We start from the raw sequence: 115548 nt of genomic DNA, 5'->3' as shown, positions 1-115548 counted from the left end.
AACCTCCCTGCAAAGCCGGAGACCCTTCCCCCGTACTGTCTGTTCTTTCAAGGGTTACAGTTCTCAGTGTTAGCACTTGAAATTTCACCTCAAGCTGAAAAGGCAAATCTCAAAGCTACATCAAACCATTCAGCCTCGTAGCTAGCCCTACGGGGCAGGAGAAGGCTCTCTCCGGTCAATCTCGGTAGATTTTCAATAGGATGAGATGACCAACAATGTATCACTGATATTAGGCTAGTAAACTGGTTATAAAGGTTGATTTTGGGGGTTTTTGGGTGTTTTTGGTGGCAAATTGAGGAGCTGCAATTTAGGGTGCGGGGATTGGACACAGTTTCTGCAGGGGGGTCTTTGGGGCAAGGTAGGAGCCTGTATTGATGTCTTTAGCTGAAGTGGATGATTAGGAAGAAAGATAAGAAGGCTAAAGAGAGGAAATAATGGATTTGAATTCTCTTTAGACAGCAGAAAACATAGAAATTAAACAAATTTAAAAGTAGAGCATGGTAGGCATGAATTCTAACTTTATCACTTCATTTGTTTAATATGCAGCAGTATAGAAACGAAATGAATCACATAACAAAGCTTACAATAACATGAAGAAACACACCATCAACACATGAGTCCACAAGAATCCCAAAGATGACTGCAAAACCCTGGTCTTCCTTAGCTAAAAATTGCAGAGATACAAGTGATAATACAATAATAGCTTATCCCTCAAGAGTCCAACCCTACCTCCATGGGTCGAGCTCACTATACTAGGAGCTGTTTGAACCACTTCTAAACAAAGCACTAGAAAATAGGCAGTCAAAACAACTTGCCTCTATAAACTTGGAAACCAGTTCATACAGTCAATTTTTACCCTTTACATGAAAGAAACTTCTAGAAGAGTTAAACAAGAGTAAAAATATCCAAAAAGTGTCATAATTACATCCAAGAGGACCACCATCCACCTCAAAAAGTCAAACTGGAGCCAAACTGCGTTTTCTGGGCTGAACCGGTCAAATCTGGCACAATTCCCTCAACGGGTCGCGCACATATCCTCAACGGGTCGTGCACTTTGGAGCTCTGTTTGGAGGCCTTCCCGATGTCAGAATGAGGTGCAGGATAGCTCGTTGGAAAGGTCTCTAAGTCTACTTTCCAACCAAACTAGAATTTTTGGATTTGGAGGTCATTTGCCCAGTCAAAAGTCAATTCTCCCAAGACTGCTTCTGCAACTCAAAAAAGGGGCAGAAAGTCAAATTTTGCCTGTATTTTGACCTTTTGGAGGCCCAAAACTCCATAAAAACTCAATTCCATCCATAGGCATGTGTAACTTTGCATGAAAAATCTAGAAATGTTGAGTTTTTGCAAAACGGAGCTACGATGACAAAGGGTCTCACCGGGGGTGAGACCCGTTGAGAAGCCAAAACCTGTAAATTTCCCAAAAATACCAAAATTACCCAAAATTCTCAAAAAAATTTGGGATTTGTGCTGTAGATGATGCTAGTGAGTGCCATGATCCTTGAGGGATGCCTCAGCCAAGATACGGAGTGGATTTGGCCTTTTTCTCCGTTTTAGTGCCTCGGTCAACCTCCTTTGAAAAACTTTCATTTTAGCCTTGCAGACATGCATCCTTGCCCAATAGTGATTTTTCATGTTTCTCAGCAGCTTCTTCTCTTGGTTGGCCTTAGCCAACAGCCTCTCCAAGTGAGCATTCTCCTGAATGAGCAGTGACTCTCGGTCAGCAGGCAATGGATCACCGGGCCTCCTACGGTTCAAGACTCGGTCGCTACGAATCCTCCATAGCTCATCAAGTGCCTTCTCCTCCTCTAGCTGTGTGTTCCGCTGCTCCAGGTAGGTGATGGTCCATTGGGCACCCTCAAGTCTCCTCTGCAAAACATCATTCTCGGCCCTGAGATGCTGAATGATCTCCTTTGCCTCTTGGCTAGGAGAACTGGCCTCAAGATCAATCACCGGATCCTCATGAATCATGGGCTCTTTGCCCCTCTGTAGTACCTGTGCTGATGAAGAAAGCGAGGCCCCTTCCACCTGATGTGGAGATAACACTCGCTGATCTGAAGATGAAGGCGAGACCCCTTCCACCTGCTGTGGAGATAGTACTCGCCTAGCTGCTGCAAATAAGGCCCTTGGGCCTTTCTGATAGGTGACCAAAGGAGTGGAGCTGACATGTCGGGTGATGGGAGCATCAGGCTGCTGAGATGGTCCTCCCTCCTCATGAATGGCCTCCTGATGTGGCTGAGGTGGCACTGTGAAAAACTCACGGGAGATGAACTCCTCCCATGAGATGCCCTGCTGAGTCAACTGATGTGAGACTATGAGCTGAATCAAACCATAATGGCAAAGGCTCCTGTACTGCTGAGCCGGGGTCTTCCTCTGCAGCATGGGCACCATCCTCTGAATGTTATGAAACAAGAAGACCGGGAGGTTCATCATCCTTACTCGGGTGAAATGCATCAAAAGGCGAATGTGATATGAATACACCTGTGAAAATCTGCCCTCACAGGTAAAATAATGCATAATAAGCCTCATGAGGGGAGCATACTCGCTCCGGAGAAATCTGAATGGGAAAACACCCGTCAACAATCTCACAAATGATGGCCGGACATAGGGCTCAAAGTGAACAAAATCAAGTAATCTGCGCTTAGGCCACACCTCACCCACATTTGGTATCCCTGTAGCCTGTGAGATCACCTCAGGTGTCAATGTGAAGTTCACCCCTGCAAGAGTGACATGTCCATCATGGAGGTGTAAGACAAACAAGCGGGCCAACTCTCTATGATGCTGAATCTGAGAGATCCTCTCACAAAACTGATAGCAAGACATGTACTGGAAGCAATTCACTGCCAAATGACAGGCCTGTAATTCTGCCAAAGAAGTAGGCTCCTCCCGCTTATGATGTCCTCCCTTACCTCCTCTACGAGGCCTCCTCTGTTCCTCAACCTCTGTAGATGATGAATGGTCATCACTTTGCTCATAAGTTTCGGTTTCTGACATGGTTTTGGAGCGAAGTGGACAAACTGAACTGCTGTCTCTGCCTGCAAAAGGTGCTGAAATCTATGCTGTTTCAAGGGGAACCAAACATGAGAGAAATGTTAGGGGAGGGAACTTTTTAACCAGGAATGGGAATATATAAGATAACAGGGAATTTTTAAGGGAAATTTTGCAAATCATATTCATAAAGGAACACATATTTGTGATAGGGAAATCATTTGCAAAGAGTATTACATATGGGAAAAAGCATGCATACAAGTGAACATGAGCACATATGCATACATGTATCAATAGGGAAATAGGGAAACCATATACAAAATTTGCTGATATATTCACCAACATTTGCTACTGTTTTCACATGAATCTTTTCTTTGTTGTTTTTACATGTATATGGTAGAGGGAAATTAGGGTTTTGTATGCTTTGGGAGAGGGGTAGGGTTTACATTTTAGTGATTTAGGGATGGGAAGGGGATTTGTATGTCATTTATAAAATAATCATGGGAAAAGGAAATGTACATATGAGTGTGGGCAAAAGGAAAGGGAAAGGAAATCAACCGAAGGGAAAAAACAACTTGAAACATCATAAACCCTAACACAATTTGGGCATGAACATTGCAGCCATATAAATCCATTCATTTGCAAGTTTTGAGGTTAAAATCATAGCATGAAGACTTGCATCCATCACCAATCTCAAAAACCATGCATAAAGAGCCTACCTCGACCGATTGAGATGAGTTGAAGGGAGATGGAGAAATTTGTTTGAAGTTTTGGAGGCAAACAGCTCAACGGGTCGCGCAGGCCTCCCAACGGGTCGCGCCCGTAGTAATTTTGCACTGTGGAAAGGTTCTGGACGGGTCGCGCACCGCCCAACAGGTCGCGCACCACCTTCAACGGGTCGCGCACCACCTTGCTGCCCGAAATCACTGCGATTTTGCTCCTTTCGCCTATCACTCTCTCAAAACCTCTCTTGCAAGCTTTAGAATGCACAATGAGAGTGAAAGGAGGGAATATGACCTTTTATAAACTTCATTTGAAAAAATTTCATCCATAAACCCACTTTATAAAGTTTATTTTTGACACTTTTTAAAACACTGATTTCTTGGTTTCCTTTACTCTGAATTTGACTTTTTGAGTGCTTTGCTTTGACTCTTTTTGCAGGTAGATCATCTGAAGGACTGTGGCAAGGGGACCAGGGTTATTGCTGCCTTTTTGAAGACTTTTTGGAATTTCATTCTTTTTACAAAAATTTAACATGACCTTGGCTTTAAAAACAGAGTTTTTAAATCCAAGGTTAGAAATGAACTGTACATGATGAAAATATCAAAGAAACATGTTTACAAACCTCCCTCTGGCTTGCTGGGCACTCAAGGACTTTCAAAGACATGACCTTGCTGAGACAAATGACCAAAACCCTAGACCTAGGACTTTTGACCTTAAGACAAAACAAGACAAGCTTGAAAAGCTCAATAACTGATATGACCTGATCCAGCAAAGCCAAGAGGGGTATAAATAGACCAGCTCCTCCATCAGGGTTATGGCATGCCTAACGGGATGCAAACTTTGACACTGATGAGACACCTACTAATGCAAATGCAAAGAGCTTTGATCACTGATGGAGGGCTTTCAAGACCGACACTAACATTGGCTCCAATGGGGATGGTAGCTCCTTGGAGGTACCAAGAACCTCAGACCTCTGGGAGAGCAGACCAGTGCTTTTGTCATTGGGCAATGGAGTCAACTTATTCATATGTAACCAACTTGAACACAATTTTATTTGACTTGGACAATTGACTGAAATTCAAGACTATCTTGGACACTAACTCACTAACTCTATACAGAAAATGAACTGACATGAAACAACTTGTAAAACTCACACCAACTGATCACCATTTTCAGAATTATAGCCTTCACCGCGGGCCCCAAACTGAAGAGGGAAATCAGCTTCACACTTGCTGCAGAAAGAAAATGAAATGGTATTTACAATGAGAGTGATTAGAGCAGAAAATGCTCACGCATAATACCTTTTGAGCAGCCGGCCATTCACCGACCCACCAAGGCATTCATCACCATTCATTTCTTTGAGAAGGAAAGCATTTGGACCACGGTATGCTGCAATTTTGTAAGGACCCTTCCATAAGTTGTCGAATTTTCCATGCTTCCCTTTATCTTCATTGCGGGCATCCCACCGTAACACAACATCATCAATCTGAAACTCATCTGCTTTGGCCTTTTTGTCATAGATTTTCTTTATGCGCTCCTGCAACTTAAGGGAACTCTGGTGAACCTCTTCTCGTGTCTGCTGTAAATGAATCATTTGACTGACCCGTCGTTGCATAGGATCCTCCTCACCACTAGCTTCTTGAAACAACTTGGTTACTGGGACACTAAGTGAAGTAGGAAACACTGCATCTACTCCGTAAACAATTTCAAAAGGTGACATACCAATTGACTTCTTTTGACTTACTCGATCAGCCCATAGTGCATTTATTAACTTCTTATGCCAGCTCTTCTTGTTTATTTCCAGCAATTTCTTTATAATGTTCACTAGAGATTTGTTCGAAGATTCGGCCAGCCCATTACCTTGCGGATGATAAGCGGTTGAATGCCCCAAGCTGATGTTATATTTATAGCAAAAATCAACCAACTTCTTTGATTTGAATGCAGCTGCATTGTCAGTAATCAACTTTTGTGGACAGCCAAAACGTGACAAGATATTATTTTCAAGAAAAGAAATAATTACCAAATCTGTGGCCTGCCGGGTGGGAATGGCTTCAATCCATTTTGTGAAGTAATCTGTAGCCGTCAAGATCCATCGATGCTGCCCGGAAGATGCTGGGTGGATTTCGCCAATAAAATCCAAGCCCCACTGCTGAAATGGTGCACTGATTTCCACCGGCTTGAGAGGCAATGGCTGTAATTTCTGTTTTCCTTGAAAAATTTGACACTCATGACAGCTCTTAACCGCTCTATACACATCAGAAAATAAAGAAGGCCAATAGAAACCGGCTCTCAAGATCTTATTAGCCGTAGTCTTCCAAAATAAGTGACCCCCACAGTCACCTTTATGGAAATCATCTACTGTTGTTTTAGCTTCCTCTTCGACCAAACAGTTCAGCAAGATGCCACCGGGATCCTTCCAATAAAGTGCAGATTTGATAATGCAAAATTTGGCAGCCTTTAGCTTCAATGTTCTAGCTTTATTTCTAGGCATTCCAGGAGGTGCAGATAAGTTTTGAAGCACATACACTATATCAGCATACCAAGGAGAAGACACAAAGATATCGGACACCTGTAGAACTGAATTTTCTTCATCTTCATCAGACAAGGCAGCAATCAAATTTATATCAAGGACATGAAGGTTTGCTTCAGCCATCAACTTAGCTAGACCTTGACCCTTAATCAACTTGGTAGGCTTAATTTCTACATCATATTCTAAGAGTGCAGCAATCCACTTACCCCTTCTTCCTTCCGGTTCCGTTTGCACTAAAACATCCTTCACAGCTGCATTAGGAACATATGCTAAAACATGAGAATTCAATATGTAAACTCGGAAATATTTCAATGCTTTGATCAGGGCCAATGCTTGCTTCTCAATGATATTATAATTCAGCGCTCCGTCCCTTATGATGCGGCTGAAAAAAGCTATGGGCCTCTCAACTCCGTCTCTCTTTTGCATTAACACAGCTGCCAATGTATGCTCGGAAGCAAATGAAAACAAAATGAAATCCTGTGTATAATCTGGGCTGATCAAAGTTGGAGCTGAAGATAAGATTACCTTTATCAAATTAAAAGATTTCACCGCCTCTTCGGTCCATTTGACATCGTTGTCCTTCTTGAGCATATTGGTTATCTCTCTGAGATGTTCAGCAAGATTGGGAATGAAACGACGCAGAAAATTCAACTTACCATTAAAGGACTGAATTTCTTTCTTGCTACGGGGCTGTTCCAATTGCTGAATTGCTTCCACTCGTGCAGGGTCTATACGAATGCCATCTTTAGAAATGATATGGCCCAGCAGCTTGCCTTCACTCATAGCAAAAAGACTCTTCTTCGGATTCAATGAGATACCATATTTTCTGCATTTTTCAAACACCTTAGTCAAATGAAACAAATGCTCTTCATCAGATTTAGAAAACACGGTCAAATCATCAAGATAAACAACTAAAAAGACATCCTTCTCATTTGCAAAGGCCATGTCCATTGCTCGCTGAAATGTGGCACCTGCATTCTTCAACCCAAACGGCATCTTGGCATAATGAAATGTACCCCATGGAGTAGTAAATGTTGTCTTGTCACGGTCATCTTCGTGCACCAAAATCTGATTATATCCGGAGTAACCATCAAGCAATGACATCCTTGATGCCCCCACAACCCGCTGCAATATGTGGTCCATCTTGGGCAGCGGATAATTGTCCTTTAATGACACTTTGTTCAGATTTCTAAAGTCTATACACAAGCGAATCTCACCGGTTTTCTTCCTCACGGGCACCAAGTTTGAGATCCAATCTGAAAACCGGATTGGCACTATGATTCCGGACTTATACAACCTGTTGACTTCCTTCTCAATCAATGGCAACAATTTAGGATTAATTCTTCTCAGCTTTTGCCGGAAAGGCTTTTGATTTGGCTTTATAGGAATGGTATGCTGAATAATGCTTGTGTCATAAGTTTTCAAATCTGAATAATCCCATGCAAAAACATTAGAATACAGAGACAATAATCTGATATACTCTTGCTTTACCTTAGGCGGCAATGCCTTTGAAAGTTTCACCATCTTTGGATTTTCAGCTGTCCCAAGATTCACATCTTCAACTCCTTCAGCTGTTGGCCTCAAAGTTGGCTTGCGGGCCACATCATCCTGATCAAACAATTCCTCCAAAGGAATCAATCCTTTTGGAATGTGATTGTCCTTGAGCTGTAATACATCCATCTGATTCACTCCTTCAGCTTCCGTATCTATTGAGATGTCTTCGAACTTACCCTTAACTTGCAGAAAATCTTCAATTTCTTCGTCATCTTGGAACACTTGCCAACACCTTTGATTATCTGGAACTGTAGGACGATGCTTCACGTATATCTCAAACTTATTGCTGGAATTCATGGGTATTTTCAGATTACTTGTTGCCTTAGCCAATGCATCCGCAACACCATTTTGAATCCGGGGCACACATGTCAAAGTATGTTCAGAAAATCTTTTCAAGATATCTAAAACAACATTTCTATAAGCTCTCATGCGAGGATGTTTGGCCTAAAATTCACCTTTCACTTGCTTGATAACTAATTCGGAGTCGCCATAAACCGTTATCTTCTTTGCCTTCAACTTCCGAAGGATTTTCAGACCAGCAATAAGAGCTTCATATTCCGCCTCATTATTTGAACAATCAAATGCCAATTTGTAAGAACATACCCGTACCTTGCTTGAAACTTGATCTTGGGCTGAGAATGGGCTTCGAATCCACACACCGATACCAGCACCCTCGCTGCCCACTGCACCATCAAAATCCATGGTCCAAAGACCCTCTTCATCATCTTCTAAGTGCTGAAAATCTGATTTTGATTCGTGTTCTGTTTGCTGCCCATTTATTTCTGCAATTGGCCTTATGACAGCAGACCTTTCTTCACTTTCCTTTTTCAAAACATCTCTGAAATTTTCTGAAATGTCTGGTATATCTTCTACCTGAACTAACTGACTATCTACCTCATTGAAATTTTCAGCAAACAAAACGAAAGATTCTAAATCTGTTTGTACATAATTTACAGGATGATTAACGGGCTTTTCCTTACTAGTGATCATGTATTTCATCTTCTATTCCTGATATAACTTCCTCATTTGACCGAAAACTGGAATTGTAGCATATGAAAAATCAAGCTGAATTGTACCTTTGAGTTTGGCTCCCCATGACCTCGACAACAACATGCCAAACCGCGGAGGAATATCCGCCACCACCACATCCATCAAAACATTCTTCGCTGGAATTTGATCTAGACTCACCACTAAGTCTTTAATCAAACCAATACATCTTACCCGGCTGGAATCAAACGAATACAAATCATGATACTTTCTTGTGATGTCAAGTCCCAGCTTCTCCATGATTGTTTTTGGCATCAAATTATGTGAAGCTCCCGAGTCAAACATGGCATTGTGCAACACAAACTCATGCAAACGCAAACTGATATAAAATGGAGGAATATCACTCTCGGGAGACTCACCATTCAAAGCTGGCCCAAAAATTAACTTCGGCTGATCATCTTGTACATTCACCATGTCTAGCATTGGGTCAACATTCAGCAACTTAGAAATTTGACCTCGGTAAGTGGCATTCTTCATGACCTCCGTTAAAGGAATAGATATCTTCAACTTTGCAATTTCATTCTCCAAACTGAAAACTGGAAACTTCTCACCTTCCTTTGCCGGATTATCTCTTTTCTCAGCTTTATCCTTTGGTGCATTTGATGGCTGATCTATCTTAGCTGCCGGTGATGTTTGAGTTGATGATGGACCGGCTATATCTTTACCCTTTGAGGAAACCGAATCATTCTTTGCTGCAATGTCTTTCTTCTTCTGCACGGGATTTATAGGAATAGCCCGGCTTCTCAATTGCCTTTGCTGTCCTTGCTGAGCTGATAATGCATTCAAGTACCCTCTTTGATATTCTTCAGATTCTTCTTCAAGTATCATATCATTTGACAAAATATAATGCTCATCTTGGGGAAAGACAGAATTACTCACCAACTCATCTTCTTCCGTGATATATGTAGGCATATCATCAGGGGTGAAGAAATGATTTTCCTCGCCAACATTATCACCCTCATCTTCAGACTCTTGACTAACAAAATTCTGCTGAAAAGGTGGTTTCATTTGCTGTTGAGGTGCTGTGTCTTGTGCCTTTGTTTCGCGTTGCTTGATCCTATATTGTTGCTGTTGTTGATCTCTGAAATTAGGATTACGAATCTGAGGCTCCGGCTTATCAAGGGTGATCTTTTCAAGTGTCCTCTTTATCTGTTCAACATCACGATGTAACTGATTTGAAGTGGATGCTTCCTCCTTAATTGTGACTCGCTTTTCTGCCTTCATCCGTGCTCTTTTATCATTTAAATTTGCCTCAACGCTGACAGCAATTTTCTGCATCTCTTCCAATGTAGGTGGATCTCTGTCTCTCAATGAATAAGCCATCTCCAGATCAAAACCATCCGGGAACTTGAGAAGTGCTGATTTTCTAGATGGCCTCAAATCATCGGGAATAGCATTATAAACTGTATTGAATCTGATTATGTAATCTTGAACAGACTCACCCGGATTACGCTTGAGGTTGTTGTATTCGGCATTGATTTGAAGTGGATCCTTTCTGATTTCCCATCAATCTAAGAATTGATTCTAAAGTGCCTCCAAAGTAGTGATGCTATTGGCTGTCAACCCTCTGAACCATTTTCTAACTTCTCCTGCAAATGTTTGCACGAATAACCGCATGGTAACATCTTCTTCATCTAACTCATATAGATCAAAAAATGTGGTCATCTTATCGATATGTTGCTGAGCTGTAATACTTTGTGGAGTGCCATCAAACATGGGAATTTTACTTTGGTAATCAGCTGGCATATCATGAAGATTTGCAGGTAAAACCAATGGGGCAAACCGGGCAGCCATTGCTCTAGGTGGGGGAGTAGGATGTGTATGAAGTGGAGGAGCTGTGATAGCAGGGATTATTATAAGAGGAGGTGTAGTTTGTGGAGTTGGAGGAGTGGGAGGTGTGGGAGACGAAGGAGGAGAACCGGCTGCTGATTCAGGATAGGTGATTATAGGTGAAACTGCAACATAAGGAGGGTAAGACTCTTCGTGAGCCGTGATAGTAGATCCAATGTGATCAGAGATACTCTCAACAAAATCAGCAAGGGTAGTAGCTTGAACACTTGATTGAAGATGTCTTAAAATGAAATTTTCAACCAATTTATTATGTCTCTCAAACTCAATAACAGCTGCAAAAATAGGGTCAAGAACTAGAGAATCGAGTGCACTTTCAGACTTAGCTTTAAACAGAGACAACTCAAAGCTTTCGTCAAAATCTAAATCTTCAAGATAATAAAAAATAGCTGGGCATGAATGAGATCTGAAAATGGATCTAGGATCTGTAGCCAGCTTGTTTTCTCAAAATGACTAGGAAAGAAAAAGCATTCAGCCTGTGAAAACTCTCAACCTATCATCCACGACTCAGAGTTAACAAATACATGGGGATAAGATGTCAAAGAAGCGCTATGCTCACAAGCTCACGGAGATTGACTGAAGCAGCGTTTATCTACTTGCGCTGATGTAAAACAAGAGCGTTTTCGAAGGCTACCTGGCGTAACTTCAGGCTCCGTCTAAGACTTATGAAACAAACACATCAATGAGCACACGATTAGTTGTTCTCCCCAGTATGGTCGCCAGTATGTTAGCACTTGAAATTTCACCTCAGGCTGAAAAGGCAAATCTCAAAGCTACATCAAACCATTCAGCCTCGTAGCTAGCCCTACGGGGCAGGAGAAGGCTCTCTCCGGTCAATCTCGGTAGATTTTCAATAGGATGAGATGACCAACAATGTATCACTGATATTAGGCTAGTAAACTGGTTATAAAGGTTGATTTTGGGGGTTTTTGGGTGTTTTTGGTGGCAAATTGAGGAGCTGCAATTTAGGGTGCGGGGATTGGACACAGTTTCTGCAGGGGGGTCTTTGGGGCAAGGTAGGAGCCTGTATTGATGTCTTTAGCTGAAGTGGATGATTAGGAAGAAAGATAAGAAGGCTAAAGAGAGCAAACAATGGATTTGAATTCTCTTTAGACAGCAGAAAACATAGAAATTAAACAAATTTAAAAGTAGAGCATGGTAGGCATGAATTCTAACTTTATCACTTCATTTGTTTAATATGCAGCAGTATAGAAAGGAAATGAATCACATAACAAAGCTTACAATAACATGAAGAAACACACCATCAACACATGAGTCCACAAGAATCCCAAAGATTACTGCAAAACCCTGGTCTTCCTTAGCCAAAAATTGCAGAGATACAAGTGATAATACAATAATAGCTTATCCCTCAAGAGTCCAACCATGAAAATGAGCAAGAAAGTACATAATATAGATGATCTAACCTCTTTCCCTGCCTCCATGGGTCGAGCTCACTATCCTAGGAGCTGTTTGAACCACTTCTAAACTAAGCACTAGAAAATAGGCAGTCAAAACAACTTGCCTCTATAAACTTGGAAACCAGTTCATACAGTCAATTTTTACACTTTACATGAAAGAAACTTCTAGAAGAGTTAAAAAAGAGTAAAAATATCCAAAAAGTGTCATAATTACATCCAAGAGGACCACCATCCACCTCAAAAAGTCAAACTGGAGCCAAACTACGTTTTCTGGGCTGAACCGGTCAATTCTGGCACAATTTCCTCAACGGGTCGCGCACTTTGGAGCTCTGTTTGGAGGCCTTCCTGATGTCAGAATGAGGTGCAGGATAGCTCGTTGGAAAGGTCTCTGAGTCTACTTTCCAACCCAACTGGAATTTTTGGATTTGGAGGTCATTTTCCCAGTCAAAAGTCAATTCTCCCAAGACTGCTTCTGCAACTCAAAAAAGGGGCAGAAAGTCAAATTTTGCCTGTATTTTGACCTTTTGGAGGTCCAAAACTCCATAAAAACTCAATTCCATCCATAGGCATGTGTAACTTTGCATGAAAAATCTATAAATGTTGAGTTTTTGCAAAACGGAGCTACGATGACAAAGGGTCTCACCGGGGGTGAGACCCGTTGAGAAGCCAAAACCTGTAAATTTCCCAAAAATACCAAAATTACCCCAAATTCTCAAAAAAATTTGGGATTTGTGCTGTAGATGATGCTAGTGAGTGCCATGATCCTTGAGGGATGCCTCAGCTAAGATACGGAGTGGATTTGGCCTTTTTCTCCGTTTTAGTGCCTCGGTCAACCTCCTTTGAAAAACTTTCATTTTAGCCTTACAGACATGCATCCTTGCCCAATAGTGATTTTTCATGTTTCTCAACAGCTTCTTCTCTTGGTTGGCCTTAGCCAACAGCCTCTCCAAGTGAGCATTCTCCTGAATGAGCAGTGACTCTCGGTCAGCAGGCAATGGATCACCGGGCCTCCTACGGTTCAAGACTCGGTCGCTACGAATCCTCCATAGCTCATCAAGTGCCTTCTCCTCCTCTAGCTGTGTGTTCCGCTGCTCCAGGTAGGTGATGGTCCATTGGGCACCCTCAAGTCTCCTCTGCAAAACATCATTCTCGGCCCTGAGATGCTGAATGATCTCCTTTGCCTCTTGGCTAGGAGAACTGGCCTCAAGATCAATCACCGGATCCTCATGAATCATGGGCTCTTTGCCCCTCTGCAGTACCTGTGCTGATGAAGAAAGCGAGGCCCCTTCCACCTGATGTAGAGATAACACTCGCTGATCTGAAGATGAAGGCGAGACCCCTTCCACCTGCTGTGGAGATAGTACTCGCCTAGCTGCTGCAAATAAGGCCCTTGGGCCTTTCTGATAGGTGACCAAAGGAGTGGAGCTGACATGTCGGGTGATGGGAGCATCAGGCTGCTGAGATGGTCCTCCCTCCTCGTGAATGGCCTCCTGATGTGGCTGAGGTGGCTCTGTGAAAAACTCACGGGAGATGAACTCCTCCCATGAGATGCCCTGCTGAGTCAACTGATGTGAGACTATGAGCTGAATCAAACCATAATGGCAAAGGCTCCTGTACTGCTGAGCCGGGGTCTTCCTCTGCAACATGGGCACCATCCTCTGAATGTTATGAAACAAGAAGACCGGGAGGTTCATCATCCTTACTCGGGTGAAATGCATAAAAAGGCGAATGCGATATGAATACACCTGTGAAAATCTGCCCTCACAGGTAAAATAATGCATAATAAGCCTCATGAGGGGAGCATACTCGCTCCGGAGAAATCTGAGTGGGAAAACACCCGTCAACAGTCTCACAAATGATGGTCGGACATAGGGCTCAAAGTGAACAAAATCAAGTAATCTGCGCTTAGGCCACACCTCACCCACATTTGGTATCCCTGTAGCCTGTGAGATCACCTCAGGTGTCAATGTGAAGTTCACCCCTGCAAGAGTGACATGTCCATCATGGAGGTGTAAGACAAACAAGCGGGCCAACTCTCTATGATGCTGAATCTGAGAGATCCTCTCACAAAACTGATAGCAAGACATGTACTGGAAGCAATTCACTGCCAAATGATAGGCCTGTAATTCTGCCAAAGAAGTAGGCTCCTCCCGCTTATGATGTCCTCCCTTACCTCCTCTACGAGGCCTCCTCTGTTCCTCAACCTCTGTAGATGATGAATGGTCATCACTTTGCTCATAAGTTTCGGTTTCTGACATGGTTTTGGAGCGAAGTGGACAAACTGAATTGCTGTCTCTGCCTGCAAAAGGTGCTGAAATCTATGCTGTTTCAAGGGGAACCAAACATGAGGGAAATGTTAGGGGAGGGAACTTTTTAACCAGGAATGGGAATATATAAGATAACAGGGAATTTTTAAGGGAAATTTTGCAAATCATATTCATAAAGGAACACATATTTGTGATAGGGAAATCATTTGCAAAGAGTATTACATATGGGAAAAAACATGCATACAAGTGAACATGAGCACATATGCATACATGTATCAATAGGGAAATAGGGAAACCATATACAAAATTTGCTGATATATTCACCAACATTTGCTACTGTTTTCACATGAATCTTTTCTTTGTTGTTTTTACATGTATATGGTAGAGGGAAATTAGGGTTTTGTATGCTTTGGGAGAGGGGTAGGGTTTACATTTTAGTGATTTAGGGATGGGAAGGGGATTTGTATGTCATTTATAAAATAATCATGGGAAAAGGAAATGTACATATGAGTGTGGGCAAAAGGAAAGGGAAAGGAAATCAACCGAAGGGAAAAAACAACTTGAAACATCATAAACCCTAACACAATTTGGGCATGAACATTGCAGCCATATAAATCCATTCATTTGCAAGTTTTGAGGTAAAATCATAGCATGAAGACTTGCATCCATCACCAATCTCAAAAACCATGCATAAAGAGCCTACCTCGACCGATTGAGATGAGTTGAAGGGAGATGGAGGAATTTGTTTGAAGTTTGGAGGCAAACAGCTCAACGGGTCGCGCAGGCCTCCCAACGGGTCGCGCCCGTAGTAATTTTGCACTGTGGAAAGGTTCTGGACGGGTCGCGCACCGCCCAACAGGTCGCGCACCACCTTCAACGGGTCGCGCACCACCTTGCTGCCTGAAATCACTGTGATTTTGCTCCTTTCGCCTATCACTCTCTCAAAACCTCTCTTGCAAGCTTTAGAATGCACAATGAGAGTGAAAGGAGGGAATATGACCTTTTATAAACTCCATTTGAAAAAATTTCATCCATAAACCCACTTTTTAAAGTTTATTTTTGACACTTTTTAAAACACTGATTTCTTGGTTTCCTTTACTCTGAATTTGACTTTTTGAGTGCTTTGCTTTGACTCTTTTTGCAGGTAGATCATCTGAAGGACTATGGCAAGGGGACCAGGGTTATTGCTGCCTTTTTGAAGACTTTTTGGAATTTCATTCTTTTTACAAAAATTTAACATGACCTTGGCTTTAAAAAACAGAGTTTTTAAATCCAAGGTTAGAAATGAACTGTACATGATGAAAATATCAAAGAAACATGTTTACAAACCTCCCTCTGGCTTGCTGGGCACTCAAGGACTTTCAAAGACATGACCTTGCTGAGACAAATGACCAAAACCCTAGACCTAGGACTTTTGACCTTAAGACAAAACAAGACAAGCTTGAAAAGCTCAATAACTGATATGACCTGATCCAGCAAAGCCAAGAGGGGTATAAATAGACCAGCTCCTCCATCAGGGTTATGGCATGCCTAACGGGATGCAAACTTTGACACTGATGAGACACCTACTAATGCAAATGCAAAGAGCTTTGATCACTGATGGAGGGCTTTCAAGACCGACACTAACACTCAACATATACCATATTTGCAAAAGTTTTATACAATCAATTAAGAAATTTTCTGTAATAATTGCAATATTACACACACACAATTTAGAACCAGAACTTGGCTTAATCATTTCCAGTGAGTTATCTAACACTATAATGTAAATTACTTGGCTTACTATCTCCAACAAATTATCTAAAGCTCTATTGTAAATCACTACGCAGTAAAAATATATGATTTCTCTGCTATATTTCCTTTAGGAGTAATGTCATGAAAAATCCTTCCATGCTCCTCACTTTCATGCCTTCTTATTTCTTTTCTTTTGGATTCAGCCAGAACTTGTTCCGATTGAATGAGAGCACAAGATCTCAAGAAAAGCATCTCCATATACCCTTCCCCCGTCCAATCAAGAAGGAAGATGAGCACTTTGTCCCTAGAGTTGTTCTGGTCAATCCCAAACCCTTTGCCAACTTGCGTATTTTATAAAGAATAATGTGGCTTGGATAGGGTTGGAGGCACCACACTTCCATCTGAGCAGATAAATCACATTTTTATGTAGGCTTGCTTACGGACGCAGAGGCGATACTCTGGATTCACACGATTGTGGACCAAATCTGCCCTCTAAATCAACCCTACTCATGAGCGGAAATGTAAGAAGCCCTACCTTGAAGAATACCTGTAAGCATGTGAAATCATTAGATTAGATGGCCTCTGTTGTCGATTGTAGTTCATTGAAGTCTAAAGATGAGCAACAAAAATATTTTCAAGAAACAGGGGAATTGAGGGTTTTTTTTTCAAAAAACAAAAGCGGGTTCTAGCCTCCCTGCATTACCTTCAAACGATTGCTAAACAATTGCGTTTTTCCTGTAGATGATACAGGACTAGTTTTCATTCTGCTTCTAGCGTGTCATATTTTATTATGACTGCTTCATAAATAGATTTTTTCCCTCCGGTTACATTACTTGAACCTCCTTGCAAAGCCGGAGACCCTTCCCCAATACTATTTGTTCTTTCAAGGGTTACAGTTCTCGACATATACCAGATTTGCAAAAGTTTTATACAATCAATTAAGAAATTTTATGTAATAATTGCAATATTACACACACAATTTAGAACCAGAACTTGGCTTAATCATTTCCAGTGAGTTATCTAACACTATAATGTAAATTACTTGGCTTACTATCTCCAACAAATTAGCTATAGCTCTATTGTAAATCACTACACAGTAAAAATATATGATTTCTCTGCTATATTTCCCTAAGGAGTAATGTCATGAAAAATCCTTTCATGCTCCTCACCTTCGTGCCTTCTTATTTCTTTTCTTTTGGATTCAACCCGAACTTATTCCGATTGAATGAGAGCACAAGATCTCAAGAAAATCATCTCCATATACCCTTCCCCCGTCCGATCAAGAAGGAAGATGACCACTTCGTCCCTGGAGTTGTTCCGGTCAATCCCAAACCCTTTGCCAACTTGCGTATTTTATAAAGAATAATGTGGTTTGGACAGGGTTGGAGGCACCGCACTTCCATCTAAGTGGATAAATCACATTTTTATGTAGGCTTACTTATGGACGCAAAGGCGATACTCTGGATTCACACGATTGTGGACCAAATCTGCCCGCTAAATCAACCCTACTCATGAGCGGAAATGTAAGAAGCCCTACCTTGAAGAATAGTTGTAAGCATGTGAAATCATTAGATTAGATGGCCTCTGCTGTCGATTGTAGTTCATTGAATTCTGAAGATGAGCAACAAATATATTTTCAAGAAACAGGGGAATCAAGGGTTTTTTTTTCAAAAACAAAAGCGACTTCTAGCCTCCTTGCATTACCTTCAAACGATGGCTAAACAGTTGCGTATTTCCTGTAGGTGATACATGAGTGGTTTTCGTTTTGCTTCTAGCGTGTCATATTTTATTATGACTGATTCAGAAACTTTTTTTCCCCTTTGGTTACATTACTTGAACCTCCCTGCAAAGTCAGAGACCCTTCCCCCATATTGTCTGTTCTTTCAAGGTTACAGTTCTCGGCATATACTAGATTTGCAAAAGTTTTATACAATCAATTAAAAATTTTTCTGTAATAATTGCAATATTACACACACACAATTTAGAACTAGAACTTGGCTTAATCATTTCCAGTGAGTTATCTAACACTATAATGTAAATTACTTCGCTTACTATCTCCAGCAAATTAACTAAAGCTCTATTGTAAATCACTACGCAGTAAAAATATATGATTTCTCTTCTATATTTCCCTGAGGAGTAATGTCATGAAAAATCCTTTCATGCTCCTCACTTTCGTGCCTTTTTATTTCTTTTCTTTTGGATTCAGCCATAACTTATTCCGATTGAATGAGAGCACAAGATCTCAAGAAAAGCATCTCCATATACCCTTCCCCCGTTCGATCAAGAAGGAAGATGACCACTTCGTCCCTGGATTTGTTTCGGTCAATCCCAAACCCTTTGCCAACTTGTTTATTTTATAAAGAATAATGTGGTTTGGACACGGTTGGAGGCACCACACTTACATCTGAGCGGATAAATCACATTTTTATGTAGGCTTACTTACGGACATAGAGGTGATACTCTGGATTCACACAATTGTGGACCAAATATGCCCGCTAAATCAACCCTACTCATGAGCGGAAATGTAAGAAGCCCTACCTTGAAGAATAGTTGTAAGCATGTGAAATCATTAGATTAGATGGCCTCTGCTGTCGATTGTAGTTCATTGAATTCTGAAGATGAGCAACAAAAATATTTTCAAGAAATAGGGGAATCGAGGGTTTTTTTTCAAAAAACAAAAGCGACTTCTAGCCTCCTTGCATTACCTTCAAACGATGGCTAAACAATTGCGTATTTACTGTAGGTGATACAGGAGTGGTTTTCGTTTTGCTTCCAGCGTGTCATATTTTATTATGGTTGCTACAGAAACTTTTTTTCCCCTTTGGTTACATTACTTGAACCTCCCTACAAAGTTGGAGACCCTTCCCCCATACTGTCTGTTCTTTCAAGGTTACAGTTCTCGGCATATACTAGATTTGCAAAAGTTTTATACAATCAATTAAGAAATTTTCTGTAATAATGGCAATATTACACACACACAATTTAGAACCAGAACTTGGCTTAATCATTTCCAGTGAGTTATCTAACACTATAATGTAAATTATTTAGCTTATTATCTCCAACAAATTAATTAAAGCTCTATTGTAAATCACTACGTAGTAAAAATATATGATTTCTCTGCTATATTTCCCTGCGGAGTAATGTCATGAAAAACCCTTTCATGCTCCTCACTTTCGTGCCTTCTTACTTGTTTTCTTTTGGATTCAGCCAGAACTTATTGTGATCGAATGAGAGCACAAGATCTCAAGAAAAGCATCTCTCCATATACCCTTCCCCCATCTGATCAAGAAGGAAGATGACCACTTCATCCCTGGAGTTGTTCCGGTCAATCCCAAACCCTTTGCCAACTTGCATATTTTATAAAGAATAATGTGGTTTGGACAGGGTTGGAGGCACCGCACTTCCATCTGAGCGGATAAATCACATTTTTATGTAGGATTACTTACAGACGTAGAGGTGATACTCTGGATTCACATGATTGTGGACCAAATCTTCCCGCTAAATCAACCCTATTCATGAGCGGAAATGTAAGAAGACCTACCTTGAAGAATACTTCTAAGCATGTGAAATCATTAGATTAGATGGCCTCTGCTGTCAATTGTAGTTCATTGAAGTTTGAAGATGAGCAACAAAAATATTTTCAAGAAACAGGGGAATTGAGGGTTTTTTTTCAAAAAACAAAAGTGGCTTCTAGCCTCCTTGCATTACCTTCAAACGATGGCAAAATAGTTGCGTCTTTCCTGTAGGTGATACAGGACTGGTTTTCGTTCTACTTCCAGCGTGTCATATTTTATTATGACTGCTTCAGAAACAGTTTTTTTTTTCCTCTGGTTACATTACTTGAATCTCCCTGCAAAGTCGGAGGCCCTTCCCCCATACTGTCTATTCTTTCAAGGGTTACAGTTCTCGGCATATACCATATTTACAAAGGTTTTATACAATCAATTAAGATGCTTTCTGTAATAATTGCAATATTACACACATACAATTTAGAACCAGAACTTGGCTTAATCATTTCTAGTGAGTTATCTAACAGTATAATGTAAATTACTTGGCTTACTATCTCCAACAAATTAACTAAAGCTCTATTGTAAATCACTACGTAGTAAAAATATATGATTTCTTTGCTATATTTCCCTGAGGAGTAATGTGATGAAAAATCCTTTCATGCTCCTCACTTTCGTGACTTCTTATTTCTTTTCTTTTGGATTCAGCCAGAACTTATTTCGATTGAATGAGAGCACAAGATCTCAAGAAAAGCATCTCCATATAGCCTTCCCCCGTCCGATCAAGAAGGAAGATGACCACTTCGTCCCTGGAGTTGTTCCGGTCAATCCCAAACCCTTGGCCAACTTGTGTATTTTATAAAGAATAATGTGGTTTGGAAGGGTTGGAGGCACCGCATCTCCATTTGAGTGGATAAATCACATTTTTATGTAGGCTTACTTACGGACGCAGAGGCGATACTCTGGATTCACATGATTGTGGACCAAATCTGCTCGCTAAATCAACCCTACTCATGAGCGGAAATGTAAGAAGCCCTACCTTGAAGAATACTTGTAAGCATGTGAAATCATTAGATTAGATGGCCTTTGTTGTCGATTGTAGTTCATTGAAGTCTGAAGATGAGCAACAAAAATATTTTCAAGAAACAGGGGAATTGAGGGTTTTTTTCAAAAAAACAAAAGCGGCTTCTAGCCTTGCTACATTACCTTCAAACGATGGCTAAATAGTTGCGTCTTTCCTGTAGGCGATACAGGAGTGGATTTCGTTTTGCTTCCAGCGTGTCATATTTTATTATGACTGCTTGAGAAACAGTTTTTTTTCCTCCGGTTACATTACTTGAACCTCCTTGCAAAGCCGGAGACCCTTCCCCCATACTCTTTGTTCTTTCAAGGGTTACAGCTCATGGCATATACCAGATTTGCAAAAGTTTTATACGATCAATTAAGAAATTTTCTATAATAATTGCAATATTACACACACAATTTAGAACCAGAACTTGGCTTAATCATTTCTAGTGAGTTATCTAACACTAATGTAAATATTACTTGGCTTACTATCTCCAACAAATTAACTAAAGCTCTATTGTAAATCACTACATAGTAAAAATATATGATTTCTCTGCTATATTTCCTTGAGTAGTAATGTCATGAAAAATCCTTTCATGCTCCTCACTTTCGTGCCTTCTTATTTCTTTTCTTTGGATTCAGCCAGAACTTATTCCGATTGAATGAGAGCACAAGATCTCAAGAAAAGCATCTCCATATACACTTCCCCTGTCCGATTAAGAAGGAAGATGACCACTTCGTCCATGGAGTTGTTCTGGTCAATCCCAAACCCTTTGCCAACTTGCATATATTATAAAGAATAATGTGGTTTGGACAGGGTTGGAGGCACCGCACTTCCATCTGAGTGGATAAATCACATTTTTATGTAGGCTTACTTATGGACGCAGAGGCGATACTCTGGATTCGCACGATTGTGGACCAAGTCTGCCTGGTAAATCAACCCTACTGATGAGCATAAATGTAAGAAGGCCTACCTTGAAGAATACCTGTAAGCATGTGAAATCATTAGATTAGATGGCCTTTGCTGTCGATTGTAGTTCATTTAAGTCTGAAGATGAGCAACAAAAATATTTTCAAGAAACAGGGGAATTGAGGGTTTTTTTTCAAAAAACAAAAGGCGGCTTCTAGCCTCCCTGCATTACCTTCAAACGATGGCTAAACAGTTGCGTTTTCAAATTTCCAAATACATTTTCCATGATCTGTAATTTTGTTTGCATTAGCACCTTTCTGATAGACTCCAACGTCGTTCGATTTGGAATGATAACCATCGGTTGTTTTTCATGTGTTGGTCTGTATCTTATAGATCACCTTTGAATTGAATGATTCATTGGTTTTTCTTAATCGTTTAGATCCTAAAAAATATTGTTGATGTTTAATTCAATTTGCGTGAGAATGTACATTCTCACGCTCAAGGCTGTAATCCCAGGACAGTCTTCCTGCAACACCACGGGCAACAAGGCGCTCCCAAATGCAAGGAAGAGGCTCCTTCCAGATTTTTTTTTTTTACAACATGGTGAATCGGTAACTGCCTGGCCTAATCTAAGAGAGACCCAGGATCAAACCTCAACGCTGCCACTATAACACCAAGAGCATAACCAACCACCTGCAAGTCGGGTATACTAAGTCTCTATGATTTTAGCAAGAGCAGACTCACGGGAAAGGGGAATCCGCCCCTCTAGCCGCCACCACAGCAGGTCAATGTACTCAATGAGATTTGAACTTCGGTCTACCTGGGCATAGCCCATGTGACTTACCATCAATCCAGATTTTAATTGACAATACCGATCTTCTTCTTCAGTAACTAATAATATTGATTTTCGGTAACTGACAATACCGGTCTTCTTCAATCCGATTGTAGAGGTTATTTTAATCGTCTAACACTAAAATCAATGTCCCACAACAGCACAAGTGGCATGGGAGGGACTTCTCCTCAGAGGGGAACGCCTTACGACGTAAATATCTTTAATAATTATATATATTATTTAATTATAACTTCAACTAAATTTTTAAGTTCTATTTATTTAACTCATTTATCCATTTGATTTAAAATATTAGGTATTAATTTTTTTTGTTGTTGTTGTTGTTTCTTTTTAATATTTTATGAGAAAGAAATGTACAAGAATTGAAGTAGAAATAGTAATGTAAATTTAACTCAAGAACGAAAACATAAAAATTGAAATGACCAAATTTGGGATTAGTTAAATTCATCCATGTTTCACTATCTTATCTTTGAAAGTTAAATAATGTTTTGATATTATTTAGGCTAATGCAAGGGTTGGTCGATGAGGAGGAATTATTAAAGGTTCATGATTAGAGATTCTTAACACAATCAACCATTTTTCTTTACATATGAAATAACTAGCATTTGCACCTTATGTTGTAAAAGAAACATCGTAAGGCATAGAGTGGGGAAGAATAGCATAGAGGGGGGAAGAATAGGTAATCAAATCCGTCGAAATTAAGATTAAATTGATCTATTAATTTTTCATTTACATACACTGAAATTGTATGCAGTGTGGGATAAGAATCTCAAGAATCTCAAGTTATCATTGAGATAAATAAATCTCTATAGTACATACTCAATATATATATATATATATATATATATATATATGCTATGATTTATATCACTGTGGTAATGCCAATTTTCTCTCGCAAAGTTGCATCCATTGTTTTTTTTAAGACATTAAAAGAATCTAACTATTATGGTTTGTTATGATCGATGGGTTATCTTTCAGATTATATTGTAGATGATGTTAGATACATTAAATCATTTTGAAATAAACACACAGTTGGCATTGATTAGCGACACATACTACAATAACTTAGATACATTAAATTACAAATTATCACATTTATTACACCATAGTCATTATAGAAAGACAAAAAAAAAAAATTAAATTAAAAATGCAATTAACACAATTTTAACATTTCGCTCTTTGCATTAATCTGTTTGTTATCTTGTACATTATGATATTTCCGAAGGCAAAGGTTACATGGCCAATTAATATTAAACGGAGCAAGGTTGTATGGACATGTAACTATATAGTAACCACAATATTTGAATGTTGGTGGCTAACTAGCCCCCAAGGTTCCAGAACTTTCGTAGGCGCCATCTGGAGGTGTTGCAGCCGTCGATCTTGATGCTCCTTCATCGCACGGTCATCGGCTGCCTGCGGTGGTTTTCCGTAATCAACTGACCTAACCTTTGCTTCAGTCATTCATTTCCGGGGTTTGCAATGGTAGGGTTTTCCTCTGCAAACTCCTCTGTCGACAGTAAGCTCATAGCGGGACAGTAAGCTCATAGCGGGTTCCGACGACCTCTTCAACTTGGAAATCCAAAGTAAACGCGTCCGCTTTGACACCATATCCACTCAGAAGCTGATTATTGTTCAGGGTTCATTTAACAGGTATATTTTCTGCGTTAACAGGGTTTTCTTATGATGGTCCTCTTTTCTGTTTCCGCTAAATACAATATGAGTCTGTTCTCTGTATTTTACTCATTATTTCCTTTCACATTCTACTGTTTTACTGGTCGCAGCTTCCCACAGTTTTCCTATCTATTTCACAGACTTGTAAGCAGCCACAATTTATATCATTTACTGGCTAATTTTCTCTCTTGGAAACTCTATTGCTCTGTTACGCTGCAGTTTGTTTTGCCTACGAGTATTAATATTACATTTTTGGTCTTTCGGCATGTCACTCTTTGGCTCAGCATGGGTGCCGAAAGGCTTAGCACACTTCCTCAGCCATTCCAACCGAGGGTTTTGACATTTAGTTACGGGGCCTGTTTGATATGTCAGGACTAAATTACAAGGTTTCGTTTTTTTACTAGTATCACTTCATGTGAACAGAGACAGGTTCTTTTCATATGAACACAAACTGTTTATTTTAAACAAAGAATTGTCACAGAAATTTTACTTTAGTTTTCCTCATGTTAAAAGCTTTACATAGACGCAGAGAATTTGTTTCTCTTTTACAGTAATTATGTTCTCATTTTCTTATAGAAAGAAGAAAGAATTATGTTCTCATTAAATTTGCTTTAGATTTAGATCCCATAACAATATTTTTTAATAGATCAAAAGTGGTGAATAACAGAAATTTCTTATAACCTTGACAATAAATAAAAAAGGATGTTTGCAAACAACAAAATATATGCAATTACACTCGCACAAATGAACGAATGGGAAAAGCTGCATCGAGGGATCGAATCGCGCTAGCAGTACTGAGAAATAGAATGAAAAAGACAAGTAAAACGAGTATCCTGTGCTGTCTGTTTGTATCAGCCATTTCCATTGGGCTCTTCAAAGAAGGATCTGGGAAAATATGGGCGCTCCAATGTGATTACCACAAGCAGCCGAGATTTCAAAATGAGAACAATCTTTGAGTCGAACTGAGAAGCTTCTCCATGGAGGGAACATGCTTCTTCATTAACCTTTTTTCTGTTATTCATAACTTATTTCAGTTTTATTTTAGTTTTGGATCAACAATCAAAATTCGTTCAATCATCTAACACCACAAATCCACGGTGAACAATAGGACACGGCGGCGGTTGGGGAAATTCATTTCAAAGGGAAACGCCTTACGGCGTAAATATCTTTAATAATTATATATATTATTTAATTATAACTTCAACTAAAATTTTAAGTTCTATTTCTTTAACTTATTTATCCATTTGATTTAGTTTTCTTGCTTGCGAGGATCAACGAGGGTTTGCTTGCGACAATCTGCACGGGTTTGCTTTCTCAGAGTCTCGTTTTGAGATATCATCAGTGATTTGGTTACTCGGGTAAGTTCATTGTTTTATACATCCTCTTTTGGGTTTTTAACTGATTACTCTAGATTTTGCTCAATTAATCTAACCTGACCTATGGAATGCTCAAGAATGGTTCTCGTTTATGTTCAGTTCAAAAGCTGGAGTAGGTCTAGTGCCCAGAGCCTCAACACCGGTGGGCATCTTAACCCTGCTTAGAGTCAACCCTCCAGTGTTGTTCTTAATCTGAGCATGACTATTGACTTGGGTTTTTTTACACAGGTTTTCTTTAGTCTGAGGCATGAGTATCGACTTGGGGTTTTGTACACAAATTTTCTTCCGTCCGGTGTTTCGTTCTGCACACAGGTTATTTGTTACAGGTGATGTTCACAGTCCTGTCTGCCGAACAGTTGCTTTATATATTTTCTTGATCCGTCCTCAATACCTTGCTTACATTTCTTTGTTAATGGTGTACATGTACGCATGCACGAAGGTTGTCCGGGTTATTTCAAGTTTCCTCCCACTACCCAGCGAATACATATGCTCTTTTGATATGCCACGTGTGGTTATTTCTCTGCGGTCTCTGATTGAGAAGGAAATTCTCCATATACACAGTGTCCTGTTATTCGAGGAAAAACCCCAACATGGTTGAGAGGAAAACCCTTTGTTACTTGTGCATGGAGTCAACCCTCTCACATTTTTTTAAATCCGAACATGAGTATCAACTTGGGGTTTTGTACCTAGGTTTTCTTTCGCCCAGGGTTTCATTTTGCAAACAAGTTATTTATTACATGTGAGGTTCACAGTCTTCTCTGCTCGATAGTCGCTTTATATATTTTCCTGATGCATCCTCAATACCCCGCTTACATTTCTTTGTTAATGGTGTATAAGTATGCATGCACGAAGGTTATCTGGGTTATTTCAGGCTTTCTCTGACTACCCAGCTAATACAGTTGCTCTTCTGATATGACAGGTGTGGTTATTTCTCTTGTGGCCTCTGATTGAGAAGGAAATTCTCCAGATTCACCGTGTCCTATTATTAGAGTCACCGTATCTTGTTATTAGAGGAAAAACCCCAACAGGTTTGAGAGGAAAACCCTCTGTTACTTGTCTTTCCTTTTTAAGATTCAATTGTTAGCATTTTTCTTTAAATGGTTAAGCAACCTTTGAGGCCTCGAACTAATTGTTAAGGATCTTCATTTGAGAAATATACTGTGTATCTCTGATATTTTTATTACTGTGGGAGTATGCTTCTTGCTACTATGGTCAAGACATGTTAAGAGAGGGTTTCTGTTGTAGTTTTATTTTGAACTGGTAAAGCTATGATTTCGACATGGGTCGAATTGGTATCTCAACAGATAACTTTAGTTCTTGCTGCTATGGTCAACACTTGTTAAGAGAGGGTTTTTGTTGTAATTTTATTTTGAACTGGTGCAACTATGATTTCGATGTGGGTCGAATTGGCATCTCATCAGATAACTTTAGGATTTTGACATAATAATTTTGGAATACATATAATGATTTTATTATTGTATTCTTTTGGTGCGCGGTTACAGTGATGCGTGAACTTTCTTTTACAAATATTTCGAGTTATTTACATCATTATTTTCACATCGCGTTTCTGCTTGTTTCTATTATGGTTTGGAAATCATTTAATTCACACAACATTTCTTACGTTTTGATATCTATTCTACTCTTTACTGACGACGTGGTCCTCCTCTCCTCATCCCCAGAAGGATTACAGAGGCAGCTGGATGCCTTAGCTCTGTTTTTTGACCATTAACAGTTGATGGTCAACCCGGGTAAAACCAAGGTTATGATCTTCAATGGGGTGAAGAAAACCTCAGACCTTCACTTTCTATTCAGAGGGGAGGAGATTGAGATCACCATCACATATACTTACTTGGGGGTGCAATTTTCAAGTCCCCGCTTTAGTTTGCGACCAGCGCTTCAACCTCAGATCAATGAAGGATATGGATCCTTAGCCCTTCTCGAGAGGCAGTGCTTTCGACATCACTTCCAGAACATCTCGTCCAAGATGAGCCTCATGGACACCTTGATTCGTTTGACTGTTCTATATGGCTCAGAGATTTGGGGACTGTCTTTACTTGAGTCAGACTGGGCTTCAGCGGAGAGAGTCCAGATTCTTCTTCTTCGCCGCATCATTAGGTGCAAACTGATAGTGCCGCAGCACATCATCCTTGCAGAGTTTGGAGCTCAGCCCTTTCGGCTTGAGACGGTCTTCAAATTGGTTTCATTCTTGCATCGTGTCTAGGGCTTGGCAGACTCGATAAAGAGTAGGGACCGTTATCCTTACTTGGCATATTGCTCTTCTGAGACTATTGCCCGTTCTACTCCCTTGGGCCGAGCCAGATGTTGGTTTACAGGAGTTTCAAACCTCTTAGAGTCAGTGGGAATTCAATTGGATGGTCTCCCCCCTTCCCGATATTCCTTAGATGCTCCTGGTCACCTTTAACCTACTAGACAAGAGCTAAACAAGATCATGAGGGAGGACATCTACAGGTAGTTCATCCAGGTCACCTGGGTCAATCCTTCAGGAGGGTTGCGCCCAAAGATGGCCTTCTATGTTGAGCACTTCTTGGAGTTGAGAGACGGGCTCATTGTTCGACCCCAGTATATGTTTCACCACTGGATGCATGCTCTTCGCATTCCTCTAGGCTAGTTTAGAGTAGGTTCTCATAAGCTTCGGGTATAGACAGACCACTAGGTGGATAGACTAGACAGACTTTGCCAGGTATGTCATTTACAGGAAGTGGAGACTGAGGTGCACTTCATCCTTGGATGCCCTGTCTACTATGAGATCAGAGGAAGGTTTCATTGCTTGTTTAGAGATTCTCGGACCCTCGCCGACTTTTTCAGGTACCTCGATCAGAGATGTTTGGCCCTATATATGCAGGAGGCTCTTAGGTTCCGAGCGCATATTCTTCAGCCTCCCATCAGACCAGACCCCACACAGAGGATCACGACATTTTTTAGGGTACTACCTTCAGACAGGGGCACCAAGAGATCGATTGATACTAGTACGTATCCAGACTCCAGATCAGTGAGGATCCGTGGGACCTCACCCTGCCACACGAGATCTCAGCAGCAGTTCTGTCTCAGATCCGCTCCTGGGAGATAGAGTAGGTCCCCCAAGACACGATTTAGTGGACAATCTGCACTTGCCATTGACTCTTCATCGGGCCAACACACATTGTTGAGTTTCTTCAGCGTTATTCATTAAGCCTTAGATGTTAGGAGAGATGGGTTTGATCCTCAGGCCTATGAGGTCCTGGATCTTCTCATCTTCTCCGCTCTGGCCAGACTTTGATTTACTTCATGCATTGTATCTTTTATAGGAGACTGTTTGGTTCTCCTGCTTTGCATATATATCAGTGTACTCAACAGTCCCTTTGACCTACTTTGTGGTCATTAGTTAGACATAAATATAATTATCTTATCTTGTTTATTAATACCTTGGTCTAAGTCTCTGGTCGACCTCACACCAACACTCATTTTCAAGAAGAAATAGATATACATTACTCAATATAATGACAACAACTTCCTACATGTACAACTATAGACATCAATTACTATTCATGTTAATAATCAGTAGTCTTGGATGGCAGATGTTGCAAGTTTCTGAAAGGTATGCGACTCTCTCCTCTGCATCCTTCTCCTCTTCCACATGATTGGCGACCATGACAACATTGGTTAAGTGCAACCTCAATGTCTATGAAGAGGTTCTCCGTGTCTTAGTGTCTCTCTGATGGTTGTTTTGACCCGATATATAATAACGTGGTAGAAGAGAGATTCATAGGGTTTAGAAATTTAGTTATTTTTTGATAGTTATTTGTGTAAATGAGGGAGGTTATTGATCTAATGGCCTAAAACATTTTAGTCGTTTAACATTTGATCCAATGGTGCAGACAGAGACACAGTGGCAGCCAGGGAAGTCGTTTTCAAAGGGGAACACATTTACCGTAAGTGTATATTGTTTATATTCGAATAGATTGTAAGTGTCCGTATCATGTTCCTCGAGCTACTCAAATACATCTGGGTGGACCGCTGGGTACATCTGAACCGTTGTCTTTTCCGGAGCTAATCCGATGGTCCACCTTCTTCCACAATCAGTTAGGGTATCAAACGTGGGAAGTCGTGCCCTCAGTTTGGCTCATTTGCTCTCCATTGCTCCTCATGGCCGAGCTCTGCAACTTGGCGTTGACGGCTTTGTTGTTTTGACATTTCCCCACGTTAACCAGGTGAACCAACGCAGGTTCTTTCACCCATTTGGTTAGACAGGTCTCAATCTTTACCATTGTCAATTAATGCTATGGTCTGTTTTTCTGGGCTCTCTCTGAACCCTCGATTGGATTGCAGGGAGCATACAGGTGACTGGTCTCTGGCATTTCCCCGAACCAACGGAGGTTCTTTCACCCATTTGGTTAGATAGGTCTCAATCTTTACCATTGGCAATTCCAACTATGGTTTATTTTTTTGGGCTCTCTCTGAACCCTCGATTGGATTCCAGGGAGCATACAGGTGACTGGTCTCCAGTTTTACGTTAGTGTTAATAGAAGGGAACCTACACAGTTTCCAGGTTTCCAGGTTAATAGAAGGTAACCTGGAAAAAAGAAAAGTGAGGGATCCAAATTGAGTCGTCTTACCCTGTAATGCAAGAAGACAAAGTTGAATGAAAAACATATAAAAGTAAAAGAACTCGGCAATGCAAGTAATTCAACTTAAGAAGCGTATAGCTTACCCTGTAAAGGAGGAGAGCGTTAAACAAGCCTGGCTAAGCAATGATTGAACGAACTCGTTCCAATTGAATTTTCTTGAAAGAATCTAGGACTGGTGCTACAATAACAAATCCCAAATAACTTAAGCTGCCGCGAGAAGAGTAATGTATGCTGATTGGAGAAAAAAGTTGCATACGAAGGGAAAAACTCAAACCCTCGACTCAATATGAAACATATCATGAGCTGGAAAGGATTAAGGTGCGGTGATTTTGTCAATAATCCTCCAGCCTTAATAGTCTACCATATAGTACATTAAGCAGAAGAGAACCTGAGATTTTAGGCGAGAAATAGTCACTTAGGGTTTGAAGATTGTTCGAAAGTCGCAAAACCATTCTTAGAACGAGAGAGGAAGCGAATGAGACTGCTCGAAGGAGTAAGGGTGGGTCGTTACCACGTTGGCATACTTGGATCTGTTTAAAGGTGTTGAAAAGTGTGCAACAAGAAATGCTTGTTGAGAATGCAACAAGATGATGGAGCTTAGTGAAAAGAGTCTCCTTCACTAAGTGGGCCCGCAGGCAAATTATGGCGCAAGTTCTATTTTTGATCCCAGCAGGGATGATCACAGTATGGGTGACCACAGTATGGGTGACCACAGTATGAGTGATCAAAGTCTATTTTTAAACTGGCTGTCAAAAATAGAAAAGTCAAATACTATTGTCTCATAATAATATTTGGACTATAAACTTGATCTTATTCTCTTGGAGCACCTCAGGATGAGCTACGGATGTGGTACATGAAGATCCCAGAAGGAAATACGTGGTTACCTATGGGATGACTAATGTTTGCATGCAGGACTTCAGTTAGAACTCAAGTGAGTTGAGTTTAGTGGACTGGAGGTGCAGTTGATGGAATTGTGTTTAGTTTAGCTTTGTTAAACTGGTTGTATTTAGTCTAACTGACAAATACACTGGAGATGAGTTGGGTGAATTAGTTATTAATTAATTCACAAGTTATTAACTCATAATGCAACTATAGAATACATCAGTTAACTCAGTTGCATGTCAGTGCATGTTCAGTTCAGCAGGGACAGGTGTTAGAGGATCAGATTGCTATCAGTTGTGACTATAGTTGTGCATGATGATTTGCACAATCAGAGGGATTGAGTATGCCAATGAATTGGCCAATACCAAGAATTGTAGCCTGTGCTCACGTCCAACACAGTGTGAGTGATTCTTTGCAGGTGAAATACGAGTTTGGTAAACCATTCTCATCAATTCTTGAGCAGGTATTGAGCTGTGGAGGCAGGCAAGCAGCGGAATAGATTTGGAGATCAAATCTGAGCTGTATTGTGTGTAACGGGTGGAGCTGGTACTGGATTGCTTGTGATAAGCATTGTACTTTGTAATGTTACATGATTCAATCAATATGATATACAGATAGTTGGGGTTTTTAGCGAGATGCTTTCCCCGGGATAAATATTGTGTTGATATGTGTGATTGATGCTTCTATGTACACCTGTGAATGTTTCTACCTCTGTAAATTGATGATCAACATAGAGGAGGTTATGTATTATGCATGTTCCGCTTATAAGTGTATAATCAGGATAATCTCTGTGAATATGTGTCATATTATTCAAAATTTCTACAAAAGGTTCAATCGAATGCCACATGGAGGTTGGATGGGTCGCAACTGTGAAGAGTCTAGAGTGTCATTGACATTTAACACATACCTTCACGATGCTTTGGTCATGATATGCCTAAACATTAATATACGCAGAATACAATAGAAATATTTCAAAAAATATTATACTTGCGGGCTCTTCGTTACTTATGATTTTATGTTCATTTCATTACTTATGATTTATGTTCCTTTATATTACACTAGCAATTTCATCGAGAGGTGCAAAAGAGTGTCGAAAGAATAGAAAATTCAAAAAGATTTTATAATTTTTTGTATGGGGTAATTACGCTGTAAGGCGTTCCCCTTTGAAATCAACTCTCCTCTTGCCCACCTATCATTATTGTGGACCATATGATTATGTGTTAGACGATTGAAAGAGGTTCAACTGTTCGATAAAGGAAAATAGTTATAACTACTCGTACTGTAATGATTGTTCGAGTACAAAGAGGTCCCAAGGGGCCTGAAAATTGGTGGAAGCTCAACCACGAATGGTGGGCCTGCGGAAGGGAAAGTAGTTATAACTGCTCATACTGTAACAGCTATTTGAGTACAAAGAGGGTCCCAAGGGGCCCTTAAAACTAGTGGAAGCTCAACGACGAATGGTGGGCTTGCAGTCACGGGATCCAACAGTCTCCCATCGATGTTGTGAAGAGCAAGGCCGCAACAGTCTCCCATCAATGTTGTGAAGAGCAACGCCACATTTTGTTGGGAGGTCGACCTGTTTTTACACCTATCTTTGTTCTTTTTCTATCCTGTATTGTGACTCGGAATGTTTCTGTTTTTCTTGGTACTGTATATATTTATGGACTCAAGTTAAATGTGACTTGCATAAAGGATATATGTTTATACATATATATGTATATTTTTACAGTACTTTTCTAGAATATAGTCTAGTTAACTCAGTGGGACCTGCTCATTTCACCTAAGACCTAAATTTGCTAGGATCAAGGATAACAAAAACATTCCACTTGTAGCATCCCAGACAGAGTAAAAGAAATTGTTGCTTAGAACAATCAAAATTGCAAGTTCAGTGACAATGTCAAAGCCTTAATAGAAAAAAACTTGAGAAAATTCCAAGGCCGACACGAATCTTTTAGATGAAGGGAAATATCTTTAATTCTTGTATCTGCATCTACACTGCTAAAAATGACAAAATTATCTTACATGTCAAAGAAAATTTGTAGATGAGAATTAACACTTTGAGCAGAGATTTGAAAGTAGAAATCATGAAGCTGCTCCTTGTTAATGAATTCCACATCAAGCCATCATCTTCTTCGATCGACAACATCAAAGAGCGCCAAACAAACGTTTTGAACAAGAAATGCACTATCTTCCACAAAGAAGATCTGCTCAAGGGAAAGCAAACTGTCTCAAAGAAAAACAAGAAAATCGTTTTCTGAATCTAAGGGCGATTGATATGATAATGCATATCACGAAATCATGTTAAGTGCGGTTGATATGATAATCCAATTAATGAGTTAGTTAGTTAAGGCAACGTAAATGAAGGAGTCGACTAACAATTCAGACAGGCAGTGGATCCAATGGTGGACATTTGGATCGTCTAACATTAGATCAGACGAAGCATAGTGAAGACAACGAAGACGGGAGGGGAGTTCATTTGAAGGGGAATGCCTTACGATGTAACTAGTGATTGATGAGTTAACTAACTCATGCAACTTGTCCTGCTTCAAATTAGAATTTGAGACTCACTCGTTTGTCTTTTCCCAAAAATAACTTGCACTAGAAGACAACAAACTAAGCCTTCTATTTCCACTCATAAGTCAAATTGCTTCATGAATTGTTCTAATTAGTAGGAACTCACCTTAATATTTAGGAATTTGTTCTAAATTTTAGGAGCTTGTCCTAAATTTTAGGAACTCGTCCTAACTTTTAAGAACTCCTGCATGTTAAATGTGAGTCGAATTGAAAGATGTTGGCATCGACTTCTCCACCAACCTTGCCGTCCACAATTGACAGCCACCGTGATTGACTTTCTGACTTCACTGTGCAGCCATGAATTTCACGAGGAGAAATCTAGAACTCTTCTCGCATCGATAAATTTGTAATCTTGCCTCTGCTTGAGCAATCCAAGCAAGGCCAAGGCCTATCCTGTGTAATAGAAGTGTGATTTCATTCTTCATTATTAATGTATCAGTGTTTCTAAAATCTGGTCTCTTTGATGAGATTGTGCTGTCTCTGAATTCTTAATTTTCCTTCTCTGGAAGCCCACTATATTGCATTTTGTTGCCTCTGATTAGTGTTATGTTGCCCCATACTTTATCAACTGGCATCAGAGCTAGTAAGCAGCAAGCTCTTCGATTGTTTTTTGTGGTTAATTGTGCCCCAGACTCTGCTTCCTCGCTGCCACTTGAAGAAATTCGCGGTCCTGTGAACCAGTTTTACCACTAGCTTTGGGGCGATAATAGATATGCTTTGACTGCTGAGTAAATGCCAGAGTCTGCTTGTGCAGTTAGCAGAGTATGAAATCTCAGGATCGTTGAAAACCTTCCTGTGGATTTTGGGATATGACCAACCAAGTTGTGGCCAGTTTGAAGGGGGTGCTTGTGCGATTGTTGGAGTCACCCGTTGAGGTTGTACATTAAATCCTACATCGTGGGTAGAGTTTCGTCAGAGTGTCCAGGCCTGAAAGTCGTGAGCAAGTTTCAGCAGAGTGTCTAGGCCGGAAAGATACGATATTTATTTAGGCATGCCGCAATAGGGCTAAATGCCTTTTTCATATTTCATTTGGGGTTTTGTGTTTAACATTATTCAGAAGAGAAATGTATTCGTTGCATGTTTTATAATTATTATGAAACATATATAATTATATAAGTTCAATTTTGTTAAGTTTTGACACTTTAAAAGGAATAAAATCATTGTAGTAATCATTGTTTAGGTGAAAAATATTAAAAATTTCATGAAAGGAGGTTCGTTTTTGGTGCTTTATTTTAAAAAGGTGTAATAAGTTTTATTTTGTAAGTGGAATTTTGTTTTTGTGGGTGTGAATTTTATTGAGAATGGAGACAACAACATTAATTGACATGGAGAAGTTGAGTGGGGCTAATTTTGCCCTATGGAAATCACAGATGGAGGATATACTTATTTTAAAAGATTAGTATTTGCCGATTGAGGGCACAACAAAGAAACCCTCATTGATGACGGATGAAGAGCTAGAAAGAAAGGCGATTGCAACAATCCACCACTCTCTAGCAAAGAATATATATTTCAATGTGGTTGGAGAAAATATGACAAAAGGATTATGGAAGAAGTTCCATGATCTATATGAGAAGAACACGACATCAAACAAAGTGTTCTTGATGAAGAAGCTCTATAATCTCAAGATGGAGGAGGGTGCTTCAGTTGTTGAGCACTTGAATGAATTCAATATTATTGCTAGTCAATATGCCTTTGTTAAAATCATTCTAGATGATGAAATTATAGCTATCTTGTTAATGTGTTCTATGCTAGACAACTGGGAAAATTAATTGTAGTTATGAGCACTTCAGCACCTACAGGGACCCTGAAGTTTGATGATGTCAGCAACAATTTAATGAATGAGGAATTGCGACACAAGTCAATTGCGGAAAATCAGGGAGGAGAAGCTCTAGGTGTAGTTGATCGTGGTAGGAGAATTGATCGAGGCCGAAAAGGGCGATCAAGATTGAGAGGCTGATCGAAATCAAGGAGGGGCTGGCTCATTTGCTTTCATTGTGGCAAACTCGGGCACATGAAGAATGTATGTCGAGTCTTGAAGAAAGGACAAAAGGATTTGAGATTGACCAGTACAAATCACAAGTCATCCAGCACAAATGAGGGCGAGACTACTGCTGTAGTCACAAATGGTGATGTGTTGTTTATTGTTTCACTACAAGATGCATGTTTATATGAATGTTTGAAAACTTCGACTCCGGTTTGGAAACGGCTGAGGGTTGACTCCGACTTGGACTCGGACTCGGTATCGACTCGACCGATTTGATTTCAATGACTCGGTTGTTGTAAAAAATACATTAAATATTTTTTTTTTTATAAAAAACATGATTTTAAAGATTTTCATTCATGTTTCCAAACATAAAGCTTTAGAATATAGAGAGAAGACAATATATGATCAAAGTAGGCTCATGAATATATCCATTATATCAAAATGGCAACTAGTGCACTATCCAATACAAAGTTCATACTTAGCCACCAATGCCAGGGTTCTTTTCTGCCTCAGATCAAGGACAATCACTAGACTACAACAACAATAATACCAATTCTCTGCAACCAATCATAGCTTCCCAAAAGATAAGCCAATGAACTAATCAACAAATGTCTTCAAATTTGTGCTCTTGCTACAAGACAACCTGTTTTATGCTTCTACCTAGACTGTTGGAGATGATTACAAGAAATTTGCCCCTAATGAAGTCTCAAAACGCTTGATTTAATTCTGGTCAAGCTCCAGAACAGTCAGAGGTAAATATGTAACTATTAGTCCATTGCCAGAACGTTTGCCTTTTTAAAAACATTGTATGGCTCAATGCATTGTTTCAGTTTTCTAATTCATGCCACTAGGATAACCATACTTCGGCCTTGTAATTTTCAAAACTTTCTCACAGTGATAGATTACTTTAGGGCTATAAATATGCAATAGACAACAACCCAAATGTTGATATGTAGGAGGTGAAACAACTTTTGACAAATGTGCTTTAGAATTTTTTTCAAAGAGCCGAGCCGACCGGGTTGTTACTAAGTTGACCAAGTTGTTACCGAGCTGGCTGGGTTATTACCGAGTCGACCGAGTTGTTACCGAGTCAGCCAAGTCGATGACTGGCTCGACTGGCTTGATAACAACCCGACCAACCGTTCTGTTTCGGCCACCGAGCGAACTCGACCAGACATTTGCTTAATCTGGCTCGGTTGAGTCGGTGTTGGCTCGGTAGTAGCTTTGATTGGATCCTTGACTCTAGGGCATCTCACCATGTAACCCCATGCAAAGATAGTTTTGTTGCATATAATCCTGGTGATTATTGTAGAGTGCATTTGTGGAATAATAATTTTTGCAGTATCGTTGGAGTGAGAGATGTCCATATCAAGATGACGGATGGCCAAGATATATTGTTGAAACAGGTCAGACATGTACTAGAAATGTGCATGAGTTTGATCTCTATGGGACGGTTGGATGATGAAGGCTATTCCACAAGATTTGGAAAAGGAGGCGGGAAAATTAGCAAAGGAACATTGGTCGTGGCTAGAGGACCCAAGATAGAAACATTATATACATTGAAGGCAATGATAGGAAAATTAGATTTGGTTGCTGTCACAAAAGAAGGAAATTCAATAGATCTGTGGCATAAGCACTTGGGTCACATGAGTGAGAGGGGCTTAAAAATCCTTGTTGGTAAAAATTTACTGCCAGGTTTGAAATCCTATAATCTTGATCTTTGTGAGTATTGTATATATGGTAGACAAAGAAGGGCTTCATTCCTTAGAGGTGGCCATGACAGAAAGGAAAAATTGTTAGAATTGATGCATTCAGATGTGTTTGGGCTTGTTAACATCAAGTCATTAGGAGGAGCATCATATTTTGTAACATTTATAGATGATGCATCCATGAAGGTTTGGGCCTACCCTATGAAAAGTAAAATTGAAGTCTTTGAAATATTTCAAAAATTCCATGCTGCTGTTGAAAGAGAGACTAACAAATTACTCAAGTGCATAAGAACAAATAAGGGTGGAGAATATTGCTCAAATGCATTCAAGGAATACTGTAATAAGTTTGGCATAAAGCATGAGAAGACTGTGCCTAGTGCTCCTGAATAGAATGGTGTTGTAGAAAGGATGAATCGCACCATTATGGAGAAAGTGAGGAGTATGTTGTCAAATTCTAGTTTGGAGAAGCATTTTTGGGCAGAAGCTGTAAGGACAACTTGCTATCTTATAAATCGATCTCCAACTACATTCTTAGATGCCGACATCCCTGAAGAAGTTTGGATTGGTAAGAAGTTGAATTATTCTCATTTGAAAATCTTTAGATTTGAAGCATTTGTACATATTCCCAAACAAAATAGAACTAAGCTAGATGATAAATCTATGAAATGCATTTTTCTGGGATATGCAGATGAAGAATTTGGTTATTGTTTATGGGATCCAGTCAAACATAAAATTATTAGAAGTAGGGATGTTATATTTAATGAGTTAGAAATGTTTAAGAGGTCTGCAGATGAGTTGGAGGTCAAGAAAGTTATTGACAAGTCTGAAGAGTAGTGTGAAAACATCCTCACCAATGCAATAAAATGGACAACAAATTCAAGAGCAGGAAGGACAACAAGTGGAAAATTATGAACACCAAGAAGAAGGAATCTTGCCAGAACCTTTACAGGAGATTCAACCTGATAATGCACCACCACAGTTAGTTTGCAAATATTCTAGGCCTCATAACTTATAAGCCTTCACAAAGGTATCCTCCTTTTAAACTTTTTTTGTTTTTTTTTGTTTTTTGTTTCTGACTAATGAAGGTGAACCTAATTGTTTTCAAGAGGCTTGTGAAGTTGAGCACAACAAAGAATGGAAGAATGCAATGGAGGAAGAAATGAACTCTTTGCTAGAAAATAAAACTTGGGAGTTGTTAAAGCTCCCAAAGGGTAGAAAGTCTTTATAAGACAAATGGGTTGATAGGATTAAGCATGAAGGTGACGAAAATAAGGAGAGGTATAAAGCAAGTTTGGTGGTGAAGGGATTTGCCCAAAAAGAAGGTATTGACTTCCCTCAAATTTTCTCACCTGTTGTCAAAATGTCATCCATTAGAGTCATTCTTGGTCTTGTTGTCGCTTTAGACTTAGACTGTGAACAATTAGATGTAAAAGCTGCTTTCCTTCATGGTGAATTAGAGGAAGAAATTTATATGAAGCAACGAAAAGGCTTCATAGAAAAAGGAAAAGAAGACCTATTTTGCAGGTTGAAGAAGAGCCTCTATGGGTTGAAACAGGCACCTGGACAATGGTATAAGAAATTTGATTCATTCATGTTGGAACATGGTTTTCACAGGTTGGAAGCTGACCATTGTGTCTATAACAAAATGTATGATCAAGGAAAGTTTTTAAATTTTGAGATTAATATGTTCTTTGTAGAGGACAGTTACTTCAGAGATCCATATTAGCCCAATTTTCCATAGTAGACACAAAAGACATTATTATCATGACAGTAACTGAAGAAAGAATGTGGACAAAAGATGCAGAAGAGAAGCCAAGACAAGAGAACACAAGTATATGGCTCAAGCCAGGGAAAAATCCCAAGATGGGGAAAACCCTTGATCAAATCTTCTTATTATTAATATCAGATGTTCAGCAGAGAGAGTACAATAACTTAAAGTCAACATGATTTGCCAATTCTAATATTGCAGCGCTAAACAAGTAAATGGCCCAACTGTAATTTTGGCATGTTGTTTTAGGCACCTTCCTGAAGTGAGGTCTGGATAGGGCTTTTTGTCCTAGGGTTCTGTGCAAATTTGAGCTCTGGTTAGGCCACACCGACAACCCTAACTACTGCTCCAAGAACTGTGGTTCCCTTCCGACTGCTCCTCTTCATTGTCCTGTCTAGACCTTCTCCACACACAGGTTAACCTTGGGATCTTCTTCAAGGCATCATACAACCTGCGGTCATGCTACAACAAGAGGTCTGAGCTTGACTTCAAAGGGAAATCATCCTCCAATGACTTGCGCTGATCTCTGTGTGGCTGCGGCTAGGATAATAGGCCTTCATTAGGTCTCTCTACCCTCCAAACAAGGTCTAACTCATTTATGTAATACAGAGAATCCCTCCAGCCCAGAACGGAAAACAAATAAAGTACTAATTGTCCACAGAACCAGCCTTACTCACCTTTGAAATGTGCGGCCTCCTCAATAGAATAACCTGCAACAAAAACCATCTCAAAAGATGCCAAAAGACCCTTCTTCCAGCCTTGGACCCAATGCCTCAGTCCTGCGCATATTTCAGAAGGATATATCTTCATGTGATTGCTCCTTGGATGATCTAAATGAGGATGGAGGATTCCTGTATATATAGGATGATTTGTCCTTATGGAGGTGAAGTTGACCTTAACACTTGGAGGTAAATTTGAATTTCAAATTTTCAATTTTCTCGCCTTAATAAAATTATGACTTGAATAATTTCCTTTTAAATAAATAAATATTTCCCCTCATCCAAATTTGGTGATCTTTAGGTTGATTTTGGTCCTCTTGAAAAAAGGTATTTAATGCCACAATCCTAGTTGTCAATTTTAACAAAAGTATATCATATTATTGTTATATGTGGATGACATGTTAATTGTTGGGCATGATAAGAATATGATCAATAGGTTGAAGAAATATTTGGGCAACAAATTTGCAATGAAGGATTTGGGTCCAACACAACAAATATTGGACATGAGGATCATGTGTGATAGGAAAACAAAAGGTTGTGGTTGTCACAAGAAAAATATGTCAAAAAGGTTCTTGACAGGTTTAATATGAAGGATGCCAAGCCAGTTGGTACAGCCTTTGTAGCCCACTTCAAGCTGAGTACTAAGTTATGTCCTAGTGATGACAAGGAGAAGGAAGAAATGAGCAAGATTCCTTATGCTTCAACAGTTGGCAACTTGATGTATGCCATGATATGTACATGACCAAACATTGCATATTTAGTGGGAGTAGTGAGTAGGTTCCTTGCCAATCTAGGCAAACAACATTGACAAGTAGTAAAATGGATTTTGAGGTATCTCAAGGGTACTATTCATTACTGTTTATGTTTTGGTCATAATAAGACTGCACTTGAAGGATTTAAAGATGCAGATATGGAAAACAGAAAGTCCACTACAAGTTATTTGTATACTTTTGCAGGTGCAGCAATATCATGGGTTTCAAGGCTACAAAGAATAGTAGCTCTCTCTACAACAGAGGCAGAGTACATAGCTGCAACAAAAGCTTATAAGGAGATGTTGTGGATGCAATGATTCCTAGGAGAGATAGGAATACAACAAGACAAGTATGTTCTATATTGTGATAGTCAGAGCGCCATTCATTTGGTGAAAAGCCCAATGTTTCACTCAAAAGCCAAGCACATTAACTTTAAGGTACCATTGGATCTGACATGTGTCGGAGGAAGGACAATTATCCTTGGAAAAGATCCGTACAGATAAGAACCCTGCTGATATGCTCACTAATATTTTACCCAGAAATAAACATGAGTTATGTAGAGGCATGGTCGGACTCGGTGTGACTTGATTCAGGATTCTTCATTCTGCTTCAAGTGGGAGAATGTTAAGTCTCAAGCCGAATTGAAAGATGTCGACACCGACTTCTCCACCAACCTTGCTGTCCACAACCGACAACTAACCGACGCCAAACCTAACGCATTGACTGTCGCCCACTATGATTGATTTGCTGGCTTCAATGTGCAACCATGAATTTCACATGAGGAGAAATCTAGAACTCGTCTTGCATCTATAAATTTGTAATCTTGCCTCGGCCTGCGCAATACAAGCAAGGCCAAGGTGTGTCTTGTGTAATAGAAGTGTGATTTCATTCTTCTTTGTTAATGTATCAGTGTTTCTAAAATTTGTCTCTTTGATGAGATTGTGTTCTCTCTTAATTCTTAATTTTTCTTCTCTGTAAGCCTTCTATCTTACATTCCGCTGCCTCTGATTAGTGTTACACTGCCCTATACTCTATCACTGCATGATAAGGAAAACTGCTTCTTGGTCTCTTTGACTAAGGCACAAGCCAAAGGACCTTTCTTGCTACTATTTTCAACAGACTTAATAGTTTTCACGATTTTAGGATTGGGGGGATGCAACTTTTCCATTGGATTTTGTCATGAATGAGGCTTTTGAACTAGCTCTTAATCAAGAGCACCAAACTCTCTATGTACTTGGGATGTTGGTGGCATTGACTGTTGAACTCTTCTATCATGAGCCTACTAAAAATATATCCATCACTTAAACAAAATATTGACTTGACATGCTAAGTTTTTTCTATCTTATTTTAATGCATATAGGGTGATATTGATGACAAAGATCCCAATATAGGCAATGATTTTGATGATATGTAGGTATTTTGTTGTAGCACGATTTTTTATGGATGCTAGAGGCCATCTAGAGCCTATTTGTTGTATTTTTGATTCAAAGATGAATTGCACTAGGTGTTATTTTTGGTTATGTGAACCCTTAGACGTTATAGAAATGAGAAATTTTGTTTATATGTGTATAAATGGTTTGGAATGATATGGATGCACATTAATATATGCTTTTCTTTGAAATTTGAATATTTGATGTATTTTTGGTTGACCAGTTTTTTGGTCTTTTTTATACTGGTTTCGGTCCGGCTCTCATTGGCTCCCAATTCAAAGGGCCTACCCGTTCAGTCAACGGTTCTAATAACATTGATACGAAGAAATTGGAATTTCATATACCATTCAAATTTCAGTAGACGTAATAGTTTTGACGATTGTCAAGATTATAATGTTTCCACTGGATTGCACAAATATAAATTTGCATGGAATGAAATGTTACTTTTGAGATCTTATCGTTATTATTTTCATTTTTATAATTTAGAGACGAGGACCACTATGTTGGAGACCTCGATATCCCCCTTGAATTTCCCTAAAATTTGGGGGTAGGTTCTCCCAAACATTCCCCATGTGCATCTCCCTACTCCCACACTCTCGCATCCCAAAAACTTGGTGGAACATCGCCTTTCAGCAGCAAAGCTCTTAGAATTGTGGGATTAAAATCCACTTGCCTTAGAATAATATTCTATGTAGGAATTTTTTTGTTTTCAAAAGCTTCAGTATTCACTGATAGACAATGTTGCAAATATCTCTGATTCTCTTAATATTTCAAATTTTCTTTTGAGTTTTCCAAGTCATCGATTTTATTTGATATTTTCCCCACTATTTCCAAACTCTTGGCAATATATTCCCTGCAATGATGTTTGCAACATTGAACTTCTGACCCAAAATTGGGACGCAGTGCAATATCTTGCCTTACAGGTGCTTTTGGGCTGTGTTTGATGAGTATTTGAATGCTCACCAAGTCCGACGAAAAGCTTAACCTACAAAAATGATAAAAAAGGCAAAAGAATCATAGTAACAAGATTCTATTGTATTGGCCTTTGTAGTACGTAAATTTTGCGGTGGTACTACATTCAACAAAGTTTTTGTATGATACTTGCATGGTATGGTCAACTTGTTTTTTGTTGTCTTTAATTATATACGTCATGTATTTGATATCCATCAACCCATAAACCCAAAAGAACAACTGAAAAACCCCAAAAATATTTTTAAAAATCTTACACAGAGATATAAATATAATCAAAATTCCAAAATTTTCAAAGCATGAAATATTTTATTTGATATAATGGATGTCAGTGAGGCTGAAATGCTTTGAAATGGGGACAAAATAGGGATTTCAACAAAGATAAAGCCATCTGCGGTGGTACTACATTCAACAAAGTTTTTGTATGATACTTGCATGGTATAGTCAACTTGTTTTTTGTTGTCTTTAATTATATAGGTCATTTATTTGATATCCATCGACCCATAAACCCAAAAGAACAACTCAAAAACCCCAAAAATATTTTTAAAAATCTTACACAAAGATATAAATATAATCAAAATTCCAAAATTTTCAAAGCATGAAATATTTTATTTGATATAATGGACGTTAGTGAGGCTGAAATACTTTGAAATGGGGACAAAATAGGGATTTCAACAAAGATAAAGCCATCTACACAATTTTTGCAGCTAGATTCAAATGTTCTGGGACTCCATAAATAGAAGGGAAAAACGCTAAGCAACTGGTTTTCACATTAGATATCAACTGGGCAACAAAATTTCCCAAAATCTGCTGAGGAGGACAAGCCAAACTTGTGATTCATGTCTAACTAGCATACCTAGAGAAGCTTTTCATTAAGGTTAAAGGTAGTTTCTCATTTTGTGGTATTTTGAGGGGCATTTTTCTGCTGGTTTGCCTTCTCCTAACTCCTTAAGAAACTCAAATTATTTAACAAATAAAAAATAAATTAAAAACTTGCAAATATGCTAAGAAACAAGGCACTTATTAAAACCCACTGCAACTCAACCTTGTGCACATGAAGCATAAATTGCAAACAAGTCAAAGCTGCACACTCACTTGATCATGCTAGGGAGTGTTGTGATGTTTTCGAAAGGAAGAGGGCACTATGTAAGAGATTATAATTTTTGTACGTCTCTCAATCTCCTCATCTATGCTCTGAGTTTAAGTTAATGTGAAATGCACTATATATATAAAAGAGGGCACTGCGGAAGAGTTCAATTTTTTTTATACGTCTCTCAATCTCCTCATCTATGCTCTGAGATTAAGTTAATGAAAAATGCAGTTTTTTGCTAATTTTCCATATATACTAATTAATAGTCTCATCAAGTGTGATTCTGTTCTCAACAACACTAATGATTCATCTAGATGTAAGTTTTACAAAGTAACATTATGCATACAAATACAATTGTAATTTGTGACAGATTCATTAATGATCAAATAGGAGAAAGACAAGAAACTGCAGTTTTCTCATAAAGTCATCAAAATGTGTTACATAGGTAGTAGCAATGCCAATGGCAAATAGAAATAGCAAATACGAAACAACTACAAGCCTCAAGGCTGTAGGTAGCTCATGAGTCATCATCCTCATCAGCAAAATCAACATCACTGTCATCATCATGGTCACCACTGCTCTCCTTTGTTGCATCCTCGTCCTTTGTATCCATTATTCAATGTCATCTTTGCATCTGCTGGTGTGGAGGATGACCCTCAACAGTATCACCATCATCAAAAGTGATAGGCTTTAGCACTGGCTCATGAAGATCCAAGTTGGCCAATGCCAACTCAACACTGCTGTCCAAACCCACATCTTGTTGCTTGAATCGCCTCTAAAATGCTCCCAAACCCTTTGCTATTCGCTCCCACACACCTACAACAAGAGAGGCAGAGAAAAGTGAGGGAGAAATGACCTGAAATTGGCCTTATGGGCTGTGCGGCACACAAATCAAGGGGACACGTGTCCCAGAATCGGGATACGATGGACTTGTTCCCCAGAGATGATTCGAGGACACTTGTCCCACCTAATCGTGTCTGATTCGAGTGATTCAGGACACGTAGAGGGTTTAGGACGAATTTAGTTTCTTAATTCTCAATTAAGCAGAGGGTTTTCCCAATTGGGTTCCCTAGAAAAACTGTGTTTTTGATATTATGTGATTATGTTATTTATGTTCCTATCATAGTTTTAAAACTTGGACTTGGATTCAGAACTAACCGAGGGTTGACTCCGACTCGACCTAGTTGTTTCAATGACTCAGTCTTTGTAAAAAGTACATCAGATATTTATTTTTTTATGAAAAAACATATTTTTAAAGATTTTCATTCATATTTCCAAACTCAAAGCATTAGAATATAAAGAGAAGACAATATATGGTCAAAGTATGCTCATGAATATATCTATTATATCAAAATGGCACCTAGTGCACTGTCCAATACATGTAATATATAGAGATCAGAACAAAAACACATAATTAAGGAGGCTCTAAATGGCCTCTACAACAAAACATCACTAGTCACTACTGCTAGAAAAGCCAATATCATTTGGTTCAGACTCTGAACCAGAGTTAGACGGGGAAACCCATGGCTCCTCCTCTTCATCAAGATCTTTAATTGCAACTGTAGAAATAATACAAGCAACAACTGCACGTTAAGATGGACGAGTTATGCACCTGCGTCGTGGCTGAATATAGGAAGTGCCTGTAGCTGGAGGACTTGCGGTCGATACTAGTGGATCCGCATTTAATTGAATAGTTTGTAATGCATCCATCTCTAAATCAAATTCAAAATCAACACTATTATCCTCATCAGGGTCAAACTCTGCTGGTTGACTCTCCACTACCCAATCTGAGGATGGATCAATATCTTCCAACACAATGGGATCTGTATTAGGTCTTTTGTTCAACGATCGATTGCGTCTTACCTGAACGTTGTATTGGACGTAGACTAGATCATTTAGCCATTTTTGTTCTAAACAATTTCTATTCTTCATGTGAATCCTCTCAAAGATAGACCAATTGCGCTCACACCCAGAAGCATTGCAAGTTTGACTCGAAATATGAATTGCAAACTACTGCAATTGAGGACAATGGCTACCAAATGCCTCCCACCATTGTGCTACAAAAAAACATAGTTGTGTAATGAGTTAGCTCAACAAATTATATCCAACTTTCAATTTATAAACAATTTAACAAAATAAGAATTTGAAAGTTGAAATTGTTTACCAAGTTGATTTACTTCCCTTGCAATCCTTGCTAGGTTCTTGCCAAAGGTAACTATGGCTCTACTGAACGAAGTGATCTATTGGTGTGTCTCCAACTACTCACTCTCACCAGCGACCGTGCGCTCAAGGCACTCAATCAATCCATATCTAACCTCCCCAGTCAAAGCTTCTCCCTCCAGAGCTTTATAAAGATCCTTTGGTTCATAAAAAACCCAACTGCATGTATAGGGTGATGGAGTTGATTGTTCCATATTTGATCAATGATATCCCGAATGGGCCCATACCTAGTCACTCTATCCTTTTATGTTGCCTTCATTTGCTCCTTCGCTTGATCCATCGCCTCATAAATGAAACCCATAGCCAATCTTTCCCCATCCACCAATAGCAACACCTTAACTAGTGGCTCAACAACCTTCACAATCATTGCTGCCTTTTTCCAAAATATGTCTTCATTGACTTTCTTTCTTACATCTTTGCCATCCTGTTTGCGAGCCCATTGACATCAATTCCATTCATCACTGGAAAACATCCTCTGTAAGTGTCTATGTTGGGAAAGCATAGATTGCAATGTCAGAAAATGAGTTGCAAATCTAGTGATGGCAGGTCTAACAAGATTATTGCCCCTTTGTTTTTCCTCATCAGGTTCAAATCCACGAGTGATTGTAGATATACTTTGTTATGCTTTTGGCATGCTCTATAGCGTTCTCGATCCAATCTATTTTACCAAAAGATGGTTTTGTGTTTTTCCTAACATTTTACTAGCAAGAACATAGTTAGAGGCATTATCTATGATGATAAGAACAACATCAGCCACCCCCACTTGTTCAACAACCTCATCCAAAAGTTGAAACAAGAAGTGTGCATCTTTCACCTTATTAGATTCATCAATTAATTTTAGAAACATGGTTCCCTGTGGGCAAAGGATACAAAAATTTATGATGGTATGGTTCCTTTGATTAGTCCATCCATTTGACATGATGGTACATCCTGTTTTCACCCATGAGTTTTTGAAATCTTTCTAATATTCCTCAACGGACACAACCTCTTTTTGCAAAAGAGATCCCCTTATTTCATGTATAGTAGGGCCTTGAAGCCCTTTCCAACAACAAATATGTCATCAAACATAGGTTCATAATATGGTGAACACGAAGCATTGAAGGGGATATCAGCATCATACCACCATCTAGCTATGTAATCATAGGTAGTTTCTCTCAATTCTTTCTTCCAATGGACATCTAAAGTAGGTTGCATTTGACCTCTATTAGCTTGAGGACCATGTGTACTATCAGAGGGAGAGGAGGGTGTGACTGTGAAATAACTTTTGATATCACCCTTATTTTTAATTTTACCCTTACCCTTTTCTTGAATAGACTCCAAAGAGGGAGGAACATAGCGAAAGGGGTTTGGATGCATCAGTGCAAGGGATGGATGAAGAGCCCTCATAATCAAAATTGGGATTGACAACCATCATGTGTTTTATACTCCTCTTCCTCCCTATTTTAACCTCTATTTATTTTTGCCTTAGCTTTTTCTTCCTCAAACTTCTCAAAATTTTCTAGCAACTCCTTCCTAATTTCCCCAACCTGTTTTGCTAGTGGTACACATCCTCTAATACCAGCCAAGTGTTGTTCCAACCTTTGAATGCCCCCTCCACCTCAATTATTTTATGACAAAATTTGCAATACATTTGATTATCAATCATCTCAGCGTATGCCCAAGCAACATCTTTCATTCTAGGAACCATTTTCTAATATTTGGAATTGGAAATGAAAGGACAAAAGTTTGAAAATGAAAAAAAAAAAACTCTTCAATGTTCATTTCTTTTAGAAAAATTACTCTTTTCAATTTTCAGATTTGCAAAAAAAAAGAAGGCAAGGGCAAATTTGAGAAGTGAAAAAAAAATACATCTAACCTCTTCAATGCTGCTCCAAAAACCAACTCCTCAATGCTGCTCCAATGATTGCCCAAGAAACTCTTCACTGCTGCTCGAAAAACAAACTCCAACTCTTCACAAAGTCCTCACACAAATGCAATGAATGCAATGAGATCGCTGTGAGGAAATGTGAGGGGGTTGGGTCACTTTTATAGGCTTGGGAAAGGGGTAGATGCATTGAGGAAAAAAAAACAATTTTTTTTAGTTTCGAGTCTGAGTTGCCGCATTTTTCCGCCACAGACTTGCTCGACTGGTTTTATACGGGCTCAGTCGAGTTGGTGTCTGGTTCGGTAACGGATTAGTCGTCAGACCGTTTTTTCTACCAAGCCGGCTTGGGTAGGGGTTTGGCTCGGTCGATCAGGGCGAATCTGATTCAGACCGACCTGGTTTTAAAACTATGGAATGTTGGAAAATCAGAAAGGCAAAATATTTTCTTACGTTGATAATTACTTTGTGATATTCTTATCTTCTTATTAACTTTCTTGTGTTCTTCTTTTATCTTTGCTTCATCAAGAAATTATCAAAACCAAAACATGAAGATTAGGGTCACCAGAGGTAGGCGGACAACCAGGGAAAAACCCTATATAGGGGAAAACCGAGTCAAGAACTCTTCCTTCAGTAATTAAAATTGAGATGGACCAAGACCCTAGACCAACATACTTTCCTCCTCCATCAAGTCAACCTTCTAATATGATACAACAATCTTGAATCTTCTCTTCTTGTTCAACAACTTCAACCCAACAACATCTTAGAAACTTCGATCCCAGTTACTGCAACTACTGCAAAAAATTCGATCCCTAGCTTCAGAACTTTGATCCTACAATAGAGATAGAATTTTGGTCCTAGCTTCAGCTCAATATCTTCGCATGTGTGAGAGAAAGGTAGCCCAAAAACTCGATTTTCCTTTTCCATCTTCTCTCCTTCTCCTGCAACTTTACACTCTTTTCTGCAACCAGTTTACTGCAATTTACTGCAAATCGAACTTGATGAGAGTGTGAGACAAATGAGGTTGAGTTGCTCCAATATATAGGCTTCTTGTGAGGTCGAATTACCCTGTTTGAGGCCAACTTGGTGGATGAGGCCTAATTGACCTAATTTACAATAAAATAATTTTCTTCTTTGACAAATAATTCCCAAGAAGGGTTCTTTACAATATGACAGGAACAAGGACACTTGACATAAACCCTAGAGGTCTACAATGAAAACCTTGACCTAAAAACAATTGGCCCAAGCATGAAACCCATGCTTTAATAAATCAATTTATTTAATAACAAAATTTCATTTTTCTTTCTTTTGATAAATATATTTCATGATCAAATACAATTATGAAGAGTGAACCTAGTTACATTCTTCAACACTCCCTCTTAACTAGGGAGGTATTCATAATTATGTATATCTATAGAGGTACATGGAAGATCTCAAAATGAACTACGAAGAGTTCTGGCACACTCAGTGCCACAGACTAGATTCTTGACTAGGGTAATCTATCTGGGTGGGACTAAGACGAACTAAAGCTTTCAACCACTATAGGTATCATCAGGATTACTTACTAACCATCAACGCAGGGATCAAGGAGCATACCCAAGGTCAGAGCTCTATGACCAACAACACCCTCCCTACTTCGGGATCTAGACATCAGACACGTGCAAATGTCCTCCTAGGCATTTTGTATTACACACGATGCCTCAACACTCCCGATTATTTAAATTGGTAACATCAAATCTCTCTCGATCAATTAGATCAGTAACATCAAATATGTTTATAGATAGACTAAATTACTAGTCCAAACATGCTTACAAAACTTCGACCTTTTTTGACGAGAGATTTACCAGTATAGACACAACCCCAATCAGTGAAAAAACTTTCAAACATACACATAAGTAAACACAAGCGTTTGGGGTCTTCAATAATCTTGATGCCACTTATATCAAGTTATTCATATGCAACTAGTCAGAAGCTTTTCTTCTTTAATTTCTTCAACAATACCAAGACATCCTCAATACTTTATAGTGCATTCATTCTCCGGTTTCTACTTCAAGGTGTCCACCATGACTGTTATGATATGCCCTCCCTCTCAACTGGGAAGATATGTCCTTTCTTTTATCCAGGCTCCCTCTTAACATAGGGAGATCAACTATTTTCCTCTTCTATTATATTGGGGAAGCTTCAACCTTTCATCAAGGTCATCTTCATTATCATCCTTATAACTTTCTCATCATGCTTATACGAACATCTTCATTATCTTGAAGATTGTGTACCTGCAAAACTTAAATAGTAAGTATAACCAAATAGTATATCATAATCATACAATAATCGAAACATTAGACTTTAGACATCAAATACTTAAACTTAGTTAGGTTCATAATCAACAAGAGACACACTCCTATACTTCAACTTCTTGCTAGGGTTTTGTTACAAACCCTAGATCACATCATTAAAACTTAAAGTTATTCAATCAAGATATCAATTTCATTATATCTAGGGTCTCAATATTACTTTCCGAGATATGACAGACTCTACTATGATATATTGCAAACCCTAGAATCCATCTTTAAGATACCAAGCCTTAGATATCAATAATCAAAACCAATCATAGCACAATCTAAGGTTTCAACAATATGATTGACTCCTACTAGGGAGTGTTGTAAACCCTAGACTTTATCAAAAATTGGAAATAATATCATCATATCCTAGAATATCAAACTGCTACTAGGGCTTTGTTACAAACCCTAGAATTTACAAACTATGAGAATCAACAATTAGGTTAGCATATCTATGATTTGATAATCATGCACAAGTATATCAATATTTACTAGGCAAACCCAACTTCTACTAGGGCTTTGTTACAAACCCTAGAATTTACAAACTATGAGAATCAACAATTAGGTTAAACATATCTAGGATTTCATAATCATGCATAAGTATATCAATATTTACTAGGCAAACTCAACACAAATATTAAAGTTAGATATACAACAATTTTGATCAGGCTAGGGTTTCGATTAGACAAACAAATAGACACTTAGGATTTCATTCCCAGGAGCTTACTATAGATATTACAAGGGTTTTTCTCATAAACTCTAATTTACCAAAACCCTAAAGGTATAGGATTTCAATGCATAACACATCAAACCCTAAAGGACTAGTGTTTCTATAATAGTATTAAAACCCTAAACATCAAAAGTATAGTATTTTCTAGATTGCATTAATAACCCTAAATACACTAGGGTTTCCATATCGACATACCCTTAGGTTAGGGTTTTACGATGAACCTTTTAGGGTTCCATAATGATGATTTAATGAGGGTAGATTTAATTTAATGATTAATCACCCTAACAAGAATCTTTGTTATTCAAAACCCTAGACATAACGATGCTAGAAATGTAAAGTAGATTTTAAAAGAAATGTATATACCTTTACAACAAAGCTTATGGTCTAAGACATACCTTTCACTTGTTTCTTAACAAACCTTGTAGGACATCAATTCTTGAAGAGCTTCTGTTGCAACATAACTTCAACCATGCTTTATCTTGTGAGGTCTCCTCCATAACCCATGCTTTATCTTGTGAGATCTACTCCATAACCCATGCTTTATCTTGTGAGGTCTCCTCCATAACCCTTGAGCATTCAACAAGCTTTCCTAAGCAAGGAAAATATAAAAAGAAATGTTATTAGCATATAATACAGAGATATTTTGAAAAGAGAGGGAAACCAAACACAAAAAGATAATAATTATTAGTAACCCTAACAAGAATCTTTGTGATTCAAAACCCTAGACATAACAATGCTGGAAATGTAAAGTAGATTTTAAAAGAAATGAATATACCTTTACAACAAAGCTTATGGTCTAAGGCATACCTTTCACTTGTTTCTTAACAAACCTTGTAGGACATCAATTCTTGAAGAGCTTCTTTTGCAACATAACTTCAACCATGCTTTATCTTGTGAGGTCTCCTCCATAACCCTTGAGCAAACAACAAGCTTTCCTAAATAAGGAAATTATAAAAAGAAAGGTTATTAGAATATAATACAAACATATTTTGATAAGAAAGGTTATTAGAATATAATACAAACATATTTTGATAAGAGAGGGAAACCAAACATAAAAAGATAATACAAGGAGTAAGATACTTATCTTTAGTAAAATGGTGAGGGCTCCCTCTTAATCCAATCTTGAGGGATACCTATAATTTTATCAAAACAATTCAAAAATGTTCTACCAAAGTATGTTAGACCTACAAGTACTAGAAATTAAAACATAAAGGAAAACAATTTAGAATAGAAGACTAAGAGAGATAAGAGAGAGAGAGGACTTAGTAGTGTAAATCCTTGATTTTCAATTCTTTAGTCTTTTTCTTCTTGGGTGATTCTTCATCGACAATATTTGCTTGATCCCTATCTCTCCTTTTATTCCTTGGATTCTCAGGACAATTGTTTCTATAATGACCCATTTTGTGACAATTGTAACATTCAATCTTGGATAGGTTTATTTTCTTCCTGGGCCCTTTGAATTTCTTGAAGGTTCCTTTATTCTTGTGATGAGCGGAATAGGCATTTGAGATGTTCTCCTCTTCATTCTCCTTGTTGCTTATTAACGATATTCTGGCTTCGTCTTGATTACACGCATTCCATAATTGTTCTAATGTAGGAGTATCCTTCCAACTGTTGATTCTTGATGCAAAGGCACTCCATGATGTTGGTAGTTCTAGAAGGGCAATAATCATGAGCTCCTCTTCTAGTACTATTTCATCTATAGCCTAGAGTTCATCTATGATTCTATCTGTAGTTTACTTCAATGCTGATGTGATGGCGAATCTGGAAAAGATATTGGATAATTAAAATAAATTGCTCTAGCATAGAACATACCTAAAATTAACATGGTATCAGAGTTGAGGTGAAGACAATGCCCAAGCAAGAGTGAAAGAGCAATCATCGAAGACAATAGGGACAAGACAAAAGGATCAATGGGTTCCACATCTCTCTTCTAAGTTCACAAAGGGTGAAGTCGAAGTAGAGCATATTATCAGAATGGCGTAGCAGAAGTTTCTGACGGCCCATCTAAAGATCACTTCATTGGGAAGTTTGGATCTAAGGATGGAAGGAAAGGCGGATGCCTTGGTTGCAATAAGTTCGGCCGTTATGCGTAGGAGTGTCTGAATGGCAGAGACACTTCTCTTGATGAAGATAAACAAATCATTCCAGGGTCAAGGGAATGACAGGTAATACAGTTCATCAAGGAGAAATGGTCGACTCTTCAAAGAAAGCAAGGAACCCTTGGCACTTCATTGGATAAATAGTCGTGGGATTATACTTGGAGCCGATGCCACCTATCCCGGAAAGGATGTTGGGAATGTTATCCCTCAATTGAATGAGGGTAACTCTATTCATTTATAGAAACACTTTTATGTACTTGATCGCAAGAAGAACGTGGTATCCATTTCATCAATGGAAATCAAAGGTTCAGGGTGGCACTCATCGATGGAAAGGTACGTGTTTTGAGTTCAAGGTTGTATCAAGTTGCAGGAAGTCCACTGGGGACCATGTCCATTGACACAACACCGGAGGTTTGTGAGTCAGATGGTGATAGGGATGCTTGAATTCAAAAGGAGCATGAAGGTACATGTCTAAGATGTACCGAAAGAAAATACTACAAGGGGACCATTCCGCTCATGCCATAGGTCCACAGGTTTGAAACAACCCGAGGACTTTGAGATTCATGATCGGGAATCTCATGTATGCTGGTGGTAGAAAGCCCCCTATGCAAAACACCCTGGGCATGGTATGAGAGGATCAACAACTGTCTGATGAAGCTGAGATTCACTAGCAGTGAAATCGATCCAAACCATCCGAAGGTTATGGATGACAGACCTCTCATACCGGCACCTATGTCTGACAGGTGCAGACCCTCTCATTTGTAGAAGACAGAGGGAGTTGGATTCCACATATGTTTTGCAGTTAGCATGGTGAGCTCATATTTGGTTTAGCCTCACTGTTGGAAATATGAAAATTGCATGATTATTCGAATGTTGACTAGGCAGGCAGTGTGGAGGATCACTAGAGCACTTTTCAGTGCTGGTTCTCTTTGGATTCTGCTTCGATATCATGGATGAGCAGGAAGCAGAAGTCGGTTGTTATAAGTACCGCCGAGACCGGATACATAACTACGAGTATGACCTCGTATGAATTTGCCTGGTTGTGGAAACTCTTCAGTGAGTACACATGATGAATACCACTGTGATTCTCTGTGACAACCAAAGGTGGGATTCGATTTTTTGAGGAATCCCGTATTCGACAATTGCTCCAACAGATAGACATCAGATACTGCCTTATCTGGGATATGGTAAGTTGATGAGCAAGGACGCTCCATCGCATTAAGACGATGTACAGGTTGCTACGCTTTGTCAGAGCCTCGGGGAAAGATCAAATTTGTGATTTTCCCGAACGACTTGGAGTCGTCGAGGGACCCTTGTACAAGAGTCCTGCATGTTGCATACATTGAGCTCTGGGAGCTTTGGGGGCTTGCGGTTCTTACTGGACCAACATACGACCACAGGGTGACTCACCCTCCCCTGGTGGTGCGCACTGGGACAAGATGATTCACTCTCTTGTGGGACAGGATGATTTGCTCTCCTGTGGACAGGATGATTTGCTCTCCTGTGGACCAAGATGATTCACTCTCTTGTGGGACAAGATGATTCGCTCTCTTATGGGATAGGATGATTCGCTCTCCTGTGGACAGGATGATTCTCTCTCCAATGAAACAAGATGATTCGCTCTCTTGTGGGACAAGATGATTCGCTCTTTTGTGGGACAGGATGATTCGATCTCTTGTGTAGCAGGATGATTAGTTCTCCTGTTAGGCTTGGATGATGTGTTCTCCATGGCGATTGTGTAGCAGAATGATTAGTTCTCCTGTGAGGACAGGATTGATTAAGTTCTCTTGTTGAGGCATCCTATCCATGCAGTTTGGGGCTCATGGGAAGTATTTCTCATCTGATCAATGAACAGGGAAATGAGGATAGGGACCATAGTAGTACTGATGGACGCATCGTTGTATCTACGTACTCCCTATGCTAAGATGACCTTCATTGATCTGGGATCAATGATACTGGTCTGGGACCAGTGGTACATACTTTGACACTAACTTCGGGTTAGTATAGGACTGGTCTGGGACTAGTGAGAGTGTTACATACTATGATGCTGACTTCGGGTCGGTTGAGACTGGTCCGAGACCAGTGGTACACACTCTGAGACTGATGATACTAGTTTGGGACTAGTGGTAGGAGTGGTACCCACTATGACGCTGACTTTGGGTCGGTTGAGACTGGTTTGGGACCAGTGGTATGCACTCTGAGACTGACTTCGGGTCAGTGGAGAATGGTATGAGACATTCTCGATCAATTCTTCTTCTTCATAGTTCAACAGAGCTAAGTTGAGCAGAGCTGAGCCAGTAGAGCTGAGCCAACAGAGCCAGCAGAACTGAGCAGAGCTAGTAGAGCTAAGCAGAGCCAACAGAGCTGGGCAGAGCAGTGCAAGGCATTGAGGGCAGAGATAGTACAGTTGGACATATGGATCAGCGGATGGAGTTCTCCCTAGTTTAGAGGGAGTGTTAAATTGGCAACTAGGGCCAAACTCCATGTGGGTTAGCTTATTTATGGCAGTTCGTATTTTTATTGGACCCCTCTCATCGAGAGGTGTAGGATTCATCTAAATATCATCTGATTCTGATAAGTATTTATGAAGTTATGAATTTATTTATATTATGGACAAACTATTAAGTCGACCAGCATCTTATGCAGGCTCAGAAGCCCAATAGACGTGTCTATTCATCATCCACGTTTTAGTATAAATTGGTGAGGACTTGAAGTCATTTTACACATATATTCTTGATGTGATCTCCTCTCCACGTCTTGGGTTTTTGGGGAAGGAGAGACACTATGCCTTAGCTTCAGATGAAGCCCTAATTATAGTCAACGTGATGCCCTAATTCGTGTCCCTGGAGACACCTATACGCAGACACAAGAGACCTTACACGCAGGCAATGGAAAGATATATACGCTGTTCATTGCTGATCATAGAGGATGTTATACGCTGGTTATAGACACTTTAACGCAGCCAAGATACGCATATGAGAAGAGTAGATACACTGTCAATGATATATACATGTTGTCAATAATATACACGCTGTAATGGAGAGATATACAACGCAGCTATAGAGACACTTATACGCTGGCATAAGGAACACTTGGAGATATGTTTACGCAATAAAGGAAGCCGCAGTCATAAGGACACGAGGCCGCAGTCAAGCCGCAATAATGAAGAGGCAAGCCGCAGTCAAATATAAGGGTGCCACAGTGATGATAAACCGCAATCGTAATCTGGACAATCAAGTCTCGGTCAACTACTTGATGATCACTACCTCTGTCAACGATTACAGTGTAGACATGGTGTGAGGAGAAGGGTCATAGTAATACATCCCGGGCATAACTTTACAAATCTGTCTATGTCACAGAAAGCATAGCAAATGCAATGATCTTGATGACATATACGTTGTCATCTATCACAGTGCATGAAGACTCATGACCTTGAAGACTTGATGGGCAGTAATGTTGATATAGCAATCAATGGTATGACTGTAACAATCTTCAATGGAATTGTGTCAGCATATTCATTGACATGGCATGGAAGACACACTATGTATAATATGGCAGACAACATATATGGCATGGGCAACATCATGATGTAGATCAAGCATAATGCGGCATAGTGATGAGATCATGAGCAGCATGATGTAGATCATGGGCAGCATGATGTATGGGCAACATATTGATGAGATCATGAGCAGCATGATGTAGATCATGCGCAGCATGATATATATAGGCAGCATGATGTATGAGATCATGTGCATGGGCATCACAATGATACATGGAGCATGGACAACATCATGATGACTGTAATCATAAGCATGGGCAGCTTGATGATGAATGAGACCATGGAAGATGCAGCAAGATGAACAACATGAAGATGAGAGCAGCTCAGTCATCTAGGTCTAGCACTGTGACGGGGCAACATGGTGCTACACGGTAAGGTGCGGCAAATAGACGAGATGCAGTACTATGATAGGTGAAGGAGTCACCATAGAGAATCAATTGAAGCAATATGTCTTCAACTGATCTCTGTAAATATCAAAAGTCAAAGTGTTGACTTCTATTGTAAATGTACTATCTCTCTCACTTTCTTTGCTGAACTTTGAAGAACATAAAAGAAGAATTGATCAAGGGTTTCCCCACATTGTGGGGTTTGTCCCTAGCTAGCACCACATTGTGTGTCCTCTTGTCTTGGCTTGTCTTCTGCGATTTATATTTATGTTCTATCTACAGTTTACTTCAATGCTGATGTGATTGCTAATCTGGAAAAGATGTTGGATAATTAAAATAAATTGCTTTAGCATAGAACATACCTAAAATTAACAGTAAGACAAATTAGGTCGAGTTGCTCCAATATATAGGTTTCTTGTGAGGTCGAATTACCTTGTTCGAGGTCGACTTGTCCTTCTTTAAGGTCGACTTGGTGGGGGAGGCCTAATTGACTTAATTTACAATAAAATATTTTTCTTCTTTTACAAATAATCCCAAGAAGGGTTCTTTACAATATGACATGGACAAGGACACTTGACATAAACCCTAGAGGTCTACAATGGAGACCTTGACCTAAAAATAATTGACCTGAGCATGAAAACCATGCTTTAATAAGTCAATTTATTTAATAATAAAATTTCCTTGTTCTTTCTTTTGATAAATATATTTCATTATGACTCAAGTACAATTATGAAGACCGAACCTAGTTACATTCTTCAACAAGGACTTCCTATTCCACTGCAAATTAAGAATCCTTCAAAAATTGAATTATAATTTGTATAAAGTCTTCTTTGAAGGCATTATTCAAAGGCTTTCAAGTCTACTTCAAAGAATTTTATCCAAGATACTTCAAAGGATTTTTAATCCAAGATTTTGTGAAAGTATTTGTAACATTGTTTTTAGACTTAAATTAGATTTGATCTCGAATAGAGGGAACCTTACTAGTTACGAGAGAGGGAAGATTTGTAGAAGCAAGCCCAAGATGTCATAAGATAGTTGTAGATATACTTAGTTGTCTTATTGGATCCATTTAGATCATACCTTCACATTCATAGAGATTTTGATCCCTAGAAGATTTTACTTTCTCAAGATATATTTTCTTCCCTTTTTGAACAAGGCTTTTTTGCTCTCTGGATTGCTTACTACAAATAATTTGTGCCATATGGCAGGCCTAAATTCTTCATAGAGATAAAGAGTTGCGTTCTTGGAATACATTCTCTACCCTTCAAGCTCCAAGCCAGAGTTGCGGGGGAGCGCTCCCCCCCCCAAATCCCCCCCTCGAACTCGCTCCCAATTCGTGCTCTGGGCGGGAGTGGCTCGGGAGCGCGGTCCCGATAAAAAAAATTTCTACTCCCTGCCAAAATCGGGAGTGATATCGGGAGCGTCGATCTCGGAGCGAAAATTTAACGCTCAGGAGCGATCGCTCCAGAGCGTTAAATTTTTCGCTCCGGGAGCGATTTGATCGATGACGAGAGCGATCCGGTAGAAAAAAAATCGCTGACGCCAAAAAAAAATTCAAATTTTAAAAAAAAGTTTATGTTTTAAAAACACAATGGGGCAAAAAAAAACATTTCATTATCACTTGAATGAGTTGAGCAAAAGCTGGAGAGCAAGAGTAAAGGAGCGAGGAGAAGCGAGGAGGAAGCGCCGAGGAGCAACCCTGCAAAGAGGTAAGTAACTTAGTAATTTAGTTAGTTTAGTTAGTTTAATTTAGTTAGGTAGTAATTTAGTTAGTTTAATTTAGTTTATTTAGTTTATTAACTTTATTTAGTAAAAAAACTATGAATCTAAATTAAATTAATTAATCTAAATAAATTAAATTAATTTGCAGATTCAAAAGCCTACAAATATCAAACATCATGGACCTGGCTATATTTCTTGGCATTTTCCTCTTCTTGGTCCCTTTTATGGTTATTATGGTGCTGGAGAGTAGGAAACGGAGGGGCCAAAATGAATAGGGGGATGAAGAAGCTGAAGAAAGTGGATTTGATGAAAACCCCGGTGAGGAGGAGCTGGAGGAGGGTGAACATGACTCTCAAAAAACGAAACAAGACCAAACTCCATTGTGAAAATATGTTAACAGGCTTGAAGCAGGGAGAGGGGGTGGAACCACTAAATTTCATTGCCCCCATTGCAACAATGATTACACAGGTTCATACACCCGTGCCAGAAAACACCTTTGCGGGAAAAGGCCATGGGATGGAGACAAATAAATAGGAATCAAAACTTGTCCAGCGGTGTCAGTAGCGGATAGAGCCAAATACATAAGGGAAGAGGAGGACGCCCAATACAAATAAAAAAAATCAAGGGGTTTCTTTGAACCAAGCTCACAATCACAAGCACAAAGAACTCCTTCAACATCCTCCCAAGGCAGTGGATATGGAGGCATAGGGTCATCAGCTTTAAGGCATAGAACCATATCATATTTCCTTGATGAGGGGTGTAGGAATGATGTGGATTCAAAGGTTTACAGGTTTCTCTATGCATGTGGGATACCATTCAATGTTCTTCGCTCACCTTATTGGCACGAAATGGTTTCTGCCATAAATGATGCCCCTAAAGGATACAAGAGCCCTGGGTATGACAAGGCAAGAACCGTTGGACTTGATCATGAAAAAGCAAAAATATCACATTCTTTGAATAGAATGACAAGTTTTTAGACTGACCATGGGGTGTCCATTGTATCTGATGGATGGACAAATGTAAAAGGCAAGCCATTGATAAGTGTTCTTGTTGTGTCTGTTAGTGGTGCCATCTTTCTAACTGCACATGATTACTCAGACAAGTTCAGGACTGCCATCAACATTGCAGAAGCATTACTCGAAACAATTGACCGTATTAGACCATACAATGTCATCCAAGTCATCACTGATAATGCTCCTAATTGTAAGGCATTGGGAGCAATTATTGAGGATAAATACCCTTGGTTTGGATGTTTGGTTCACACATTGAACCTTCTGATGCATGATGTTGTCAAGAACAAAATTGCACAATACAAATGGATTGGTGATTTGTACAAGAAAAACAAACATATGATAAAATTTATTACAAATCATAGCAATACCCATGGCCTTTTCCGCAGTCACTCGAGATTGGAGTTGTTGAAGATTGCGAAGACCAGATTTGGTAGCTATTACCTCACCTTCAGGTGCCTTTTGAAGGTAAGAGAGTCACTGGCTAGCATGGTATCAAGTCCACATTGGCAGGTATTAAAGGAAAGGGCTACAAATGTAGCTGACAGGCAAGGTTTTGAACTGGTGGAGGAGGCCGCTCTTGATGGTCAGTTTTGGACAAGTGTGAGGCAAGTATTGGATTTCACCAAGCCCATTTATCACATGATTCGGTTTGCAGATACAGATAAACCAGTGATTGGCGAGGTGTATGAGCAAATGGATACCATGTTGGGGCAAATAAAAGATATTGTTCATAACAGAGATCCCGACTTGTACAAACTGATTCATGATTGTGTGTGTGAACGGTGGAATAAACTTAATCTTCCACTACATTGCTTGGCGTATATCCTTACGCCAAAATACTACTCTACATCTTGGTTGGGCCAACCTGCACCAGGGGGTGGGATTAGGACCAAACCCCATTTAGATGCAGAGGTAACTAGTGGATATTTGCAAGCATTAGAAAAGTTGATACCTGACAGGGAGGAATGTGCAGCTGTGCGCCTTGAAATAGGCAAATACTTCAGTGGCACTGGTTTGTTTGGTACCTTCCATGCAATGGAAGACAGAGACAGATTTGATGCTCTCACATGGTGGGAAACATATGGTGGCCATGGACTTTTACCAAAATTGGCAAAAAAAGTTCTATCACAGGTTGTGAATACTTCTTCTGCAGAGAGATGTTGGAGCACCTACAGCTTCATACACAATGTGAAAAGAAACATACTCAATGAAAACCGAGCAGAAAGCTTGGTTTATGTGCACTACAACTTGAGGTTGTTGAGTCATTACTGTGATTGGGCTTATGAGGATCCCACATATAAAATTTGGGACAATCACCCAGAGGATGACAATTTGGAGGATGGTATAATGCATCTTGAAGAACTAGAAGAGGAACTTATAAGGGATGAAGATGAAGCAGTTACAGCAGCCATGCCACCTCCACCTCCACCATCCAGTAGCAGTGCTCGAGTTTCGAGTCTTGTTCCTTTGTTGTCGCCACCTCCATCTACACCCTCACGTGGAGGGCATGTGCCTTCTAGTTCTGGTCGTCGGTCTGTGCGGGAGACTCCTAGAAGACCACCACGACCTGCTTATACTCCTAGAGACTCTCGTGGCAAGGGCCACATGTAGATTTATAGTTTACTTGTCTTTTCTAGTTTCTATTAGTTTTCATAACTGTTGAGTCCTGAGTCCTTGACTCTTGACTCTTGACTCTTTCATATCATAATGATATTTTTTGTAAATAATATATGACTGTGACAATGAAAATTTGAAGTTTGAAGTTGGCAATTATAACTCATTGGTAATGATTGTGAATTATGAATATGATGCTTCGTGAAAGACTAAAGTTGTTTCATTTCATTTCATTATTCATGTTTCATTTTATAACATTTCATTTCATGTTAATAGTTAGAAGTTAGGGCTTAGAAATATCTAAGATATTATTTCTTGTAATGGTTAAACTTAGCTTACAAGTACAACTTTGGTAATCAATGATGATAAATGTTATATATTGAATTTTCAATTTTGAAAGCTTGAAGTTGAAACTTTAAGATTGAATTTGATGAATCATGATTCACGAGACTCAACATTTTTTTTCCAAAGAAAAAAACAAACTATTTATAACTATGATAAAAAGTTACGTATACATGCCGTAGCTTCCCTTTTGCTGTATGATAGAGCATCATAAAATCCTACTAGAAGGCTATTCTACCTTCCTTCAGTAAGAGAGATGGAACATTTTGAGCATAAGCAGAGCCTCCTCTAGAGAGGAAAACAGCTCCCTTCCTCAGCGTTATCAAAAAGAGTCAACAGTTTCCTTATGTTTGATATCCATGATAACAAAAACAGCAGCTGGCATCTTTCCCCGGGTTTCCTCTATCGAGGAAAACAACCCAAGATGAAAAAGAATGCGCAACACTAGCATAAAAGACTAAACAGATTTTCAGAAAAAAGACTTTTCAGCTGTATACAAAAAGAAAACTAGTATGACCAGTTCTGCTAAGTGCCAGGATCATGCAATCTATACATAAGGAGGCTGGTCCGAGAGGTGGATGCCTCCATTGTTTTCCTCCACTATTCTCCAACTGCCCAAATCTTGTTGTAGACCTTCTTTAGAAAGCTTGTCTGCAGAGTCGTTGCGTTCCCTGTAGATGTGATGAATAGAGAAGATATTAAAAGATAATTTTAAATGTTGTATTTCTTCTAATAAAGGATACAAGATATAATTTTGACATCTGCTTTGATCATTTGCCCATTTGATAACGTTTAATGAATCCCCAAAAATCTGAACAGTGAAGATGTTCTTGTGAATCAGCCAACATAGGAGAAGCTTAAGAGCAGATAGTTCTGCAAAATTATTTGAGCCACTGCCTAAGCCTACGGAAGCTTTTAGAGAATGTCTTTCGTTTATATGGATGATTAGACCTGCTCCAACTTTGTTATTTTGAGAGGCTCCATCAAAGTAAGCCCATGGCACTCCTTCCTTGATTTGTTCTTCTCTAACCTGTCTGGGCATCCTTTCTTCCTCTGAATCCGGAATATTCGAATAAATTGATGTACACTGAATGGCAATTGATTCAACAGTGGTTTCCTTGTCCTGAAAAATGAATCTGTTTCTTGCAATCCAAATGCCCCAACAGATAATAGGAGGCAGATTCCTCAATTTCCAAATTGAATTTAAGTGCCACCATTTGTGCCAAGCTTCAGAGGTATTATCCCCTTCCCAGGCTATCGGTGAATGAATAAGCTTCTCAACCTCCATCCATACTTTTTTAACTACAGGACAACCAATAAAAAGGTGCGTTATAGTTTCAGAGTCATTTTTGCACATAGCGCATCTTCCCGGCCCTGATTTAAATTTGGATTGCAGAATGTCCCATGTAGGGACTTTCCCTTTTAAAATACACCAGAAGAAAAGTTTTGCTTTAGCAGGGCACTTTAACTTCCATATTGACTTTTCCCACCATTCCGGATCTCCCCAACCTTTTTTTGTCATGAGGAACTTGTATCCAAATTTTGGGGAGTAGATTCCAGAATCAGCATGAGCCCACACCAGCTGATCTGGTTTGTCTTTAAACCTTACATTTGATCTGGAAAGTTCTTGAATGTAGACCTTCCAATCGTTCCACCAATGGGGATGAAGGTCCAATTCCTCTCCTGATTTCCAAGCTTGTCCCCATATGGTTGAGTGACCGATTTTTTTTGCCTGATTTAGGAAAAGAATTCCTTTGGACTCGAGATGCCTAATCAGGCCAGGGGGCAGAGCAAAGTTCTTGTTACACCCCACCCAGGGATCCCTTCCAATTCGAATATTTTCACCGTTTCCAATCTGCCAGGACAATCCTTGTTCAATAATTTTGAAGGCATCAATAGTCGCCCTCCAGACTATCGACACATTTCCTCCTTTCTTTTCTGGGTTCCTTATCCAATCCTCAAGAGGAGTGGGGTCAATGTATTTCCGTTTCACCACTTTCGTCTAGAGGTTTTCCATGTTGATGATTCTCCACCCCGATTTTGCCACCAGGGAGGATCCAAAAGCAGTGATGTCTTTTATTCCCCACCCTCCCCATTCTTTTGGTCTTGCCACTTTCTCCCAGGCAATCCAGGGAAGCACTGAATCCTCCTTTGATCCAACCCATAGAAATCTGCTACAGATTCTTCTTATCTTTTCCAATATACCTTTAGGAACCCAGGTCAGTGCAACCCAATAAACTGGTATTGCTAGAAGGACTGATTTAATTAAAGTTAGCCTTCCTGCTCTGGAAAGCCACTTAAAGCTCCAGTGAGAAATTTTGGCTTCAATCTTCGCTACCAACCAATTCCAGTCCTGTTTCCTATAATTATCCGGTTTCAGCCAAAACCCCAGATATTTGAAAGGGTCCCCAAGCTTATAAACATCTAAAGGAAGAACTGAGGTAATTTGGCTTTTCTCCTGTCTATTAAAGCCTTCCAGAATGAGCTGTGATTTCCTATAATTTACTTGCATCCCAGTTGCTTTCATGAAAAGCTCAAGAATCTTCTTAATCTCTTTTATTTCTGACAGGTTTCCATTACTGAAGAGTAAAATATCGTCGACAAAAAGAAGATGCGAAATGCATAAGTTGACTGCAACCTCCAGACCTTTTATTGTTCCTTCCCTTTTGGCTTTTAGAATTAGCTGGCTCAGCCCTTCTGCTACCAGAAGGAAGAGCAGTGGAGACAAAGGGCAACCTTGTCTTAATCCTCTTTGCCCTTTGAAGAACGGAGAGGCTGCTCCATTTATAAGGACTGCAAAACGGACCACCATCCCATAATCCAATTAATAAAGTCAATTTTAAAACCCAGGTGTGTTAGCAGCATCCGGAGGTAGGTCCAACTGATTCTGTCGTAAGCTTTTGATAGGTCGATTTTCATCACTGCTCCTTTCCTTTTCATCAGTTTCACACTATGAATTGTCTCTTGAGCCACCCCTATGGCTTCATGAATTTGGCGCCCATCCAGAAAACCAAACTGTTCGTTTGAGATGCATCTGGACAGAATTGGCTTTAAACGGACAACAATCACCTTAGCTATAATTTTATAAATGCTGTTGCAGAGCGAAATGGGCCTGAAATCTTCAAACGACTCAGGGTCTTCTTTCTTAGGAATTAGGGCTATAAATGTTGAGTTAAAAGGCACATATACCATACCTTTTCTTCTGGATTCCTCATCTACCTCTGTTAATTCAAAGGCAATCTGATCAAAGAAATGCTGGAAAAGTTCTATAGGTCACCCGTCAGGCCCAGGACTTTTGTCTTTGGCCATAGATTTTATAATACTCTCCACTTCTTCAGGTGTGACTTCTCCCTGCAAGCCCTCAGCTTCATCCTCCTCCACATATCGAGGAAAACATTGGGCTATTTTGATAACCTCTGCTAATGTAGGCTCTCCTTGCTCAGAGAATAATTTTTGAAAATGGTTCCTCCCCATGTACGAGAGAGATTCAAAAGTATTGGCCTCTCTACCTTCCTCGTCCTTTAACTTCCAGATGGTATTCATTATCTTCCTCCCTTTTGCATAATTGTGAAAAAATTATGTATTTTCATCTCCAGCCATCAGCCAAATTGCCCTGCTTTTCAACCTCCATTCCTCTTCTCTGTCCAAAAGAATTTGACTTCTCTGCTTTTCTAACAACAATATCCTATCCTTCGACTCTTGAGATTCATAGCCATTCGAATCAGGATTTTCCAATTCCCCAAGCTCTAGATTGATATTGATTAAGGCTTCATTTTGTTTCTGCTTCCTCTTTTTTGCCCAATCCAACGTGGCCTTCTTCAGCCTTTTCAAATTTTCCATGAAAAGGAAACTCTTATCTTCTGTGGCATCCCTACATGGGTGTTGCCAAGTTTCATTAAAGAGCTTTATGAATGATTCCTCCTGCATCCAAGATGCGTTGAATTTGAAGGGTGCTGCCGGCTTAAAGGGAGGCTTGGACAGCTCGAGTAGGACTGGGAAGTGATCCAAATTTCCCCCCTCTCCTACCCACTGTCTGAACACCGGGATTCTGGAAGCTAGATCTTCACTTAGAAGAAACCTGTCTAATCTTTTTGCGATTCTAGCTTCACCTGTTCTACGATTTCTCCATGTAGGTTTCAGTTTTAGCAGGTTTGCATCGATCAGATTATGCGTAGCAAGGGCATTTAAAAAGAAATCTGATAGAGGGTCTTCTCTGGCTGAAGGACCCCAAGCCTCGGCATTCCCAATGGAAAAATTTAGATCTCCTCCTACCACCAGATTTTGATTTCTCATCACTGCTTTAGCCAGAAGGTTGTTCCAAAACGAGACTCTCTCCTGGCATGGCCCGTATATATTTAAGATTATCAGAGGGAAGTCAAAATCAGGGGTCATAGCTTCCATCCCCAAAACATGATCCATCCCCCACGTATTGATGAGTTTCATTCTTCCTTCCCTGAAGCCTATAGCCAAGCCTCCCGAGTGACCACTGGAATCCAATGCTTGAAAATGCCACCCCGGGAGAATGGAACACAGAGATGACACCACTTCTGAACTCATGCCTAAGGTCTCCTGCAGCATGAGTACTTCTGGGTTATAACGCTGTACCAACTCCTTCAAAGCCAGTTTTTTGGGTTTACTGGCTAAACCCCTACAGTTCCATGAAAGAAAGATCATTTTGACACATCCTCACAGGGTTTCGCCGCTCTAAGCACCCCAGGAATCGACAGTTGTTTACCATCCGCCACGTCAAATTTTGCTTTCACCTGAGCCTTAGACAGGAAAGACTTCCGTCCCCTCGACTTCTTCATAGAGGTCTGGGGTACATCCATGCCTAAACCTCCGATTGGATCTCCAGAAGCCGGTCTTTTGTCAAGGGAACGCAGGTTATAATGACATACAGGTTTGGAAGGAGAGATTTTTATATCACCGATATCATTTGGAGCCTCTTCACAGTTCAGATTGATCTTGGGGATAGATGCAATGATGTTTTCAACCCGCGAGTGTTCAACAGATGAATGACTATGCGAATTTGAATTTAAGCATGCATCTTTTACTTCAAATGGAGGAGGCATAGAAGGAAAACAAGAGTCCAGATGCGTACCCATCGTGACTTCAAGGATGCCTTCAGATACTTCTTTTGTGACTTCCGGAGCACCATTCCTTGATCCAATAGGAGATCCTTCTCCAAATTCCGGGCGCATGGTCTGTTGTGCCTGCATCGGAGCCTTCTTCTTCTCGTTCCTATCCACTTCCATGGCATCCTCCACTTGGACCGCCTCATATCTGGGGTCTATCTCCTCTCCTGTTGATACCACCTCTGCTTCGGCTTTCTTTTGTTTCCTCCTGCGGCGAAAACCCAAAGGGCAGTCCCTTGCAAGATGTCCATACTCATGGCATCTATGACACCTAAAAGGCAGGTGTTCGTAGTCCAATGGCTGATCGAAAATGAGGTCTTTATAATGAATTTTTATATTTTCCGCTAGGCCTTCTCCGGGGTTAAGATTGACCAATATCCGGGCCATGGCTTTATTCCTTGTTTCGGTGAAAGACATCCGTTTTCAGATAAGTTGTAATGACCGAACACAGTAACTAGAATCTGAAATACAGAAAGCCTGAAGAATTTAAATTTGTACTTACCTTAACTGCTGCTGATTCTGCTACTGAACTGGTGATTCTGCTGGTGATGTCGTGGCTATTTTGATCCAATCTCCGGGAGACCAATACCACCCAACCAGACTGAGCAAACCTAGCTGCTCAATCCAGAAAGCTTCTCAACAGAAGCTCTCTGTCCCTCCGTGCCCAGAACCTCAGACGGCTTAAAGCTCTTCCAATGGATAATTATCTTCCTCCTGGTTTTCTCCTGGTGAATTTCTGCTTCTGGTTCTTTCTGCTCCTCTCTTGTTTTCCCCCCCTTCTCTCGGTTCAGGCCTCCGGTTTTATCTACGGGCCTGGCGGTGGCCGCCCTCCTACCTGCAGCCACCGCCTTCCCTCGTCCCAACACGCCTTCCACGCATTGATGCTCTGAGATATTTTCCCTGTCAATGCGCTCTGCTATAAATGTTCAGTTGATTTTAAGCGCCCCCTTTTTTAAAGGGTCCTTTATTTGATTTTTGGTTTTTAGCATATAGTTTAGTTTTAAAGTTTTAATTTATATAAGTTTATAAAGTTTAATTATATATTTTATAAAATTTAATTTATATATGTTTATAAAGTTTAAATATATATTTTATAAAATTTAATTTATATATGTTTATAAAGTTTAATTATATTTATAAAACTTAACATATTTATTATTTAAAATTCATCATATTTGTTTTATCATAAAGTTTAAAACTTTACATAGTGGGTCAGTTTAGATGGGCCGTTACATACACCCCCCCTTCTGAAAATTTCGTCCCGAAGTTAGAGTTTTAGGTTCAAGGTTTTAATGGACATGACCTTTTCTATCCAGGTCCCCAAGCTATTCAAAATTATCCTATCCTCCCTAATCTCTTCTACTCCCATCCTATCCATCCTCTACCGGAGTATGCCATGGCGTCAGTTTTACTGACCTGACCATTCATAAACTCTAAGGTGACAGCGTCGGCTATACCGACCTGATTCCCAGTAGGCATCCGGCAGTCATCATCACACGTCTAGGGGAGCGTGATCCGCACAGTCCTCCCATGACTCCAGGGTTCGAAGGATAAACGGTGGGTAACACCTCCACCCCTCCTAGTAGGATTTAGGGTTAATACCCTATCATAGAATCACTTGGAGCTTTAATTGTTCTGAGGTTCTATCGTCACGTGGTCATCCCGGTAACTGTGTATTACCTGCAATCAGACGCTTTTCCATGCATTCGTAAAATGTGCATTAGCATATTCAAAATAACTCACATATTATTCCCTTATGAATTCACCTATGATACTATAATACAACATATTTTGCCATATTCCATGCATGTCTTTTGACGTTCATCTAGAATGTATTCACTTCTTGATTTCTATCCCATTGATCATACTTGACAAAAATAAATAAATCCGATCTATAAATAAATGTCTTTACTTTAACAACTATAATTTAGTAAAATGAACCACATATATTGTTTTGGTATCCATGTACCAGCAGGAATTTAAACATATATTATGCCATAAAGTTTCATGTTTATCCATAATCATTCAAAAGGTTTCTGAGTCTCTGATTGTAGTGAAGTAAATATATACTAAACATAGTGTAAAGTTCTTCAAAATGGACATAAATTAGGGTATCTCTGACATATGTCCTCTGTATTTTCCCAAGTTGCTGATCCAGGACTATACTTGTCCCATTGGACCTTAACTTGGTCCACCAGACGGTTCCTCAGCTGTCGAACTCTACGTTCCAGTATACGTAACGGTTCGACCGTTATGACTCCCTCGTCCGATACCTGCAATTCTTCCCACTGGAGGTTATGAGATAGATCAGCTATATAATGTCTTAATACAGAAACATGAAATACATTATGAATTCTATGCAGGTGAGGTGGCAGGGCAAGATGATAGGCGACAGGTCCAACTCTTTCCACGACTTTAAACGGTCCTATAAATCGGGGTGACAACTTTGTCCCTTTTCCGAATCGAATAGTACTTTTATTTGGTTTGATGCGGATGAAGACCTGATCCCCTACTTCATACCTCCTATCAATTCGGTGAGCATCAGCATAACTCTTTTGTCTATCCTGTGCTTCCTTTAGTCGCTGTCTAATTTGTCTGACCTGAGCTTCCATTTCATGGATTAATTCTGGTCCTATTATCACTCGATCTTCTAACCTGTCCCAACTTAACGGTGTTCTGCAAGGTCTTCCATATAAAGCTTCAAATGGAAGCATCCCAATCGAACTGTGGTAACTGTTGTTGTATGCGAATTCGTCTAAGGGTAAATACTTTTCCCAGTGTGATTGGCTGATCCATCACATACATTCGCAGCATGTCTTCAAGTACTTGATTTACTCTTTCAATCTGCCCATCAGTCTCAGGATGGTAAGCAGTGCTTAAGTTTAGCTGAGTACCTAAGGCTGTTTGCATGCAAGTCCAGAATCTGGAAGTGAATCGCGAATCTCTATCGGATATAATCTTCTTAGGTACTCCATGAAATCTGATAATTTCATTTATGAATACTCGAGTTACGTCAGCAACATCGTAAGTATCTCTTACCGGAATAAAATGGGCGCTTTTTGTTAATTTATCCACCACTACCAGAATGACATTGTGTCTTTGAGAAGTAAGAGGTAATCCAGTGATAAAATCCATAGAAATGGTCTCCCATTTAGACATAGGAATGTCGTGGGGTTGTAAGAGGCCCGCTGGGTGACAATGATCTGCCTTTACTTGCTGACATTCCATACATTTTGCAACAAATTGAGTGATATCTCGCTTCATGCCTGCCCAAAAGAAGATTTTCTTGGTATCCGCATACATTTTCCCTACTCCAGGATGAGCACAATATACTGCTTTGTGGGCTTCCCCAAGGATGGTATCTCGAAGATCTTTATCATCAGGAATGTACATCCTTCCATGGAATCGTAAGATCCCATCGCTTTCTAATTCATAACCCTCAAATTTAGATTCTTTTGCCTTAATTCCCTCAAGACTCTCTCTCACCTTTAAATACCAGTTGTCTTTTATAAGACGATCCAGTACTCGTTGTCTTAAGTCCACTTTAATGGGTATGAGAGAAAATATCCGAGGTCTCCTGCTTAAGGCATCGGCTACTACATTTTCTTTTCCCTTAATGTATGATATTCCGAAGTCATATTCACTTAGGAATTCACTCCATCGCCTTTGCCTGGCATTTAAGTCTCTTTGGGTGAACAAATATTGTAGACTTTGATGGTCGCTTTTAAGTGTAAAATTTCGTCCCACTAGATAGTGTCTCCAAATCTTTAAAGCTAGCACTACAGCGGCTAATTCTAAATCGTGAGTAGCATAGAGTTCTTCATGAGGTTTTAGCTTTCTGGAAGCATAAGCTATCACTCCCTTATCCTGCATCAATACTGCACCCAGCCCTTGCTTGGATGCATCAGTACATACCGTAAAGTCTTTGCCCATATCAGGGACTCTTAGGATTGGTGCACTAGTGAGTAGTCTTTTGAGTTCAGAGAATGCTTTATTACATTCCTCGGTCCATTCATACTTAACACCTTTACGCTGAAGGGTTGTGATTGGCTTTGCGATTTTGGAGAATCCCTCCACAAATCTCCGGTAATAACCGGCTAAACCCATAAAGCTTCGTATCTCATGTGCATTTTTCGGTATTGGCCATTCCATGATCGCTTTTACCTTCTCAGGATCTACTGAAATCCCTTCACCTGATATGATGTGACCCAAATAATGAATCTTTTCCTGAAAAAAGAACACTTGGATAGTTTTCCATATAACTGACGTTCTCTAAGGCAGGACAATACTATCCGCAAATGATCTTCATGCTCTTCTTCATTCTTGGAATAGATGAGAATATCATCTAAAAAGACTTGCACAAATTTATCAAGATATTGACGGAAAACACTGTTCATAAGATTCATGAACACGGCTGGCGCATTTGTTAACCCAAATGGTGCCACAGTAAATTCATAACGTCCAAAACGTGTCCGGAATGCAGTCTTAGAGATATCATTTTTAGAAATCCTTAGCTGATGATACCCTGATCGAAGATCAATTTTTGAAAAGACAGCAGCTCCTTTCATTTGATTGAAAATATCATCGATTCACGGCATAGGGTATTGATTCTTTACTGTAGCTCGATTCAAGTCTCGATAATCTATGCATAATCTTAAGGATCCATCTTTCTTCTTCACAAAAATTACAGGAGCGCCCCAAGGTGAGGTACTGGGCCGAATATGCCCTATATCGAGTAGTTTCTTCAACTGGATTTGCAATTCCTGAAGTTCTGGAGCTGTCATTCTATAAGGCGTTTTAGAGATCGGTTGGGTACCTGGCTTTAATTCAATAGTGAGATCCAATTCTCTTACCGGGGGTAATCCAGGTAGTTCCTTTGGAAATACATCCGGGAACTCGGCTAACACCGGATATTGTTCTAAGGATGGCCCTTTTTCTTGGCTTACTTCGTGAATTGCATAAACCTGACAACCCTTTCTTAAACAATGCTTCACCTGCATTGCTGAAATGTAGCGTAAAGAAACTTCCCTCTTGATTCCTTGAATTTGGATTACTTCTCCGTCATCATTTATGCCCAGAATCCTTTTTCCATAACAGTCCACCCAAGCTTGGTGAGCTTCCAGCCAATCCATACCTATGATAAGATCATACGTTCCTAAGGCTGTGACATAGACTTTCAGTTTAGTCGAACAGACCCCTAGGTCAATTTTGCATTGATCCACACTCAAGCCCACGGTTTGGAGTTCTCCTGAGGCCATTTCCACTTGGTGGAAATCATTTTGTCTACGAGCTGACAACCCACATTTGTTTAATGCATATGACGAAATGAAACTATCTGTGGCACCAGTATCAAATAAGATTTTGAGTTTTATGTCATTGATAATACCTGAAGATTCCACTACAGTGGATTGATGGGCTGCTTGGTCGTGGTTGACTACTGCATGAATTCTATGATTACCTCGACTGGTTGATATCGGCTCCTTCCCAGTCCTATGTAATATATTCGATGAAGCTTCTGGGCAGTCACGCTGGAAATGCGGTCCCCCACATCCCCAACAATTGAGTTGCGCTGATCCTCTTGAATCAAGGTGTGAATTTCTAGAGAACGAGCTTCGTCCTCCCATGTTGATTCCTCTCGCACTTCTTCCTCGACCGGCAGTCCCTCGCAATGCCCATGGTCTGGAGTTGGACGATTCCGCGGCTATAGTGTTTACTGCCATGGGAGCTCTTGTCCCCACATTTGGGGTAAACCTGTTACTGTAAGGTGGCCTCGAGCTACCTCCTCTGAAGAAGTTCCGGGGAGCCTTCCCTGGAAATCCTGATTGTAAAGGCCTTGCTGGCCCCATATCTTTTTTGATTCCAAGGTGCTCTTCTGCATAACGACCACATTCGACTGCCTCGGCTACTGATGAGGGTTTCCACATGCTTACCGAGGCTCTGATGCGAGGATTTAACCCAAATATGAAGCGTTCAGCTTGACGTTCATCAGAATCTAAGTAGTGAATGTATTTTACAAGTTCCATAAACCTTATCTCGTATTCTTCCACCGTTTTATTTCCCTGAATTAATGTATGGAAGGCTCTGGCTTGCTGTTGTTGAAAGTATGGAGGCAAATACTTTGCGCGGAACCTTTCCTCAAATAGTTCCCAAGGGACATTATCCGATGTAAGGTGCAGCTGCTTTTCCAGATTTCCCCACCAAATCAAGGCACTTTCCTTTAGTTGAAACACGGCAATTTTTGTTTTTGCTGAAGGCGAATATTCTCTTAACCTAAAGCATCGGTTCATCCCTTCCAACCATGCTTCAGCGCGTTCACCTGCTCGACCTCCTGAGAATTCTGGGAGTCTAATTTTCTGAAGCTCCCTAGAAATGTCTTCTCTCGATCTTCTGGGCTCAAAATTATTTGGTTCTGCTGAACTGGTGGCTACATGTTGAAATTCCCCTTTGGTTTTGGCCTTAGTTGATTCTTTTAATGTTTCCAATAAGGCCCCCAAAGAATTCATTATCACAGTCAACTCTCGCGCTGGGGCGATTGATGTTGATGATGGTCTTGGCGGTGACGATGGTGATGGGGATGATGATGGCGACGGTGGCGGCATTAATGGTGGTGATGCTGCCTGATCACGTCGTCGTCGCTCATATGTCTTTACCATTGTGATGGTTCCTGAATACATAATAAAATTCCGTAAAAATTTTGAGGTGGATAACCGAATTTTAACACACAATTTCCTTTTGCAACATCACATTCATAAACGGGTATAGTTTTTACTGGTACCGAGGTCAAGGAGGGTGGTCTCGCGACCTCCTTGTCCTAATGCAGGGTATTCTATCCTAATATGAATAATGCAAAAGTGTATGGGTATTAGCCCCTAAGGTAAGGCACCTAAAGTTTATTTACCTAACAACATCCACAAAATGAAAATGTTAGATGTCTCGTTTACAATGCAGATCGGTAACATACCTGTCATATCTCAATCTGACTATTACATTTAAAGAAGGTCATATATGATTATTTTATTAGATAACCCTGAGTATGTTGACAATGATGGTAAAAAATGAGAGTCCAACAAAGAATCACGTTTTAATTTATTATTTCTAGTCGTGGTAAATTTATCTAATGCGAATGATTGAGTAGATTCTTTTATCTTTTATGTTTGGCCATAATTATATCATCATCTAAGTTATTGAATTTGTCATCCCTGTGTGCAAGATCCATTGATATGATCCAGATCTGTCGGGACTACCCCAAGATCTATCGTAGAGGCAGATCTCACGGGGAAGAAAACAGACCCCACCCCCCATGAAATGTGTCCCAACATTCTTAATCAGATCCCAAAATAGCTGGTGTAGATTTTTTTTTGAATTAAAGCTTCCTTTGACTATTGATAGAAATAATATTTACAGTGCTTTAATTCAAAGAACAGGCTGAACATGCAGTCTCCAGAAGCATAGAGTAGCAAAAATAAAATACATGTGCTGGATTAAATCCAAAACACCCACAATCATAGTGTAAACACAAATTGTTCATAAAACATAACATCAAAGGGTATAAGCACAAGCATAGCAAATACTAAACAGTGACCATGCTAGCTGCAAGAGAAGGCTGTCTATGGTCATCCGGGGCAGGGACCCATCTTGAAACTGGGGTTTTGGTATTAGCAGGCTGAACAAACTCCCAAAGCTCAGACCCTTTTTGATGGCCAGGGTCAGGGTTACAAATATCTATTATTGTACTTGGTGTTCCCCTCCTTTACCTAGATCTCATCTTTTCAAAAATATGGCAGGTCTGTATCCATATCCTCATAATTTAGATCTTTATATTTAAATATACTAGATCACATCTTTCTTCACTTCCACAATGTTTTTATAAGAATTTGAAATTTTGAATCAACATTGAAAGCAACAATTGCCACGAATGCACATTCAAGCTTTACTTTAGGATCAGCAAAAGTTACGGTTGTGCAAAGAGAGAGTTTGTTTAACAGTAGTTTTGAAGTTTGGAAGTTACTATTTAAAATGTATTAACTTCCCTTGTTTTCTATAGTCTTCTCATGGTACATATTTATGCTTAGAATCTTGAGTTTAGTTTTTGTATGTTTTGAACAATGCCTTACCATATCTCCTTGCTCTTAGCAGTCTAAAAGAAGCACCAGGCATGCCACGATATAGAAGATCAGAGAATTACTTCTATACACCAACCTTCAGTTTTAAGTCAAAGCAACACTGGCCAATTTACAAGCCCTATTAAACACCTTTTCAGAGGCTTCCTTGTTCTTTGTAGAGACGTTGCAATGCAAGACATAATCTCCAAGACATCAGTGATGGTTTCTTAATTTGAGCCTGGTTAGCATTCAAAACACTTGATTGTTTAATTTGACCAAGATTCTCCAAATTTAATCGAAAACAACTCCGAATCTTGTAAACATTGTCCATCATTTTTTTTTTGAAATATATCTGATAAATACATAAATCCTCTTGGCATGATAGCGATGATTCAAAAAAATCTTTTTCATGAAAACAAGCCTTGGGTATTCACACAGCAAGGTCGATATTTAAGAATGGTTTTGCTACAGCCTTAAGTGGACAACTGCCTATAATTTCTACAGAATCCGGCTTCCTGAATTTGAAATCAAGTTTATCACCAGGAGCCCCTATATCTTTAATAAAAGCAGCTGCTGCTGTTGGCTTCCTCTGTTCCTCGGGAAGGCTGAGCAACACATCGCGTATAGCATCTTCCAAGCGCTTAGTCTTTGTATAATCGATGCTGACTTCCTTTAAAAGCTCGGAGACTTTCAAATCGGACAATTTGGTATCCAAACTGAAAGCCATGTTGCTCTGATTTCCCCCATTATGTAGTGTCTGCACTTTTGAATTTATAGTCCAGATTGTAGAATTTTTACTGCCGCTGTTTTGCGAGAGGTATTTAAACCGCTTTCAGTTAGGATTTCGTTCATAAGAATGTAGATCCGTGTACAGTAATCTAAACATTAACACTGGTAGCCCGAGACTATGATGGGAGGACCGAGGTTGGCAGATTTACCGAACTCCAGAAGGAAGCTGGGTTTCTTCAGCGTTTACATTGGCGTTTGTCCCATTGGTTTTATGTGTTTGGTTGGGAGTTTGCGGAGCGTTGCGCCATGATAATTTTTCCACCAATGCCGAGTCTGTGGTTTTGAGGTGTTCTGACATGAAAGTTTATAGCAAATACGGAGTTGCAAAGTTCACTAAGAGTTGTTTTCGGATAGGGCGTGAATCACAATGCTCACAACAGAATATTGTGGAATTTCCAAAGCCCGCAAATAGAAAGTTGCGGAGTTCCTGCAGCCCGAACGTAGAAGGTTGCGAGCAATTAGTGGAAATTGGGACTGTTAGGGATGCAGAACCAGTGAAACTGAATGGACAAAATGTGAAAACTATTTAACGTGAGATCTCAAAGACGAGGAACAGTTACGTCTATGTCCATACGTATTCTAGAATCGTAAAACCTAGATTTTTTTTTTTACATTGCTCATGAAAATAGCATAACAATATAATCTCTGGCCAAAATGATGACAAAATCCGGAATTCAAATCCATTAGTCTAGATTCTAGCAAACCGATTTGCAGAAAGCCAATATTGGTTTAGGGTTTTACATCGAATTTTTTTTTCCCTACAAATAAAATACAAAAATGAAAACTGAGAAAGCGTTAAAGCCCTAAGGATTTACTAACCTCTCTGGGGGAGGCTGCGAGAAGGGGAAATTAACTTTCGACTGGATGGCGAGCTTCAGATCATCAGGATCAATAGTGGGTTTGCTGGCGTGCTCAGAATAGAGTTGGGCATCTGAACTGAACGTCTACTATATATTTGTAACAGAGTTCTAGGAACTGGTGTACGACTTATAAAGTTTTCACGCAGCAAAATTCAACCACAAAAAATTACACGAGCGTAGGGCCTATCAGGTCGAAGGGTTTGAACAATAGCTCCGATACCATCTGTAATGACCGAACACAGTAACTAGAATCTGAAATACAGAAAGCCTGAAGAATTTAAATTTGTACTTACCTTAACTGTTGCTGATTCTGCTACTGAACTGGTGATTCTGCTGGTGATGTCGTGGCTATTTTGATCCAATCTCCGGGAGACCAATACCACCCAACCAGACTGAGCAAACCTAGCTGCTCAATCCAGAAAGCTTCTCAACAGAAGCTCTCTGTCCCTCCGTGCCCAGAACCTCAGACGGCTTAAAGCTCTTCCAATGGATAATTATCTTCCTCCTGGTTTTCTCCTGGTGAATTTCTGCTTCTGGTTCTTTCTGCTCCTCTCTTGTTTTCCCCCCTTCTCTCGGTTCAGGCCTCCGGTTTTATCTACGGGCCTGGCGGTGGCCGCCCTCCTACCTGCAGCCACCGCCTTCCCTCGTCCCGACACGCCTTCCACGCATTGATGCTCTCAGATCTTTTCCTGTCAAATGCGCTCTGCTATAAATGTTCAGTTGTTTTTAAGCGCCCCCTTTAAAAGGGTCCTTTATATGATTTTTGGTTTTTAGCATATAGTTTAGTTTTAAAGTGTTAGTTTATATAAGTTTATAAAGTTTAATTATATATTTTATAAAATTTAATTTATATATGTTTATAAAGTTTTATTATATATTTTATAAAATTTAATTTATATATGTTTATAAAGTTTAATTATATTTATAAAACTTAACATATTTATTATTTAAAATTCATCATATTTGTTTTATCATAAAGTTTAAAACTTTACATAGTGGGTCAGTTTAGATGGGCCGTTACATAAGTGCCAAGCATGTTACCAATGGATCTGAAGACCGAATCCACCCATAGAAAAGGTGGCAGACCAGGGGCGCGAACCCATACCGAGAATGATTCTACCTTTTCTTACTGTGCATCGAACAACGGCGTCCATTGTCTGAAGAGAACGAGATGTTTCCCAAATGCCCAATTTTTTGCCATCACCCAGTTCGCCATTTCCTTCTTTTCGAACTGAATCATGAACCATCCTTTTGCTAGAACTGAAACTTTGAAGGATTTTTCTGGGGCCGCCTGCCATTGCTGATCTGCCCATTTTTGGATGAAATCGGCTGAATATTTTTCCCTCGCGCTCGTCCTACCAATGTGCATTCTGCCACCTCCATTGCTTCCTCTATTTGGATGTCCACCCCAGAACAAGATTTGCTTCTGTCTTTTTCTTGATTAGTTTCTGTTTCTTCCTCTTCTCCCCAACCTGCCTATTGCCAGAACCCTCTTCCCTTCCTTGAGCGACAACGACCCCATTTGCTGCTTCTGTTTGCTGCGAGAAATCCTTTTTGCCTACTGGCGCAATTCCTGAGGGGATCTCTGAATCAGTAATTCCCACGATACCCCTGATCCCTGCTCCTTTGTCCACTCCTTTTTCTAAGCCCTCCTCTTCTGGCTGATTTTCTGCTTTGCCTCCCGAGCCATCCTTCCTTCGACCCGCATCTGCTTCAGATCCCGCTATCTCTGGCTCAGGTATCACGCTAGGGTTTACCAAAACCCTTGCTATAGACGATCTAGTTACAGCCGACGATCTACCTTCTTTAACCGGCCCTAGGTCAGATTTGAGCCCTCCAATCGGGCTATGCCAATACCAGTTTTTAGGGCCATGGCCGAAGACCACATCTTCAAGACCTCCAGTATAAGGATGAGCATGAGAGAGGGATTTTGAATTACTTACTTGTGAGAAGCTGAGTACTTCCGCCTGAGGGAAACCCTTCTTCTGAGCACTCGATTCCTGGTGATTGAATTGAACAGGGACCTCCTGGTTTTCCTGCACTACCAGCCCCAAACTTTCTTCCAGTAATTTGATCGAGGTCCTATTGTTCCATGACTCTTGCAGGTCTGGACTCGGCTTCGAAATCCCATGGTGACTGCTTGACCCGAAGAACTGTTCAATATTCTGTGTCGTTAGGTCCTTTCCCCACACCGACAGTATGTCTTCCGGTTCAGGGTCGAGCTCGACGGCCTCACTAGGGTTAACCATGATTAATGCACCTGCTTAAATGCTAAAACTGCCAAACGAACCGTTTCGGTCTTCAATGACAGGGTAATACCTCGGGTTAGACGGAGAGAGCGACAACTATGTCGACCGAAAGACAGAGACTCAGGCGGTTTTCTGATGCCGAGATCGTGAAGCCTCCAACTACGTCCAGGATCCAAAGACTAACTGTCCACGTTTCAAACCAGACCTTCAGATCCCTGCCAGATGTCTTCCTCTGATGCCTTGATTCTCCAGCTGAACCTTCCACTAACCTCCGCTGCCTTCAACTGCCTTCCTTATCAAACTTTACCTTTACAAAAAAGCCCTAGGCCCTCGGCCCAGTTGGCCGCAGCCCTCGCACTTGCGACCATGACCTAGGACCCGCGGCCATGATCGTTCTGGATCCTCTAGCAACCTTTCCAAAAAGGAATTTTGAGATCAAATACCTCATGAGACTCAACATGTTGCAGTTGTAATATGTATTTTACTAACTTGTGGACATGGTTGATGAAGATTATAACTTCTAGATGATTGATGTGATATGGTTCAATGATCAATCTATGTTTTTTTATGTTCTTTTATATCTAATTCATCATTCTACATGTTTTTGTTGACATATATGTATCAAAAATTAAAAAAAATATATATTTTTAAAAAATCGCTCTGGGATTCGCTCCCAAACCGCTTCTGAAAATGTCGCTCCCGCTCCCGTTTTCGCTCCCGCTCCCAAGTAACATTGTTCCAAGCTATCTGCATTGCTTCCTTGGGCTCAAGAGTTCTCCATAAAGATGTTTGTCTTCCACTTGTTTCACCGTGGTTCATTGACAAATAGATATTGCGTTGTTTGTCCACCTAGCATACTATGTGGCTATAAGAGGGTGCAACATCCCATCTCTCACAATGGGTTTAATTTAGTCATAGCTTCCACATGATTAATTCTTTCTCTTTGGTGGAGGTGAATTGACATTATTAACATGGACAACTCCCTTGGTTGCTGTCCTTTGCATATAAAGTGTCTTTCGTTGACTAGTTGCTCCTTGAACTATAGGATACTCAATCCTTCCTGTGGATTAATATTTTTCCTTGTGTTTTCAACTCCATCCTTTTGCTAATTGATATTCCAATTCCAATAAGCTATTGTCTAATGCAACCCATGCCTTGGTTGTTGCTTCCCATTGTCTTTTGTAACCCTGTGGCATGAGGCTTGTAGATACCAATCATCTCATGTTCTTTCTCATAGTCTATTCTTGGCCACCTTGCAAAAACTTAATCTAGGATTGTAGAAATGCCTCTTACCATGATTTGTTGGACAAGTCCATTTCACTTTGCATAGAACTACACTTCTATAGAAAGCTTTGTCTTTGTGATCATGAGTCGAATAGAGCATCAATTTTTGTCTTCTTGACTTGTATCTTTATATGGAGTAGTTTGGTCATTTCGTTCTCTTCCTGTTGCTGAAGGTTTCTTACATTTTCATGTCTTGCTTTGAAAAATCAGGGTTCTTAAATTGATTTTGTTTTCCCAATGTTGGGAAACAGCTTGATAATGGCTGTAAGTGGACTGCATGGTTTGTCCATACATAGTGGACAGCATAGGGCAAGGGCAGTCCCAATTCGATTTGTTCACTGTACACCTTCGGCATGCTCATACCCTTCAAAGAGGAATATGTACAAAGCGAGTGAAATATTACAAGTTGGGCCTTGTACTACCAAAGGTGAGGAATATGTTTGAATGGAAGGTCTTATTGTTTGGTGTCCAAAAAATATTTTAGTGTTCATTATTCGTGTCTTGATTTACCACTTTCTTCAATGGCTGAACTAAGGTTAATGGTTCATGTCATAATTTTTTTCGTTGATCCTCACCTTAATATGTATAAACATGCTGTGGTCCAAATATAGTCCAGGATACAGGTCAATCAGAATAACATCTTTGTCAAGTTAGATGAATGGTGTACCAAAAGTTCTACTGTTTTTTCCTGGGTGGAAAGAAGAGAGTTCTGACCATGTGCTTAGTTCATACTTTGAAATGAATAAATCTTAGAATACATGTTACCTAGATAATGGCTGTAATATAATGTCAATTGCCCCCCCTAAATTTCAAAAGTACCGTTTTGGGATGTTTCATTGAGTTCTCCAATTGGTTGTTTTGCTGGTTATGTCATTATGCTTAGTTCTGGCTGGACTTCAGGAAGCTTATTTTGTTTTGGATGGCCTTAATTCTTCAGGGTGTGAACGTGCATGCACATCTGCTTCTACACCCTTCTTCAGAGGAGACTATGGAAGTTTTAGAATTCATTTACCTACTATTGTGAGACATAATGGGAGACGTAATGGAAGAACAGTGAGTCCAAGAGCAGCTGCTGATGATGTGCCTGAATACAAAGGATACCCTCCAATGACGAAGAAACCAAAATGGTGGTGGAGAACTCTGGCATGTCTCCCTTATCTCATGCCTTTGCATGAGACTTGGCTTAATGCAGAAACAGTATATAATATTCATCCATTTTTGGAGGAATTTGAAAATTTGACGTATCCTTTTTTCGGGGCCCTTTTCAAACTGCCTCAGTGGTTCTTTTATGCCTACTTTTTCGTAGCATACCTAGGAATTGTGAGGAATAATAAATGGCCTCATTTTTTCAGATTTCACACCATCACTGCGATGTTGTTAGAAATCACTTTGTCAATAAATGGAACAATTTTTGTTAAATTTTTGCCGAAAGGAATTTTTTGGGGAAAGATCGGAATGCATTATTGGCTTTTTGTTGCCTTTGCATTTCTCTTCACCGTTATAGAATGCATGCGGTGTGCTTTGAGAGGTATGTATGCTGATGTGCCATTCATAGCAGATGCATCTTACATGCAAATTCCTTACTGATTTTAAGTCTCTGATGACAAGAAGTCATTTGCAAGCCTTTATGCAAAGGCATCAGAAATGCCACAGGATTATCAAGCGTTGCATGTAGAGATACCAGTGAAACTTTTAAGATCAGAAGCATCAAAACAGTTAAATGTTTATGTTTTATGTTGTAATCTACGTGAGCAAGTCAGAGATGTTGTTTGTTTACATTCCAGGACGCTTATATTTTTTAATTGGGTTGGTCCATGATCAGTTTATTATGACTGTTGCGGGAGGTTCACTCCTTTTTCCTTTGGCTCAACTTGCAGTAAAGTAATGATGTATGCTTTATCAAAAAATTGATTCTTAAATGAGTTACTTAACTCGGTGCAGTGGTGTTAGCCAATGTAACTTGGAAAACATGGTTAAGGTTTGGCGGGACAATTAAGCAGCCTTTTGGTGCCGTGCAGACGACAATGATTGGGTTGCTTCAATTTGCTTCCCTTTTTTTGGAATCTATTTTTCAAGTACAACACCCAAGTTGATTGATATTATTAATATACGTTATATTTTGAATAGAAATTGAAATGATTGTGAGGACGCCATGCCGACACTCTATCCAAGTTCCAACATCCATCCAAAATAGCCATCCATATGTCCATGAGTCATTTCCAAACTTAACCATCCATCCAAAATTAGCTAGGTGATCTAGTGTTCTCTTAGCAAAGGTGAAAAGACTTTTGGAGTATTCCCAGTGGATAACACTCTTGCTTTATAATAAAAGTGTTTTTTGCAGTAACTCCAATGCCTCAACACTAGAAAAATCCTCCTCCATAGTGATATAACATCATTCATACAATGTGAGATCCATGGACATAAATACATGTTCGCACACTGATGGATGCCAAATTGACATCTTTCAGCACCCATTCACCACCACTTTGATACCTTTTTCCTACCTCCATATCGTCTTATAACCCATGTTACTCACAATGATGCATTTTTTTACCAACGAACAATATTTATCTAGTTATGCCACTTTTAGTGCTCATTCTTATGTATAAATGAAAGAATCTATCTTTTATTCTAACTAATGAGATTTTATGATAAATACTTAAGACAGACCCATAAAGGAACCCTTGGAGATGACAAAAAAAGATTTGAAGTTCATTTGTTGTAACAACTGTGTGTTTCTATAACATCTCACGTTACAACACCATTAGCCTTTGTTATTGCAGCACTCTAGATCACATTACTACAACATCTTCAACATGTCATTGTTGTAACACTTTCGTGTTACTGCAACACCTTACTAATGCAACAACATATCCAAAAGTACCAATGTCGCACCATGTTGGAGTATCGATGTTGCAACACATCTAAGCTAATGCTGTAACACTTTGACACACCAATCACATAAGCAACTGTCGTAACTCGTACAACTGTAGTAGCATGAGAAAAATCAATTATTGGATGTACAATTGTCACTGCTAGGTACCCAATAAGGGGATCAACCACTTCACTACCCAATGGAGGAAACAATAAGGGTGGTTCGTCATCCAACTTGGATAGCTTGACCAAAACTAATTTGGTTCAACCTCCTTCCTATTGTGGTGGTTGAGTGAGTCAACAAATGTTTGATTTTTCCATCTTTTGACTATGTTGTTGTAGCGAAGGGAGAACAACTTGTGAAAAATATATTCTCATGGTTGTCCCTTGATTTCATGACCAATTTGGGAGATGACCAATTCGGGAGATTGAAGTATTATATAAATACCCTTCTCTACTTCAGGCAAGGGAGGGAGAAAATGAGGAGAAGAATGTTATAATTATGAATCTTTTTAATTAAAAAGATTAATGGTTCCTATTCCATTTCTATTATGTGCATGCAATATGTTGATATTATAGGTGTGCTACTGTAAGTTTAACCAGTGCCTCATATTTTTTTTTTTTTAACGAGTGCCTCGTCTAAGGAGGTAGGGGCCCGTCTTAGCCATGTATTTCCTGTATTATAGCTAGGGTTTATAAATTCAATTACATCTTATTTAATTTGATTATTTACTCTGTTTCTTAATTATTCAACCTACTACAACTCACCAAGCAATTTACTCTATTTCCCAATTAACAATTCCTCTGCAATTACTATTTTTTCTAATGTTGCATGTTGATCGAATTAAGCAGTGATTCATTTTGTTTTCTAGATTTTACAATGTCAACTTCAATTAAGCTTATTGAGATAGGATTCATGTATTACAATTTTCCACTATTTCTAGATATCATCAATTCATGCTGCAGAGTTTGGGAGTGAGTAGTTAGTTTGATCAAGGCATCCATTTACTTTCCTATCTGTGTGTTTAACTTCTAGCAGAGTGATTTACTTTCCTTCTTGTGTGTTTACCTTCTATCAGAGTGATTTACTTTCCCGCTTGTGTGTTTACATTCCAGCGAGAGCGATTTACTTTCCGGCAACGTGATTTACTTTTCTGCAAGAGTGTTGTAGTTAGCCTTTTAATTCTCGCAAGTGGGAAATGTAATATTTCAATTCCTGTAAGTATGAAGTGTGATATTTCAATCCTTGCAAGTGTAAGCCTTTCAATTCTTGCAAGTGTGGCTTGATGACTTGTGAAAGAACATTAACATCCAACTATCATACTAAATTAATATTACAATACCATTTTCACTTAACAAATTGTATTATCATATGCGATATAGATTGTTTCATCATATGTTTAATATCCCCACAATTTGCAATCCATTTTCGAGTAGAAGTGGATGATCAAAGAGTAGTGTGTGGAATCACCACCCTTGTCTTCAAATAGATCAGTATTTCTAAGGTGTTAGTGTTTTTTCACATGTTTAGTAGCCCCATAATTTGCAATGCATTCTTGAGTATTAGTGAAGGGACAAAGAGTAGCGTGTGGAATCACCAACCTTGTCTTCAAAGAGATTGCTATTTCCAATTGAGGATGAAGGTGCTGAAATTTGGATATATGTCCCTCCTTATGTCAATACAATCATATTGGCCTCTTATTTTCGTAAAACTTGGAAGTGTTCCTTGGAAACTCATGCATACATGAAGAGGGAATGGATTTAGGGGTTGGCATGCTCTTGGGGCGACAACTTGCCCAAGTTCCTCAAGGTGACTTGATCCTGGAGTAGATGACAAAATACATCTTCCAAACGAGGGGATGTTGATTAAGGATTAAAAAGAGGAATGCTATAAAAAATAATAACATTTTTTTTTGAAGGCAAAAGATAAATTATTAAGAAAAATATTGATATATTCAAAGTTCTTTTTCCCTTTACCACTACTTGTAATAATGTTTGGCTTGAAGTTTTTTGACCTAGACATATATTCCCTAGTTGTAGCAAAATCCACCATTTTGGGCTAGGAGCATTGCGTTTCAAGTCTATTGGCTTGAGTGGTGTCCATTGCACCAAATAAGGGTGTGGGAGGAATCCGAAATCCATTTTCCACTTTTATTCCTTCTTGTGTGATGGACAAAGTTGGGTTCTATGTATATAATGATTAATCTAAAATGAAATCATAATTGTCGTTAGTTGTATCTAGAAGAAATCTAAATACATCCATAAACCATTATTTCTAGGTAATATTGTCATTTGAATAACCATGCATGATAGTCAGCTCTTTTAAAGTGACGAAAAAACCATTTTCTATCCATGGATGTCATAATACCACTAAAGATGGTAACAATTTGTCATTAAAAAAAGAGAAAATGACACGTGACAACAACAACATTCTTAAATTTAGCAAAAAACCAAGAAACATTGTAAGTAGGGGTGCACTAGTGAAGATAAAGGTATAAAAACCTTATGAACTGCTTGCTGTTCCAAAAAAGCGAGTTGAAAATCGTAATTTCATGTTGAAAAACAAATTTTTGAGGAGCATTGGGCAGAGGAAGAAAAATCAGTAGTAACTCTGAAATCATGTTAGAGATCATGAGGTAGTGGATTTCTAGCGAATTTTGTAAAAAACCTTGATCCAATAAGACAAAGTGTTGAAATATAACAATGCCATGATGATAAACACAATATACACACTGCATACCAAAAACACATAATAGTTCAAGATAGTGTGTAGTAGGTAGGATTTCCTTGAGCTTATGAATAATTCACTTGAAGAGATTATTACAAATGAGGTGATTGGTGTGTATTGATACCAATTGCTCAATGTTTAGGCTTTTAGCTTTTAAAGGGAGAGTAAGCCAAATTTATTGCATTGATACACTTTCTATAGGTCAATATGAGGGAGATGTATTCCTTCAATACTCAACATGGAGTTGACATGTGAAATTTTAAAACAATATTAACTAAAAAAAATATTTCTATATAAAATATCTTAATAAATACCTTAATCAATATAATTTTCTGTCAAATTCATATATATATATATATATATATATTTTTTTCACTTCTGGTTCACGGATACCATGGTCAGTGGTCCGCTACGTCGAGGATCGAAAGTCTCTAGAGTGGACCCCACCCGAAGGGGGTCACACCCCTTGGCCATCACAGACCTAACCCCAAGGGCTTTCGGGTTTCGACGCTGTGACCTCCCATTGGCGAGGCCTCGGCTTGACCGATTGAGCTAACCCTTGGGGCTATATATATATATATATATATAAAGAGAGATATTTTCTTACGATAGCCACTTTCTACTTCACATATAATTCTTTATTCTTTTAATACCTAGCATGAAGTTGACATATGACAATTAAAAAACTATTTCAATGGGCTATGAATAAGATACTTGAATGTCCATATATATATATATATATTTTCAGGAAGAAAAAGCATAATTGTATTATATTGAGACTATATAAAGGATCCAGATAGTACATTGTCAAGCATTTGAAGCTGGAGAATCTAAAACAAAAGGAACAAAAACTAGAGGAAGAGTCCCTCTATGAAAGAAGAGGCGGTTTGTGCTGCTGCACATCAGAAACAGTTCCAAATTGATTTTACAACACATGCAGATTCTGGGATGAAAACAGAGATTGTTCAGGACATTTCATATACCATACATATGCCGAGATGAAAAACAAAAGGGGTGAAAATAGCAGACCTGGAGATAATGAAAGGAGATTAAAAGCCAGGGATAGAGAAATCCTGTATGACATAGGATTCCTCGCCAAATATTACCTTCATGGACCAGGTACCTGTTCCTAGAAGAAGACCATCCTTTGACAGGCAGTCCGCTTGTTGGTTCTGAGCCCTGAAAATATGCTGAATGGAGCTATCTCTCATAAGTCCCCAATAAAACATAATCCTGTCCATCCAGCCTGCGAGGTGTGGGCTCCTGATATTGCATTTTCCTTTGACATGATCGACCATGATCTTGGAGTCTCCAAAAATTGAAATGGACTGTATATAAAAAAAAATACAGAAAGCCAGGAGACCCGCAAGGGCTCGCGCCTCAGCCATGCTATTAGTGCCCTTTCCTGCATGCCATGAAATAAAATATTGGATATTCTCGTCCATTATAATATGAAACCCACAGCCACAAGAGTTTTGCTGAGCAACGCCATCAAAAAACGCCCTTGGGGTCCTAGGGAGATAATCTTCTTGCACATTTCTGTTGACAACTTTCGATTTGGGTTGCTTTTTCGGGACGGAGTCATAGATGGATATGATATGTTGTAAAATATCCTTGAAAGGCTCTTTCACTTATTTGAAAATTCTTCTGTTCCTCCAGCTCCATGCACACCATAGGACAATAATAATGAGAGATCTCCATGAGTCTCTCTGCCCATTCCACCATTCAAACGCTGCATGCGTGGAAGCATGTAAAACAAGAGGAAAACCATATAATATTTCCAATTCATGCCATATTTGATGAGTAGATTGGCATTGGAAGAACATATGAAAATTGGATTCCTCTTCTGATTCGCACATTAAACATCTGCTCGGTCCATGCCATTTCCTTTTCTTTAGATTCTCCCAGGAAAGATTTTTATTGTGGAACACCAGCCACGAGAAGTAAATTAATTTGGGAGAGCATCCAGTTTTCCAAAAAGCTGATGGGAATTTAGGATTGGAGTGCATGGTCTTTAAACCAATCAGATTTGTATAGATATCCTTTATGCGGACTTGTGTATTCGCTGTTTGCGCCTTCCAGATTAGATAATCATGCGAGCTAGACCGATGAAAACCGCAGCTTCTCAAGACATCCCTGACAGCGTTCCATTGCCTTGCCATAGATTCTGACATACCTAGATCACAGGCCTCTTTCCATAGAGGAAGTGGGCCTTGCCATCCTGCTATAAGCTTATCCCACGTAAAAAAGCCTTTGCTATGGAGGAAGATTAGAATCCTTTCAGGGATGGAGATACTCTCTCTCCCGCACATGATGGGATCTATCCCAATGAAGATTCTGCTGCCAGATTGTAAGCACCATTTTAGATTCTTTAGGAAATATTGCTCTATTTTACGAAAACTGAGCCATATAGCTGACCCATACTTGGCTCCAATCCTTCCTAATCTGAACCAATATTCCATGTCTTTGCCTTTCATATATTTCTTTTTTATAGTAATGCTCCACGGCCCTTCCCTGAAAATGCCTCTCCACAGTGATTTGCACAGTAGTGCTTTTCCGAAAACCCTCAAATCCAATAATCCCCAACCTCCTGAATTCTTCGGCATAGAGATTTTTTCCATTCTAGTAAGATGATATTTTCCCTGTTCCGACTTGCCGCCCCATATAAAGTTTGCAGTTATCTTGTTCATTTTCTGGATGATACTTGCAGGGAGAAAGAAAATGTGTGCCCAATATACAACAAGTTGAGTTAGAACTGCTTGAGTTAGAACAATTCTTCCTGCCAATGATAGACACTTGTATTCCCAGGCAGAGATCTTTTTATAGTATCTATCTATTAACCATTGCCAATCTTCTTTAGAGTAACCCTTGGCCTTTAGCTGAAAACCCAAATATTTTAATCCTTCCTTGATAGACCTCATCTCTACCCCAAACATCGCAGAGATCCATTCCACTGTTTCCATATTGGCGTCATTGTGGAAGAGAATGGATTTAGATTTGTTAATTTGTAAACTAGTAGCACTCTGGAACCTATTTAGAATGTCATTGAGACATATCCATGAGACCCTGCACAACATTGCAAAAATGAGCACATCGTCGACAAATAAGTTGTGCGAGATGTAGTTGTTGCGGCAAATCTTCACTGGCCTGCATCTGTTTTTAGAAACTGCCTTGTTAATATGAAGGCTTAGAGAGTTCATTGCTAGAATGAACAACAGAGGAGAGAGAAGGCATCCTTGACCTAGCCCCCTCTGCTGGGAAATAAGGTGAAGGAATCCCATTTATGATGACAGCATAGTTCACGTTCTCTACACACGCCATGAGCCAGTTTATGACATTTGATTTCAGGCTGATCTTAGCTAATAAGCATCTAATAAACCCCCAATCTAAGCAGTCAAAAGCTTTTTGTAAATCAATTTTCAAAATGGCAGCTTCAGATATATATAATGAAAATTGGGAAGTCTAAGTGCTTTAGGTTTTGTTTTCTTCATTAGAATTTGGTGAAATCATTATTTTTAGTTATTTGAGATGCATTTTTTAATGCATAATGAATTTAGAGCCTTGAAAAATCTTTGAGACACTTAGTCTATCTAGATTTAACAACTCAAATATGCCATTCAAACAATTTTTGGTTAGATTTTGAGAAAAATTCATTAATACGCTCGGGGAAAAATGGTTGGAACTTGGTGATTACAATTTTTGGTGAGATTGCTATTTTTCATTATTTGAAATGCGTTTTTGAATCCTTAACCAAATTTAGAGCTCTAGAAACCCCCCAAGACATTCAATCGATACAAATTTAACAACTCAAATGTGCCATTCCAACAATTTTTTTGTCCGATTTTGAACAAAACTCATAAAAGAAAAGAAAATATAGATCTTTTAGACAACACTATTGAAATAAAAATATTCATATATATACATATATATAAATTCATTCATATATATATTGAAAGTGAAAAAATTGTTATTAATAAAATACTTGAATGATATTTTGTTTAATGTATTATTAACATAGTTTACAACTAACATAAATGCATTTTAAGTTTGATCTATTATACACATATCACAATTTGAGAAAAAGTGTGCAAGTTTAGGGATCATCATGTCATCAAAATAACTGGTTAAAGCTGTCCTCATCCTCAGGCATGGAAATAAACAACTGACTATTTGCACTAGAACAACAAGCAATAAAAACACAAAGGGAACTGTTCATCACACAGAATAGTTTAGAGATGATTTGGAGGAAAGAGACCGCTTGCAACATGAAAATGTTATGCTTTCAATGTGGGTAGGATATATCTACCAAAAATTCCCCCACACACGGCCAACTATTCAAGCAACAAAACCTAAATTTGTAGCCATCACTCTAGATGAGCCCCATGTGCAGCGACTCAAAAGAGTGCATATTTCGTATTCTGGGCTACAGCGGAAGTAGGCAACCCTAAGGCTGGAGTTAGAGAAAGCATTGAAAGCATTGAACCATTGGCAATCTTGATAAATTATAAATTTAAGGTATATAACTTTAAGAATTTGATCCTAATAAATTATAGATTTAAATATTTAACGCTGATAGACCTCTCCTATATAAATGTCATTAGAATTTACTTATTATACTTTTAACCATTAATTTTTTTCACTAATTATACTTTTAACCATTAATAGAATTTAAATATCATAACCGCTTGTTTTATTAATAAAGGAATGCTTTATAAATATTTTACTAACAAAGGAACACTTTTATGAGAAGGGTTTCGGCGTAAATTACATCATCAATCATTTGTAGACAAATTTTTACAATCAATAAAATTCTCTCATTATAAATAGTATTTCAAAATACCACAATGTAATCCACTCTGAATATCCTTATTTTATTCACAAACATACCTAAGAAGCAAGTGCAAGTTAAAAAAGTAAAAATATTCATTTTTATGAGAAGGGTTTCGAGGTAAATCACATCATCAATCATTTGTCACCGAATGAAAAAAACAGTTTATAAATATTAAAACTTATAAATGAAATAGACAAATTTTTACCATCATTTCAAAATACCACAATGTAATCCACTCAGAATATCCCTGTTTTATTCACAAGGTGCAAGCCGAGAAAGCCAAAACGTTCAACTCATAACCAATTCTCAAAAAAAAATTCAAAATGCAATCCATGTATAGCGAAAATATAGAAGAATGAATTCACAGTGATCAAAATGTAATCTATGTATTCAGTGAATGTAGCTTTGTTCGAAAGAATTAGTTGTCCTGGGGGGTGTGCAGCTGAGCTGTTCTGCTCTCGTAGGGGACAACGAATTCAAACATAGTTCCCCTATCGTCAGGTTCGCTTTGAATAAGCACTAATCCCGCAACAAGTGCGTGCCCTTAAATCTTCTTCTATTCTATTTCGATGTCACGGTTTCGAATCCAATGAATATCAAGTTTTCAAGTTCTATAATGAGAGGCGATTATATATAATTTCATGCTAATTGAACTGGCGATATCACGGTTTCGAATCCAGCGGAGATCAGGTTTTTAAGTTGTGTAATGAGATGATTATATAGTATGCCCTGCTAATTGAACTGGCGATCTCTGTAAAGTTGAAGAAATGTTAGGTGACAGCACTTTCTGTTGTGCATTCTGTCCGAATCGTTTGAATCTCTTCAGGGTTGTTGTGATCAACTGGCCATCTCTTACTGATTTTTGAAAGTGATTCCTTATAAGGCATCAGCATTAATCTGAAGAAGTTGGGTACCACAACAGGCTTGCTTGGCCCGGCAAAACGAACTTAACAGCGAATCATTAACACGTACAGCTAGGCTTCTCCTATCATTCCATCAAAGTCATTTCAGATTTGTAATTTTTCTAACCTTTTTTTTCATGCGTCGTGGAATTGGACTTAGATGGATTTTCATGCCACCTAGGCTTCCCCTATCATTCCATCAAAGTCATTCCAGATTTGTAACTTCTTTCTTTACCTTTTTTTCATGTGTCGTGGAATTGGACTTAGATGGATGGATTGTCATGCCACCATAATCATCACTGTTGAACCATGACCCATCAAATACAAGAATCAAGCTTTTCCCACCCATTAAATACAAGAATCAAGCTTTTCCATAAGTAAATTAGCATAAGCATAATAATTAAGTGGTTGGTGGGCGGATATGCATCAATCTATGAAACATCAAAACAATCTATGAAACATCAAAACACTTACATCAAAAACACTTATTATACTTGCTGCACATATGGTATAACTCATTTAGTTTTGCTTTTGATAGTATATTAGTTTGTCTTTGACTTAATTTTTTGTCATTTATCTATAGTTTAACATTAGGAAATCAATTTTTATTATTATTTAAATTTATTTATTTGTAAATTAATTGGTTGAGGTCTTATTATGAGCTTTTTATTAACTTCTTAATTTAATAGTTGCTTTTTTTTTGTTTTATTTTCTTTTTATTTAATTTTATGATTTTTTTTTATTAAACTTTTTGATTTTTTAGAAGTAAAAGGAAATAAGAAAGCCTATGAATTTTTTTTTAATGATTTTTTAAAAAACTTTTTGTGAAAAAACCTATAAAAAATCAATATTAATCTTGATTTTATAAATGATTTGTGATCTAATAAATTTTATTAGAAAATTGTTAATTTTTAATTTTCTATTAAAACATAATATATAAAATCCATATCAATATAAAAAAATAATCCATTCAAAGGTGGATGTGAAATTTTAATATTACTTTCATATAAATGAAATTAAATATAATATTTTTCCTAATTATCACTGTTTCTTTTCTTTTTGGGTTATTGTTTTCTTTTTTTTTTGGTTTTATAATAGAAATATTAGGCTAAGTGGAAGTGGAAGACTCTAATTGGTCTAAAAATTATGGATTTAGCTCCCTTGGATAAGATCATTGCCAACATTTGGATAGGTTACTATATTTTTAATGAATTACCTAAAAACATATGTAACCTCCAAATCACCATTCTTATTCACACCCCAGTATTTTATCTGTAAATCCAATATAAATTGCCCAAGTTGTTAAGAGATTGGGATTTGTGGTTGTATCAAAGTTGAATTCGGGATTCAATGATATTTTATGAATGATATCGGGTGCTAGGTGTCCAAAAGAACTGGCTTCAAATTCTGAATTGGGCTTCCTCAAGAACTGACTTCAAATTCTGAATTGGGCTTCCTCATCCATTAGTATTAGTCAAGAATTACAACATTTGCTATTCTTAGAATTTAATTATTTTCAATTGGTATCTATAGGTTATACTTTGACGTAATTTAGGAACTTCAAAGATGAATATGAGATATATAAAATGTGCAATTATTCTTGTACTAATTGTTGCACTACAAATAGATGCAAATACTCTCTTTTTTGGGGAAAAGAAGAGTTGCGTCCATTCCAGTGAAAGCGCTCGAGTTTGGCTTGGCACTTTTAACACCCCCAAAGATGCCCTTCTCTCTCGCAGAGATAAATTTTTTTCCTTGTGTTTTTGCGAAGGATAATTTTAAATTGGTACTTTTTTCCTTTTTTACCAAATATAATTTTAAAAGAGAGTTTTGTTATTTGGAATACAAATTGGTTTTAGACAACTTAAACCTATGAGGTTCACTACGAATAACTAATTTGTAATTTTTTTGAAAATCTATATATTTAATTTTATAAATTTTTTTCATCCAATTGAAGTAATTCCACATCTTCTTTATTCACATGCCTTATTAAATCCAAATATTTTTATTTATCTTAGCCCAATTACATTTGATTATCTTATTACATTATATTTTCTTTATAGTTTACTGTGTAATAATTTTTTTTTCAAGTGTGAATATATGAAGATTGTATGTGAAGATTTTTATTAAATTTAAATTTAATAATAAAATAATAAAATGTTTTTTTAATGGTTGAAATTGTATAAGTTAGGTGGTTTGAGATTTTTAAATATATTGAATAGATTTATTTAAATAATAATGATTCTAATTCAAAATTAAAATATAAACTATTTAATTAACATTGTTACTATTTTTTTTTAAATACTCTTACTATTTTTTTTTTTTAAATTATAGAGAATTAATAAATTTAGCATCTCAACAAAATTCATAAGGACTTTGATTTTTGTTCTATTTCTATTAATTACAATAGTGAGCACAAAACAAACTCGCCTAGATTTGTCATAATTTCAGCCTCAATGGATCCATTATTTTTCCCAAAAATCAATGGATATATTATTTTTTCCCAAAAATTGGGTCAATGGATATAGAAGAAGAAGAAGAAACTATTTTAACGTCCACTAGGCTAAAGATAGCTTATGGGATAGATTGCTTCTTCATCTGCTTGATGTATTCGGCCCTTTTTCTGTGAAGCTTCAAAATAAATGCTCCCAGCTTCTCGACAAACCCCTCGCTAAATAGATTATCCCAAGAGCTAGATGCCAACATATTTGCACAACTTTCCCTGTTGTCTTTGAAGGCCTCACATTCTAAAATGCATTGTTTTTCTGTTTCCACTTTTCCGGAAGAACAAAAAAAATGCATAATCTTTCCCCCCACATTTCCTTTGGCCTTTTCCAGCGCCCTCTTTCACAACGGAGTTGATGAGAATTAGTCCTTAATTGAGCAATAAGAATTTTGGCTCTCCAAGAGATATTGGCCTCTATGTATGCTTTTGGTTGATGACTATGAGTGGGATTAAATGCTTCAACATAGTAAATTTTCTTTCTTCCTAGCTCCTTATCCCAAGTATGCTTGTGGAACTTTTCCATAACCAAAGCTTTTATCTCTTTGCTGTTTACGGGGCACACGTTCAAGCAAATACCCCACTTACTAAACCATTTTTTATTTTGCCGCATCCAAGTTTTTTTGCTCTTGCACAATCTATCATTAAAGACAACCTTATGCCATCTACCCTCTTCCATTTGCTCAATTTTTTTTAAATACCTTATGACTTGCACCATAGCAATTGCTTCAATAGGAGCAATCCTTGTTTCACTTAACAAGATATCATAAGGAACTGCACTTTTAATCTTAAATTTGTTTGTAATCAAACGCTTCTGAATTTTCTCAATTTGTCTCCACTGCATGTCGGATGTACTACTGGCCCATAGTTCACAACCATAGAGAATCACCAGAATCACTAGAAGCCCAAAAAGAGTTTGAGTGGTTTTCCAGTCCCATAACTCTGCCTCTATACACCTATTTTGAAAAGCATAAAATGCTTTCCAAACTGCCAAAGTTCTTTTCTTTCTACAACCATTCCAGATTAGATTTTTGTTGAAGTCAATTCTAAGGTATTTGTAATCCGCAACTTCTTCCAGAATGTTGCCTTCAAAGTAGAACTTATGCTTGATATGTTTTCTTTTCTTAGAGAAGACCACTAGTTTCGTTTTGCTGATATTGACTTGCATCCCCACAATTCTACAAAAATGCTCAAGGGATAGTAAGTGCTCTTGCAAACCAAGAGCCAATTTAGCAATCAGAATAAGGTCATCTGCATACAAAAGAAGCTTTATAACAAACTTGCCCAAATAGATACCATCACCCCCTTGCGAATTTAACCACTCCTCAAGCTTTTCGATATATAAACCAAAAAGGGTATGAGACAGTGGGCAACCTTGCTTGACCCTGATATCGCTTCTAAAACCTTCAGAAATGCCTGCTGAAGTTCTAATTTTGACTTTCACCTCTTCATATAGCCTATGCACAACTGCTGTCAAATGTTTAGGAACCCCAAGTTCCTCCATTCTGTGCCAAAGCTTATCCCTAGGAATCGAGTCAAATGCTTTTATGAAATCAACAAAGCAACAAAAGAATTCTTCCTTTTTCTCCTAAACTTTTTCAATGATGTGCCTTAAAGTTATACAATGATCAACTGTGGAATGTTTAGGTCTAAAACTTGCTTGCCCTTTAGCACGCTTATCTCTTTCTTCTGCCTACTTGTTAATTTTGTTTTCTAGCATGCTTCCAAATAGCTTTGCAAACAAAAGGTTTATCATGATGGTCCTATAATTGGAGGGATTATTGACGTCACCGCCCTTGAAAAGAGGTATTGCCAGATTAGTTGTCCAATCTGTGGGGAGCCCTTGTTGTATGATGCTGTTGAAGATTTTTGTAATGTGAGTGTAAGAATCTTTGAGCCCCACTTAGATATTCTGCTTGGAGTTCAGCTAAGTCTTTTTCTTTTCCAACACCCAACTTCTTGATACCCATCTCTACCTCTTGTACCGCGAAGAGTTCAGTATCAGTTTTGACCAAGGGGGGAGGGTCAACCTTGGGAACCTACTCATAGAGTTGTCTTGCATAGTCAAACCATTTAGAAGCTGTAATATTATTTCTAATTTGTATCTTTTTCAGTTGGAGCTCATTCTAAAATAATTTGGGATTATTTTTTCCAAGGAAGATTAGTTCTTCCCTCCTTGAAACCATGAAATCGACCTTTTTCTTGCTTAATAACTGCTTGTAAGCATTGACCTTTATGTTATCCTTGTTTGACTCTTTCAACATTCTCCTTGCCTTTTTGCATTCCTCGTCAAGCCAAGCATTAACTGGAAAGCAATTTGTTTCAGACTTCTTAATTTTTGCTCTTTGAATTATATTAATTTGCTGCTTGGTAAAAAAATTGATTCCCTAACTTAAATCTATCACTAAATAAAGTTATATAGTTTCATAACAGTTTCACCTTTCAACCATCCAAATTTCAATTTCCCTATATTTAAACTGAGCGACAGGTACTAGCTACTACGTAGCACTTGTTTCATGATACATGTCACATTGCAGGCAAGATTAAAAACAATCATAAAAGTTAATTAAATTATAACATTGTTTTAAGTTATTGTTATTATTATTATTATTAATTATAAAAAATTAATATATAAGTTGAACATATATACATTTAAGAAAACATTAACAAGATTCTTAATCATGGAGATCCATTCCGGCTTAACCATAGAGATGGATCGACTTTTATTACAATACCATGGGCCAATACCATAGCTTATAAATACCACATGCCCCAAAAGCCATGACTCATTTCATATGACACTTGTTCATATGACATTTTTTTGTAATTAATCAATTTAATTAAAATGATAGAAAGGGCATAACTAATTTTCAGATAAATCTAAATCTTTGATCTGTGACAGCTACTAATTTTTTTTAGAATATTCCATGGAGGTTAAATCCCTATCATTCACTTAATAATTATTGATAAGTAAATTATTTCTAAAATGTCTCTAAAAATATTTCATGTATCTTTTCTTACTTTTTGGCAATTTTGAAGGTATTGTATGCAAGTTTGACCCTTCTTCTAAATATAGTAATATATTGTTAAATTGGAAACTAGGGCCAAACTCCATGTGGGTCATCTTATTATGGCAGCTGATCTTTTTCTTGGATCCCTCTCATCGAGAGGTGTAGGATTGATCTAAAGATCATCCGATTCTGATAAGTATTTATGAAGTTATGAATTTATTTATATCATAAGACAAATTGTCAAGTCAGCCAACATCTTATGTAGGCTCGGAAGCCCATAGTCATGTCTATTAATCATCTACGTTTTGGTATAAATAGGAGAGGAATTGAAGTCATTTGTGACACACACTTCATATGATCTCCTCTCCACGTCTTGGGTTTTTGGTGAAGGAGAGACACTAAAGAAGAATGCCCTAGCTGTAGATGGAGCCCTAGTCACAGACAATGTGATGCCCTAATTCGTGTCTATGGAGACATTTATACGCAGACATAAAAGACCATATACACATAGGAAATGGCTATATATATACGCAGACAATGGAGATACATATATGCAGTAAATGGCAATATATATTTACATAGTAATAGAGATATAGACAAGCTGTAATACTGCAGTAAGAGAATATACTTACACGCTGTAATAGGACATGTTATACGCAGTTCTAAGTGGATGTTATACGCTGTACTTATATGCTGTTCATAGTGGATGTGACACGCTGTTCAAAGCGGATGTTATACGTTGTTCATAGAGATATGTTCACACAGTCATATAAGATATGTTCTCGCAGTCATGGGAGATATGTTCACGCAGTCATATAAGATATGTTCACGCAGTCATGAGAAACATGTTCACGCAGTTAGAGGAGTCACGTTCATCCTTTGCTCATGGATTGGCATAGTCTCGGATCTATATTTCATCACAGGCAGACAGTCGTTGCCATAATAATAGTGATCACATATATCATCTGCGGCTCAATATTATGACCTGTTCAAGTACTTCTCGGCTTAGTTTTGGTTCGTGTGTATATATATATATATATATATATATATACACAACCCTATAACTTGATGGGCAATAATGTTGATGCATAAAGAAGTCAATGGTATGACTGTAATAATCTACAGTGGAATTATGTCAGCATATTCATTGACATGGCATGGCATGAAGACACACTATGTATAATATGGCAGACAACATACATGGGCATGGGCAACATGATGATGAATGAGAACATGGGCATGGGCAACATGATGATGAATGAGACCATGGAATATGCAGCACGGTGGACATGTTAGTAAGGAGTATCATGATGATGAGAGCAGATGAGAGCAACTCAGTCATCTAGGTCCAGCACTGTGATGGGGCAGCACATGGTGCTACACGGTAAGGTGCGGAAAATGGATGAGATGCAGCACCATGATAGGTGAAGGAGTCACCTTAGAGAATCAGTTGAAGCAATATGTCTTCAATTGATCTCTGCAGATATCAAAAGTCAAAGTGTTGATTTCTATTGTAAATGTACTATCTCTCTTACTTTCTCTGCTGAACTTTGAAGAACATAAAAGAATAATTGATCAAGGGTTTTCCCACATTGTGGGGTTTGTCCCTGGCTAGCGTCACATCTTGTGTCCTCTTTTCTTGGCTTGTATTCTGCGATTTATGTTTATGTTCTATCTGCAGTTTACTTCAATGTTGATGTGATTGCTAATCTGGAAAAGATATTGAGCTAAATATGAAAATTGAAATAAATTTCTCTAAGCGTAGAACATACCTAAAATTAACATGGTATCGGAGTTGAGGTGAAGACAATGCCCAAGCAAGAGTGAAAGAGAAATCACCAAAGACAGTTGGAATAGGACAAAAGGATCAATGGGTTCCTCATCCCTCTTCTAATTCACCAAGGGTGAAGTTGAAGCAGAAAATATTATCAGAATAGCGCAGCTGAAGTTTTTGATGACCTACCTAAAGATCACTTCATTGGAAGTTCGGATCTAAGGGTGGAAGGAAAGGCGTATGCCTTGGTTGCAATAAGTTTGGCCATTATGAAAAGGAGTGTCTGAATGGCAGAGACACATCTCTTGATGAAGATGACAATCATTCCAAGGACATCTCCAATGATCAAAGGAATGACAAGGAAATTCAGGTCATCAAGGAAATGGTCGACTCTTCAAAGAAAGCAAGGAACCCCAGGTATGAAGAATCAAACATTGTTTCTAATAAGATAAAGAAGTGTTATCTTGTATTGGCCCTCTCCTTCAGATTGTTTGGGAATCTGGCTTATTGATTATAGTGCCTCAAGGCACTTCATCGGATAGATGGGTGCACTCTCTAATTTGGTAGTGATGGAAACAATCGTGGAATTATACTTGGAGTCGATGCCACCTATCTCGGAAAGGGTGTAGGGAATGTTATCCCTCAATAGAATGAGGGTAACTCGATTCATGTACCTGATCGCAAGAAGAACCTGGTGTCCATTTCAACAATGGAAGTCTAAGTTGACAAGGTGGCACTCATTGATGGAAAGGTACGTGTTTGAAAATAGAATTTTCAAAGATGTTTTTGAGTTCAAGGTGGTATCAAATTGCAGGAGTTCCACTGGGGACCAGGTCCACTGACACATAGCACCGAAGGTCTGTGAGTCAAATAATGAATGGAATGCCTGAATTCAAAAAGAGCATGAAAGTACATGTCTGAGATGTACTGAAGAAAAATCTTACAAGGGGACCATTCCCCTCATGTAATAGGTCCACAGGTTTGGAACAACCCGAGGGGTTTGAGATTGATGATCAAGAATCTCACGTATGTAGGTGGAAGAAAGCCCTCTATGGCTTGAAGGAAAACTCCCCGGGCATAGTATGAGAGGATTGATAGCTGTCAGATGAAGCTGAGATTCACTAGGAGTGAAACTGATCCAAACCATTACTCGAAGGTTGTGGATGATAGACCTCTCATACCGACACCTTACGAGGACGACCTATGTCTAACAGGTGCAGACCCTCATATTTGCAGAAGTAAGAGGGAGTTGGATTCCGAATGTGGAATAATAAACTGCAAGCCTGTGACTACCTCCAGGATCTTAAATTTCAGAAGTTATATGGTAGTGATGTCGGACCAGATTTGGGAAATGCCTCTGAGTTTCATAAACTCATTCGCGTTGATGTTCTTGGTGAACTTCCGTCCAGACATATGTTTTGCAGTTAGCATGGTGAGCTCATACTTGGTTGAGCCTCACTGGATTGGTGCCAAGTATCCTCTGAGATATCTTCAGGGCACAATCTCTCATGGATTGAGATACATTGCCGGAAATATGAAACCACATGATTATTCAAATGATGAGTGGGCAAGCAGTGTGAAGGATCACTAGAGCACTTCTCAGTGCTGGTTCTCTTTGATTTTTCTTCGATACAGGAAGCAGAAGTCAGTTGCTATAAGCACCGCCAAAACTGAATACATGGCTACGAGTATAATCTCGTGTGAAGCTGCATGGTTGCAGAAGCTCTTAAGTGAGATATTTGTACACATGATGAATACCACTGTGATTCTATGTGACAACCTGAGGTGGGATTCAATTATTGAGGAATCTCGTATTCGATGATTGCTCCAGCAGACAGACATCAGATACTGCCTTATCTGGGATATGGAAAGTCGATGAGCAAGGAGGCTCCATCGCATTGAGACTGATGTATAGGTTGTAGATATTTTGTCAAAGCCCCAGGGAAAGGTCAAATCTGTCACTTTACCGAACGACTTGGAGTCGTTGAGAGACCCCCTTATAAGGGTCCTGCATGTGGCATGCTTTAAAGCTCTGGGAGCTCTGGGGGGGGCTTGGGGTACTTACTGGAGCAACATACGACCACAGGGCGACTCACCCTCCCCTGGTGGTGTGCATTGGAACATGATGATTAGTTCTCCTGTGAGGTCTGGATGATGTGTTCTCCATGACAATTGTGTAGCAGGATGATTAGTTCTTCTGTGAGGTCAGGATGATGTGTTCTCTATGACAATTGTGTAGCAGGATGATTAGTTCTCCTGTGAGGCCTGGATGATGTGTTCTCCATGGTGATAGTGGAATAGGATGATTTGCTCTCCTGCAGGCCAGGATGATTAGTTCTCCGTGGCATCCACTGGACAGGATGATTTGTTCTCCTGTGGATAGGATGATTAGTTCTCCTGTCGAGGCATCCTACCCATGCAGTGCGGGACTCATGGGAAGTACCTCTCATTTGATCAATGAGTAGGGAAATGAGGATAGGGACCATAGTAGTACCGATGGACGCATCGCTGTATCTACCGTACTCCCTATGCTAGGATGACCTTCATTGATCTAGGATCAATGATACTGGTCTGGGACCAGTGGTAGGAGTTGTACCCACTATGACATTGACTTCGGGTCGATTGAGGATTGGTCTAGGACCAATGGTACAGACTCTGAGACTGACTTCGGGTCAGTGGAGGACTGGTTTGGGACTAGTGAAAGTGGTACATACTATGACGCTGACTTCGGGTCGGTTGAGACTAGTCTGGGACCAGTGGTACATACTTTGAGACTGACTTCGGGTCAGTGGAGGACTGGCATGGGACCAGTGAGAGTGGTACATACTATGACGCTGACTTCGGGTCGGTTGAGACTGGTCTGGGACCAATGGTACACACTCTGAGACTGAATTCGGGTCAGTGGAGAATGGCATGAGACATTCTCGATGAATTCTTCTTCTTCATGGTTCAGCTGAGCAGAGCAAGCTAAGCTGAGCAGAGCCGAGCAGAGCAATGTAGTGCACTGATGGCAGACATAGTACAATTGGACATATGGATTAGCAGATGGAGTTCTCCCTAATTGAGAGGGAGTGTTAAATTGGCAACTAGGGCCAAACTCCATGTGGGTCATCTTATTTATGGCAGCTGATATTTTTCTTGGATCCCTCTCATCGAGAGGTGTAGGATTGATCTAAAGATCATTCGATTCCGATAATTATTTATGAAGTTATGAATTTATTTATATCATAAGACAAATTGTCAAGTCGGCCAGCATCTTATGTAGGCTCGGAAGCCCAATAGTCATGTCTATTCATCATCTATGTTTTAGTATAAATAGGATAGGACTTGAAGTCATTTGTGACACACTTCATATGATCTCCTCTCCATGTCTTGGGTTTTTGGTGAAGGAGAGACACTAATGAAGAATGCCCTAGTTGCAGATGGAGCCCTAGTCATAGACAACATGATGCCCTAATTCGTGTCTATGGAGACATCCATACGCAGACATAAAAGACCATATACACGCAGGCAATGACTATGTATACGCAGGCAATGGAGATACATATACGCAGCAAATGGCAATATATATATATATATATATATATATATATATATATATATATATATATATATATATATATACATAGTAATAGAGATATATACACGTTGTAATACCGCAGTAAGAGAAGATATTTACATGCTGTAATAGGACATGTTATACGCAGTTCTAAGTGGATGTTATACGCTGTACTTATACGCTGTTCATAGTGGATGTGACACGCTGTTCAAAGTGGATATTATACACTGTTCATAGAGATATGTTCATGCAGTCATATAAGATATGTTCACACAGTCATATAAGATATGTTCTTGCAGTCATGGGAGATATGTTCACGCAGTCATATAAGATATGTTCACGTAGTTAGAGGAGTCATGTTCATCCTCTGCTCATGGATTGGCATATTCTCGGATCTATATTTCATCACAGGCAGATAACTGCTGCCATAATAACAGTGATCACATATATCATTTGCGGCTCAATATTATGACTTGTTCAGTTACTTCTCGGCTTAGTTTTTGTTCGTGTGTATATATATATATATATATATATATACACACCCCTATGACTTGATGGGCAGTAATGTTGATGCATATAGCAGTCAATGGTATGACTGTAATAATCTACAGTGGAATTGTGTCAGCATATTCATTGACATGGCATGGCATGGAAGACACACTATGTATAATATGGCAGACAACATACATGGGCATGGGCAGCATGATGATGAATGAGGCCATGGAAGATGCAGCACAGTGGACATGTTAGTAAGGAGTAGCATGATGATGAGAGCAGATGAGAGTAGCTTAGTCATCTAGGTCCAACACTGTGATGGGGCAGCACATGGTGCCACACAGTAAGGTGCGGCAAATGGACGAGATGCAACACCATGATAGGTGAAGGAGTCACCTTAGAGAATTAGTTGAAGCAATATGTCTTCAACTGATCTCTGTAGATATCAAAAGTCAAAGTGTTGACTTCTATTGTAAATGTACTATCTCTCTCACTTTCTCTTCTGAACTTTGAAGAACATAAAAGAAGAATTGATCAAGGGTTTCCCCACATTGTGGGGTTTGTCCCTGGCTAGCGCCACATCTTGTGTCCTCTTGTCTTGGCTTGTCTTCTGCGATTTATGTTTATTTTCTATCTGCAGTTTACTTTAATGCTGATGTGATTTCTAATCTGGAAAAGATATTGAGCTAAATGTGAAAATTGAAATAAATTGCTCTAAGCATAGAACATACCTAAAATTAACATATATCTAATGACACCTCGTCAATTTTGAGTGAATTCTTCATAATATTGTTTTTTTTTTTGTAAGTTTAAATTGTATTACCTCAAAATATCATGCCGAAACATGTACATCTAGACATCAAGCCTCAAGGTAATGCCCCGCTAGTCTCTGCATCCAGCTGCTGCATTAATAAATCAGGATCAACCATATCACCATCTGAATCTGAATCACTAGCATTCTCAAAGATGCTAAGTGGCACACCAACCAACCCCATCTGTCTCTCATCAAATCTCTCCTCCATATCTACCTGTGCATCATCCTCTGGATCAACATCCCATCGTGTTGATGGTCCCTTCAAATAGTCAGGTGTCTTCCTATGCTCAAGACGTAGGGCACTGTGTAAAACAACTAACTTCTCCACTCTTTTAGAGGTAAGCTTGTTCCTCTTGATAGAGTGGATGAAGCTATATGTGGACCAATTCCTCTCTACTCCAAAGGAACTAGGAACATCTTGCAAATGGAGTGAGGTGCCAGGGTGAATAATGAATTAAATTTATAAAAAAACAAATTGAAACCCTAAAGTATTAAAACTAATGTTAAATTTTAATTATAAACAAAAGTTTATTTAAAACAATTGGGCCCCTCGACCCCCCCGTCAACCCCCCACGAACCCCCATGACCCCCTTTTCAGAAACGACTCCTCAGCACAAGGAAACGACCCCCTGGCACATCCCCCTGCGTACCTTGTTTTTTGGGAGCATGGGGAAACGACCCCTTCTCATCCCCAAGTCCCCGGAGCGCGGGGGAGCTAGGAAACTAGAACCCTAGGGGGGGGTGAGTCCCCGTGGAACACTGACTCATCCTCTTGGTGATCTCTTCCTCTCCACTGGTCTTTGGGTTTTGGTGGGAGGAGAGACATAAAGAGGATACGTTGCCCTGGAGGATGCCCTATCTTATACATTGTCATGAAAGAGACCTCTACGCTGCTCTAATGAAGATCAAGCTTCAGCCATGGAGAGATCTATACGCTGGACATCTAGACGCAAGCCCTATAGACGCAGTCAAGGAGGATCCTTATACGCTGTATAAAGGAGACCTTAATAAGCCCTAGGCGCAGTGACAAAAGAGGCATAACCATAGTTGGAAGGAGCCCTACCACAGGTCCTATTACACAGCAAAAGAAGGTCTAAATATAGCCCTATATCCGCAGTTGAAGGAGGCTTCTATACGCTGCACAAAGGAGGACTAAACACTGTCAAAAGAGACCTAATATATCCATTGTTGAGGAGCCCTAATCCGCAATCCTGAAGGAGATTTATACGCAGTCAAGGGAGGACCTATATGCTTCTTGAAGAAGCTCCTCCTAAACGTTGTCAAGGAAAGGTCTTAGACACAATTTAGGATGATGCCCTAGCCACTGTTATGTGCAACCCTTATTCCACAGCAAGAAGACCTTATACGCAGCTCCAAGAGAACTGTTACAGTCATCTAAGCAGTTGGCATAATGCCACATTGTTGTAGGTGACAGCATGGCCTATTTAAGGATTGTTTAGGCAAGTTAATGTTATTCTTGAGGGGCAGTAGAATCCGAAATAAGGAGGAACTAGAGGTTGTTGTTTTAGGGTTGTTTGGATCCCTAAGCTACAACCAAGAAGTGCCATAACCAGTCATCATGACAACATCAAAGAATGTGTCATAGAAGTGTGATGACAATGCAGTGATGAGGTTGTTCATGAGGACAATTTATAAGGTCTTCATTACAATGAAGAAAACTGTCCTTGTGTATATTCAGATTGAGTCAATCTTGTTGGACTCAATAATCATGGGCTTAACTTGTTGCTGGGCTAGGCCATAGGTCATAGCCAGCAGCACAATTTGATCTAAGGATCGCTCAAGTGGTAGAGCCTCACCTTGAGGACCTGCATTGTTGACTGCATGAAGGAAGAGCACTGAATGTTGATGACCTATCTCATAAAGCAATGATAGCTAGTGTAGCAGCATGATGTGTGTTGCATGATGATTAAGAGCAGCAAGTTGTGTACATCGTGATGAGGTACAACTCAGCAGTGGAGCAACATGGTGCAGTTCAGGAACATTGTATGATGTTGTAGCATGGTGTAGCATGGTGAGGTGCAACAGACGAGATGCAACACAATGATAGGTGAAGGAGTCACCTTGGAGAATGAGTTGAAGCAACATGTCTTCAATTGATCTCATGTAAAGATGATCGATTCTCTTGTCTGGAAAGTCGAAGTGTTGACTTCTGTTGTAAATGTACTATCTCTCTCTCTCTCTGCTAAACTATTGAAGAACTTATAAGAAGAATTGATCAAGGGTTTCCCCACATTGGGGTTTGTCCCTGGTTAACGCCACATCTTATGTCCTCTTGTCTTGACATGTCTTCTGTGATTTATGTTTATGTTCTATCTGCAGTTTACTTTATTGCTAATGTGATTGATAATCTGGAAAAGATATTGAGCTAACTATGAAAATTGAAATAAATTGCTCTAAGCATAGAACATACCTAAAATTAACATGGTGTCAGCGCTGGGGGGAAGATAATGCCCAAGCAAGAGTGAAAGAGCAATCACTGAAGACAATTGGGGACAAAAGGATCAATAGATTCCTCATCCCTCTTCAAATTCACCAAGGGTGAAGTCGAAGCAGAGAATATTATCAGAATGGCGTAGCGGAAGTTTCAGACGGCCTACCTAAAGATCACTTCAATGGGAAGACTGGATCTAAGGGTGGAAGGAAAGGCAGATGCCTTGGTTGTAAGAAGTTTGGCCATTATGCGAAGGAGTGTCCGAGGTAGGGACACATCACTTGATGATGATAACAATCATTTCAGGGACATCTTCAATGATCAAAGGAATGATAGGTAATGCAGGTCATCAAGGAAACGACCGACTCTTTAGAGAAAGCAAGGAACCCCAGGTATGAAGAATCAAATGTTGTTTCTGATAAGATAAAGAAGTGTTATCTTGTATTGGACCTCTCCTTCAGACTCTTTGGGAATCTGGTTTATTGATTATAGTGCTTCAAGGCACTCCAACGGATAGAAGGGTGCTCTCACCAATTTGGTAGAGATGGAAACAATCGTGGAATTATACTTGGAGCTGATGTCACCTATTCTGGAAAGGGTGTAGGATATGTTAACCCTAAATTGAATGAGGGTAACTCGATTCATTTATAGAATCTCTTTTGTATACCTGATTGCAAGAATAACCTAGTGTCCATTTCATCAATGCAAGTCAAAGGTTACAGGGTGGCATTCGTCGATGAAAAGGTACGTGTTTGAAAATAAATTTTTCAAAGATGCTTTTACTCATGGGTTCAGGGTTGGTAATTTGTATCAAGTTGCAGGATGGTCCCTTGAGGACCATGTCAGTTGACATCTCTCATCTGTAGCACCAGAGGTCTACTTATGATGGGGCCCTACACGATGTGAGTCAGATGGTGATTGGGATGTCTGAACTCAAGAAGAGCATGAAAGTACATGTCTGAGATGTACCAAAGGAAAGTCTTACAAGGGGACCATTCCCCTCATGTAGCAGGTCCACAGGTTTGGAACAACCTGAGGGGTTTGAGATTCATGATCGGGAATCTCATCTATGCAGGTGGAAGAAAGCCCTCTATGGGTTGAAGTAAAACACCCCAGACCTAATATGAGAGGATTGATAGCTGTCTGATGAAGCTGAGATTCAATAAAAGTGAAGCCGATCCAAACCATTGTTTGAAGGTTGTGGATGATAGACCTCTCATACCAGCACCTTCTGAGGACGACCTATTTCTAACAGGTGCAGACCCTCTCATTTGCAGAAGTAAGAGGGAATTGGATTCCGGATGTGGAAAGCTAAAACTGCAAGCCCGCTACTACCTCGTGGATCTTACTTTCAGAAGTTATATGGTAATGATGCCGGACTAGATTTGGGAAATGCCTTTGAGTTTCATAAACTCATTTTCATTGATGTTCTTGGTGAACTTCTGTCTGGATATATGTTTTGCAGTTAGCATGGTGAGCTCATATTTGATTGAGCCTCACTGGATTGGTGCGAGAATCGTCTGAGATGTCTTCGGGGCACAATTTCTCATGGATTGAGATACACTGCTGGAAATATGAAGCTGTATGATTGTTCGAATGCTGACTAGGCAGGCAGTGTGGAGGATCTCAAGAGCACTTTTGAGTGTTGATTCTCTTTGGGTTCTGCTTCGATATCATGGATGAGCAGGAAGCAAAAGTCGGTTGCTATAAGCACCACCGAGACCGAATACATAGCTACGAGTATGATCTCGTATGAAGCTGCCTGGTTGTGGAAGCTCTTTAGTGAGCTGTTTGTACACATGATGAAAACCATCGTGATCCTCTGTGACAACCAGGGGGGGATTTGATTATTGAGGAATCCCATATTCGATGATTACTCCAACAGATAGACATCAAATACTACCTTATTTGGGATATGGTAAGTCGATAAGCGAGGAGGCTCCATCGCATTGAGACTGATGTGCAGGTTGTAGAAACTTTATCAAAGCCCCAGGGAAAGGTCAAATATGTGATTTTCTTGCACGACTTGGAGTCGTTGAGAGACCTTCGTATAAGGGTCCTACATGTTACATGCACTGAGCTCTGGGAGCTTTAGGGGGCTTGGGGTACTTACTGGAGCGACATACGACCATAGGGCGACTCACCCTCCCTTGGTGGTGTGCTATGTATAGGGTGACAAGTTCAACCTTTCCCTGTGATACCTCATGGTGAATATGGAACATGATGATTATTTCTCCTGTGGGCCGGGATGATTAGTTCTCTCATGCCAACTATGGAACAGGATGATTAGTTCTCTTGTGGGCCGGGATGATTATTTCTCCTGTGGTGATAGTGGGCCAGGATGACTAGTTCTCCTGTGGCGACCAATGGACAGGATGATTCGTTCTCCTATGGACAGGATGATTAGTTCTCCTGTCGAGGCATCTTACCCATGCAGTTTGGGACTCATGGGAAGTACCTCTCATCTAATCAATGAGCAGGGAAATGGGGTTAGTTACCATAGTAGTACTATCGATGGACACATCATTGTATCTACTGTACTCCCTATGCTAGGATGACCTCCATTGATCTGGGATCAATATGAGTGGTTTGAGACACTCTCTCGTGATATTGATATGGAGAATGGGATCAATTGACTGACTTCGGGTTAGTAGAGAATGGTATGAGACATTCTTGATCAATTCTTCTTCTTCATGTTTCAGCAGAGTTGAGTAGAACTGAGCAGAACTGAGCAGAACTAAGCAGAGCTCAGCAGAGTAGAGTAGAGCAGTGCAGAGAAATGTAGGGTATTGATGGCAGAGATATTACAGTCGGACGTATGGATCAACGGATGGAGTTCTCCCTAGTTGAGAGGGAGTGTTAAAATTGGAAACTAGGGTCAAATTCCATGTGGGTCATCTTATTAATGGAAACTGATATTTTTCTTAGATCCCTCTGATTGAGAGGTGTAGGATTGATCTAAAGATCATCTAATTCTGATAAGTATTCATGGAGATATGAATTTATTTGTGTTATGGGACAATTCGTCAAGGTCGGCCAACAACGAAATAAACCCCACTTGTGCTTAACGTTTTAGTATAAATAAAGGAGGACTTCAAGTCATTTAGACACTCATCCTCTTGGTGATCTCTTCCTCTCCACTTGTCTTTGGGTTTTGGTGGGAGGAGAGACCTAAGAGGATACGTTTCCCTAGAGGATGCCCTATCCTATACGTTGTCATGAAGGAGACCTCTACGCTGCCCTAATGAAGATCAAGCTTCAGCGATGGAGAGATTTATACGTTAGACATCTAGATGCAGGCCCTATAGATGCAATCAAGGAGGATCCTTATACATTGTATAAAGGAGACCTTAATAAGCCCTAACCGCAGTGAAAAAAGAGGCATAGCCACAATTGGAAGGAGCCCTACCGCAGGTCCTATTACACAACGAAAGAAGGTCCAAATTCAACCCTATATCCGTAGTTGAAGGAGGCTTCTATACCCTGCACAAAGGAGGACTAAACGCTATCAAAAGAGACCTAATCTATCTATTGTTGAGGAGCCTTAATCCGCAATCCTGAAGGAGATTTATACGAAGTCAAGGGAGGACCTATATGCTGCCTGAAGAAGCTCCTCCTAAATATTGTCAAGGAAAGGTCTTAGACACAATTCAGGATGATGCCCTAGCCACTGTTATGTGCAACCCTTATTCCGTAGCAAGAAGACCTTATACACAGCTCTAAGAGACCTGTTATAGTCATCTAAGCAGCTATCGTAATGCCACATTGCTGTAGGTGACAGCATGGCCTATTTAAGGACTGTTTGGGCAAGTTAATGTTATTCTTAAGGGGTAGTAGAATCTGTAATAAGGAGGAACTAGAGGTTGTTGTTTTAGGGCTGTTTGGATCCCTAAGCTACAACCAAGAAGTGTTGTAACCAGTCACCATGACAGCATCAAAGAATGTGTCATAGAAGTGTGGTGATAGTGCAATGTTGAGGTTGTTCATGAGGACAGTTTATAAGATTGTCATTACAATGAATAAAACTGTTATATTCAGATTGAGTCAATCTTGTTGGACTCAATAATCATAGGCTTAACTTGTTGCTTGGATAGGCCGTAGGCCATAGCCATCAGCACAGTTTGATCTAAGGATCGCTTAAGTGGTAGAGCCTCACCTTGAAGACCTACATTGTTGACTATATGAAGGAAGAGCACTGAATGTTGATGACCTATCTCATAAATCAGTGACAGCTAGTGCAACAACACGACGTGTGCCGCATGATGATTAAGAGCAGTAAGTTGTGTACAACGTGATGAGGTAAAAATTAGCAGTGGAGCAGCATGGTGCAACTCAAGAACATGGTATGATGTTGTAGCATGGTGCAACATGGTGAGGTACAGTAGACGAGATGTAGCACAATGATATGTGAAGGAGTCACCTTGGAGAATGAGTTGAAGCAGCATGTTTTCCATTGATCTCATGTAGAGATGATCGATTCTCTTATTTGGAAAGTCGAAGTGTTGACTTCCATTGTAAATGTACTATCTCTCTCTCTTTGCGCTAAACTATTGAAGAACTTATAAGAAGAATTGATCAAGGGTTTCCCCACATTGGGGTTTGTCCCTGGCTAACGCCACATCTTGTGTCCTCTTTTCTTGGCATGTCTTCTACGATTTATGTTTATGTTCTATCTGCAGTTTACTTTATTGCTGATGTGATTGCTAATCTAGAAAATATATTGAGCTAACTATGAAAATTGAAATAAATTGCTCTAAGCATAGAACATACCTAAAATTAACACAATCTCCACAACCGGAAACTAGATGTTTTTGACCACCTACTAATAGAGTAGTTTGACCAAAATTCATAAAGTTTCGAAAATTCAAGCATAACAAGAGTATCTATGTTTGTACAGTAAAAAAACTAAACATAAACATTCAAACTCAAGTGTCTGATAAAGTAACAAGAGTTGGATCTCTAGCACTCGAATCGGAAGGGTCATGAGAAGCAGGTCCACACTGGAAGGGGAGCTCAATGTGAGCCAACCTCTCGTCCATCCTCTCTAGAAGGGACCTCTGGTTCAATATTACCTAAATTTTACTTGACCTATTTATAAGCTAATTTTTTTGGAAATATTTCGACATTTTCAATTTCATTGGTGTATAACTAACACAAACATAGATGTGTCCGTGTCGTTGGAGAGACTTGAACTTGATGGGGACATTAGCAATATTTCATCTTTCACCAACTAGGCAAGCCACCCTTACAAAGTCATGTCCCTTCTTGAAATATTTAATGACTTTTCATTATTTTTTAAAGAATTATTTGCAAGATTATCCCAATTTTAGTATTTTCTCAAGATATCCAATGTAACAATTTCCCCAGAATAAATTGAGAGAATAGAATAAGGTGGCAACAAAATCTAGAGTTGTGAGAAACAAGTTTTGGACTTGTCACATGGATCAACCTTTCCCTCTCTGTAGGAGTTTGATATCTTGCTATTGCAACTTTTGGTAGTTTGTATTTAGTGTACATCATTCTCGAGACTTGCTTTGTCGTGTCGAATACATGGCCTTTTTGTAATGTTGTCTGCCAACTTATGTTTTGCGGTCTCACTTTCCCCCTGATGTGGTTGCATGCCTCATAGTGTAGCAAGGAATGTTGTTTGTTATCCACCTCTTCTTTCTAGTACAACTAGCATATCCTCTTTTCCCATTCTTCCTCTCTTCCTATTTCACATTTCAAATTATGTGCCCTGTTTCTTAATTGAGCACTAAAAGTTTCTTTCTAGTTACCCTATCCTAGCTCCATTTGTGTCCCATATCAATTTGTATTAGTGCATAACGTGGGACTTGTTATCACAAGATTTAACACCTTAGTGCAAAGCCTTTCACAAGGGTCAAGACTAATGTAACATGGAAGCATTACTAGTGTCACCTATGTGATCACTTCCCTCTCTTTAGTGAAGGATGGATCCAACATTGTTGAGAAACTAAGTGTAGTGTAGTCTAACACCTAATTTCTCTACTTTATAATTACTTGTGAATGTTGGATATCTTCTTATTACTTCGTATGTCTTCTTCATCAAGCAATTATACAAATTTTCAATCTTCTAGGAAAATGTAGAGATCGTAAAGAGACAAAATACACCAAAATTAGGCTACCAGCTAGGGCAAAACCCAACAATCCTTCTCTTATAGAATCAGATAAAAATGAGATATGCAAGACCAAGACCAAGACAAAACTATCACCAAGATGCCAAGTCAAACCCTCCTCCAAGTCACCTCTAAAGTCAAAGTCAACACTGGTCAAACCTGCTCCAATGTGGTCAAACTTTAGGATTTTTGGACTTACAACTAGGGCCAAATTTTGGCCTGCAATTACTTCAAAAATTTCAGCCTCTTTCACAAAAATTTCAGTCCACACGTGTGAGACGTTGCAAGGTCAAAGATTCCATCAATGAAGGGAACATTCTTCTTGTTCTTGACTTGCTTTCTCTCTCCTTTGACTCGACTTATTTATCTCCTTCGTTGGGATAAAAAATGCTTCTTGTGATGTGAGCGAATGTGTTTTGAAGTGAGTCGAACTGCCTCTTATATATAGCAGTCTAGGAGGGTCGAATAGGTGCCACTTTGGAGGGCTAGACCGATCTGTCCAAGGAAGACTGACTTGGTCAACTTGTGGTCTTATGACTCAAAAAGAAAATTCAATTTTTTTCTTCATACAAATGTCCAAATGGGACATGACTCAATTACATTTTCTTTTTACTCATAATAAATTCTTTTTGACTCTCTAAGCATGAAGAACATTATTTGACCAAAATATAATAAATAAAAATGAAAACATAATAAATACATCAATGATAAATTTACATTATGAAGATTGACTCTAGTTACAACTTCAACACTCCCTCTTAACTAGGAAGGTATTCATAATGGATATTCTTAAGTTCAAATCTTCATATATGAAAGGATCCAGTTTAATAAGCATGAATGATGATATCATCGTCATAACCAACATTATCAAACTACCAAGGTCTTGACAAGTACTCTCTATCTCTCCACTAGATCAAAGCACAATGCTGGGAGGCATTCAATAGGACACCACACCACCTCTCCGAGGAACATACTCCACCTAGGTTCACCAAAGCATGTCCTCACAAGACCATTTCCTAATCCATTGTCACAATACCTGACATAAGGAAATATTGGTCCTCCAGACCATTTTTATATTGGATCAATGTACTTGACTTACGACTGTAAGTCCTGGTCATAGTAAAAATCTCAAGAATGTTTGTCCTCGATGCTTATCCAATCCATCATTCTCCATCCATGTTCATGTACTAGACTTACAATTGTTAGTCCTGGCCATAGTACATGACACATGGAGAACAAAGGTGTCCATCCTCACTCCCTCTCAAATAGGGAGGAGATATCCACAAGCCCAAGCTTGTAAAAAATACTCATCCTTTCCCTTAGGAAGGGACTTCATCAATACATTAGCTACCTGTTTGTCAGTGGAGATATACTGTAGCTTCATGGCTCCATTCTGCATCATGTCACAAATCATAATGTGCTTCGACCTTCCTGGTTCTCTGACAATCTTCATATAGATTTAATCAATCGAATCTAACATGTCATCAAACAGTTCATCAAACATTCCATGGAGCCAAACTGCTTCACAACTGATTGTACAAACTTCCATATCTTCTTCCTTTGTAGTGCAACATAATCCTGCTTCATGCTTTTTCCAAGAAACCAAATCCCAAGTAGAACCAACCATTAGTAGTATATCTAGTCATCATAGCACTGTAATGTGAAAATTACTACACTCAACGGACCACTATTGTAACAAATCTGAATCTACTTCACCTACTTGATTTTTTAGCATACATTATCAAGTTATTCTTTTGAATACTGAATAAAATTACTTCTTTAGCCTACACTAATTAAATGTTTGATCTCATGAAACAGAAAACAGAGCAAAGAATAGGGTACATAGGACATGTTATCACTAGAATCTATAGTTCATGTATATGTTAATTATCCATAAGTTTTTATAAAGTCTTGAGGTCTTGTAAATAAGTTTGTTAACTTATGTCAATTTCAAATTTTGAAATTCAAGAGTTATGAATGAAATTCGTGTAAAGGCAAGGGCATTAGTCATCTTCCATCATGGTTAGTTATGTCATGTCATGTCATTGGTACTTGCGCAGTTTCGCAGCGCGGGTATGATCTCTTAGGTACTTGCGCAGTTTCGTAGCGCGAGTGTGATTGGTCAGTTCTGCTGCTAAATAATGTTTGCGTGTTTTCGTAGCGGCCCGTTTGCCAGCGATTTCGTAGCGCATTCCTTTAAATTTGAACTGCCCGCGCTACGAAATCGGGGTTTCGGGCTGTTGTCTAGTTTTTTTTTCCTGAAATGTCTAATCCGAGAAGTGGTGAGTCACGAGTCCGGTTATGATTGTTTCCTCACACCATTTACGTGTCATGATTAGCCATTACTTTGCCATCAGGTCTGATTTCATTGAGTTAGGTGTCAGTTTGGAGGACGTTATAGGAAGTGGTCATTCCATAATGTGTTTTTCATAACATATGAATGTCTTCTACTCTATGAAAAGCGTGAGCTTTATTCTAATCAGACTACTGCAAGCGAGCCTGAGTTCTACAGCCAAAGAGTGTTATCGTGCTGCAAACCACCGGCATTTCCTTGTGTAGAATTGTGCAAAGAAACATGGAGAGAAAGGAGCACCGTTCGGGTAGATGTGTGAGAACAGAGCCGGAGGGATTAGATATAACCCTCAGTGATGAGGAAGTAGCAAAGGCGTTCAGAGCTGCTGGTTGTTGGCGGTTCTGTGAAAAACTCAAAGGTGGACATGCAGAAGTGACCAAGGCATTTGCAGTGAACTTCACGGGATTAAATTCAAAGGTGGCCATGCTGGAGTTTCCGGTTTCCCCTGAAGTCATTTCTACAGTCACAGAAATCCCAAGAGGTGGCCAAGAATGGTTCAAGAATTTCAAGTTTGATATGGGTCCGTGTAAGGAGTTCTTAAAGGCACCATATGTAGACGAAGATCTTACTAAAGCTGTCCCAAGGAGCTATCTTAAGGAGAATTATGCTACATTATTGACATGCATCCAGAAGTACTTGACATGTGAAGGTCGGTACAACAAAGTCTACTCATATCATTTCAAGCTGCTACTACACTTCACTGGTAAGAGCTCAATAGACATCCCTTTTTACTTATTCAGGAGTATTTCTAAGATGTGTGACAAGATTCAGTTGAAAAAGGAAGCTTATGAAACATCTCTTTTTCATCATGGTCTGGTTAAA

The 115548-nt window shown here is 39.1% G+C and overlaps 1 protein-coding gene across 4 annotated transcripts; it reads left to right on the top strand.

Annotated features, from left to right (window-relative positions):
- Nucleotides 1–23733: 23733 nt before the first annotated feature.
- On the top strand, nucleotides 23734–82225 carry LOC149167161 (protein TIC 20-I, chloroplastic-like). 4 transcript variants are annotated; one of them, XM_089432894.1, is made up of 9 exons: nucleotides 23734–24087; nucleotides 24328–24494; nucleotides 25217–25266; nucleotides 25362–25466; nucleotides 25584–25626; nucleotides 25713–25810; nucleotides 80542–80717; nucleotides 81228–81531; nucleotides 81933–82225. In XM_089432894.1, the coding sequence occupies exons 2-9, from the start codon at nucleotides 24474–24476 to the stop codon at nucleotides 82030–82032; spliced, it is 897 nt and encodes a 298-aa protein (XP_089289020.1). In that variant the 5' UTR covers nucleotides 23734–24087; nucleotides 24328–24473; the 3' UTR covers nucleotides 82033–82225. The 4 variants fall into 4 exon arrangements, with proteins under 4 accessions (XP_089289020.1, XP_089289017.1, XP_089289018.1 ...); XM_089432891.1 differs by having other exon boundaries at nucleotides 23740–24087; nucleotides 81228–82225; XM_089432892.1 differs by lacking the exons at nucleotides 25584–25626; nucleotides 25713–25810 and having other exon boundaries at nucleotides 23741–24087; nucleotides 81228–82119.
- The last annotated feature ends 33323 nt before the right edge of the window (nucleotides 82226–115548 follow it).

The sequence above is a fragment of the Pinus tabuliformis genome, chromosome 5_1, assembly GCF_031772625.1.
Source record: "Pinus tabuliformis cultivar Carrire ecotype Pingquan chromosome 5_1, CPIR1, whole genome shotgun sequence".
NCBI classification, from domain to species: Eukaryota; Viridiplantae; Streptophyta; class Pinopsida; order Pinales; family Pinaceae; genus Pinus; species Pinus tabuliformis.
Note: the sequence above shows the minus strand (reverse complement) of the source record. Positions and strands in the feature narration are given on the sequence as shown.

What these genes read in the sequence shown, in the direction of transcription:
- LOC149167161 (XM_089432891.1), top strand. Translation starts at nt 24,474, where the DNA reads ATGTCAGGACTAAATTACAAG. An exon ending in TCAGTGATTTGGTTACTCGG is followed by an intron (nt 25,467 to 25,583) that starts GTAAGTTCATTG and finishes GTTTATGTTCAG; the next exon opens with TTCAAAAGCTGGAGTAGGTC. An exon ending in TGCCCAGAGCCTCAACACCG is followed by an intron (nt 25,627 to 25,712) that starts GTGGGCATCTTA and finishes TTTTTTACACAG; the next exon opens with GTTTTCTTTAGTCTGAGGCA.